The following is a 144,179-nucleotide window of genomic DNA, read 5'->3' on the forward strand; positions in this document are numbered from 1 at the left end:
ATTGACAAAATTGACAAAATTGACAAAATTGACAAAATTGACAAAATTGACAAAATTGACAAAATTGACAAAATTGACAAAATTGACAAAATTGACAAAATTGACAAAATTGACAAAATTGACAAAATTGACAAAATTGACAAAATTGACAAAATTGACAAAATTGACAAAATTGACAAAATTGACAAAATTGACAGAATTGACAAAATTGACAAAATTGACAAAATTGGGAAAATCGACAAAATTGACAAAATTGACAAAATTGACAAAATTGACAAAATTGACAAAATTGACAAAATTGACAAAATTGACAAAATTGACAAAATTGACAAAATTGACAAAATTGACAAAATTGACAAAATTGACAAAATTGACAAAATTGACAAAATTGACAAAATTGACAAAATTGACAAAATTGACAAAATTGACAAAATTGACAAAATTGACAAAATTGACAAAATTGACAAAATTGACAAAATTGACAAAATTGACAAAATTGACAAAATTGACAAAATTGACAAAATTGACAAAATTGACAAAATTGACAAAATTGACAAAATTGACAAAATTGACAAAATTGACAAAATTGACAAAATTGACAAAATTGACAAAATTGACAAAATTGACAAAATTGACAAAATTGACAAAATTGACAAAATTGACAAAATTGACAAAATTGACAAAATTGACAAAATTGGAAAAATTGACAAAATTGACAAAATTAACAAAATTGACAAAATTAACAAAATTAACAAAATTAACAAAATTAACAAAATTGACAAAATTGACAAAATTGACAAAATTGACAAAATTGACAAAATTGACAAAATTGACAAAATTGACAAAATTGACAAAATTGACAAAATTGACAAAATTTACAAAATTGACAAAATTGACAAAATTGACAAAATTGACAAAATTGACAAAATTGACAAAATTGACAAAATTTACAAAATTGACAAAATTGACAAAATTGACAAAATTGACAAAATTGACAAAATTGACAAAATTGACAAAATTGACAAAATTAACAAAATTGACAAAATTGACAAAATTGACAAAATTGACAAAATTGACAAAATTGACAAAATTGACAAAATTGACAAAATTGACAAAATTGACAAAATTGACAAAATTGACAAAATTGACAAAATTGACAAAATTGACAAAATTGACAAAATTGACAAAATTTACAAAATTGACAAAATTGACAAAATTGACAAAATTGACAAAATTGACAAAATTGACAAAATTGACAAAATTGACAAAATTGACAAAATTGACAAAATTGACAAAATTGACAAAATTGACAAAATTGACAAAATTGACAAAATTGACAAAATTGACAAAATTGACAAAATTGACAAAATTGACAAAATTGACAAAATTGACAAAATTGAGAAAACTGACAAAATTGACAAAATTGACAAAATTGACAAAATTGACAAAATTGACAAAATTGACAAAATTGACAAAATTGACAAAATTGACAAAATTGACAAAATTGAAAAAAATGACAAAAATATCAAAATTAACAAAATTGACAAAATTGACAAAATTGACAAAATTGACAAAATTGACAAAAATGATAAAATTGACAAAATTGACAAAATTGACAAAATTGACAAAATTGACAAAATTGACAAAATTGACAAAATTGACAAAATTGACAAAATTGACAAAATTGACAAAATTTACAAAATTGACAAAATTGACAAAATTGACAAAATTGACAAAATTGACAAAATTGACAAAATTGACAAAATTTACAAAATTGACAAAATTGACAAAATTGACAAAATTGACAAAATTGACAAAATTGACAAAATTGACAAAATTGACAAAATTAACAAAATTGACAAAATTGACAAAATTGACAAAATTGACAAAATTGACAAAATTGACAAAATTGACAAAATTGACAAAATTGACAAAATTGACAAAATTGACAAAATTGACAAAATTGACAAAATTGACAAAATTGACAAAATTGACAAAATTGACAAAATTGACAAAATTGACAAAATTGACAAAATTGACAAAATTGACAAAATTGAGAAAATTGACAAAATTGACAAAATTGACAAAATTGACAAAATTGACAAAATTGACAAAATTTACAAAATTATCAAAATTGACATTTCAAAGTTTCCAATATTTTTAGTAGCTCTAGTTCCTTTGAGTGATTATTTGACCTCACGTTGCCGCATCGTGTTTTACTCCAACAGTTGTAATTTACCCAATTATTTTTTCAATATATTCGTTTCCTTCATTTGAGTGGTTGAATTATTCGAAACACATGGTGAGGCTTTATTTTTAAAATTGTATTCTAAATTTTTTGACTTCTTCCACATTCTCTAAAGTAAAAAAAATCCAACGATCACTTTTTCGAAAGTATATAATGCTCATTTTCATTACAGTTGTATATAAAATAGTCAAAAAACATTATATTTTTTGTGAATCATTTTTTTAAGATATTTCTAAAAGAATGACTCCAAAGGCTATTTAACTTTTGGATACCTTACTCATTTTTCATCAATAAAAAAATAAGTTTGAATACAATAAAATTTAAGAAGCTCGACGTATGAGTGATTTTATTTGACACAAATGAATTTAAATCGTCTGCCATAGAAAAGTGTTATTTGAAAGTGTGATGCTACAAAGTTTCTACAAACTGTAAAATTCAGGATTTCTTATGAGATTTCATGCTCCTTTTGGCCTCTCTACTGCCGGAAAGCCCAACGTCAATAATCTAATGTAAACTGAGAAAAGAAGTTCGACTATTATGTTATAAGCAAAAGTTATAAGACAAAAATAAACAGTTGTTTGAAATTCGGGTGTTTAAACATTTTATTGGCATTCATGTCTGAATGTTTGCACACGGTATTATATTGGAACTTTTTAAGATTACGATAACAATGAAAATTGTCCCTAAAACTATTGCTTTGATAAAATCATAAAAACCAATGTTTTCAAGTTAACTTTTTTATCCCAAGGACTTCTGAAGGAAATTGTTTAACATCCAGGAAATTATTATTTTTCTCGTACATAAGAAATGTTTCCCTCAAAGCAATTGTTCAATTTCAACTTTTTCCTTAAATGTCCGCCTCTTGAAAAACTTTCCGAAGTTACAATTGACAATAAAATCTGGATAGCGAAAAAACCAATCGTTATCATTCGCTTTTCCCTCCAGAAGACCCTGACCTACATACATACACTCGGACCACCGGGGCAGCTTTTTTTCAAGAGACATAGAAAACTTACTGACTGACTTCAACTTTTATTTTTACTGCCCTGGCCCAACCATTGATGGCCGCCCATTTGTCTTAGCAGCTGGCAAACTTTTTATTGCTAATTTATTACTTCAAACTTACGGCTCGACCTGCTTGTCTTCATACATCTTTCACACCCATCCAGGGGGACCTGGTTTTCTTTTTTCCATCCCTTTTTCTTTCGAGATGGCCTGGAAATTGGCGTCGAGGAAAGTAGAACAAAGTAAGAAAATCTGCAACTTTAAACGGAAAGCCGCTAGCAAATCGGGGTTTAGAATCAGGGTTAGCAACTAGTTGCATTCGAATTTTGCATAAATGTTAACAAAAAGGTTGCAAATTTCTTGCAAAGTGTTCTTCACAGTCCCTCAGCACGAAAGATTCTGACTTAAGACGGCAGGAAAAACACAAGAATCATCCCACGGAACGAAGCTCTAATCTATCTTCTCAAATCAGCGATAGTGACGGAATTCCCACAGTCCATGACAAAAAAAAAAGAAGTTCCCATCTTTAAGTGGTTTTAGACCCGGTGGCAACTTTAGTAGTCAGGCGCCAGCGTTTTGGTACCGTGACATGAACACAATTTGAAGAATTTACAACTACTGACCTGATGCCTGATTTAATTGAAGTTTTCGGTTGCACCTCTTCTGCTTCAATCTAAAGAAAAACCTCTGCCGCGCTTCTGTTTAAATATTAATGCGGCACAAATTATCGGGTGATGAATCTTCGCCGCGGCAAATTTGGGTCGCACCGCCTCTGTCTCTGGGCAGGTGATGGGTGTGAAAAGTCGTGCTGGTCCAAGTTAAAATAAAACTGACTGCCGGCGGCGATAAGTAGAAACAGTAGATTGTACTTACGTTGATGTTCATCCCATTTAATCAAATGAGTCGATGGAAATGAGCGTTTCTAGTTTTGGGTTGAATCAGAACTCACCATTATCTGAAAAGAAAGGAATAAAGCGATTTGATTAGATAACCTGTGGATGACATAAACGAAAAACCTGAATCTTTTTTTTAAAGGAAAAGTAGTTGCTTAGTAATTTTTTTAAAAAAGTAAGTGTGAACTCTTGAAATTTTGAAGCTATTAATAAATTTGGAGGTCTAATGTTTCAAACAGCATGGCGACCGTCAAAAATTTATAAAGCAGGCTGCAGCGTGATGAAACATTAGAATTTGATTAAAAATTTGTCTACAGATGGTGATTTCTTCAAACAGTTATCTGAAACCTTTATTAAAATCAGAAGTTTTATCACCGCAAAAAATTTTGGAAAAAGTAGTTTCAATAAGATTTACTTAAAAGCTCAATTTAGATCAGAAGCATCTTTTATCTTGCAATTAAAATGTTTAAAAATACCTATCTCATTATATACTCTTACATTGACGCTGAAGCCACTGACACACTTTTTCTTCATACTTTTCTCCACCTTTGGAAGCCTTAATGTGCCAAATTAGTTTATTCTTAAAAGAATGAATTCTTATCTTATGTCGAATTATGTCTTTCATCTTTAAGTAGTTCTGGAGGAAGAGCGTTTTAATTTTTTGAATTCATCAGTGTTGAATGAAATCAGGATTCTAAAGTAACAAAAGTCTATAAATGATTCAAATGTCAAGCACAAGTCGCAATCCACTAGCATAAGGTTGCTACTTATGAGGGCCGGGCAAATCCTGGAATTTTTATTATAAAAACTTGTCTAAATCCGAAAAAAATCATCTCAAAATTTCTAAACAAAAATCCGATCAAATTTGGTCAAAACTCAGGAATTGTTCAAAAAATTCATCTTAACACATGAAGGACCGGTGGGAAAACACCAAAACTCGGCAATCTATTCCTCAAAAACTACTCAGCAAAATTCTATACACTTTATACCTTTGAGCTACCTAACATTTTGTTTTTAATTCAATAGAATAAAGATTTTTAAATCAATCTATAGCTTTTGAATTTTGCTTCTCAATGAAGCACACTCGCGGCGAGCAAAAAAACAAGATATCTCGTATTTGGTCCACAATGTCCGCAAACTATTGAAACATTATTTTTTTTATCAAAAAAGAAGAAAGAATTTGATCGAAAAATGTTGCTATAAGGCGAAAGTTATATATTCCAAAATTTTCAAAACTGTCAAAAATTCAAAAAAAAAAAATTCAAAACGTCAAAAATTTCAAAAATTTCAAAAATAAATTCAAAACATCAAAAACTACAAAAATTTTAAAAAATATCAATAGTAACCAAAAATTCAACAGTTTTAAAAATTTAAAAAAATTCAAAAATTTTTAAAATTTAAAAATTTTACTTATTTCAAAAATTTCAAAAATTTAAAAAAAAATTTAAAAATTTAAAATATTTAAAATCTTCAAAAATGTCAAAAATGTCAAAAATGTCAAAAATGTCAAAAATGTCAAAAATGTCAAAAATGTCAAAAATGTCAAAAATGTCAAAAATGTCAAAAATGTCAAAAATGTCAAAAATGTCAAAAATGTCAAAAATGTCAAAAATGTCAAAAATGTCAAAAATGTCAAAAATGTCAAAAATGTCAAAAATGTCAAAAATGTCAAAAATGTCAAAAATGTCAAAAATGTCAAAAATGTCAAAAATGTCAAAAATGTCAAAAATGTCAAAAATGTCAAAAATGTCAAAAATGTCAAAAGTGTCAAAAATGTCAAAAATGTCAAATTGTCAAAATTGTCAAAACTGTCAAAAATGTCAAAAATGTCAAAAATGTCAAAAATGCGAAAAATGTCAAAAATGTCAAAAATGTCAAAAATGTCAAAAATGTCAAAACTGTCAAAAATGTCAAAAATGTCAAAAATGCCAAAAATGTAAAAAATGTCAAAAATGTCAAAAATGTCAAAGATGTCAAAAATGCTAAATTGTCAAAATTGTTAAAAATATCAAAAATGTCAAAAATGTCAATAATGTCTTAAATGCCAGTAAAGTCGAAAATGTCAAAAATGTCAAAAATGTCAAAAATGTCAAAAATGTCAAAAATGTCAAAAATGTCAAAAATGTCCAAAATGTCAAAAAGTCAAAAATGCCAAAAATGTCAAAAATGTCAAAAATGTCAAAAATGTCAAAAATGTCAAAAATGTCAAAAATGTCAAAAATGTCCAAAATGACTAAAATGTCAAAAATGTCTAAAATTTCAACAATTTCAAAAATTTCCAAAATGTCAAAAATGTTAAAAATGTCAAAGTTGTCAAAATTGTCGAAAATGTCAAATATGTCAAAAATGTCGAAAATGTCAAAAATGTCAAAGTTGTCAAAATTGTCGAAAATGTCAAAAATGTCAACAATGTCAAAAATGTCAAAAATGTCAAAAATGTCAAAAATGTCAAAAATGTCAAAAATGTCAAAAATGTCAACAATGTCAAAAATGTCAAAAATGTCAAAAATGTCAAAAATGTCAAAAATGTCAAAAATGTCAAAAATGTCAAAAATGTTGAAAATGTCAAAAATTTCAAAAATGTCAAAAGTGTCAAATTGTCAAAAATGTCTAAAATGTAAAAAAATGTAAGGAATGTAAAAAATGTCAAAAATGTCAAAAATGTCAAAAATGTCAAAAATGTCAAAAATGTCAAAAATGTCAAAAATGTCAAAAATGTCAAAAATGTCAAAAATGTCAAAAATGTCAAAAATGTCAAAAATGTCAAAAATGTCAAAAATGTCAAAAATGTCAAAAATGTCAAAAATGTCAAAAATGTCAAAAATGTCAAAAATGTCAAAAATGTCAAAAATGTCAAAAATGTCAAGAATGTTAAAAATGTCAAAAATGTCAAAAATGTCAAAAATGTCAAAAATGTCAAAAATGTCAAAAATGTCAAAAATGTCAAAAATGTCTAAAATGTAAAAAAAATGTCAAAAATGTAAGAAATGTAAAAAATGTCAAAAATGTCAAAAATGTCAAAAATGTCAAAAATGTCAAAAATGTCAAAAATGTCAAAAATGTCAAAAATGTCAAAAATGTCAAAAATGTCAAAAATGTCAAAAATATCAAAAATGTCAAAAATGTCAAAAATGTCAAAAATGTCAAAAATGTCAAAAATGTCAAAAATGTCAAAATTGTCAAAAATGTCTAAAATGTAAAAAAAATGTCAAAAATGTAAGAAATGTAAAAATGTCAAAAATGTCAAAAATGTCAAAAATGTCAAAAATGTCAAAAATGTCAAAAATGTCAAAAATGTCAAAAATGTCAAAAATGTCAAAAATGTCAAAAATGTCAAAAATGTCAAAAATGTCAAAAATATCAAAAATGTCAAAAATGTCAAAAATGTCAAAAATGTCAAAAATGTCAAAAATGTCAAAACTGTCAAAAATGTCAAAAATGTCAAAAATGTCAAAAATGTCAAAAATGTCAAAAATGTCAAAAATGTCAAAAATGTCAAAAATGTCAAAAATGTCAAAAATGTCAAAAATGTCAAAAATGTCAAAAATGTCAAAAATGTCAAAAATGTCAAAAATGTCAAAAATGTTGAAAATGTCAAAAATGTCAAAAATGTCAAAAATGTCAAAAATGTCAAAAATGTCAAAAATGTAAAAAATGTCAAAAATGTCAAAAATGTCAAAAATATTAAAAATGTCAAAAATGTCGAAAATGTCAAAAATGTCAAAAATGTCAAAAATGTCAGAAATGTCAAAAATGTCATAAATGTCATAAATTTCAAAAATGTCAAAAATGTCAAAAATGTCAAAAATGTCAAAAATGTCAAAAATGTCAAAAATGTCAAAAATGTCAAAAATGTCAAAAATGTCAAAAATGTCAAAAATGTCAAAAATGTCAAAAATGTCAAAAATGTCAAAAATGTCAAAAATGTCAAAAATGTCAAAAATGTCAAAACATGTCAAAAATGTCAAAAATGTCAAAAATGTCAAAAATGTCAAAAATGACAAAAATGTCAAAAATGTAAAAAATGTCAAAAATGTCAAAATAGTAGAGACTCTTTTTCAGGCAATATGGAATGGAATTTTAAAATCTCGTTTTCTGTTGAAAATAAACTGAATTTTAAAGTTTTTGAATTTTATCTATATTTAATTTAAATGCATTTTCCATTCTACTGTTTAATTGTTCAAATCAATTATTGTTGCCTTGGCCAAACAATCAAAATATTGTACGGTTATTGTATTTAATTTCCAAAAGCCACTTGAAATAATAAAGCCTCGTTTCTGTCAGTAAACCATCTATTAGCTCTGATCAAAAGCGCACATATTTGGTATCCAAATCGGGGGAAAAGCCTCATCGAAAATAACCAAACAATCAATATTTTGATCTAAATCGGTCTCGGTCACGCGTGTATGTGTTGTTCGTAATTGAACGACATGACCCAGACCTCTCCATTCCATCACCATCGGTCCCGGACCAACTCGGAAAACCATGAGAGCCAAGCCCATAAAATAAACCTCCCGGTAAAACCATGCTGCTGAAACCCATACGGAACATGCTTCGCCAATTACGGCGTCACGCGAAACTTATGCGCCCCCTTTTAGTGAAGAATCGATGCTGACCCCTTGAATGTGTTTTTTTTCTTTCTCCACATCTATCAAGATAGGTCAGTTGGTCATCTTTCGAGCGGAATGTTTGAGCGAAGTCAAGTCAGTTCGAATTTGATATTTGCTTTGCTCGCTTCCAAAAAATCAAACACCTGGAATAATAGCAAAAAAAAAACTTGAACTCACACGCAACCTCGACCGATCATTTTGAATGAAAGGGGGATCTCAAGATCGCCACAGGGGCTTCGCGGTTGAACTTTGAGAACGTGGAATCATTAATCAAACGTGCACTGCTGATGATTGTTGATCGATCATGTCATAATGAAATTCGTGTATCGGAACCATATGAAAAACTTTGATTATAGTCAAATCAACCCTGGAGATCTAATTGATTCACGAAAAAAAACATGTAGATCATATTAATCAATTTAAACATTGAACTATTTAGAGTGAAAACACGTTTGTTTTTTTTTCTTTTTTTTAAACGATTATTAATAATCATACGGAAAAATATGGAAATTTCAAATAACTTTGTATTCAAGAATGAAGATTGACGTTGGTACTTTTCCATTTAAATCACGCGTAATTTCAATTACCGCTCCAGGAGTCAATCAACCACAGTGTAAAATTAAAAACCAAAATGAAAAGTGCCACTCACTGATGGAAACCTTTTCGATTATTGGTTTCGTTATCGATCACCCATTAAACCAGACTCCATTAACCAACTGAATGAAACCAAATGCGGTGGACGTGATGGTGGTGAATTAACGATGATAAACTTCCAGTCGCTTCTGTTCATAAATTACAACACTGTTGCATCTATCCAGGATGAGAGGATAAATGTCACGACTACCGACTACCGAATGCACTAATCACGAACGAGGTGACGATTTTCATTGGTGCGGTAATTAATTTTAAGCCTTGATGCAGCCGGAGGATTTGTGTGAAATATGTTGATATAAATCCATCTCGCATTTGTTCATCAGCTTCAAATTTGGAGCTTTCATCGATATGACTGTGGATTTTACTCCCAAGAGAAAAGTTTATCACAATCACTAGAAAAAGATTCACTTGAAGCTCTCATAAATTATGTTATAAAACTCAATACTGAGCAATGCATCAATAAAGCAATATTAAAAACGTAGTGAAAATAAATGCATCAGAGGATGTAAACTTCGACTTTTCATGGCGACCGTAAAAAATTTTGTTTTGAAAATTTGAACTAATTTGCCAATATTGCAATTTTTTCATTTTAGAAATAAATTTGGACAATTTTGAAAATTTTGACAATTTTGACAATTTGGACAATTTGGACAATTTTGACAATTTTGACAATTTTGACAATTTTGACAATTTTGACAATTTTGACAATTTTGACAATTTTGACAATTTTGACAATTTTGACAATTTTGACAATTTTGACAATTTTGACAATTTTGACAATTTTGACAATTTTGACAATTTTGACAATTTTGACAATTTTGACAATTTTGACAATTTTGACAATTTTGACAATTTTGACAATTTTGACAATTTTGACAATTTTGACAATTTTGACAATGAACCTCAATAAATATTTTATTTCCACAATCCCGTTTATACACAAAAGAAAATATTCACGAAAGAGAACATTCAATCAGAGGCTATCAACCCAATCGATGTTCAACCACTGCATCATGATCCAATTATTATGATGACACATTCAGAAGCATATTTTCTTCCTCTATTATTCCTGCATTAAATGAGAATGCCAATCACATTTGAGATTTTCAGCTGAAGTGCATCTTAAAATCAAATCTTCTTTTCAATTTATGAACCTCTTGGACTTCTGGTTGAATTATATCTGCAATCTTGAATGAGAATAGTTTTGAACGGATTTCAGTTTTTAATTCTACTTTTCCATTTGATTGATTTTTAACACAAAAATGTCCTTTATAACGTGTCAGTGATTGTTGGATTTTTGTTTCAATTAATTATGTAAGCAATAAAAAAATAAATCATAAATTACTATCACCACTCCTCCTTTGTTTTTAAACGTCAATTCTATGAATAAACCAGTGAAGCTTATCCGTGTAGAAAGTCACTCTTGATAATTTGAAACTCTCCTTTTGTCTGTCGTTTCACTTATTAAGCTAAACTTCACCCAAAAAAAAAACAATAATTTAGAAAAAAACATATTTCTTTAAAAAAGAAAATCTCCTTACAAATGACATAAGAAGCTTCAGTGTTCTCTGAAGGATTTGTTCATCAACCGCTGAATTCTCTTAAAGGCTTCCATTTCCTTAATGTTTCGTTACGCTTTTCGCCGAAACAAGGATTATTCCATCAACACGCTTTTCAAAGGCTGGTTGCCACATAATATCCCTCCCTACCTTTGGTAGGTATTTTGATACAAGGAATTAGCCTTTGTGTGTAAGCTGTCGTCGGCGACGAGAGAGACCGTTGATCCTCCCTAAGTCCTCACATCATCCAGCCAGGCCGAATCAACTGGCCCTATATCAGAACCGAACTACATATTTTCATCCTTTCTATACTGGGTACAATTTGCCATGGGATGGATCCATCGAAACCCCCCAAAAAAGGGACCGGGACATCAGATGTTACCCTTTCGGTGGATTCCACGTTTGATGACCGAGGAGCCATCCGGAGTGATGGCTGCTGGCGGTTTTCAGTTGCCCTTTCGAAGGATTTCCCCCCTTCAGAAAGGTAGACGTGGACGTAGTTTAATCTGGAAATAATTTGGCGTTGCAAATGTTCGCTTTTTGACTTTCACACGATTCACATGACCCGGCTGCAGGGAAAATGCTGGAATAGGGTGAGTCCAAGGATGACGGTAAAATGAACATTTCAATTTTTGTATTGACTTTAAATGGCTTTCGATTTTTTTTTGAAATTTGAGGAATAATTTCAATTATTAGAAATAACATAAAATTGAATTTGTTTACGTTATTTGCAAAAGCAACCCAAACCACCATTCAACAGAATTCGGAAAAAGGTTCTGGAGGCATCAGGTGTGTGAATACCGAATCAACTGATTGGCTTCGCTCAAGATGGATGTATTTATCGTTCGGGAAAAACATGTTCCGAGGGGGCTTTATGCCGATGATGTCGACTATTTGAAATGAATCTACCTACACCTGATGTATCGTATTTGGATGGATGCAAGGGAATTGGCAAAACTGCTAAAAAAATGCTGCTATTCGGGGTTCAATGAGCCAAATAATTTGTATCTGGATTGTTTTCGCCAGTTAACGTGAATGCGGTAGATACAATTCACTGAGGCAATGTAGATTCGAAAATCGCCGAAATATTCAGATTTAACTGAGAATAAATGTACTAAATGAAGTGGTTTATAAGACTTAATATAGGATTTGACGAATCGAAACATTATTAATGTGTTCCCAAGACTGCCCCAAATTTGTTTGGGAAATTTCAAACTTATGCAATATAATGCGATGCAGGCTTAAATTGATCCTAACACTAGCACCAAATTTGGGCCAGATCAGGTCACGGAAAAGAGTCGCTCAACGAGCCTGAAGTTTGTATGGGATTTTGAGATATTTTTTTTTTTCGAGAGAAACATGAAACCAGTTTTTCATAAACAACTTCAGTTTCCTTCATCCGACTTCTTAAAGCCTTAATTATGACAAATCTTTCATCTGAAGACTGATTTTCGCCCGAACAAAACAATTTTAGCCTGAAGCGCATAACTTTTTCAAAAGTCGAGTCATTTGGGGCACTCTATCTTATACTTTATATCATTACCTCCATTCTGGACAAAACTATTCAAATGACGATCGATTTTTACCGGAGTCAAAACACATTTCGCTTTTTCAGTCTCTCCGTCTTATTAATCGGAGGAACAAACAATCAATAGTAGCAGTTTTTAAATCCTTCCTAAAGCCAATCCTTCTTTTTGTAGCGAAAGGCAAAATCAAAACACACAATCAGCAGCAGGAGCAGCATTGAAAATATTCGCTTCCGCTTTCTAAGCCAATCCGGAAGTCCAAATCAAAACAAATAAACAACATCAGTTTAAAAAAAATCCGCACTTCCTAAGCCAATTTGTCTTTTACCACCGGATGGCCAAATCAAAACAAACAAACAGCAGCAGCAGTCTTGAAAATCTGCACTTCCTAAGCCAATCCGTCTTTTCCATTCTTTTTAGAAATTGGGAATTTTTAATATAAAAATCGCAAAAAACTTTGTTTTAATTTCATAACACAGAAAGTCTAAAAAACAGCCCTTTTCAACCAAATGAACGTGTTTCTTTTTATCTTTTCTTAATGATAAAGGGTTTGTGGGTTTGACTTCAAGTTTTTTTTAATTGGAATATTGTAAAACATTGTACGGATAAAGGCATTCGTTTACTTAATTTTTGCAGATTAACTATTTATCTCTTAAAGTACTTCTCTCCGCAACACTCATAGAAGTAGAATCTAATAAAAGCAAAACAGTATTAAACTATGTTGAACATTCTTTAAACGATTGAGATATTTACTAAATACAGTTTTTTTTTTTGAAGATTTAGCAGTTCAGTTTATATTTAAAAAATATAAAATGTCCATTGATAAAATTGACATTAATAAGCTGGTCATTATACATAGTCTATTTGGGATCATTTTCTAATTTCTCAAATCCTGAGATACCAAAAGCTACGTTTGGCTTTTGTTTTGAATAATTTTCAAGTAATGTTTGCTAGATCAAACTTCAACTGTTATGTTTGTATGGAATATGTGTTCGTGTGTTTTTGTGTTTGTTTTTATGCCAATTTGTAAATTTTCTAAAGAAAATTTTCTGCTGAACAACTTTTTCGAAGATCTTTTTAGTATCTCATCAGTTAACCTAGTTTAACCTGTTGATAGGAATTGAAGGCAGTTCAATCAAACTCAAACAGCATGGTTGAATTTTGAACCAAAAGAAAGCATTTTGAACCATATGGTTTGAGAAATTCGAAAATGACCCAAAATCTTCTCAAATTACTTGTCATGAAACAGTTTATTTAGCCTTCGATTTAAGCAAAGAGGATACCAGTTCAAAAGAGAAGATTTGCGTTTGGCAATGTTCCTATAATAAGATTTAAACACTTTCACAACGCGACTTTGAAAAGGGAAAAAACTGGTTGAAGATTTGGCATTGAACACAAAAAAAATTGGACTGCGTAAAGTATTTGAACCAACTAATAACTCATATCTACTATAAGTAATTGATATTTTTGTATTGTTGTTAGATGTTTTAATCAACAATATTGTATTGAGCGGTGTTGTATTTGTAATGTAAGTCCAGAAAATATGATATCAACAAAAATATGAATAATTTAACGGTGTATGATTTTTGGTCTACAACTAGCGGTTAGTGATTAGGGCGTTAAGTTTAAGCGATAAATTTTTCAGCATATTAGCGGTTTTAACTAGCGATCGCTAACTATGACTGAGTTAGCAATTTAACAAGCGGAGCTAATTTTTCTGTTGGCGATGCTGAACAATGTCTTTTCACTAAGTTGAGTTGTGTCTAATTGCAACTTTTTTTCCGATTTCAAAATAACTGCTGTGTGAATACTATCTATTTTGTTAGAACTAACGTATGAATTTTAGGCAGATATTAAAAACTAGATGGAAGAAAATCGCGAAAATTCGTTAAGAAAATATCACAATTATTTCCAAATATTTACTGTTTATGCAATGCAAAACAAGATTTGATATGTAGGGAGAACATAAAATTGACATGAAAAAACTCTATCAACTGTCAGATTGCTGAAAGTCTTTAAAATAATATTCAAGAAAAAACAAAATAAAAAACTCCAGATATACATCCTGCTTCCTCACTTGCATTGCAAAATTCTGTTTAAACTCACGCGTTTATTTTGACCACTCAAAGTAATGTTTTTGAAATGACAAAACCTTATATAAGGTATACCGGGGTAAGTGTGGACGATGGCTATTGAAAAATACTGTGCATATTTTTTTTTCAAACTTTTAATACAGAATGTTCAAAACAAAAAAGTCCGAAAAAACATGCTTTGGAAAAATAAATCTGTAGATCAGCTACGCAATGGTCAAACAAATTTCACGTAGTTTCCAAGGAAGCTAAAGTTATAAGCTAAACATTGCGTACAAGAATATATTTTTTTATGTTTTTTAAGACCAAAAAATTGAAAAAAGTGGTTTAAAAACCGTACTTTTCAATAATGAACCGTCTAAATAGTTTCATTCCCCCATTTGAAAAGGGGATTGGAAAGTTGAAATTATTTGCCACATTTTGGCATCTTCAGATTCAAAAAATTTTTCCTGTATTCCAAAAATCCTGTATTTTTAAACTTTTTGAACTTTGTAATAATAATTCAAATTTGATAAATCTTCCAGCTGCATTTTTTGTAAATTGTTGTGTGACCTATTATTAATATGCCAGTTTTGCTCAAACAATATATGAATAAAATAAATCTAAAATATTATTTTTAAAAATTATTTGATTAATTTTATTTTACATAAAAAGTTTTTCGTCCCAAAATCTTTCAAATGGTGATTAGGATGTGTATAAAGAATCTTCCAGTAACAAAATAAAAAATTTACTTTCATCGATGGCTGAAATTTTTAAATTTGCATCAAATTCTTAAGATTTCCAGACGTTCTCCCGCACATATCCAGGCTATTTTATTTTTAACCAGGCAAAGTTCGGGCATTCTATTTCCAACTTTTCAAATAAAAATCCGGGCCATATCGGGAAAAACTATCCAACAAATTGAAGAAATAAAACAGTTGAATCATTAGTTTATTAATCGAAAAACATAATAAGATTTTGAATCGTATTTCAGGCTCCCATAAAATCGTTTCTGTTTATATAAATAAATCGAGTTTGAAAAGTTCAATTTTCGGGCGACAAAATTTACAATTACTATGATGCAATTTGAATTTTTCGTTTCATTTTCAAAAAAAAAAGGGAACCTGAACAAAATCAGGAGATTTTCAACAAAATTTGGGCAACCAGGCGGATCAAACCTTCCGCTATTTTTTTATTCAAAATTCGGGCAAGTCCGGGAAAAACCCGGTATTCTGGCTAGCTTCATTTCGCTCGAACTCATAATTTTTTTAAAAAATGGCTTCAATTTTGAAAAAAAAAAATTAAAATGAATTCAATTTTCAACAGTAAAAGTAAAAGATAGAAATTTTGCGATTCAAATCGGATTTGTGCAACTTTAATAATGTTGAACAATGGCCAAACGGCAAACCATATGGAATTTACCGCAATTTTTTAAGAGAAGACCCATCCCAAGTAATCCCAAGTCCCAGATTAAGCCAACTATAATAAGGAAGTTTTATTAATTATGGCATTTATTTGTGCAGCTCGTTTTATGACGGTTTAATTATGGTCATGTAAACTGCTTATATTCTTGTTTCGACCATATGTTTTCAGATAGTTTTGAAAACGCTAATAAAACTTTGAATAAACATGTTTTGAAAGAGTTACGAAATATAATAGCACTCAGTGCCTGATTATTAAACCGCCATAAAACTTAGCGACAGTTCTAGATCAAGATGTCAAAACAGGACACGCTCAGGTTAGATAGCACATATTTGCATCGGAACTCCCATTTTAACACATTTTTGATAAGTTATGTGTGTTTGTTTTGGGTTATAATAAAATAAAAGCATATGAAAATCTATGAAAACTTCAAATCCCCGCTATTGCTAAATCGTAGGAAAAAAATTGTGGCTTGACTCCATCATTAATCATGATAACGGCTTTCGCTTTTCTTTTCAACGCTATAAATAACTGAAAATTTAATGAAACATCAACAATACGGGGTATAAGTTGGTGAAAAGGGCTAAACTAGTAGAATTCGAATTCGAATTCCCTATCTGATGTTGAAATCCTTCTTCGTTCTTCAGCTGTAAATGAATGAAGTAGCATGGAACCCCAAAAATATGGGTATTGGGTGAAAACCGGTTTTCAGTGATTTAAATTATTTTCAAGCTCAGTGGTAGCTGCTATATTGGATTTCAAGATGGCGTTTGATAGCAAACTTCGACTTCTACTCGTTTGGTCTTTTCACCCAATACCTATATTGTGTGACATTCATGAGATTTTTGGTGTTCAACAGCATTTTAAAGTTCAGTGGAAGCCTCCATCTTGGATTTCAAGACGGCGTCGGAAAGAAAAAAATCGTATTCTTCTAGTTTAGCCCTTTCGCCAAATACCCATATTGTGGAGGTTTAATGCGACTTTTTGTCATTTACAGCATTTAAAGTTTAGCGGATGCAGCCATCGTGGATTTCAAGATGGCGTCTGATAGCGAAATTCGACTACTACTAGTTTAGCCCTTTTACCCAACACCAATATTGATGGGGTTTCATGCAGTTTTAAGTCATTTACAACATTTTCAAGTTCAGCGGAAGCCGCCATCAAGATGACGTCAGACAACGAAATTCAAACCGTCTTTCCTCATTTACTGTAGGTACTTATTAATGATTAACGAACCTAGAAATGAGGAACTCATCCTATTATTGTAATCGGTTGGCTTGCGAGAGAAACGTCAAGTTTAATCTTTTTTTATGGCTCTCATAAAACCATTTTAAATCTAATAAGCCATTTATCTGACCACAAAAAAGCTACTAGGCATTGAATTGACTAACGCCATGTTGGTTGCAGAATCAAAGGGTACAAAATGACGCCATGTTGATGGATTCACAATGCAAGTATTTGAAAATATTTTTTCATGCCTATTTTCCATCAATTCCATCATGATTGACCATCAGATTTGACGAGGTGGATTTATTTTAAGATACTATTTCATTCACATTTTACCTCAAATCTTGACTGGCAGGCTCATAATATGGTTAAAACATTGGTTTTTTTGGCTATTATTTTTACCAGATCATATCTCATTAATGCAGTTATCATTCATCAACCATCTGGTTGCTTGAAAAAATAAGAAAAAAAAACTCCGGGAACTCACAGGATCGAAAAAAAACAAAAATTGCTTACATGTTTAATAATAGCTTTTTAAAAGCTTTGGTGACCAACATTTTAAACCATATTGATTGGTCATGATGACGTTTCTAGGATAGGGCCAAATAGCCAGATTCTGGCTTTATTAGAGTCCAAGTGATGGTATAGAATGCGCTTCAACTTTTTATGAAGATTAATGCTATAGTCCTAACGAAATTTTGCTGACCATAATAAAGCTAAAATTGTTACTTGAGATCTTTGGTTCGAATTTTATGCAATATACAAAGTTTATAACTTTTATGTAGCCACCCTGTAAAAAACAAAAAAGCGACATCTTCCGAACGAAATTTCCTATTTTATAATCCAAAACTTCAAATTACTTACATACGTCATCTTTAACTAAGCAAGTTTCAGGTTAAAGGGACAATTAAGTTGTGCTGTCACATGTTCGTCGCAGCAGAAACTGGCCCTGTTCCGCAAAAATAAAACAACCAAAACAGACCAAACCAAACAAGACACACAAAATTCGATTTCAGATCGTAAAAATTTCTCCACTTCTCGCTAAAACACGAACGGTCCTTAGGCGGTGTCATTGCAATGGCTTGTTGGTGGCATTTGTGGAAACTTCGTAAGATACACTTTCTTTGGTTTGGATACACTTCAGAGTTTTCGTTATACGATTTTTGAATAACAGATAAAATTCTACCGAATTTAGGTAAAAGCACATGATCAGAGACACTTTATTTCGCCTAGAATCTATTAGTATCAAAAAAATTTAAGCCCAAGTTTAGCAGTGACACGCCTTAAGCAGCCTCAAGCCAGTACCCTTTTTTCTCGTACAGCTCAACCATCTAAGCTTACAACTAACTCGATGGTCTTTTGCGGGACGTGACCGGATTTTTTATCATCTTACATCTCCACGCGCGCTTTCGGTCATCTCCTATAACAATTTCGCTGCAAACTAGTGGGTATCTATCGGGTGATTACGATTACCCTAGCTAGCTCTACATAGTGATACTCTCCACAACAACCCTTGAGGCAGTCCAAGTCCCAACCCATCGCAAGGTCCAGAAGTGGACACGGGACCCAGTTTGAAACATGGGTTTTATGTTGCGCTATTTTTCCAACCAACTTTTAGAAAGAAAAAAAAAGTGGATCAAGTTCAGGCCCCATTCGCTTCCAGTTTCTTAAAAGAAATCGAGACTTGCTTGGGCAAGCATCTCCAGGACCGGTTGCTGGCTGCTGCTGGAATCGATTTCAGTGAAGTGCAATTCGAAGATTTTGCTAGCTGATTGCTGCTTTGTTTTGCTCGGAATGCTGACACGTTCTCAATTTTGTATTTTCATTTTTAGGAATAGTCTTGAATAGTTGCCTCAAATTCTTGTAGTCTTTTCGATTGGGACTTGCTTTCCACAATTAGCCTTAAAAATATTTTCAATTTTTTGTTTTTTTTTTGATAAGCTAGATAAACAAAAATACGAGAGAAGCAAACTAAATTCTAGTTTGAGATTCTTCTAAATAATAATTAAAAAAGGAACATCTTTTCGGATTTCTAAAATTGTCGCTACAACTTCTTGTTTCAAAAATAAGTGCAGTTTTCCCTAGCACTTCAGCTCATGATTTACATCGCTGATACTCCATTCCGTCACCTCAGCATCACTATCTTCATTGTATATCTTGTATTCCTGGACAACGCACCGTATGATTTATTAACTCCTTTCTTGTCAGCTGCTTTATTGGCCGCTGTCGGTTCATTACGATTTTTCAGCCGAAAAAAGAGATGGACAGCAAGTCGTGCACAACAATTAAAGACAAGACAAACCCCCTCTCGGAATAAGTTAATCCCCCAAAAAAGCATGAACCAAAAAAAAACTGCTCCAAAGATGAGTATGGAACGGAGAAAACACCTTCGAACATAAATCTTCAAAATTTATCTTCTAATTACGCATTTCGTTGTGTGATGAGTTTATTACCTGGTTGAGGTACGACGACGAAGCTCGTGAAATAACCAAAAGAAGAACAAAAACCAAACCAAGCCTAAAGATTGACGTTTGGCAAACGGGCGGACAACAAATTCAAAACAAAAAAAAAGTCGGTACCGTTTTGGGATCCGAGCGACCTCTATGCAGCTCGATTCCCAAGAAGACGATGAACGTCCACGGGTTTCATAAAAATTTACGCAACTAACTACCTACAGACATACTTGCGTGGTTCAAAAGGTCAAATTGTTGTTCTGATTTTCAAATTAATCCTCGGTCTCAAAAGTTTTTTTTTCTTATTTTATGATTCCTCGTCAGATTCGATGATAACATCACGCCAGGGATATGTGTCCCGGACACATTTGGGATGTACAGCTTTATTAAAACGTGAATAAAGAATAAAAAAATGGAACGCGTTATGCTCTTGGCTAAAAAGGTGTGCAGCAGTGCGATGTTTGTCCAGTTCTGAGTGTATGTAAGTAAGGAGATGAACATAATGTTGATCCGATAACATGAGAAAGCTTCTCAGAATGGATTAACTTTTGATATTACTCACATTTGCCTCTCAACTTCATTTTCGTACAACTTTCTTCAAACTGATCTGCCAATACTAAGGTTGCCAGAATTTTTCCAACACGTCTCCGGAACGGACAAATCCGAGCTATTTTATCTAAAAACCTGGCAAAATCCGGGCATTTGATTCCAAATTTGTCGACCAATATCCGAGGAATATCCGGGCAAATATGTTCAAGATCCAGGAATTACTAAACAAAAATCAAGGAAAAAAAACTTTAAAACAATTATTTTTATTGAAACTCATCAGCAGATTTTGAATCGTATTTTAGGCTCCAAAAAACATTCATTGTTCAAATTTTGTTGTAGTTGAATTTGACAAATAAAGTGAATAAATCCGTGCAAAATCCGAGATTTTCCAATAAAATCCGAGCAATCGCGCCGGGCCAGACATTTCCCCAAATTTTGTATCAAATGTCTGGGCAATCTGGCAACCTTATTTTAGATCTTTGATTATCATAAAAATCCCTAATTTTACATTAAATTGTTAAATCTTTTTAAAAGATTTGATGTCTTATGAACGGAACAGAGAAACAAAAAAACATTTATCCTTAGAAGTAGAGGAAAATATTACAGAATTTTCTGTTACGTCTACTATGGTTAAAGTTTAGAAAAGTATTCTTTTACACCGAATAAATTTTTATTTATATTATTAAACGAAAATAATACATAAGTTGATAGAAGGTATTCACATTCTAAATTTTTGAAACAATATCTGCAACTCGATCGATTACCAGTCCTATAGACTGGTAATTAAGCTCATTTTGCAAACAATATTATACGTTAAATAGAATGGAAAACGGATTTCCATTATCAAATTCCCGGCTTTTTCCTGGTTCTATCTATTGAAATTTTGAGCTTTTTATCGATTTCAACATTCATATACACAAAAATGTTGTTGCCACAAATGTTTTCTCTTTGATTTCATCAACTTTTTTCGGTGAGTTTTAATATAAACCCTATTTAATCCGCTCTTGAGTGTCAATATGACATTAACGGAAGTTTTAAGGCTTGTCACTTTTTTCAGGCACATCAAAACAAAATAATTTCTTCAGGGCCCCTACTGAATTCATGGAATCTTTCACTTTGCATCATTAGTTTTTTTTATGGGCGCTCCCTGGAAGCCCGGAATAAAATTCTCTAATCAGACCTTGAATGTTAATTTGACACTTCTGAATTAAAATAGTTCTAAATTCTTTCCACTGCTATCATTTTTCTTTAACAAAAAAACATCAATAGAAACATTTTAATTTCAGTAAAATATGTTCCTAACATGTTATACAGTTTTGTTTACATACTTCCTCGCAATTCAACTTCGAAAATAAAAAAATACGAAAAATCATCCCTTACTAAAACTATTGTAAGTCACATACGGGTTTCTTAAAAAAATATTGCTTTTTAATTCGTGAAAGCTGAATTTGAAAGCTATAAGATGGAACATCGGAAACAATTTTCACATTCTTATCAAATTTTTGACGAACAAACATTTTAAAAAAATAGTCTACCTACTAAACGTAGTTTTCATTTCACCTCTTGTTAAACTGTTTGAGAGCTGGAAAAATTATTTAAAAATATTCACGGCTACAAAATTAATGTTATTTCCAACATTCTGCAATCAATAGATTTAGGATACGTAGAGAAATGAATCTACTACTATTTTTCAAGATTTTTTGAAATTTAGAATGTTATTCCTTTTTTTGTTATCTTCCCTGACACATCACAGGGGAATTTTATTTATTTCACTAGCAGACCCGGTGTGCTTTGCTACACCTTTCAAAAATTTTTGAAACTTGGGGTACCTAGTTATTTAACTTTTTATTTATTTGCAAAAAAAAATCATTTTCATTTTCAAAATCATTAAAATGTTTTTTCAAAATGAATTTGCAACTTTTTTAATTTTGAAATCCTAATTATTTTTTTTATCCATGTTTTAATCCTTTTTATGACTCTGAATTTCTTTGCTTCACAAGTTTATAACTTATGCCAAAATATTTTTTATATAAATATGAAACTATCTCAAACTATCATATAAACATTTTTAGTAACAAAATAACATCATGGGACATTTATTTTACCTATTCGTTCTCGAATTATCATACAAACTACCCTCATTCCTATATCCCTAATTGCAGGAAGGTGGGTCTCATAACATCAGAAAAACACTTCTTGTATACAAATACCATCCCAGGTCATATATGGCTCCATTCTCGATAAGTTCTCGAGTTATTCCCCCCAGTGACCCTCTCCCCACTGTATATCTCCCCTCTGGCAAGAGAAGGGGTTCTCAAACCATCGAAGAAACATTGCTCGTACACAAATTTGCTCTCATGATAATTTAATTCTATTTTCTCGATAAGTTATCGAAATATTAAACCAATTGTATCAATACCCTTTTTTCCCTCTATATCGTTCCACTGATTAATGGTAGTGATGCTAAACTACCGGAAAAAACATATCTTGTGCTCGAATACCCTCTCATGCCAAATTTGGTTTCGTTTGATTTATTAGTTGTTGAGTTATGCTATAAAATTTGTATCGGAGCCGCTCTTCCTACTTATCCCCTACCAGGAAGACGGGGATCAAGATTGAACATTCCGTGTATTCAAATACACTCCTATGCCAAATTCTTCCCCAGTTGCTAAATTGAATGATTGTTCCCATGTCATACTTGGTTCCATTTGTTAGATAAGTTTTTGGTTTATGCAAAATAATCATACATATATGAGCTTCCGTCTTCCCTAACTGTATTCTCAATTGAAGGAGAAAGAAGTCTCATATAAGCTGATAACCATTTTACGTATCCAAATGCTTTCCCATTGCCAAACTTGTTTCCATTTGCTGGATTAGTTCTTGAGTAATGCGAAAACTTGTAAAGGAGCCCTCCTCTATCCTTCATATCACCTCACATGCTTAGTAAGTTCCCGAGGGATTTAAAAATCATATGGGAGGACCCTCTTTCCTTAACATTTTCCGACTTGAAGGACGAAGGGTTCTCAAAATATCATAGAAACATTTATCGTAATCAAATACCTTCCCACGCCAAATTGGGTGCCATTTGCTTGATTATTTATCCAGTTATGCTGAAAATTGTAAAGGAGCACCCTCCCCACTTTCTATATCCTCACTGGAAGGAGGGAGGGGTACCAAATATTCATAGAACTATTTATCGCATCCATATACCCTTCCTAGGAAAATTTGGTTTCATTTGCTCGAATAGTTATCAAGCTACGCAATAAAAAAGTAGTTAAAGGCCCCCCCCTTCTTCCTGTGTCTCCAATAGAAGAAGGGAGGGGTTTGATATAATCATAGAACCATTTTTCGTATTCCACTACCCTCCCATGCCAAATTTTGTTCCATTAGCTTGATAAGCTCTCTAGTTATGTAAAAAATTGTAAGGTAGGCCCCCTCCCTCCTTTCTATCTCCCAACTGGAAGGAGGGAGGGGTACCAAATGTTCTTAGAAACATTCCTCGTACCCCAGTACCCACCCATGCTAAATTTGTTACCATTTGCTTGATTGGTTCTCGAGTTATGCACAAAATTGTCTTTTGTTTGGGAGGCCCCTCCCCTCCTTCACGAGAGAGGGAGGGGTCTCAAACCATAATAGGAACCTTCCCCGGCCTCCAATACCCCCACCTGCTAAGCTTCACGCAAATCGATTCAGTAGTTTCCGAGTCTATAGGGAACAGACAGACAGACAGACAGAAATTCATTTTTATATACATACTAGCTGACCCGGTGTGCTTTGCTACACCTTTCAAAATCAAATGATATTTTTAGGAATTATTTAAATTTTTATTGTTTTGTTGGGATTATTTTATCTAAATCAAATTGTAACGTAATTCATAAGCAACCGATATAAAATGTGAGCTGCAGCTGGAGTTTCGATTTGCAACACAAAGATAACTTAAACTTATATTCTGAATCTTGATCTATTAATTTGTGTTAAAGATCTGATAATTTTTATCTGTTTCTTTAAGCAGGGTCCCAAATTATCGTTCGCAAACAATCTAATTTATAAAATATGGTTGTTTTTGCTTGATATGTTCTGTATTTATGCTAAAAAACTGATAAGAGAGCCCTTTACCCCTTACTGAATGGAGATCGTGATCTTTAATAATCATACCCATTTTTTCGTTCCCAAAAATCCTCTTATATCAGATATAGTCCCATTGGTTGATAATTTTTTAATCTTTACAAAAACAATTATATGGAGTCCCTTCCTTTCTTCCCCTCTCTACACTGTAAAGCGTAAGGGTCTATAGCAATCTTAGAAACATATCTCGTAACCAAGAACCTTTCCATGCCATATTTGTTTCCATTTGTTGGCTTCGATAGCATAAATTGAGAACTTATGCTAAGAAAATTGTATTGGCCTTACCCCCCTTCTCACCTGTACCTACTCACTGAAAGGAGAATGGTGTGTCAAATAATCATAGAATCATACCCAATTGATTTTCCATGTTAAGTTTTGTCCATTTATAGGATTTTGTAAAAAAAAGTTAAATGTAAGCTTTTCTCTTCCCTTCCCATTTTCCCAATTCTATTATCCTACTGCAAGAAAGGAATTGTTTCACATAGAAAAATTTCTCGTGTTGAAATACCATCTCATGCCGAATCTCGTTTTATTTGCATAGTAAATTCTTGAGTTGTGCATAAACTTGAAAGGGAGTACCATCCCCCCTTCTGTTCTCCCCATTGAATGGAGGGGTGAGAACTTAATATTCATAAAAGTATTTTTCGTACTCAAACACATTTTGATGCCGAATTTGGTTTCATTTGCTCGATTAATTCTCGAGTTATGCGAAAAAAATTGTATGGAAGCCCCCGTTTCCCCCTTTATATCTTTCCGCTGAAAAGGTGGGGCTTCAATTTATAATAGAAACATTTCTTGTATCCAAATACCCTCACATGCCGAAGATGGTTCAATTCCGATCAGCTCTCCAGTTATACTAAAAATTGTAAGGGAGACCTCTCCTCCTTCTTTTCATCCTCCTCTTTGAAGAAGAGAGGGATACCAAATATTCATAGAAGCATTTCTCGTACCCAAATATTGTTCCGTGAAAAATTTGGTTCCATTTGCTGTTGTAGTTCTTGAGTCATACAGTAAAAACTGTATGAAACTTCCTCCCTCCTTCCTTTCTCCCCGCTAGAAGTAGGAAGGGGTCTAAAACAATCATTAGTACATGTCACGTTCCCAAACACCCGCCCATGCCAAGTTTGGTTTCATTTGCTTAATTCGATTTTGAGATATGTAAAAAACTTTTAAAGAGGCCCCCTTCCCCCCTTTATATCTCCCTACTGGAAAGAGGGAGGGGTCTCAAATGATCATAGAAATATTGTTCGTATACATATACCCTCCTATGCTAAATTTGGTTCCATTTGCTTTATTAGTTTTTGAATTATGTAAAAAAATATAAAAGGCCCCCCCCCCCCGCTTTCTACTGAAAAGTGGGAGGGGTCTCAAATAAACATTGAAATATTTTTCGTATCCAAATACCTTCCCATGCCAAATTTGGATCCAATATCTTGATTCGTTCTCGAGTTATATGAAAAATTGTAAGGTAACCCCCCTCCCCCCTTCGTATCACACCACTGAGAGGAGGAAGGGGTATCTAATATTCATAAAAATATTCTTCGTTCTCAAATACCATCCCATGCCAAATATAATACCATTTGCTTGATTGGTTCTCGAGTTATACAAAAAATTGTCTTTGGTTTGGGAGGCCCCTCCCCCCCTTTATGAGAGAGGGAGGGGTCTCAAACCACAATAGGAACCTTCCCCTGCCTCCAATACCCCCACATGCCAAGTTTCACGCAAATCGGTTCAGTAGTTTCCGAGTCTATAGGGAACAGACAGACAGACAGACAGACAGACAGACAGACAGACAGACAGAAATTCATTTTTATATATATAGATATAGACTAGCTGACCCGGTGTGCTTTGCTACACCTTTCAAAACCGAATGATATTTTCAGAATTTATTCAAATTTTTATTGTTTTTTTGGCATTATTTGAAATCAAAATATAACATAATTCATAAGCAACCGCTATAAAATGAGTTCTGCAGCTGGAGTTTCGGATTGCTAAACAAAAAATACTTAAACTAATATTCTGAATCTTGATTTGTGTTAAAGATCTGATAATTTTAATCTGTTTCTTTAAGCTTCGCCCTATAAAAGGAGGATTCCAAATAAATCGTACGCAAACAATCCAACTGATAAAATATGGTTTTTATGCTTGATATGCTAAAATTTTATGCTAAAAAATATATGCTAAAAAACTGATATAGGGGCGACCACCCTCCCCCCCCTGGCCTTCCCTTCCCGTGATCTAGATAATATTCGATCGTGATCTTTAATAATCATACCTATTTTTTTCGTTCCCAAAAATCTTCTTGTATCAAATTTTGTTCCATTGGTTGATAATTTTTCAAGCTTTACAACAAAATGTATATGGAACACCTTCCTTTCTTCTCCTCTCTACACTGTAAAGCGTAAGGGTCTCGTTACCAAGTACCTTTCTATGCCATATTTGTTTCCATTTGTTGGCTTCTTTAGCATAAATTGAGAGCTTATGCTAATAAAATTGTAATCCCTCCTCTTATGTACATACTCACTGAAAGGAGGATGGCGTGTCAGCTCTGTTTGCTTTAATATTTCTTAAGTTATGCAAAAAAATTGTATAGTAGCCAGGGGGCAACCCCTTAATAGCTTGCCACTGAAAAGAAGTGGGGCTTCAACTTATAATAGAAACATTTCTCGTATCCAAATACCCTCACATGCCAAATATGGTTCAATTTGCTCGATTAACTCTCCAGTTATACTGAAAATTATAAGGGAGACCCCTTCCCCCATTTTCATCCACCTTTTTGAAGGAGTGAGGGATACCAAATATTCATAGAAGCATTTCTTGTACCCAAATATCGTTCCATGTCGAATTCGGTTCCATTTGCTGTTGTAGTTCTTGAGTTATGCAGTAAAAATTGTATGAAACTTCTCTCCCTCTTTCCTTTCTCCCCGCTGAAAGAAGGAAAGGGTTTCAAACAATCATTAGAACATGTCACGTTCCCCAATATCCGCCCTTGCCAAATTTGGTTCCATTTGCTTGATTAGTATTTGAGTTATGTAAAAAATTAAAAAGAAGGTCCCTCTCCCCTTTATATCTCCTTACTGGAAAGAGGGGGGTTACAAATAATCATAGAAATATTTTTCGTATCCAAAAACCTTCCCATGCCAAATTTGGTTCCATTTGCATTATGAGTTTTTGAGTTATGTAAAAAAAATATGAAAAAGGCCCCTCCCCCTTTCAATGGCAAAGAGGGAGGGGTTTCAAATAATCATTGGAATATTTTTCGTATCAAAATACCTTTCCATGCCAAATTTGGTTCCAATATCTTGATTAGTTTTCGAGTTATATGAAAAATTGTAAGGTAGCCCCCCTCCCCCCTTCTTATCACCCCAATGAGAGGAGGGAGGGGTACATAATATTCATTGAAATATTCCCCGTTCCCAAATACCACCCCATGTCAAATTTGATACCATTTGCTTGATGGGTTCTCGAGTTTTGCAAAAAACTGTCCTTTGTTTTAGAGGCCCCTCTCCCCCTTCCTGTTAGGGGGAGGGGCCCCAAACCATAATAGGAACCTTCCCCGGCCTCCAATACCCCCACCTGCCAAGTTTCACGTAAATCGGTTCAGTAGTTTCTGAGTCTATAGGGAACAGACAGACAGACAGACAGACAGACAGACAGACAGACAGAAATTCATTTTTATATATATAGATTGAAAACACAAAAATTTTGGAGAGAGTTTTTGGATGCAACGCTAGGATAACAACAGAAACGTTTTATCTTAAGTAAAGTATGTTCTATATAGACCCGGAGACTGATCCGCTTTTTATAAAACTATGCAAGGTGGGGTTTTGGAGGCCAAGGAAGGTTCCGATCATGGTTTAAGAGCCGCCCCCCTCACAGGGGGGAGGGGAGCCTTCCAAACCAAATGCAAATGTTTGCATAACTCGAGAAACGATCTAGCAAATGATAACAAATTTGGCATGGGAGGGTATTCGGGTACGAGCAATGTTCCTATTACCCTAGTTTACAACATTTTTAAACTAAGTATACCGAAGATCACTTTTAATGTGTAATTGGGCGCTGAATCTGAACATGAAATTGAAAAAATCTCAGAAGAACAGTTTTTTAATTATACTCAAAATATGAAATTTTGGAAAAATATAAAAAGTATTTGTGCTTAGATTCAAATATCTTGGACTGCATAACATTAATTTGTGATCTCTATTCTGCATATTGAAGGTTAATAAATTTGCGATCAAATCAGTATCACTTTCGTCTATGATCAACAGAATTGTTGATATTAATGAATTTATAATAGAAAAAAATGATGAAAAATTCATTATTCAGAAAAAAAAATTTATCGAAAGTTTAAGACTCAAGGGTAACAAAATCAGATTTTGACCTTGAATATCCATTCAGAACAATATTTCAAGTGGTTTTCTATCAAAACCGGTGGAAAATTGAAATAGTAACGGTTACTTTACAGTTATGAATAAGTTATTGAAAAATTTTACGAATCGCAGTTTACTTATCTTAGTATAGGAAGAATTTAACATGATAAATCTCACTCGCTCAAAGCTTAAATTATTAACAAGCTTACCAGCAGGTCGAATACCAAGTTTCAGGAAGATCTGGGAAGAGGTTGCTTGAGTTTCAAGCGTGAATGAGATATTTGACTCGAGAGGAACAAAAAATACTGTTTTTTTATTAATTTAGTTTTTTATTTAATTTAGACCATAATTTCATCGGAAGACTACAACACGATTGAACTCAAAACAAATCAAAATATTTGAGGTATTCGAAAACAAGTTTAATTTATATGATTATTCGAAACCCCTTCCTTCTTTCATTGGAAAGATTCGAGTAAATGGAACCAAATATGGCTTGGAAGGGTTTTCAGAACTCAAAAGATTTCAGATGATGTTTGGTACTACTCCCTTTTCAGGTGAAGAGGTAGGAAAGAAGGGAGGGGGGGATCACTTATAATTTTTACCACAATTTATTTAAGCAAATGGAACCAAATTTGACCTGTAAGAGCATGTGGTACGAGAAATGAATCTATGATTGTTTTAGACGCCTCCCCTTTTGTAGTAGAGGAATAAGATGAGACAAGGGAGATTACCGTCCAATTTATTTTTTTGCAAATGGAGCCAAGTGTGGCATGTGGCCTATGGCGTTATGTGGATACTAACAATGCATGTTTTAATGGTAGTTCGTAAGCCTTCCCTACTTTGGAAAAGGGAGAGGGTGTAGCGTCTATACCAGTGAAATATACATTTTTGAAAAATAAAAGAACTCATGAAGCTTTACAATAGAGTAAGAATATCGGATCTTGAATATCAAATTTAGAGATCTAGTTTCAGTTAATAATAAGAAATCATCTTTGAATTGCAATTCGAAACTTCAACTGCAACCCTCATTTAAAAGTTGTTGCTTCTGAGTTATGTAGAAATTTGATTTAAATTTAGCCTAAAAAAAAATCCAAATTTGAATAATTTCAACAAATTTTGTTTTTGTTTTTTTTTTATGGTGAAGCAAATCACACCGGGTCAGCTAAAACCAGATATATACGATCAAACATCGATTATGTAACGAAAAAGAAGACATTTTAAAATTTTCAAAGTAAACATGTACGGTGACTTCAATGTACCAGTGATACAATCTTGGAATTCAAAGGGTTTGCTTGTCTTTAAAAATTACGGTGATATACTCTAATATGTGTGGTGAGCCTACTTGGTTGAATAATTCAACTGAATCAAAGCGATCGAAAGATTCCCTTCAATTTAACCACGGTATAAGAAAAGTTTAGATACCGGGATTTTGATAGCAACTTAGTATCTTCGAGTGATAGAAAATGCTCTCTGAAGAAAATAGTAAGTTGCTATCGGAATACCTGTACCTGAACTTTTCTTATACCGGGGTTGAATGAAAGTGAATCATTCGGTTCCTTTGGCTTAACGGTGATATACGTTTACAGACTTTGTTTCATCAAAATAATAAGCAAAACAACTATATTTTTTGCCATCCTCAAATACGATTTGACACTTGAGCTAGGGTGCCGAAATCACAGAAAAACTTATAATTTCCAGGAAAGCAAATCGAGACGATATTGATATTGATAACGATATTGATAACTGGTTTATCATTTGTTTAACACTTAGCGATAGATATGAGAACAAGATGACTTCTCGTTCGTTTCGAAAGACGATCAAGATAACTCGTCCGAAATTATTTTCTCTCAGTCACATCTAGTTCTGAGAATATTCTCCAACAAAACTGGAAGCGAGCAAGAGGACAAACGCACAGTGAGTGCTTTTTCCAGCTATTTGCGTCCATTCTGACTCTCCGTGCCCTTAACTTCATACAAAATAGTGAATCGGAATGCAGAGCAAAATTAAAATTGACGAGCGCTAGTATAGTGTTCTTCCTTATGAAAATCTCTCTCACGGGTCTTTTGATCGGCAAATTCCTGTGGGAGAGAAAGATTTTTGGATTCTCTGATAATTTCACGGAATTTTGAGTAAATTTTCATCTGAGAAGATTTGTTACGGAACACAGAATTTTCGAAATATTTACTAAATTCCCCGATTTTTTAAATTTTGTGAGTTTTTATTGTATCAGATTTTCAAGTTTTTGGATTTCTTATTTTTAATTGGAAAAATATGATAAGATTGGAAATGTTAATTGATTTTTTTTAAAGTAGAATGTAAAATAAAACCAATTTTAAATGACTTTTTAGTTAAATTCATGGAAATTGCATCCAAGAAAACCATCACAAAAAATTTGGGTTAAATAACAAAAAGTCAGAATATTTTTTCGAAAAAACACAGATTTTTTTTCGGCAACCTTGGAATATAGTTCAGTTGGCAAGGCAGTTGCCTCCTGAGCCGATGTCCACGAGTTCGAGCCCAAGAGTAAACATCGAACACAGTTGTACCGGAGGAGTTTTTCAATAACTTTCCACCGACTACAACGTTAATGTATGTGAATGCCATAAAGACAGGCCCCTGCAATTATAAGGATTTATCTATGTATCGTGTGACTAGCATCATTTTGCTTAGTGTTACTGAATCTCGTTTTTAAGCTTTTTTTCCTCAGTTTTAAGCTTTTTTTGGCTTGAGAGCGTTGGAGACTTTAAATCAGATTTGAGACAACGAATACTGCGTTATCACTGACTGAATTTTTTTAAATTCTTTTTTACGATTTGATAAATGACATTTTATCTAAACTAGAGATAAAAGAAAATCTAAAAACGAATTTTAATTTAGAGCTTCTTCCAAAACCAGATTAAAAAAGTGAGCTCCTAAATTGATGTTCCCGGATGTAGTTCATCGGTGAATTCGAATTTTCCTAAAAGTTTTCTTTTTACAGAAATTTCAAATACAGACTTCAATGTCGAATATGGACATTTTATTCGAGAATAATATTCACATTTGAACCCTTACCGGGTACTGGATTCAGTTTTGGATTTCTAGTTACTGATTTTCATCATTCTGAGTTCAAAAAAATAATTGTACATCCAGGATATGAGTCTGAATTTTTAAATCTTAATCAGAATTATACTTTTACAATTATCTTGTCAATTTTGAGTCCGATTTCTGAATTTGAAATCTTTATGTTCAAGTTTAACCAGATACAAAATTTTGAACCATCATTGTGAGTCCGAATAAAGAATGAATGATTGAAGTCTGAATCCGGTACTTTGATATGAACTCTGAGTAAAAGTTTTTAATCTGAATCGAAATTGTATTTAGACCTTGCATTTCAAATACCAAATATAATGGCTTTATTTTTTATTTTGAATTCTTATACTAAATCTGAACCGAGAATTTTGAATTTGAGTTTCAAATCATTAATATGATTTAAGATTTTTTTTTCTATTTTAAAAACCGAAAAAGGTCATTGTGTGCATAGCATTGCATTTTCAAACTTCCGGTTACTACCCGGATTTTTGGTGTTATTTTAAATTCCCTGTTTTCCTTGTTATCTTATTTAAGCTTTGCAAATAAAAATAAAAATGCACGAAAATATTAAACAGCTTTAATGCTAAGAAATAAATGAGATCGAATTTTAACTAGACTAGAGGCTGTTTAAATAATATGGTTTGAATTTTAAGGATTCATTCAGGTGGACTGTGAGAATAGAAAAATCAAATGTTAATTTTGTCGTTATTTATGAAAACATTATAGAATACATTCCTCGTAGATCCCAGGTCATTTTGACGTTGTTTCTTTTATGAAAATTTTGTCGAAAAAAATCCAAGGTTATCCACACATTTACCTCGATAAACTAGTTAAAATAAGAATTCAGGGTATAAAATTCTCAATGCCCAAACAGGAATTCAAAAGTATTTATTCAGGTCAGATATGGTTTCACGGTAGAGAAATAATTATCAAATTGAAAATAAGTTAAGCATCATCAATGAGTAAACAAGATATGAAGATAAAAAAAAAAACAAATACAATGAAAAGTTTTGTAAAAAAAAAGCATTAAATTTTAATTCCAATAAGAGCTCTCGAAAAATTCCACAGCTGTTGCATGAACCGAAAAACTCCCTCGACGCATCCGTCGATAGGTTGGGTGAACAACCTTGGCTAACAGTGCGAAGGAAATTATGTGAAAACAGTCGGAAAAATGATTTCCGCTGGAATCCAGTTTTGATTCATGGAAGAACTCAAACAGCACAAAACCAAAAGAAGCATGAATGATTGGTTCGGTATAATGGTTTTTTAACAGCACAGAGCGGCAGGCAGGCAGGAATCCATAGCTCCATCGCTCGAACGGTTGCAAACAATTTAATTTTCTCTGGATTCCTAAATTGAATCACTTTTGATTCGGTGGGGGCTGTTGATGTTTATTTTAGCTAGTGTTTTTAGAGTGTTTGTGCTTTTCCCGGTTTTATGGGATGATTTTTGCTGTTAAATTCGATCGTTCTTGTTACACGAGAAGAGCTTTCCAGGAACGATCAAATCGATTCTATAAATAAATCATCCGTGAGGAAGTTTTTAAAATGAAAGAATGCTATCAAAAAGGGTTATAAGCAACTCCCGTAAAAAGTTACCATATTTTCAGGATCACGTCAAAAACATTTTAATACATCACCGATTTTTGTTTCACAATTTGCATAGCATGTGCTTCAAAATGATAAAATCTTGAAGAACTTTTGAATAAACGAGCGTTTCCAACATTTATGAACTTGAAAATTTGAATACATATTTAATGCAGTTTGAAAATAAAAAAAAAAAAAAACTCCATCAAATACTGGCCCGCCTATAAAAAAACACGTGCTTTACCAAAAAACTTTATTTATTCAAAAACAGCTTCCAGGTACGGGCAGATAAAAAAACAACAAGAAAAACCATTAAAGCATCCAAGTAAACCTCCGATTTTCCGGCGCCCATTCGGTCGACACGTTTGCCCATTAAAATAACGTTCCCCAGGAGCCAAATTCGGAGATTGGCCAGTGTTATTCAACAAATTCCTCATTTTTTTCCTTTTTTTCCGGTATTTGCCAATCAAAATGAAACGAAGCCGCAACACAACATTTATGCTAATGTACAAAGGGGACAGCAACGACGACACGGTGGCACATCAAAATAATCGCCCTCATCATGACCGGTGGGAGTCAGTCGGCGGGACCCACACGTTAGTCATCAGCTGAATTGTTAAGTCAATTTGGGGAGACCCTCGGAACTTGTCAGCTGAGATTTTCGGTGGTAATCTGATTAATTAGTGTTTAACTGAACGTTCAATCCTGTCTATAAGCTTAGTTCTTTCAAAAAAAAACTTAGGACGGACTCATGTTTCAAGTATCATATCTCATGTCTCATGTCTCATGTCTCATGTCTCATGTCTCATGTCTCATGTCTCATGCCTCATGTCTCATGTCTCATGTCTCATGTCTCATGTCTCATGTCTCATGCCTCATGTCTCATGTCTCATGTCTCATGTTTCATGTCTCATGTCTCATGTCTCATGTCTCATGTCTCATGTCTCATGTCTCATGTCTCATGTCTCATGTCTCATGTCTCATGTCTCATGTCTCATGTCTCATGTCTCATGTCTCATGTCTCATGTCTCATGTCTCATGTCTCATGTCTCATGTCTCATGTCTCATGTCTCATGTCTCATGTCTCATGTCTCATGTCTCATGTCTCATGTCTCATGTCTCATGTCTCATGTCTCATGTCTCATGTCTCATGTCTCATGTCTCATGTCTCATGTCTCATGTCTCATGTCTCATGTCTCATGTCTCATGTCTCATGTCTCATGTCTCATGTCTCATGTCTCATGTCTCATGTCTCATGTCTCATGTCTCATGTCTCATGTCTCATGTCTCATGTCTCATGTCTCATGTCTCATGTCTCATGTCTCATGTCTCATGTCTCATGTCTCATGTCTCATGTCTCATGTCTCATGTCTCATGTCTCATGTCTCATGTCTCATGTCTCATGTCTCATGTCTCATGTCTCATGTCTCATGTCTCATGTCTCATGTCTCATGTCTCATGTCTCATGTCTCATGTCTCATGTCTCATGTCTCATGTCTCATGTCTCATGTCTCATGTCTCATGTCTCATGTCTCATGTCTCATGTCTCATGTCTCATGTCTCATGTCTCATGTCTCATGTCTCATGTCTCATGTCTCATGTCTCATGTCTCATGTCTCATGTCTCATGTCTCATGTCTCATGTCTCATGTCTCATGTCTCATGTCTCATGTCTCATGTCTCATGTCTCATGTCTCATGTCTCATGTCTCATGTCTCATGTCTCATGTCTCATGTCTCATGTCTCATGTCTCATGTCTCATGTCTCATATCTCATGTCCCATGTCTCATGTCTCATGTCTCATGACTCTTATCTCGTGGAAGCGGAGCAGAAAACATCGAAGAATAAACAAAAACGAAAGATTGTTCATATTAAGAAAAATTAGCATCCGAGCCCAATTTTGAAGTGGCCATTTTCCACGTGCTTCTAAACGTTTACATTATTTTTACTTTCCGAATTCGAAATCAATTTTGCGTCCGGCTTTGAGTGAATTTGGAACCCATTAATGCTTGGAACAAAATGATTTTTAATGTAGTTTTTTGGTTTTCGTTTTGTCGATTTTGCTGATACCAGAAGGAGCAGCACCTGTCTTCAAAACTGCGCGCTATCAGCTCACACGCAGCGTTAGCGGCGGCCCATTACGAAATACAAACCGGAGCGAAGACGGGGGCTCTTGTAGCTGTTGTAGATATTATTTGCCCGTAACGTGTAGAGGAACCAGTTCCTACGGTTGCACGATATGCAACTACATATCGGTTCGGTTTTTGAACAGTAGGGTGAGGCGCATCGGAGAGCTTTGTCAAAATTGTTAGTCTCCTTCTAAGGTTCAACCATATTAAATTCAGTCAATACTTGATCTTGCTCTCCAAAAATAGTTCTTGTGGAAAAAATGGAAGAAAGTGGTGTGCCATTAAATCCACAACAAAACTAAGTTTTGTTAAAAAAATGCTGACTCACCCTAATCGAGCCGACGAAACATTTTCTAACAGCAACTATTATTGCACTGATTTTTGGAGGCTTTCTATGGCGGTCTCAAGAAAGAAAAAGTTGCCTGAGCCTTACGCAGTATCATAACAAGTGATAGCGGCTTGCCGATTGTGTAATATGAACTCAGTCGGTTGAACAAGGTGCTGATCGAGTCAGAAAAGAAGGAGCTACTGATATTATCAGGTTTAATTACCAAAAAAAAAAACCAATTATCAGCATTTAATTACCAAAAAAAAAACCCACATCAGCTTTCAGGGCTAAATAACATTTTTTGAGCAGGTCGAAACAGGAACATTTGAAGTAGACAAAGCCATTCGTGAGATTTCTTGAGGAAACTTTGGAGAGAACCATACGGAATCCTGGAAAATTCCTGAAGAGATTCTAAAGATTTTCTGCGGGATCTCTGGAGTGTTTCTGGAGAGACTCTGGAAACTTGTTATTGGGTCTCAAAAAAAATTAATCAGGAAGTTCTTGATATTACCCTGGAGATCTTCCGAAAGGTCTTCAAACAGTTTCTGAAGAGACACTGAAGAGTTCTTGCTAAGAATTCTTGAGCAGTGATCTTGAAAAGACATTCAAAGTTTCAAAAGAGACATCCCGGTGTTCATGAAAAAACTCTGCAACAAAAGACGATGGTATCTAAGGCAACTCTGAAAAGTTCTCGAGATTTCCATAGAAAGCTTGTGAGAGAACTCTGGAAAGTATCTATCGTGAATCTAAAGAGTTTCTCAGGAGCCTTGGAGAGTTCCTGAGGACTCCGGAGAGTTTCGGACGGAACCTGAGGAGGGATCTTCAAAAGACACAAAATGTTTCGAAAGAGACTTCGGAATTCTTGAAAAAACTCTGAAACGAAAGACGATAGTTCCTAAAGAAACTCTAAAAAGTTCTAGAGAGTTCCATGGAAAGCTCGTGAGAGAACTCTGAAAAGTATCTATCGTGAGGAATTTGGAGAGTTTCAGGTGGGACACAGAGGAGAGATCTTGAAAAGACATTAAAAGTTTCTAAAGAGACTTCGGAGTTAATGAAAAACTCTGAAACGATAGCCGGTAGTTCCTAAAGGAACTTCAAAAAGTTCTCGAAAGCTCAATGGAAAGCCCTCGAGAGGACTCTGGAAAGTATCTGTCGTGACCCTGAAGAGATTCTTAGGAGCCTTGAAGGTTTCCTGAGGACTCTGTAAAATTTCGGATCGGGCACTGGGGTGTTCCTAAGGGAACTTTGTAGAGTTTCTCAGGAGACTCCAGAAAGTTCCTCAGAAAAGTTCCTTGAAAAACTCTGAAAAATTCCTGAGTGGACTCTGAAGAGTTTCTAAGGAGACTCTGGAGAGTTCCTGAGTAATTTTTGATGTTTTCTGTGGGGTCTTTTGAATGCAGCTTAAGTAGCTTTTGAGAGCTCTTGAAAAGACTTTATAGGGTATCTACGAAGAAGAATTGGAAGTGTACCTTAGGGGGACCTTAAGAGTTGTTGAGGGGACTCTTAAATAATTATAACGGAATCCTGGATTGCTCCTGAGTAGACTCAAAAGAGTTTCTGAAAAGACACTCAAGGGTTCTGTTTTGCTTCTTAAGAACTCAAGGAAGTTTTTGACGAGACTGCGTAAAGTTTTGAGAGCAAAAGTTTTTGAAGAGACTCTAGAGATTTCCTAAGATGACTATAAAGAGCTCTACAGATTCCCAAAGGGGAAGGCGTAGAGGATAGCCTTCAATCTTTAAAGCCAACGGTCATGAGACCGAATTTCGGTCATGGCATACATAGTACACATTCTGTGGGTTGGTGGTTTCAACATTTGTATGCTCTGGAGAGTTCTTGAAAAGACTTTCTACGATTTCTAAGAAATGGAATTTAAAGAGTACCTTAGGGAGCTCTCAAAAGTTGTTGAGAGGATTCTTGGGTAATTCTAAGGAATTCTGGATTGCTCCTGAGTGCACTCGTAAGAGTTCCTGAAATGATATTCAAGGGTTTTGGATTGCTTCTTAAGAAATCTAGGAAATTCTTGAGGTCAATCTTTTTGAAGGGGGTTTTAGAGAGTTTCTAAAAGGGCTATGAAGAGCTCTACAGAGTTCCAAAAGGGACTCTGAAGAGTTTCTTTGGATTTCTCTAGAGAGGACTCTAGAAGAATCCTGAGAGGACTCTAAACAGTTCCTGAGGGGACTCTGGTGAGTTTCTGAGTTAACTCTGGAGACGTATTGAGGAAACCTTGAGGAGATTTTCTGATACTCTGGAAAATTTCTCAGGAATCTTTGGAGAGCTCGAGAACACTTTGGAGAGTTTCTGAAGGAGCTTTATGGAGTTGTAAAGGTGCTCTAAGGAGTTCCTGGGGGAACTCCAAGGAGTTCTTGATGAGACTTCGGGGAGTTTCTTAGGCAACTATTGAGTGCTACCGATGGGTTACCTTACAGTTTCATCGGAGACCTTAGAAAGAAATTTCAAGAGTACCCTGGCTTAGAGTGCTCTTGAGAGTTTCTGAGAGGATTTTAAAGAGTTCCTGATGAGACTCTTGATAGCTCCTGAAGGAACTCAAAAGAGTACAGTTTTTAAGAGAAATTTTAGGAGTACCTTTTGAGGGAACTCTAGATTTATGCATAGAGGAAAATTCCTGAGGGTACTCTTCAGAGTTTCGGAGAAGACTCTGAAGAGTTTCGTAGGAGAGACTAATATGTTCATGAGGAAACTCTGAAAAATTCCATATTGAGTTCCTGATGGAAATCTGGAGATATTCTGAGGAGACTCTGGAAAGTTCTTGAGTAAATTTTGAAGTTTTCCTTAGGCGACTTAGGAAAGTAGCTTAAGTATTCTTTAGAGTTCTCGAAAAGATTTCACAGGGTTTCTGCGAAGAGGAATTTGAAAAGAGGCTTAGGTGGCTCTGTAGAGTTGATGAGAGGATTCTTGGGTAATTCTTAAGGGATTCTGGATTGCTCATGAGTGGACTCGTAAAAGTTCCTGAAAATATACTCAAGAATTCTGGATTGCTTCTTAAGTGACATCTAAAAAGGAGATGAGACTCTGGAGAGTTTCGGAGATAGCTCTGGAGAAGCGTTAAGGAAACCTTGAGGAGATTCACTGATAAGACTCTGAAAAACTTCTGAGGAATCTCTGGAGAGCTCGAGAGAACTTTGGAGAGTTTCTGAAGGAACTCTATGGAGTATTTGAAGGTGCTCTAAGGAGTTTCTGGGGGAACTATAAGGAGTTCTTGATATGTTCCTGAGTGAACTCTGAGAAATTCCATATGATACTTTGTTGCGTTCCTGATAGAAATCTGGAGAATTTCTGAGGAGACTGTGGAGAGTTCCTGAGTAAATATTTTAATTTGCTTAGGAGACTTTGGAAAGCAGCTTCAGTTACTCTTTAGAGTTTTTGAAAAGATTTAATAAGGATTCTGCGGAGATGAATTTGAAAAGTGTTTTAGAGGGCTCTTTAGAGTTGATGAGAGGACTCTTGGAAAATTCTATAGGGATTCTGGATTGCTCCTGAGTGGACTCATAAGAGTTCCTGAAAAGACATTCAAGGGTTCTGGATTGCTTCTTAAAAACTCTAGAAAATTTTTGACGGGATCCTATAAAGTTCTTGAGGTCAATCTAGAGAGTTTATTAAAGGACTCTAGAGAGTTCCCAAAAGGGCAATGAAGAGTTCTACAGAGTTCCAAAAGGGACTCTGAAGAGTTTCTGAGAGGATTTTGGATTTCTCTAGAGAAGACTGAGAGGACTCTTAACAGTTCCTGAAGAGACTTTGGAGAGTTTCGGAAATCACTCTGGAGAAGTATTGAGGAAACCTGGAGACTCCAGAGTCTTAACAGAAGATTTCGTGATCAGACTCTGGAAAATTTCTTAGGAATCACTGGATAGCTCGAGAGAACTTTGGAGAATTTCTGAAAGAACTCTATGGAGTTTTTGAAGGTGCTCTAAAGAGTTCCTGGGGGAACTCTAAGGAGATCTTGAGGTGACTTTGGAGAGTTTCTTAGGCAACTATAGAGAGTTCATCATGAGTTTCCTTACAGTTTCATCGGAGACCCTGGAAATGAGTTTTAAGAGTACCCTTGCTTAGAGGGCTTTATTGAATCCTGAGAAGGCTCTACACAGCTTCTGAGGGGACTCTGGAGAGTTTTGGAGGATACTTTGAGGAAGTATTGAGCAAACCTTGAGAAGATTTCCTGATAAGACTCTGGAAAATTTCAGAGAAACCTCTGGAGAGTTCGTGAGAGATCTTTGGAGAGTTTCTGAAGGAACTCTTTAGAGTTTTTAAGGTGCTCTAAGAATTTCCTGGGGGAACTCTAAGAAGTTCTTGAGGGGACTTTGGGGAGTTTCTTAGGCAGCTATTGAGAGTTCTTGATGAGTTTCGTTAAAGTTTCTAAGGAGAACCTGGGAATAAGTTTAAAGAGTACCTTAGCTTAGAGGGCTCTTGAGGGTTTCTGAGGGGACTCTTGACAGCTCCTGAGAGAACTTAAAAGACTACAGTTTTTAAGAGTAATATATAGAACACCGTTTGAAGGAACTCAACAGTTTCTGAGGGGACACTGGAGTTCCCCAGAGAGGGTAGTTCCTGAGGGTACTCTGGAGAGTTTCGGAAAAAACTTTTAAGTGTTTCTTAGGAGAAACTGAAATGTTCCTGAGGAAACTCGGAAAAATTCCTTGGGATACTCTGTTGAGTTCCTGATAGAAATCTGGAGAATTTCTGAGGAGAATTTCTTAGGAGAATTTCTGAGGAGAATCTGGATATTTCATGAGAAAACGTTGGAAAGTTCCTGAGAAAACTCTAAGGAGTTCTTTAGGCTGTTCTAAGGAATTTCTACGGATGCTGTTGGAAGTTCTTCAGATGATTCTTGGGGGCTCCTGAAGAGATTTTTGAGAATTTTAGAGGTTACTCTGGAGTATACCTAAAAGGACCTCGGCGAGTTCATGAAGGGACTCTGTAGTCTAAACTCTGTAGAGTTTATATGGGGCCCTTGTGAGTTGATGAGCAATCTTTGGAGAGTTTCATGAGGAGTAACCACCAATTAGGATTTGAAACTATGATTAATATTTTTATTAAATAAACAATAACGGAAAAACTACATTAGCTACAAAATTATCCTTTAGATTTCGAGCTTCATTTGGTTTTTGCTCTTCATTAGATAGTGAAATTTTATTTATTTTTTTTTTTCATTCGAAGGTCACTTCAAACCGAGTGAAGTGTAAACTTTCACGTAGACCAACACCATCTCTTTCAATATTTTCAGTTAGGTGTTACCAAAAAGTCTCCAAGGATTTAAACGGACGCTGGTAGACCGACCTAGATATTTTGCGGAGGAACTTTTTGTTTTGGAAACATTTTATTATTTCATCGGCCCCCTGCCGTTGAGCTTGGATCCTGACAACAGAGAGCTTCCTACGTGATGGAAGCCAGTAGTGGTGGCGGATGTTCCTCGCCATTTCACGGTGACAGGCCAACCCACGACGTGTCGGTGTCGGTGTTGAGACAAAAAAGGTGTTTCAGAAATTCTTTCCTCCTGTCTCGGTGTGAAAATAGAGAGGAGGTGTGCGCGAAAAAGGGTTTTATGGGACGGTAAAAGTTTTCGGTACCTTGTTTATACTGTTGCGCTGCTGTTGGTGTTTTTATTATTTCATTTCATTCTGTTCTTCTCTGGGATCAAGTACAGAAAATGGTATAATTTGGAAAGTTGTTGTGTTTTGCTTTTCCTTGGCAATGGTTAAGAATGAAGGTGTAAAAGATGATGAAGTTTTCTGGGGCGAAGGCGTTGGTGTTTACGATTTGGCATGAAAATTGTTAACATTTTAACAACAAACGTAAAAATATTTTATGACACTTCAGTGACCAATAAAAAATTGCAAAACTTGTTGAGTTAGTAATTAAGTAGAAAAAAAAATACAAACAAAAAAGATAAACAAGAGAAGTAAAGCGTAAGGGGAGGTTTTTCACCGAAACAGAAGTTTGATCTTTCGTTAATTAACAGTTCGAAAACAGGATATACAAACAAAAACAATCTAAACCGTTAACCTTCCGCGGGAAGAAAAAAGCACAAGCTGAAGTTCAGCATTTTCCCATCATAAACTTTCTCAAACCAGAATGGGTGGCTAAAAACACAGGCAGGTAAACAATTCAATGTCTATCAAACTTCCAAACCAAGAACTTTTCCAACCCAAAGTTCAGCAGTAAACATGATTGGGCGGAAGATACCGGTAAATACCGTTCATCAGTTCGGAAGCCATCCTCTCATTTAACCGCTCGAGTAAGTAAACAGAAAAAAGTGCGAACGTTGTGAGCGGTTATTTTCGATCATTCGTTTTTTCACACGGTCGCCATCGTCGTCGTGTGCCAATCGCCATCATTAAGGTTTGACCTCGCACTCGCTCGCTTAACCACACAAATTAAACGCTCTATCACCGAAGTTGTTTGTTTTATCTTTGAATCGTCCATAATACCTGCCTGAGTCTCGGTCACTTGGGTCCATCCGATGGCTGTTGGAAAAAAGAGAGGTTATGCAAGACTCGGGTCACCCTGGTCGGTCGGTCAGTCCGTCACTCGGCTTTTTCCCTCAATTACACTCTCCTTGTTTATAAACTAGGTACTCCTTTATATTGAGCATAGTGGTATCTTTGTGGATAGGACTTTTATTTGCTATCTCTCTATTACTGTATCTTGACATCTAGCACCTGGCCGTAATTGTTGAGAGACTCCCAAATCTAGCCGAAGTGAAGAGATTGTTGGCATGGATTTTTTAACATTACAAAGGTAGAAGCTTATTAAAACGATCAAATAAAACCACATGTCACTGCACTGAACTTCAATATCGACGGCATTGTTTTAACACACCTTCTTAGGCTTCACGACACCCCAGCCCGGAACGCAGGACCACTACATTCAAGAGAAACAAGAAAAACATTTTATGGGATTTCCATCCCATTCGATAATTCATCCGAAAAAAAAAAGTGAGAATCGAACTCACGCAACATCTCATCTCGGCTTGCCAGTCCGATATTCTATCCAGTGCACCGTCTGAGTCGGTTAGCAAACGAAGGTTTATGGTCGTGGTCTTTCTGTCACTGCCAATTACCAAAAAACGCACTGCATTGGCTTTGTCTTTCATAAGAAACTGATGAGAATGGGATGGGCGAACTGCCTTTTTCCCGGTAGGGGGGATGAGGGCATAACGAGCACCCAGGGCATAATGAGCACTCCTTTTTTCTACATAAGTACGTATTTTCTTAAACAAATTTTCATAAGGACTTGTTTCGTACTACCATTGTATTAATTTTTCACCAAAAAAGAAATATCCTTTTCATCTTTACAGAAATATTACATAACATTACATAACATTACATTACAGCTAGGTTGTCAAGTGACGAAAATATTATAATTTTTGATCACCACCAAATATTTTTTTATGACCTTTAAATCATTTTTATCTGAAATGTACGCACTGCAACATAATCTACACATTGTTTCTCAATTTTCAACATCATTAAATTTTTGATTTTTCACTTTAATCAATTTTAAAACGCTTTTTTACCTTAATTTGTTCACTAGAGGCGAAGCACTATAAATGAAGGCATAATGAGCATTTTCTGCCGGGAAATCTAGCAGCAAATTCAACTCGATGAAGTCAACTGAATAATAGAGCTACAGCTTGGCTTGTTTCGTCTGTCGATTTGGCCTATTGGTAAGGTGTCGGAGAGGTAATCAGTAGACTCGAGCTCGATTCCTGTTCGAGGGGATTTTTTTTGCACATACCATTCATGATTGATTTTTTTATTGTTACATTATACGGCTAATAGCATCAAAGCATCATCCGTCAAACAAAACACCAGAAACATAATGTGTGAGCATGTGTTAATTCTTTGAATTCTACAGACAGACCTAGATTATTTTGTTATTGCTTCGTTTTATGAATCTTCTACGCCTCACCGTTTAGTGCAAACATGATCATAAATGATAAAGGAAAAAAAATCACCTCGGCCAGTAATCGAACTCATGCCTACTGATTACCTCTCCGACACCTTACCAATAGGCCAAACCGTCAGACGATACAAGTCAAGCTGTAACTCTATTACTCAGTTGACTTCATCGAGTCGAATTTGCTGCTAGAACCCCCGGCAGAAAACGCTCATTATGCCTTCATTAATGGTGCTCATACTGCCTCGGGGGGTTTCTCATTATGCCTCTACATTGACTGGTTTTCAGCTTTCGGCAAAAATTTTTTAAATGCATTTTTAAACGTTTTTATTTACTTTTTCAAGTTTTATCCAATTAGGCAATAGACTATTTGAGTGTCTGAACACGAAACAATGATGTAATTCACATATTACAGCTGTTCTATATGGTTAAGTAAGCGCTTTCCTTAAGGTGGCCATTATGCCCCCATCTCCCCTACAGGTGATGGAGGAAAAGTAATTAATTCAATTGGGTATCGTTTAAAATGGAATAACCCACAAAAAAGTCATCACTCTACATTTGTACTACGGATAATGAGTTAAAATTTGGATTCTTTTAGTCTGGAAGAAGCACCTTTCATGAACATAAATATGACGGAATATTAGACAAATAAGTACTAAAAAAACTATTTTAAGGAAGTCTACGTTATTCAAGAACCACTTCTTATTTATATTACCTACATGAGACAATGTCAGCTAGCACATGGGAATGGCAGTGAGTGTTGATCCAATTAAATAACAAGAAACTAGAAACATAAATAAAATTGATGGCCATCAGTAGAACTCATGTCATGCAGAATAAAAACAGTGTCTGATTTCAACTGGTGGAAAAAGAAAGCCGTTTGAAGTGATATTTGAGTGCTACATACGAGACAAAGTCGATCATGCGCAGTTGCAAACAAAATATTGTTGTTCCTACTAGCTTGGAATGTGTCATACTTATTGACTGGAGCAAGAGGTGTCAGTTTTCTTAATTGAAGAGCCCTATTGCAGTAGGGCGAATTCTTTCGAAGCACTCATCCGAAAGAAATGGGATCGATCGATATCTACATACTAAGAAAGACTAAAAACAGTCTCAAATTTGTACCTACTTTATTATCAGGAATTTACATTACAAATGTGAATAGAATTTGTGTCATAAAAATAATTTTTTCCTAATAAATTGGTAACATCTTAAATTTGAAACTTCAAATTTGAATCGCTTTATGTAGCACATATTAAAATTAAAAAAAATGCGAAAAAAGCTGAAACCTTAGATTATGAAAACCATTAAAAATCAACAGTGTTTCCAAGAATATTCAAGTGACCCTTACTCACACACATTTTTTCACTAAATACTTGAGAAAAAAAGGCAGTTAGCCTTACTAGAAAAACAAACACTTATTTTAGTAAAGTTGTTTACAGCTGTGTTAAGGACAATTTTATTCTGTCATTCAATGTTATTCCAGATTTGAAGCCCGCCAAACTGAAAAAAAAAATCGGACCTAACCTACCTACCTAAGGGTCCAGCGCCGATTGACCAACGCATAGGGCTGAGATAAAAGATTTCCACTGCAGCGTCTTCACTTGCTGCCAGCCAAGGTTCTCGTCAACTGTGTGGATTTCAGCGGCTAGACTTCGCCATCAGAAGCTTTTGGGCCTGCCTCTTCTTCGATGCCCGTCTGGATTCCAGTCAAGCGCCTCTCTTCAAATCTCGTTTTCAACTCTTCGCAGCGTGTGCCCAATCCATCTCCACTTACGTTCCCGAATCTCGATTTCTAGCGCCTTTTGATGACACCGGCGATGAAGTTCAACGTTTGAGATCCAGTTGCCAGGCCACCAAGCGCGGATGATGTTCCGCAGGCAGCGATTCACAAAAACTTGCAGTTTTCGCGTCGTCACCGCATATGTGCACCAAGTTTCACACCCGTACAACAATATGGATTTGACGTTTGAGTTGAAGATTCGGATCTTAGTTCGTAGAGAGATCTAACGTGAGCGCCAGATGTTTCAGAGACTCGCAAACGCAAATCGGGCTTTTCTGATCCGGGTTTCGATGTCTTTCCTGGTACCATCATCAGGCGTTATCTGGCTACCAAGATACTGGAAGCACTCCAATGACTCAACCTGTTGTCCAGCTACCACGAAATTGGAACGATTTTCTGTATTGATTTCCATCGACTTGGTCTTTCAGACATTGATTTTGAGACCTGCTGCCTTGGAGCTTTCGGTGAGGTCGTCGAGTTTGCTCTGCATGTCTTGTTGTGTTTGTGCGAGCAAACCAATATCGTCTGCCAGGTCAAGGTCGTTCAGTTGCTCAATTGCTGAAGGATTCCACGGCAATCCTCGGTTTGGTCTACAGTCAATCGATACAGTCAAGATCTCATCCATTACGATGAGAAAAAGCAGCGGTGACAAAATACATCCTTGTCTCACTCCAGCAGTTACCGGGATAGGTTCGGACAAGACACCGTCGTGCAAGACCTTGCACGAAAATGCCTCGTACTGTGCTTCGATGAGATGGACTAGTTTCTCTGAGACCCCTCGTCGACTTAGAGCAGCCCAGATGTTTTCGTGGTTCAGTCGGTCAAATGCTTTTTCGAAATCAACGAACACCAGCAGAAGAGAGTCCTGGAATTCGTTGATTTGTTCCAGTATTATTCGTAGCGTTGTGATGTGGTCCACACATGATCGTTCGGATCGGAATCCAGCTTGTTGCCGTCGGAGTGTAGCGTCGATTTTCTCCTGGATCCTGTTCAAGATCACTTTGCAGAGTACTTTGAGGGTTGTACAGATCAACGTTATGCCTCGCCAGTTACCGCACTCTGTCAGGTCTCCTTTCTTCGGGACCTTTACAAGGATACCCTGCATCCAGTCGGCCGGGAATGTTGCAGTATCCCAGATGTCAGCGAAAAGACGGTGCAACATTTGTGCTGACAGAGCAGGGTCGGCTTTCAGCATTTCAGCAGGAATGCAATCGATTCCAGGCGCTTTGTTGGATTTCATGTTCTTGATTGCCGCTTCTATTTCAGCCAGCGAGGGCGCTTCCGAGTTGACGCCATTAATACGACTTACTGTGGGCGCCTCGAGCTGCGGGTTCTGTTGGCCATCGCTATTTGTAACTCGGAAAAGTTGTTCAAAATGCTCAGTCCAACGCTTGACCTAATCTGTTCGATCTGTCAGCAGCTGACCTGCTCGGTCTTTCAGCGGCATTCTTGCATTAGTCCTTGCACCACTAAGGCGGCGAGAAATATCATATAATGATCGGATATCTCCAAAGACGGCGGCTCTTTCTCCCTTTTCGGCTAAGGAGCTTGTCCAGGCTCTCTTGTCTCATCTACAAGCCCGTTTAACTGCCTGACCCGGTCCATGCCTGCTCAATTCCGACTTTCGCCTTTCTCCGATCATCCTGCAGGTTTCATCCGGAGGAATGTTGGAGCGCTTCTTGAAATCAGCTTTATTTCACCTTAAATAATGTGTATAGAGTTTTATTTAAGGTTTAAGGTATAGATTTTTAACGGGATGAATTAGTCTTCGCGTTTAAAAATCTTAGAAAAGATTTTTTTTAGAGGTTGATTTTCTCAAATTGCTAAAGAGTAGCCGATATAACTTGATTTGTAATTGTATAGATGAGACGAAGAATATGCATAAAATAAATAATATTTTATAAAAAAAAAATAAAAGTTGTTTTCGACAACCCTGAGAATTATTAAAACTATATTAATTTCTTTGGCAACGTTTGTTATTTGGCACCACTGAACAAACAAACAATACGAAGTCATTGAGAATTGAGATTCGAAGATATCGTAAAATCAGTATGTCATGGATGGTAGAATAAGCGCGGAGAGCGCAGATTTTTAAGGCTGCGGGTTCAAAAAAAAAAAAAATCTTGTTCGGTCGCCGGTAGAAAGACGGATTGACACAGGGAGCTAAACTTTTAAGTCTACTGCTACGAAAATAATTGTTTCTGATTCGGCCCTCGGCTAAGAAAACAGAAAAGCTCGGAAAGCGCAGGTTTTAAGGCTGCTGCTATGATTGTTTGTTTTTGATTAGGCCTCCGATGGAAAGACGGATTGGCACAAGAAGCGCGGTGGGCTTGTGATATAGCTCAGTTGGCAAGTCTGCTGCCTCCTGAGCCGATGTCCGCGAGTTCAAGCCCAAGAGTAAACATCGAACGCAGTTGTACCGGATAGTTTTTCAATAACGATCCGCCAACTGCAACGTTGATAAAGTCGCGAATGCCATAATGATGGTAAAACGACTATAATCGAAACAAAAAAAAAAAAACAAGAAGCGCGGATATTTAAGCCTACTTATCTGAAATAGCCAATGGAGCTAATGATTCATGAAAATATATAAAACTGTGAAAGAAACAGGGCTGAATTTTCACCGTTTAAATGAAATGAATGAAAAAAAAATTATTAAGTAATGAAGGTAGAGAAAAAAGATATTCGTTTTGTAAAATCGATCTAATAAAATCTTCCACTTATTCTGCCGAATAAGAAGTACATTTTGCTGGAGAAGTAGAAAATGTGATTTACTGAAGCGAATTCAATTTAGTAAATATCACGAATTATGTTTGGTTTTCATCAAAAATACTTACTTTTTGCATAAATAAATAAAATGAAACAACGAAAATTGAAACCTTTGACTTAAAAAATACAACTTATTTGGTTATTAAAACAAGATTAAAGGGAAGTTTTTTTTTTTTTAAAAAAAAAGGTGTTAAAAGTTCCGTTGTTGATCAATTAACAAAAAAGAATTGAAAATGAAGTAAATTAACCTTGAATATTGAATAAAAAAAAAGGTGTATAAGATAAAACTAAACTTATTGAGACTGTCGAAAATTTTTCTTAAATTAAAAAATACATTTGGAACTATTCTTGAAATTCTGTATAAAATGATAAAACAGAACAATTTTCCCGTTTATATACTGAAATTCCTGGTTTTTTATCCGGGTTTTCCGACGGTTAAATTGCAAAGCTTTTATCGGTGTTCCCGATTTTCCCGGTTTGGTAGCGATCCTGTTTATTTAATTCATGTATATATCTTGGTGAGTCATTTTTGAGTTTTAATTCAAATAAGGAAACTTCAAGAAGCACTGCAGTTTTCAATATTTAAATGATCACCTTTTTTAAAAAACAATTATTTCGTATGACAGAATATGAAAAAGAAAATTTAGTAAACTAAAATTTAACTAGTAAGAACAAATCTCAGCAGTTTTTTTTTCTTGCCTGTTTCTAGACGCTTTAAAATGTCTATCAAAATTATTATTCAACGACACAATAGTTTGTTAAGTTTTACAGTGCTGCCAAAAATGAATAAATGATTTTTTTTTATTTGTATGTCCTTGAGGGTCGTGTTGGAATGCTTCGAAATATTTAATGTATGCAAGATAAACATGCATAAAATAAAATCTTGTTATGGAGCCAACTATGAAACAATACACATGAAGACCAAATCTTGCGCTGAATTCACTTCACTTCAACATTTTGATCCCTGATGAAGGTGTTATACGACCAAACATACTACATATTTGTCAATTTATATTTTATATCTTCTTCCTAACAAAGGATTCAGTCTGATTGTAAAGTAACTCTTAGACCAAACAGCAAAAAAATTTTTTTCTAAGACCGAAAAACAAACAGTTGAATAATGAATACCATAATCCGTGGTAAGATTGATCACTTTTTTTCAATATTTTCGATTTCTTTTCTGTTTAGCGGAATGCGGCATGTTTCATATTTTCAAAACCAGTACTGGACTCCTATGAACGTTAAACATGGTTGCAGAAATTTACTTTAAATTTGAATTCGCAGTGCTGTCAATTGAATTTATTGTTTATGAATGCGAAAAGACATACCTTTGTTAAATGTAACGTTAAAATTACGTTCTTCAACAGAGTTGTTAGGCGGAAAATTTCCTTTTGGAAATTTATTAATTGGCACAAAACTATCAGCTGCCTCGATTCCACAGAAGAAACAAAAATGATGTTGATTTTTCAGTACAAAAGATTCAATTTTCCCATACAAACCTGAAAGTTCAAATTTACTCATGAAAACGTTACTAAAAAAAACTCTGCAAAAAATCATGGATGAGTTTTGGACCAAGACGAAGCTTTTTAGACCCCAGGGTTTGAGCAATTAAAAAATGATCGCAAATCGACTCAGTCTATTGATTAGTCTCCATTTTGACGGTTCTAACGAGTTTTCTTGATCATAAAGGATACAAAACATCTTAAAAACATTATCAATTGCTAAGACAGTTCGCTACAAACTCAAATGAAAAAAATAAATAAATCATAAATGTCTACAAAATTGAGCACAATACTTTCGGTGGATAAAAGATATTAAATTTGTAACATTCGGTCCATTGAATTCTGAGATATACAATGCTGAATTTCGGTGTATCTTGGTTAATATTTTTTCACGGTAAACAAAAACAATATCGCGGTCCTTAATGTGTTAAGATCGAATAACAATTAAAATCGAAAGATGGACAATGATGCTGCATAAATTAAGGGGCTAATTTTTTAACATTACTTTTAAAGTTTTACCTACAAAACACAAATGAAATTTTGCCTTCATTCAATTCCCTAGGCCCTCCCACTATTTTCCTTTAGTTTTTTCTTTCGGATTTTACCATTTGATAGGGTTTCTAGTCTTTTGTCCTAGACTGGCTTACTATTGAAAAATGTCCCTATTTTTAAAAAATCCAAAATTTACCTTAAAATACAACAAAAACTATACATTTACAAAACAAAAAGTTGAACTCTCACATAAATCAATCTGCTGCTTCTAAAAGCTTTGATTTCGTCAGGAAGAGTGTTTGTTTGCGAGCCTTCAAAAAAATATATATTTAATGATTTTGAAATTACAGATTTTCTAACTTTTGAAATTTTCAGAAACAAACCAAGTGTTTTTTTTTATAATTTGAAACTCAACTTATAGGTTTTTAAAAGTAGAAAAAAATTTTGAGATATTTTTACTGTTTACTTAGTTATTGCTGATTATGTGGAAAAATTTCATGTTGATCAAAGTGGCTCCGGTGATCAATGTTACCCCGTTTTAAGGTACTCAAATAAGCTAAGCTAAGCTTATCGTAAATAAATTATTTTTTCAATTCAAAATATCTCGTTCACTTAATTACATTTGTAAAGATCAATTCAAAGACTTGTTAATTTTGAACTGGCCATAAGGAAGAAGATGGAGACTCGAAATGTGGCAAAGAATCCCTGACGACAACAATGGCTGTTTCAATTCATTCGTACGCATGAGTGAATGGTCCAAACTTTACCCATTTTTCCAACTTTAACAAAAACTAGACTATACGTCTAGTGATAGAAACATTCCCCAAACCTCAATCATCGACTTCAGCAAACCAAAATTCAAACATAAAAGCTCCTGCTGCCCTAAGATTAATGGTTTCAATCAAAACCCTAAACAAGAACGCTTACGTTCAATCAAAACAAGTTCAATTTTCGGTAATTTATACTTACAGTTAGATGGGGTACTGAGCTGCCTCACTCCAATTCCCACATCCGATCGTGTTTTTTTGGCGCTCTGCGCCTCACTACATGACTATATCCACCTCGACGATACTGAAAAAACGAGATTACCGTTGGAAGTTTCGTTTTTTTTTCCTTTTTTTTATGCACACTAGTCGTTATTTCAGGTGACGACTCGCTCTCCCCGCGCCGGGACAACTTTTAAAGACGATTCCTCACACAACTGTAATCGACGACGTTTGGTGGTACAATCGCACGGTTGAAAGCAGCAGTTGGTACACCTTAATCCCAGATCCAGACTGATCCGATCGCCTCGGCTTCTGTTTTGCTTTCTGCCACTTAAGCCTCAATTACCGTGTTTATACTGGAACTTGGTTTATCTTTTCCGCTGCTTGACTTCGAAATGTTGCTCCGTCGTCGTGTTACGGTTTTCATCAACTACACTTCTTCATAAACTCCTGCTCTACACTACATACATATTAGGAGGACTGAGCATTTGCTATTATTTTTGCCCAATTTACTCTTCAAGCACCTTCTTTTCGGTTATTACAATTTTTGTTGCTCCTTTTGATTATCGCTGTTTTTGGGATCTTCCACACGCACCATAATCACCGCAGAAGAATGAAAATAAATAAATCACCCTCTTGAGCCCCCAAAACAGCAAGCAGCACTGGCACAAAACTTTTTCACTGTTATTACCGATTCTGTTAGATATTTGATGATGACGGTTAGGAATTCCTCTTCCGTGAAACCTGTAAAATAAACGAAAATAAAAACATCGGTTTAGCATCGGAAAGCTTTTTATTGCGCTCTTCTGGGCTGAGGCTCGCCCCAATTAGATCAGTAGTGCCAAAGAGTCCGGGTTCAAGTCCGCCCATAAATTTATTATTCGGCCAGGACCGTGGCCACCTCAACATCCTAAAAAGTGGGTTAAAGTGTACTTTTACTCTCTTCACCGGGAGGCTAAATGGCAGCGCGGTCATGATCACAATCCCCGATTTATTTTTTGGTGTGTTATTTTCTTCGATCAGTCAGTAGTCGCCCTCATCAAGGTCCCCCTAAACCAGTAAGCTCATTTGTTGATGGTCACTTCTTGTGAGCTTGGCTCAAGAGAAAAGAGAATGGTGAAATGTTTTTATTACTTGATTTGTGCCGGCAAGTTGCGATGGAGGCCCATGCAGAATCAATCCCAAAACACAATACGAAAAAAAATCAGTAACGACGAAGCTTAGCGAAGAATAAGTAACAACGAGACGATCGCTACTAAATACTGAACTGAGGAGGGCAGATCAATAGCGTGGGAACATGCGTCTGCTGGGAGCTGTTTTCGCGCGGTATGTGAACGATCTTTGAACATGATCATGAATGTTCAAGGATTTTCGCATGATTTTTCTTTCGATACAACATCCATCAAAAATCTACGACGAAGAGTTTCCACCATTTTGGTTTCAAGATGGGAAGCTGCATTTGCGTTCATCTGATTCAGCTATGACTATGTATTACAACAAATTTAAATGCGAAGCATCAAGGTCAAAACTGTCAGCATCTTAAAAACATTTTCGAAACAATTAAAACTTATATTTTTCAAGGAGACGGTGAGCGCTGTTTAACAGCTCTAATCCGCTCTTGAGCGTCAATATGACACTTTTGGAAGTTTTACAGCCTGTAACTTTATTCGGGTGCATTCAAATATTACAATTCCTTTGGGGACCCTCAACGAATTATTGAAATCATCAATTTTGCATCTTACTTTTTTCATGAACGCCCAGGAAAAATCTCCCTAGTCAGAACTCGAGTGTCAATTTGACAATCCTCGCTTAACCCTCATCCGCATTAGGGTGTCATTTTGACACCATTGCAAGTTTGAAGGCTTGTAACTTTTTTCAGAAGCTTCAAAATACAAAAATTTCTTCGGGGACCCTAAATGAATTCAAAAGTTCTTCAATATTGCATCATTACTTTTTTTATGGACGAACCCTGGAAGCCTGGACAAAAAAACTCCCTTTTCCGACTTTTGGTGTCATTTTGACACCACAAAAGTAAAATCTTTTTAAGTCGTTTGAATTATTATGAACTTCAAATAAAACTTATATTAATAGAAACCTTGTGATGTCAGTAAAATATGTTTAGAACATTATATACAGCTAAAGTTACAATTTTTCTCGTTATTCAGCATGAAAGAAAAAAATCCGAAAAAACATGCCTCACGAAAACTGCTATGGTTCATATATTACAGGTCCAAAAAATATTTGCCTTACGCATATGAAAGCTGAAGTTAATGCCTACATCATGAAGATAAGAAATATTTTTTTAAATTTTTTTTAATGAAATGGTCACAAAAAGTTCAAAAAAGTGGTCTAAAAAACCTACTTTTCATTCGATTGCTAGTAAATACTGTTTGAGCGATGGTAGAGTTTTGAAAAAAATATGACAACAAGCTTTATTAAAATTCTAACATTTTGCTGTCTTTAGATTTTTTATGCAACAAAAATTGAATTTACTGGAATTTTTCAAAGTTCACTACTTTGCGCAATTTTTTTACAAATTGAAATTTCATCTGTTTTTGTGGTCCACCGTCAGGTTGTACCCGGATTTTCAGTGCTTTTACTTTGTTTGGACCAATCAAAAGTATATTTATTGGAAAGCTAATTTAATCTAAATTCTAGTGAGGTGCAACAAATCACGCTGTGAGATTTCACAAAAATATGAAAATTATAAACGTAAAATCATTCCTGAATTTCTAGAACTACAAGCAGCAGTCCAGCGAAACGTGTTTGTTTGCTCTCCGAGTAGGTACGGTGGGTGGTGATTTGGGCGGAGAGCGAAGCCGACAGACGAAATAACGATGCGTGTCGTGCATTTCTTGGTCTGTCGGCTTCGCTCTCTAAGTTATTTTATGATAAAATAAATCCAATTTTTTACCAAAGATAAAGTACATGCTTATCAATCGTTTGCAGCATATAACTCAGTTTTGATTATATTGGTTCATACGACCTAATCAAAACAAACTCTAGAATTAGTAAATATTTCAAATTAAAAAAAAAATCCGGCTATAGTGGAAGAAGTCCCAATTGGCTCAAAGTAAGAAATAAATTGTAATAATTTAAAACATTATACAGATCTCTCATTTTTATATAATTTTTTATAATCCTAAGGTTTAAAAAAAAAATCTAAATTAAAATGCGCGCCTATTGCTTATTTTTTTATACATCGGATTATCCCGATCCGAAGACATGTGGGAGAGCTTATGATAAATATTAAAGTTAGGCCATTTTCTGTTTGACAATATTCGAATATGTACTCATTTTTCTTTAAACATCAACATACGAGCACGCATTAACAAAAAAATTCCGGTCGTTCTTACACCCACGACCCGCTTCGTCGACTTCAAGGCTACTTTAGCCGTACTTTTCAATTTTCTGATCGTCTTCTATCATTTTACTTTAGAAAACTTGAGATTCTGCTGGTTGGATAGCTCTATTTTTCGAAGCAAAAGCTATGTTCTAAGACTTTAGTACACACCCGCTAAGCAAATGTTTATTCATACCAAACTAAGCAAATGCTTTTGACTTTTGCTTTGATTGATTTCGAGCTAAGTAAAAGCTACCGAAGCAATTGCTAAACCTTATTCATACCACTAATTAATCCAAGCAATTAAAATTGGTGAACACTCACCCAAAAAAAAGTAAATATTTTTGCATCATGTAAACAACTTAATAAACCAAAACTGAAGATTTTAATTATGTACTTATGTCAACTTTCTCGAAGAAACCGCTTAATTTAGAGTTTCTACGTAAAAACTAACAGAAGGGTTTTTGGTTACTTTTGTTTACTTCAGGAAAATAATAAAGATTTGATGTCAAAAATGAAAATAATTTTTTTTTTCTTGAGACATTGCGAACCAATCTTGTATTTGTATCTCGTTTTTTCGCTTGTCGCATGTGCGCTTCACTGAGAAGCATAACTCAAATGTGAAACATTTTATATTGAAACTTTATTCGACATAATTGTGTACAACGCATTCGATAACTGAAAGCTATTTAAATACAGTGAATCCCCGATTTTGTCACGCACCGATTATGTCTGCCCCCAATTTTGTCTACCCCCGATTTTGTCACATTTTTTTACCCGATTTTGTCACTATTTTTTATTTAACGTAAGAATAGTCAGATTCAATCCTTCTCCTTTTGGGATGATGATTAATTGATATCGCATAAATTAAAAACATTGTTATACAACATGGATAACATCGATAGCGACTTATTAATGACACAAAGACAAGATGTCAGATTTTATACAGGTGTTTTTATTCACATGATTACTATAATAAAGTTGGTGAGTTCAATCAGAATAATGAATATAACGACACAACAAATCATCGATTAGATCAACAAGCTTGTTTTGGGACTCTCGGAGTCAAAGAGTTACAATTGCGTAATAGCTTATTTAGAGAAAACACACTTTCAAGTGTTTATGTTATTCCAATTACCATATATTTTTCGCAAATTTGTATTTTTATTTCGAATGCAAAAGTAGGTATGTAAATCTTATTCCAGCAGGTGGAGGTCGGATGAAGAAATATGGTTTTAATAAAAGATCGAGTATAAATACGATTCCACATTCAAGATACTAATGAACGAGAATTTATTTCCTTATTTGAAATACGATATTCATGTTCCCTTTTTCCGTTCGCTCTAACTCTCTCAATCGATGCGAGGTAAGTTCATGTTACTCATTTTTAGGTCAAATACAACAGTGAATAAAACTCTTAAAAATCTGAAAAAATCATCAAAGTTTGAAAAATGAAGTATCGGTTGGCATTATAAACTGTAAATCGTCCATTTTTTCTATACCCCTTTGGCTTTGGCTAACACCCTACACTGTTTTCAATGACGCGGTAATGATGTTTTCTGAATAATTCGAACAGAATTATTAAAAACTAGCTGACCCGGTAAACTTCGTTTTACCTTCTTACGTATAAATCGTAATAAATGTTTAATTTCATCTACACGTCCTTAACTGCACAGTGCTCGCGAATAGATTCTCATGGAAATCGTAACAAATAAAGTTGAATTTGTATTGGGACCACCATCCATAAAAAGTGAGATTCTTGAAACTATTATACAAACCATCTCTGACCCAAAAAACCCTCGGATACCAAATTTCACTTCATTCCGACCGACCATTCATACGTGATGTTGTTACAAATAAAATGCCTCAATTTTTATATATAAGATTGAAGAAGAGATAATTTTGTATGGGGACCCCCCTTTCATCAAAAGTGAGATTCTTGAAACTATTATACAAACCATCTCTGACCCAAAAAACCCTCGGATACCAAATTTCACTTCATTCCGACCGACCATTCATACGTGATGTTGTTACAAAGAAAATGCCTCCATTTTTATATATAAGAAGAGTGCCTTTAAAAATTACACGATTTTGTCACAGTCCCCGATTTGTCACCCTAAAATGCATCATGGGGGTGACAAAATCGGGGATTCACTGTAGTAGAATTCGGTCCAGTTGTTTCTGAAATAGAAGATGCTGAATTTAGCTGCTTTCGGACTTAGGAATCTTTGCGGTCCTTAATGTGTTATTGAATTCAATGAGGTGTCAGGTGTCTGAAAAAAGAACATCAATTTTCAACCAGTATTGGCTTTAAATTATTTGTTTATTTATTTTTATTTTTTTCATTCATCATTTATTTTATTTTCGTAGTATTCCGTCTCACGACATAACTTAACGAACATAATTCCTAAAATTCAGTCGGTTCTTGGCATCCGTTCTCCAATTTCTCGGACATTCCACATTCGCCAGATCACGCACCACTTAGCCTAACCACTTCACTCACTGCGCCTCTGCTCGTCTCGTTCCTACCGGATTCGTAGCGAACACCTGTTTAGCAGGACAGTCGTCCGGCATTCTCGCATCATGGCCTGCCCAGCATATCCGGCCAGCCTTCACCACTTTCTGAATACTAGGTTCGCTGTAGAGTCGCTCGACCTCGTGGTTCATCCTTCGCCTCCACACTCCGTTCTCCTGCACGCCACCAAAAATGGGTATTAGCACTTGTCGCTCGAATACTCCGAGTGTACGCAGGTCCTCTTCAAGCAATATCCATGTCTTGCGCCTATAGAGAACAACCAGTACACTTCGTGCGAGGCCTTCTCGACCACAGTTGCTTGTAGAGTCGATATAATCAAAGTCTCCGACTATCTTCAGCTCATCGTCGTCGATCGTGACCTTGTTATTACTGGACAAGCGGGTTCGGTCGGACTCGGATCCGCACTACTATACTTCGTTTTGAACGTATTTATCATCAATTCAACCCTTCCTGCTTCGCGTTTAAGTTTGCGCTAGATTTCCTCCACCGCCGCAGATTATCTGCCGACTATATCAATGTCGTCGGCAAAACAGATAAGTTGACGGCATCTGTTGAAAATCGTGCCCCGCATTTCCCCCACCGCTTGTCAAATATCATTTGCTAGCGCCACGTTGAACACCATGCAGGATAGACCATCACCTTGTCGAAGCCCCCTGCGTGATCCGAATGAACTCGGAAATTCACTCGAAATCCGCACACAGCACTGCGTTCCATTCATTGTCGGCTTTATCAGTCTGGTAAGCTTCCCGGAAAGCCATTCTCGTCCATGATTCTTTATAGCTCTTCGCGGTCTATCGTGTCGTATACGACTTTGAAGTCGATGAATATTTAGATGGTGGTTAGGGCATTGGTGTTCACGGCATTTTTGGAGGATTAGTTGTAATGTGAAAACATGGTCTGTCGTAGACCGTCCCTCCATGAAGCCGGCTTGATGGCTTACCATAATCCTGTGTTAGGCGGCGGAGTAGGATTCGGGACAACACTTTGTAGGCGACATTTAGGACAGTAATCCCTCGGTAGTTCTTACTGTCTAATTTTTTGTCCTTCTGGTAGATCGGGCATATTACCCCTTCCTTCCACTTCTCCGGTAGCTGTTCTGTGTCCCAAATCCGGACATCAACCGGTGTAAGCAATAAGCCAACTTGTCCGGGTGAGGAGTTCGGCTGCGATGCCATCCTTCCCAGTCGACTTATTGCTAGTCAGCTAGTAATTGGCTTTCTTAACTTCACTCATCATTGGGAGTGGCTCCACCTCATCGTTGGCTACGCCGGTGATGTATCTTCCCCCACCGTCTTGGCCTCCTGCATGTGCGCCGTTCAGGTGTTCATCGAAGTGCTGCTTTCACCTTTCGATAACCTCAGGATTGTCCGTCAGGATGGCTCCGTCCTTATCCCGGCACATTTCGGCTTGCGACATGAAGCCTATGTGGGATTCGTTGAGTTTCTGATAGATCCTTCGTGTTTTTTTGGGATCGATGCAGATGCTCTAGCTGCTTGAGCTCCTCCTTCTCCAGGCGGCGTTTTCTCCTGCAATTTTCGTTCCGTCGAGATCGTTCCACATACCCGATGACGTTCTCCGCAACGCTGTTGATGGCTGTCTTGGAGGTATCCCAACAGTCCTCGAGAGGGGCCCCATGATAATCCAAATCGACTATTAAGACATTTTCAATAACCATCGTAAACACGTTGGTATTGAGTAATTCTCTATCATTAATTAACGACAAGCTTTGCCCAAAAAATGTTTAATCGGATAGCAGCTTAGTCACTCGTAAATATGTCTCCAAAAAGTTGAGAATATGGTATTTCGACATTTACAATTTGGGCTATTTGAAAGTGAACTGATTAACGATAAACGGGCGGTCCTTCAATTGACACTCTATCCTGCCTCTCCCTTTCTTTTTTGACCGTTTCGTAAAAAGAAAATTTCACCTTTAAAGCTATAGCGTGATTGATATCAACAGATGATTTGCCATCGTGGTAAGATATCGGACAGCGAAATCGGAGAACTAGAGTTCAAATCTCGGTCGAAGAATTTTTTTTTCGTTTTACTCAAATAACATAAAATCGTTTATTTTGCTTTTTGTAGGGAGATCGAATCGTTCTTGAGCAGGCTTTGATGCCCAAAACGCTAGCAAACTTAGACCAAAATGAGCTGTCAACAGCAAAATGAGAGCAACATTTGCTGTTGACTTTTGTGTGAAAGCAAAATTAGGTATCATTTAGGCGTCAAAAAATATCGTTCAATAGCATGCTGAGACCAGAATGAGCTGTCAACAGCAAAATGAGAGCAACATTTGCTGTTGACTTTATTATGATAGCAAAATTGGGCATAAATAAGGCGTCAACATTTTTTTTTTAGACAATCGCATGCTGAAGCTACACAACAGCAAGCCGTTAGCATTATCTTATGGAGATTTTTTAAAGTCAAAACTAGATGTGAATTAGCCTTCAGTTTTTTTAAGTACAAATCTGAGACCTAAGTGGTGCATCCTTTCATGTAAAATTTTCTGAATTGCAAAATTTGATTTCTTTTTTTTTTGTTTTAATCAAAACCAAGATTTCTTTGAAACCAATAATAAAAATCTGAGTTGCATTTAAGAATTTACTTTAGTTTTTAACAGTAGCATGGACTCGAACCTCGGTCGGAATTTGCTCAAATCCAGCAGTGTTAGCACCAGGGCGTGTACAGCTTCGGGTGTGTTCTTATACCTATACACGGAATCGTCCATCTTGTGACAGGCAATCGTAATCGTAGGCATAGTAGGCGAACAATTCGCTGTCAAAAAGCGCTTCGTCTCCACCCTCCACCAATGACAAACTTTTGGTATCCCTTGCCTACTTTTCCTCAATATGCAACCACCCGTAGCTGTAGGCACACTGGTTAGCACCTGAAGGTGTCAGATCAGTTTGTCGAGGCGTGTTTATGTTTTGCATCGGGAATTTGGTGATGTCGTTTTTAAGTTTTTCAGGCGACATTGGAAACAATTGTACTTCCAAGGTAAGTGAATTCTTTATTAGTAGGGTAAAATACCTAGATTTCGACAGTTTTTGCTTGATTTGTCAAAAAAACCATGTAAATAAACTATTTGACTAAAGTTTTTCATTTCAAATATGATTGGTTATATGCATCAGACTTTTTACTTCATTCTCTATATTTTTTAATGATCAAAAGTTTCAAAAGAACGTTTTTATTAGCCTTTTACTAAAACCTCTCGATGATCTAGTTTTCGACATTCAATTTTAGTTTTTGACACAAAAAGTTTTAGTTTTCGACAAGCATATTTCCACCTCCTTTGTTAGCTCAACAAAATGAATATTTGCGTATTGGAATTGCTTGTCTACTTCACGGCGTTTTTTACACCATGGAAACAGTATCAACATACCGAACAAGATGGGTGTCGAAAAATAGATTATTGGGTGAATTTTCAGCGCTAAACTGTTCGCAGTGCTTCGTTCGCGCTCGGAAAACCAAATTTTAATCGGCTGCTTCCGGAACAGCTGATCCGGAAAAACAAAAAACTGTTTAGCTCTCCTTATATGTTCGGGACTCAGATTTTCATTCTACCTCTAGAATCATAAAAAGTTACCGTTCGTAAAGTGTGTGGCCAGCTGATTCAAAATGCAGTCAATTTAAAATTTCAGTTTCTAATTCGAACTGCGAACCGTTTTCTCGCTGTTCCAGTTCCAAGTTATTTAAGAAGGAACAGATACAATTAAAACATATCCATAAAAGTTTTTCTGTTTGTTTTCTTTTTCAGGACTTAGCTGCGAATTTGTCTGGCAACGAACTATGGCCGTAAGAACGTTGGAAAAGGCGGTGCGGGATAGTAGGGGCCTGGCATTTTATTTCGCCTCCTTGAATGATCGCTCAGAAACGTCAATTATCCCTTTGGTAACCTTGATGACGGTTGCTGCAAACCTCCGGTGAACGAGAATGGACATTAGGACATGTTGTATAATGAGCGCTAGTGAAACTATGTAAGTTTAATAACTTATGCTCACTTTTTCCCCCGATCTAATATTAAAGAATAATTATATTCTAATGAAACTATTTATTTTTTTAAACTTTTAGTGCTCCAATAAACGCTCAGGGATCCACACTATCTGAGCATTGTGGTGACGATTAGAAGGAAGATTTCGGGAGAAATTCCTGATAATTTCCGGGTTTTATTCGGTGATGATTCCGGCCAAGGAGTTTGTAATCACGAGACAATGGTAAGTTATAAATAAGGATTGCTTCATTAGTGTTAAAAGACAATATAAGATTGTCTAACTTTGACAATAAGTGCAATATTTATCATGTTTGAATCAGATGTTCGTTTAAGGCAAATTTGATTGTCAAGTTCCCGGTCAAATACTGCGTATTTTGCACTAAAGGTCGAATGATTAGAATATATTTCCTGGTCGAATTCAACAACAGTTTTTGAACTGTTATTCATTACAATGAAGGAAAATTTTCTAAAATAAAATATATTTAAATGAGCTGATTGATATGAACGCTGCTTTAACTTTTTTTTATTTTAAACTTATTTGGAATACCAAAATATAACGTTAGAATGTTTCAACAAACATTAACACATTTGATGAATCTAGAAAGTTAAATCGGATACCCATACCTATTTGGGATCCTAAATCTGACTTCTCGGTACCAGAAACACATTGATTTTTGACTTGCGTAAACGAAAATTAAAAGCACAACATCTAATTTGAATTTTTAGTTTAGGCCTCAATTAAAATATTGATTCGGAAACATATGTGATTTTTATCATGACTAAGATTATTAGAATTAATTATTTTTTAATTTGTTTTTCAATTCACAGGTACGCTACAACGACGCCGTTTCAGGAAGCATCATCATCCAGGAGATGTAGAATGGTGTTTATTTCCGATTAGTACAATTAAGCCCAATTACTTTATTCACTATACAGTGTTTAGAAAATAAATAAAACGAATCCGAGTGAGATGCAATATTTATTTGTATGTAAATAGATAATCACATCAATTTCCATTCGTTATTGGTAGGGCACCGGATTATTTAAAAAATCTACTTTACTAAAATTTTAGTAATTTTTGGGAATAAAATTTTTTGCTTGTTTTCAGGTGGTACAAAGCAGAGCTTGTATACTTTACTGGCAAATTGACAAATTTTGCTTGTTTTAAGGCCAAATCGATTCCTCACATTTCTCATGTTTTGAGAGCATATTAGTGCCAAATTTTGCTGTCAAAAAAAATTCTATTGATGCCTTGAATAAGCATTATTTTGCTCTCCGAGCTCTCGGAAAATGAGGTGTAGTTAGGGTCTCAGTTTGAGCAAAATTTGGTATCACTTTGCTAACCAAGTATGAAAATTTGTGCTCTCATTTTTGCTGTGTACCACCTTATGTCAAGCAAAATGAGAGCAAACTTGGCTTACAGGGCGTGATAGCAAAATTTGCTATAATTTTGCCATAAAAGTCTGCTCGGGTTGGAATCTTTTCATTGTAGATATATCGCTTCCACTTTTGTAGCTTTATGCTATTTTGGAGAATTTCATACAATCATTTCATCTGGTTTATTTGATTGAATTTCCTGGGGCTTCGTCTACCTCGCCCTCTGCTGGTAGCGCTGCTTTTAACGATTGCGTGTAGTCTGCCGCGGCCTCAGGATGCTTCAGTCGTGCGATATTCAGCCGAACTGACATTCGTTATGTATGTTGTTCACTACGGACAGTTTTGGGCGCATCTTCACCATGACTCGATGTTGGCGCTTCGAAAGGATCTGACCTCGATGCTGGCTGTATATCAAAACGTAGTCGATCTGTTATTGCGTTTGATACGGTGATCTCCAGGTGTATTTGTGTGAAAGGCGGTGCTGCAAAAAGGTTCTACGTTCGACCATTCGTTTGAAGCAAAATCTATACATCTGAGGTCGTTATTGTTGATCAGCTGGTACGCAGTGCACTTTTCAATTGTCGGTTTGAATTCCTTCTCCTGGCCGACTTGAGCGTTCAAATCCCCTATGACGAACTTGATATCATGTTTTTGGCAGCGATACTTCCGAGGTGAAGGATGTGCACATTTATGATGCTGATGTTGAAGAAGCTGTAAAGTAATGTACAAAATTTGGAGAAAATCTGTTAAGTGGTTTTTAAGATAGCGTCAAGTACAGAAGCTCATTGACCCAAACTTTTGGGTAGGTACGAAAAATCTAGGAAAATCCCTATGGGAGACACAATGCCACCGGAAAATGTATTGTGCCACTAATGTTCATAGGAGTCGTTTCAAGGAGTCCTATCATTGGGCAAAAAATAAAAATGAAGATGAATGATTCGATGGAGGGGAGAAAATAAAGAGGTTTTATCAAGCGCAATCCAAAAATTGCAATTGAGGAAGTGATAAAAAAAATTCAAACTGGTTCGTCTAACTGACTAATAAACAGGCCTGACAACAAGGTAAAAAAGTTTCCCACCGGTAAAATAAACAAAATACGGTGATGTTTTGGACCGCTAGCGGTGCGGTACATTTTTTGAAGAATTTGGTAATGAACAGCAAAACGAACTCTTTAGCCAACACGTGGCATGTTTCCAGCCAGAATTTTTTCGTTGACAAATCTCGCCTAGATGTTCCGGAGATACACAAGGAGAAAAAAAAAATAGAAAAATTTGAAGTCTAGTACTTGCGGTGGTTTACGCTACAAATCAGTGAGTGTTATATAACGATTTACACAATGAATGGCTAAATATACAAAGAAAACCGTTTTCCCTGTAAAGTAATTTCATAGGTCTCACAAAGTTGTACTCTGCATACGTTAAACTTGAAATCATTCCATTACGCGAAAACATTGATGGAGTGATAAAAACTTAAGTTAAGGTTGCCAGAATTTTTTCAGTACGTATCCATCCAGGCTGGAAAAACCGGGCAATTTTTTATAAAAACCTGGAAAAATCTGGGCATTTGATTTCAAAAGTGACGACCATAAATCCGAGCTATATCCGGTCATATTCTCTCAAAAATCATAAATTACTCAAAAAAAATCAAGAACAAAAGTAGAAAAAAACCTTGGTTTAATCAAATCTCATCGACAGATATTGAATTGTATTTAAGGCATCCAAAAAAATTTCATAGTTATTTATTTTTATAAAACTGGCTCCAATTTTTTTTGGAGGCGTTTGTTGTTTATTTTGTTTGATTTATCAAATAAAGTGAATAAATCTGGGCAAAATCTGGACATTTTTCAAGAAAATCCATGCATCCGGGCCGAGCTGGACTGTTCCCAAATTTTGTATTGAATATCCCAGATAAAACCGGGCAATCTGGCAACCTTAACTTAAATATTTTATTTTTGTGCTGAAGAAGGAAAATTGGCTAAATTTGTCGGAACTTCAATAAAATTAATTTTTTTTAGTAATTTTGAATGTCAAGCTTTAGGAACAGAAATCTTATTCTAAAAGCTTTGATTGAGGAAAAGGTTGGTTTATAGAATACATAATAGATGGCCCAAAAATAAAAGTCAAAAATGTTTCATTAGACGCTATCTCAAAAATCAATTACTTAACTCCTCACTTAAATTAAAAAATAAAGGATTCAATGTCTACCAATTCGAAACAATCGTTGATTTCAGCACAAATCAAGATGTTGACGATGATCAGCGATTTTGATTTTTACTTCTCTAATTTCACTACCAAGCTTGAAATGGAAGCAGCATGTAATAACAATGATTACTATCATATGATGTTTTGTAATACGTTTCAGTAAAATTTTCCCTCGATGTCACTCCACTTTCCATTGATTGAAAAACTATACTCCACAGGTGATTTCACAGTGCAGTTGTAAAAAAACCAAATCTACAGAAACATGTCTTTAAAATAGTTATATTCCAATGCAACAATAACACATTGTAAGGTGACACTGCTTGATGTAATTGCCGAAGTAAAATAACCGACCTTGCTTGCTACCTACTCGTTATCATTTCGAAAAGCTCCCGCCATCCATTGGAGTCGTTGCTGGCAATTTTTAAAGCCTGTCCGCTGTACCAAACTTACAAACAGATTAGATTTCATATGCCATCGAAATCACTCTCGCTCTTTCGCCCACACAATAGAATGTCATGCAATTTGTAACGAGTTTTTCACCTGCAATTGACTATCACAAACTTCATTCTTGGTGCTGCACAATTTTCCCTGTTTCGACGCTATTTTGCTGTTAAATTAAGCTCCAAAGCGTTAACCAATTCACGTGTATTACATAGTCTAATGAGCACATGGCACCAACGAGAAAAAAGCACGCAAACAGGCCCCACCTTATAAAAAAGATAGGTTGAAAAAAACTAAATAAAAAGGGGCAGTTTTGATTGTGTATAGTCGAGTGAGGTGCCGATTCGAATGTTTGGAGAAAAAGTTGCAACTTTGGGCTAGCGGTAAATTATTTGAACAAAATGTTTTGCACTGCATACACTTGAACTCTCCCGTCTTGTGTCTTGGCTTGGCATGGACACCAGAAAAAAAAAAACGCTTCAACATAACAAGTCAAACCCGTCCGATAGTCGTCAGGCGTAGTTTCGATTTTCTTTCACCAAAAACCGGGCCGAAATTGCTGATTTGACCGGGTACCGGGTTTGCTACAGACCCCAGATACCCAACCCCTAAAAAAAAAAAAAGAAAAACCGCAATCCCCAATCGGTTGCCAGCCGAATGAATGGTTTGAACATGATCGGAGAAATATCACCGTTTATTTGGATATGTATAACACGATAACGTAACCGATTTATGAGCATTTCGATCGAATCGAGGCACACGACGAACGTACGGGCGCTATACATATTGCAATGATTGAGCATTTATTGGTTTTGCAGTAATCATAAATATCAAAACCCGAAAACACTTGTTGCCACAGACAGAGAGAGGTTGAAAAGATTTGTTTCGGTACCAACTGCTGATTGGCATTCCACATGCAGAGAGGGGTTCATTCCTTGCGTTGCAAAAGGTTTCAATGCTGATTTTTGAGATGCTTCAAGCATCGAATAAATATAGAAATATCAATAGCACATGGAAATTTACATTCCTAAAGCTTAGTTCTTTTAGAAATCGGAACTTTCTTTTGCTGATAACTCATTTACGGGTAATTGTACATTCAAAATTTTGACAGCATTTTGTTTTTCCTGTAAAAAATACTAAATAACCGATTTTTTTCAAAATTTTAAATAAACGTGTTTTTGAGATATTCACGATGCAAGAGAAAAAGAAAAAAATGGTTTTGCACAGTTTCCTTAAAAAAAACCATCATTTTCAAATTCATAGCTGACAAAACCGTTGATTATTCAAAGAATTACCGTGTGTAAGTGGTGGAAAAGTATTCAAACACTGTATAAAATGTCAACAAAGTTCAAATCAAGCATTTAAGTGAAGTACATGATCGACAACTACGGTTAAGGGTCATTAGGGAAGTCAAGTCTCCTACCGAAGTTTTTAATTTTGAATAAGCAAAAAACTAAGTGTAGATCGCTGAAATGTCCAGCAATTTTTTTCTCCAATAAGCTGAAAGTGTTGCCTCCTTATAGAGTCATGCTAACCTAACCTCAAACAACAAATTTTTGCTAGTTTCAGAGCTCGTAAGCTGTATAGCGTTATGACACAGATGATTTCTGATGGACAACAAAACTTATGAAAAACTCTATATCAAACAAACTCTAGTGTTTGAATCCCATAACATGTTTGCTTGTGGTATGGTCCCTAGCTTATTAAAGTATGTAATTGCTGGTTGTTTTGTAGAAAATATAAAGGTTGGCCAAAACTCTGCTCCTGTGGAAAAAACAACTATTTTCAAAACGAATTCTTTGTTTTTTTTGCTGTTTTTTAAAAGCCCAAAAATAGTAATCTTGGGACAACAGCAACCTACGATCTATACTAATCAATAATGCTTTAATATTAATCTCATGATGGTTTAACTTTGTTTTTTTTTCTGGTTTTACCAGCAGAAAATCCTTTAAAAACGCTTTCTAGTGGCTCGAAAATAATCAAGTTTTGTTAATTTCGAAACAGCTGTATCCTTCGAATTGCCCTCAGCTTCTTTTAAAAGAGAAGTATTGAACCGAAAAGTAGCAGAAATTGAAGGAGAAGGATGCAGTCACCTAGAATACCGATTAGACGAAATAAAAGTTAGAAAAACTTATCAATATCATGACTGAAAAAAGTGTGCGCCGGTCGATGGGAGATACCAAGAAAAAAGTAGAGAATTTTCTAACAAAAAACGAAAAATATTTTTTTTAAATTTTTCATGAATTATCATAAGATTACCTTCATGTCCTTCATAGAAAGTATTTCGATTTTCGAACAAACGAATGGTTTTTGAGATACACACATTCGTAACTGTCCCATTTCTAAAAGAACGAAGCTTTATGATCCATACTTATGATTGGTTTATCATGCAATATGTAAAATAGAACTCAATGGCACTGTAATGACATCAGCAATTCCAAGAGTTTTAAACCCATGAGCTCATCTGATAACTGAGCTACATTTAATATTAAGAGTCAAAGTTCATGCTTTCCAATAAAGATCTTATGGTCTAAATTTGTGAACGTTCATACGATCAATGTCATGCAGCAAAGTGAAGCACTGTTTGCCGACAGTTAACGAATTTAAAATATCTTATCTCAGACCATGCGCGGTCCTAGAGCAAACCCTATGAGTGGAGGGGGGGGGGGGGGGTTGTTGGATTTGGGGATTTTTTTTTTACAAATTATCAAAATTCTACCAATCATAAAAGTTTTCATATTACTTCAAAAAATGTTCATTTCGAAAAGGGGAAGGGGCTGCTAACTGTCTCTTCTCCACTAACTCATTGAACTTAATCAAAATTGGAGAAGAAATTAAAACCTTTTTCATCAAATTTTTTGTACAAATTTATTTCGATATCCTTTTATACAAATTTGACCTACGAATATATAATTTTCCATGCGAAAAATGTTGGTAAAACGATGATTTTCGTATTTTTTATACCATGGAGTAAAAAAAATCTCGTTAAAAATGTCATTTCAATCATGAAAATAATACACTTGTTGTTGAATTTCAGAAAAATTAAAGAAATGTTTCAATTATATATTTTTCAGATAAACTTTCTATCCGTGCTTGGCTTCCACAAGGGTTCTGTTTTATTTTTCTGAATAGTTATTCAAGAATATCGTTTTGTTTTTATCACTTCTGCCATCCATTTGTCATTGTAAATTGTGATCAATAATTTTTACTTCTAAATCGAAATTTAATTCGGTAATGTTGAATACCTAGTTTTCGACAAATTTAGTCTAAGTTCCAATAATAATAATGTTTAATTATTTTAAGAATATAATTTAAAAAAAAAACGCAATAGAGTTTTCATAATGAAATGTACATTTTTCTACATTTTTAGCAATTTTGGTTGACCAAAAGTGTGCAAACTCAGTTTTTTATGCTATTTTCTTAACCATTGCAAAGATCTAGTTTTTGACAGCCAGTTTTAGTTTTCGACAAAAAAGGTTTAGTTCTCGACAGACATGCACAAATTCAAAGATCTAATGATCTACAATGAATGAATCGCTTTAAGCTTTTTTCTAATGCTTTAGTTTATTCAGAGCATAATTGCTTCAACTCAAAGAAACGTAAAAAACATCATGATTAGGAGAGTAATTAAACAACATTTTCACTGAACGACTTCATTCAATTTATATTTAAAATTATTCTATTTATTAAAATGGCATTTTTTCGAGTTTAGACGAACGAATATCAGATTTCGATATCAACCCAGCACAATTATCTTGGAAGAAGCTTGATCTAGATGACACAACCAGGAAACTTATCTTGTAATGAAATTTATTGATGGGAAACCGATCAGATTTTGAATATCCATCTATGTTTCATAGTTACATATTTACTAAATAATGACTCACAGCACCAGGATATGTCCATCATGGCGCTAGAACAGTGATTTTCCAGTTTTAAAATCTAGATTAGATAAACTAGCTTACAATTACGGTTTTTTTGGAAATTTCATCCTGTGATGTGAAGTCGCAAGTTGTTTGTTTACCTCTCTGAAAGTCATTAAACCAGGGATGATAACTGTCCGAATGTCATTTGACATTTTTCTGAAGCCTAGAGCGACATTCATCAGTACGGAAACGATTGTCGCAGTCATCTTTTTGAATTTTGTGAATGTCATCGCTAAGAGAAAATGTCAAATAACATTCGGGATGAATGTCACAACTTGCATCGAGATTGTGATAGTCGTGGAAAAAAAATGTTACGATAAACTGATGAAAGTCGGTCGTTGCTTCGATGACATTCATATTGGCAAATGTTATGGCGACATTTAACATTTTGAAAGTCACAGAACATAATCGTAACATTCATAAAAATCTCAATGAAATGTTATTAAAATGATTGCCGCGAAAGTCAGACGGTTCCTTGCTGACTTTGCAATGTTGGCTGGCCAGTCTGGCCGGTTCTGGAATCCGAAAAATCACGGCCAATTCTACAGGATCCGAATGGCCCCGAACCACTTTGCCTTTCAATTCCCCATCATGTACAGGTCAAGAGCTTTCAATTCATGTGTCGCAAGTTAAAATCTGATCATTTTGATTTTTCGGACTCCGGAACCGGCCAGATTGGCCGTGGCCAATGAACTTCGTGACTGTCATAATCATGACATTTTTTAATTTTTCCCATGACAGTCACGGAATCGAAATTTCAAAAATGTCATTCCGCTAGTCAGAGGACCAACAGAATCTTCGACTGTCACAAGTCAAAAATGTTATCGAGATGAATTTTTCTGAGCGACTGTCATTGCAAAACTGAATAACATTTTCTCTAGTCATTTAACATTTTTTTGGATGACCGTCAATGTCATTGATACATTTTCGAATGTCATTGGAAAATGTTATGCGACTGTCGCGATCCCGACCGTCTTTTGGATGACATTCGCATCACTGCACAATATTATGGAAACCATGGCAATATAAACTACAACACTGATGTAAGAAAATAGATTTCGTATGAATTTCCTGCGCTTATTTTTGAAAGCTGAATGAAATTCAGGTTGAAATTCCATTTATTTTGAAAAATTTTGAGCTAATTTTGAGTTTCATCTTCACATTGAATTAAATGAATTCATATTGCTATGATTGATGAAAAAGTAAACTTTTTTCATGTTACAAAACATTCCCTATTTAGACTATACCGTCGAGTTTTAGAAGCAGAATTCACAATTACTTTCGACTTAAAGATAAGGAGATAAGACAAGCAAAATTAGGAAAATATGAACGTGTAGGTTTAAAACAATTAAATATTAAAATATGCATATTTTCAATAATTTCTCGAAAACTATCTCCCGTCGAAATCTATAGTACAGACCCCGTTCGATTTTGGCAACATGCCCGTACATTTGTGTTGCCAAAATCAAATGTTGCCAAAATCGAACGGTTTTTTTTCTCATCTTGTTTTTTAGTTATTTTTATAAAATAACTATGATTATTATCAAAAACGTTGTTTTCAGTAAATTTTCGACCATTTGTAGTAATTTTTCATTTTTTCATCATGTTTTTGACGCTTTTTGCACTTTTCTTGTTTTGTTTATAATTTTTGTTTTCTTCTGTCATATTTACTATTTTTGTTATTCTTCATCATTTTTTAGTTGTTTTTGTCATATTCAGTCTTTTATTTGAATTTGTTTTTAAACTTTTTGAATTTTTCATCTTTTTGTAATTTTTTAGTACTCTATGAAATTTTTAAAAATATTTGGTTTTTATTGTTGCATTTTATTACCATTTCGGAGCAGAAAACCGTATTTATGATGTTTGTCTGAATTAAATTGGTCCTATATAATAACGAAAACTAAAAGGTAATGTTGTTTCTAAAAACCGTTCGATTTTAGCACATGTGCCAAAATCGGATGTTGCCAAAATCGAATGTTGCCAAAATCGAATGTTGCCAAAAACGAACGGGGTCTGTATCTACCCTAATGAAATATGATCCTGAACTTTTTGATTTTTAGATATAACACAGAGGAACGTATAGTTAAAGCCTTAGCTCTAAAAATAGTCTTTGGAGATAATATGGTTTTGGTGATATAACGTGAGAATTTTTTTCAATTGGTCAGTTTTGGGTAAAATCGAACTTTGATAATTGATAAACATAGAAACGTACCGTAATCCGGGGTAATATTGATCATTTTTTTTAAATATTTTTCGATTATTTTCTCTGTTTAAGGGAATGTGGCATGTTTCATATTTTTTAAATCTGTACTGGACTCCAATGAACGTAAAACATGGTTGCAGAAATTTATTAGACCACTTTAAATTTGATAAAAAAAATTGATTTCGTCTCTGTTTTGAACTTGATGCTTTGGGTTTACATTTATCTGTCTCTATTTTGACGGTTTTAACGAGTTTTCTCGATCATAAAGGATACAAAACACCTTTATAATATTTACAAATGCTGGTTAATCAAATTTCACTTGCTTCTTAACATGTTCTTTTGAAAACATTTATAATCGAAAAAATAACTTATTTGGTGCATACATGTTGGGGCAAAAATCAAAACAATTGCTAAATAGTTTGAGCTGCAAAATACAAATAAAATTTTACCTTCACACCTGTAGGCCCTCCCACTTTTTCCGTTTTAATGTTTTCTTCACAGTTAATCATTTGATAGGTTTCCTATCCATTTGTCCAATGCGGGCTTACTCTTAGAAAATGTCCTTTTTTTATACATAGAGAATTTATCACTAAATGACTATAAAAATAGCACTATAAATATACATACACAAAGAAAAAAAGTTGTTCTTCCACATTCAACAACTCGTTTGCTTCTAAATGCTTTTTGGTGTCATCAGGAGAGCTGTTTATTTGCGAGTCTTAGAAAGCATAAACATTTTAGGATTTTGAAATTAAATTTTTACGCACAGAAAAAAAAACTTCAAATATAAACCAAATTTTGGTTATTTGTAACTTTAATATTCAAATGGTAAATATTTTTTGGTACACCAAATATGGAATTTATCGGGACATGTTACATAACAGTGTCTAGGATCCCCTCTGAACGAAGAAAGTGATGCCAAGCAGATAAAAAATACTTTTAATCAAGTTGTTCTCAGAAGCCGATGGTTTTCTTCAACTTAGGCTTGGAATCAGGAAATTATCCAATACAAAAATTTCTATGAATATTTTTGCTCTTGGAGTTAGGCATCATGCAAATAAAATAATTGATGAATTTTCAGAACGAAATTAAATTGTTTTAATATAGGCATGGGAAAACTGAATATTTTATTTTAAGAAATCCATTTCATTTTTATCAGGTTCAAGTAGATACGGATTTTCATCTTTTTCTATGGCAACCGTCAAAAATTGGTTTAACACTTGTGTTTTAAAATTCACTTGATTGTTCAGTTTAGTTTCCCTTGTTTCAACATGGAGTTTCTCTTCTCAACGATGTTCCAAATGGATTTATCCATACATTCTTAGTCGTTTTTAAGACTATCTATTTTTTACGTTTTTTGAGGGAAAATTTCGGTTGTTACTATCTACAGTACGCCTCGAGATCGTCAAACAAACTGAAAATTACAACGATGCCACTTTATGCTCTTTCGCATGACAAAAACAGCAAAAACAACGACGACAACAACAACATTAAACAAATATCTCATTCATCGACATGGAGATGAAGAAAACACCTCTGCCTGGCCTGGAGTCTGTCAAGTGGCCAGTGTGAATTTCGACTGAACAATAACGTTGGTAATTGAAGGGGGTACCCTTGAAGGTGATGATGATGATGATGATGATATGCGAAAAGGTGTTACTGCTTTAGGTTTTGCAGTCTCTGGTTGGCTTGTTCATTCATGAAGAGTAGAAGGTAGTTCGAGACGACACACCAAGCTGAAAGGTGTCTGTGATGATGATGCTGCTGCCGTTCATAAATGGATAATTGAAGCTGTTTTGGGGGCAGGTGTGAATGATGTGTGTGCCTGTGAAACACTTTCTAATCGATTTGCAATTGATCATGCAGTTTAGTTGCTCAGTAACGGGTAATTTCGAGATAATCATGGCCTGGATATCAAACTTTAGGATCAAGGTCTTAGACGAAAATTAAGCCATTCGGTTTTGAAATACCCGGCTTTTGTTTGCAGTAACTGATGACTGCGTTGATTGATCTCTAGATTCAAGCAAATAAATAGTTGAAAACTTCACAGATATCATGTTTTTCATCGAATTTTCGATCTGAAAGCGATACCAGTTGTACGAAACACACAAATAACAATTCTGTTACTGGAGGAAATCGATCAGTTACATTTTCTTACAAATTTTCCGAAAACCGAGCACAACCACAAGTTTGATTATCCAGAGTTTCAGCTGACAATGAACAGTGTCGTCGTCGAATAATCGTTGATTGTTTTCACCCTTCGATGAACTGAACTTACAGTTCACGTTTTTTTTCCGAAACCGCAATACAACACTTTATTGTTACCTGGCAGTTACTGTTCAGGTGAATGAAGAAGAAAAAAGCGGAAAACCCGTGGCTTCACTCTGATAACCTAGGCAACACCCCAACTAAATAATCGCGAATAATGTTGTAGGTACCTATACATTTTAAATGCTAGGGCACCGCTTTTCGTCACCATTCGCTAGGTGGGTGGATAAAAAAAAACCAAGTTCGACTACCCCTCGACATTTGAGGGGTTTTAGTCGTTTTAGATTTGATGTAGTAAGTGTAGTGTGCCAAAACAAATAGACTGGTGTTCGTTAGCTCTCAACGTTGTCGCCCCCAACAAAGTTGCAAAGTTTGAACTGAAGCTCTAGGCTCTCTAGAAGAAAATCGTATCTTGAATCACTTCAGTTTTCGAACGTCAGCCCGTTTTTCGATGTTGTTCCAACCCATTGCTGCCTTTTGCAAACTCTTTGAGAGGTGCCAATTAAGGAGAGCCCCGTTTTTAATCCCTCATGAATGGAACGATACTCGCTGACTGGCTGGCTGGCTGGCTTGCTAGCTAGCTGAATGGAGGAACGTGTCCGATTACCGTTGGTTCGATATAAGAAGAATAAGAATGGAAAAAAAAACAGCAAGAAAAAAAATAGCTATCAAAAGGGCAATTGAGGGGATTCAGGTTAGGGTAGTTGAGTTTGAGGTATAGAAAATCAATACACCAACAACAATGAAGAGTTGCAAAGTTCGAATGAAGACCTTTGGCGTTTGAAAGTTGATAAAGCTTTCGTTGGCGCTGCTTAAATTAGATGAACAATAACAAGCTCCTAATTATCTATATTTATATTCCAAATAAAGCATAAATTATGGGTGTCAGGCACATGTTTCTCTCATTATTTTTCTTACAGCATTACATTGAATAAGTTTTTATTTTTACAGTTATACTTCATAAAACTGGTAAAATTTCTCGATTTAGTTTTTCGATCTTGACGGTTGAGTTCAAAAATTATCTTAAAAAATATCTCAAGCAAATTAAAAAAATATATTTTCAAAGAGGTAGAAACTAATTCTGATTCTGAAGTAATTCAACTATTGACCATTCAATACCTAATCCCCAATAAATTTTTTGCCTAATTAGATACAAAGTTATGGTCTTCGACAAAGTTGTTCAGCGGAAAATTTACTTTTAAGAATTCAAAAATTGGCACAAAATCCATAACCAGGCTCGGTTCCACAGAAGAAACAAACATGATGTTGATTTTTCAGTACAAAATATTCAATTTCGACGTACAAACCTAAAAGTTCAAATTTACTCATGTAAACGCTACTTGAAAATTCTGCAAAAAATCATGCATGAGTTTTGAAACAAAACGAAGCTTCTAAACCCCAGGATATGAGAAATTCAAAAATGACATTAAATCGACTCAGTCTACTATAACATACAGAAAAAGTAATTATTTTAAGCCATAAATAAACCCATAAAAAACAAAACTGCATCACAAATCAAATATGTAATTAAAATCAAATGAAATTGATCCGTTCAAAAGAACAATGAAGAACATTACAACAACATCGTCACACGTACCGAAGCGATTCAGAACATAAATTCCCACGATAAAGTGTCATTCGGTGCATACAACCTTTCCAAATTAACAAACACCAGGACTATTAAATCAATTTTGTTTTCGAATGCCACTTACTAAAAACCTCAACCTGAAGCGTTAGCTATTAAAAATATGACGTTCATAATAGTTTCCTAAGTAATAAATAAAAAACGGGAGTTATCCTCTTAAAAGCAATTTCAAAATCGAACGCAATTCATCCATTGAAGAAACAATTAAAAAAAACATTACTACATCACCTTACTTCACACGTATGTGGGTAAATCGATTCAGAACGTGAATTCCCACGATAAAATGTCATTCGCGCGGTGCATACAACGTTTTCGATTTATGAGTACAACAATACCGGAGGGATACATTGTTGATTGCTGTCAAACTATTAAATCAAGTTTTGTTTTCAACCAGACTGCCATGTGTACTAATAACCGAAACATGGGCAAGATCAACCATTACAAATATGACGCTCATAATGACTCCCTCGCCATTAGTGTCAACCGTTAATTATTCAGAGATTAAAACAGCTGGTTATGTCAAACAAAACTTTGATTGGTTGTTATTCAAAGCACCATTTTTTTCTAGGGAGGTTAAATATTCACTCAACTATTGTATTTATTTTTGCCAAGGTGTAAAGTAGAGCTTTTACCAGGTCATCTACATCAAAAATTATAATATTTTATTGGTGACCCCCATACATGTACATTAGACTGAGTCGATTTGGGGTCATTTTGGAATTTCTCAAACCCTGGAGTCTAAAAACCTTCGTCTTGGTCTAAAATTCATCCATGATTTTTTGCAAAATTTTTAAGTAACGTTTACATGAGTAAATTAAAACTTTTAGGTTTGTATGGGAAAATTGAATATTTTGTACTGAAAAATCAACATCATTTTTGTTTCGTCTGTGGAACCGAGCCAGCTGATGGTTTTTGAGCCAATTTATAAAAATCTTAATGGAAATTTTCTGCTGAACAACTTTGCCGAAGACTCTAACTTCGTATCTTGTCAGGCAAAAAAGTTATTAGCTGTTTAACAGGGGTATGTCTTTTCGCATTGATTAACAATAAATTCAACTGACATCACTACTTGAGCCTCGCGAAGTGTTGCTGGAAAGTAGTCACGCAATCCGCGATGCCAGGTAAATGTTTGACGTTTTGTAGTTAGGAAAAAAGGTAAACTCATTTTACTACGGCTTTTTACTTCAGAGATCTCTTACTTTACTTTTTAGTAGAATCAACTTTTAGGCCTTCTTCTAGTGTTTTAAATATTTTTTGAAAAAATATTGATAGCTACTAAACGATAAATTGAGTTTCAAAAACTGGTGTTTTTCTTGCGATTGAAAACACACCTAAGTATTTTAAAAATTTTTGAATGAAAGAGTGATATTTTCACAAAAACAATCATTCAAAAAAAATGTTGGAGATATTTATAAGCTAAATATACGAAAGTTCTGTTTTGCAAAGCATTCTAACAAGCAAAAAATCGGGTTGAAAAAACTGGAATTTTATTCCGTTTTCTGTTAACCAAAGAAACAAATTCAAATTTTTTATGAATTTATTTAAGAGTGTTTTTTTATTTATGAAAAATGCACTTCTGGAATGTCTGCTCTTATGTGAGAGCTGTTTGCACATTTTTCGAAAAAATTTGTAAAAAAATCGAATGTATTTCTATAAAGACACGCCTTGCAAATACCTTTTCATGACAAAATTATGCACAATTATTATTAAAAAAATATCATTAGGAGCTAATTTCTTTAAAATTATATGCCTGTTCCTAAAGGTTTCCCAAATTCTCTAAGCTCCTGTATGGAGCACTTTGTAGCGCTACTGTTTGGTTAATATCTCGGATACCTCGCTAGGCACTCTGCAGGGATGTCAATTGAATTTATTGTTTATCAGTGCGAAAAGACATACCCCTGTTAAACAGCTAATAACTTTTTTGTCTAATTAGATACGAAGTTACGGTCTTCGACAAAGTTGTTTAGCGAAAAATTTCCATTAGGAATTTTATAAATTGGCACAAAAACCATCCGCTGGCCCAGTTCCACAGACGAAACAAAACTGATGTTGATTTTTCAGTACAAAATATTCAATTTTTCCATACAAACCTAAAATTTCTAATTTATTCATGTAAACCTTACTTAAAAATTTTGCTAAATATCATAGATGAGTTTTAGACCAAGACCAAGGTTTTTAGACCCCAGGGTTTGAGAAATTCCAAAATGACCCCAAATCGACTCAGAAATTTTCAAAAAAATCATTATTAAATCTGGCACCACTGTAGAACATCACAAACTTTGTGAAGTAAAGATTTTAACATAAGGAACAACTTCGTAGAAAATTTCAAGTATTTTGTCTCACGTTAATGTTACTGTTACTCTTATGTATTTTAAATAAGCTTTTACTTTTTCATATATTTTTTCATATAAATTCAATGGGATGCTAAAAGCAAAATCATAATGCCAGGAACTGTTTCACCACTTTTCTCAATTGTTTGGTTTCTACGATATTTTTTTTCTTTTATGATGTTCGTCAACCTTTTAAAATTAAAAACAACAGTTCTACACTATTGCTCCACTATTGCGGTTGATTTTCATATTAAAAGTGAAGATTTACAGTTTACTAATCACAAAAATTTTAACAATATTTCAGTGTTGGTCATAACTTTCTACCCACAATACGTGGCAGCTCAGACCACTATAAATAAATGGAAAAATAGCGAACTTGACAAAACGACTTCTGAAATCAGAAACTCATTAGGCTTCACCCAAAAAACAATAAAACTGCTTTTGGAGCAACTTTAACACTACAACGGATATTTGGCTCCTGACTATCTTGAAACTGTTTTTAGATAATAATGTTCTAACAATAAACAAAGTTGGAATAAAAAGTCAAGTTATGATTAGAAAGCTACAAATAAGTACATAATGATGAACAGAATATCAATAAAAGAAGAAATACCAACAGGGTTTTTTATTCTAACAAGCAACGATTTTTCTCAATTTGTAACGTCACAAAACATCTATTTATGTATTGCTTTTTGGATCTGATTCCAATAAAACGCATAATTTTGTAAAAACAGCAACGGATACATAAACGACTTAATCTTATTTTAAAAGATTGTTGTAAACGACATAACAAAAAAAGGTTTTAATTCATTCAGTAAAAAATAAACATAATAATGACAATAACAAAAAAAAAACAGAAAAAACTGTGCGCAGATCTATTAAACAATTAAAGTATTAATCGTTTAACAATTTAGCATTTGAAAGAGCTTCCTTAATTCTGATGACTACCCGATCAGGAGAGCATATCAAAATATTTACTCAAATCTATCTCACCAAGATATTTACATCTGATACAGTTATAATTAAGAACTCAAAATTTTCGGTTTCAAGTATCTCCAATCTGAATTATATCTTATTCTGATTGACAGACTTGAATAGGATTGAGCTCATTTTCAATGATGAAGATTTTTTTTCGAATTGTCTTAAAATTAAATGATCATATCTTATTTTGATATATTTACGTACAACTTTTTATGAAACAAGGACATCGAAATCAACGGCCCAAACCGTACTTTAATGAGTTTCGCTCAACAGATTCATAAACATGAATCGAATTTTTGGGAACCCAATAATGAAGCATGGTTTAGGCTAATAGTGTGGGTTACTGACATTCCACTAGAAAATTTTCTCGAAGCATTCATATCTTGATAAGTTATAATTTTGATAGGATTTGTTCTGCCCAATATCAAACTATGCTATCTGAACGAGATATAATCTTGATAGGAGCATATCAAAAACTGATATAGTTTAGCTATGATCGTATAGATTTTTTGATATAATTTGAGATATTTTAACATCCTACGAGTACTAAATTATAACTCATTCAGATAAAATAAAATCAGTATCAAAATATCTCATTTTGATATAATTTTGTTTTCCCCTTCTGATCGGGTATGGCTCCATCTTGTGTAAATAATTGAAATGTAGCAGTAAGCCTTTACTAGGCATTAGCCAATTCATTGACTGGATAAGTTTTTTTGTTTGAGATTTTCAAGAACTTAATTAGAATTCTCACTAACTTTACTTTGATATTTTAATGCACTTCAAACATTCCGGAAAATTTCATTTTCATGATTCTAAGTTCAGGAGAAAGTTGTTCGAAGTTAAATAAAATTATAACTTAGAAAATAAACTTTTTGTTTGATTTTTAATTTCTCATATATTCCTAGTACACCGCTGCAAAAAATGATTTTTATCGATACCTTTTGGGTCACCAAGCATCAGTGTAAAATTTGAGATGATTTGGTTAATTCCTGAGCTAGCACAACGCGTTTCAATTTTGTATGGAAATTGGTATGAAAGTAAAAATTTTTGCACATTGAATCATCCAGAAAATTCAAATGAGCTTGAAATGAAGTTGGTCTTTGATTTATGGTCTTGACTATTTTTAAGTTCATGTTTTGCTAAGAATTACATGAAAAAAAGTTATAATCATTTAAAAATAAACAATCTGAATCCATTGAATAGTATTTAAAAATGGTTATATAAGGCTATATAAATCAAGCTATGCAAAGCAGTTTTTTGAGTTTTTTATTCTCATCCTATGGTTAAACAGCTTTCGAACAAACTGTCAAAAACGCTAAAATTAAAAAAAAAATATTTGAAAGAAAAATTCCTATAGTATTGAATATATTTTCTGAGGTATAAGCTAGGTTTGTGCTTTGTTCATATGAATTGTACTGCAAGAATCAAGGAATATTTTTCAAACAAAGTTATATTTTCTGAATCTTTCTGTACATCTATGGCGATTTTTGAATGAAAATTTTTGGTTTTCCATATAAATTTCCATAAAAAATTTAAACTCGTTACGCTTATTCAGGACTAGACGGTTCGCTTTCAAAGTTTTTGATGCTATTTCTGGCAGCAAAAACAACTAAAAAACATTTATGGGAGGTGTAAAAATTTAAGAATTTGAAATTTCCATACAAAGCTTCAAAGATTTAATCCTCACAGAAAACGTTCTGAAAAATATGAACAAACCGGTCTGAAACTTTTTTCGCTAAGTCCAAAACTACTTGTTTTCTTCTAACAAGTTATTCTTTAGCATAAAATCTACACTCAGATTATATTTTAAGACTTTACTGTGTTGCCAGATTTAATTTTAAGACTTTACAGTGTTGCCAGAATGAATTGTAATTTTTTTAAATGGAAATTTTCACCTTTTATCAAAAAATATTTCCACTTCAAGTCGTTTGAGGATCGCCTTAGAGTGGTCCAATTAAAATGAAATTTTTCACAGATTGTTACCTTGATAAAGAGATCAATATAAAGGGGAGAGAGCAGTGAAATTTTTGATACGTTCATATAACTAAGAGCCACATTAATGTAAACTTTAAGTACTCAAAAATGACAAATTTATGAAAATTTAATACAATCAAAAAACGAATAGGTACAAACAAAACATTAAAAGTTACAAAAAATAACTTTAGAAATGATGAAAAATGATCAAAACAGCAATTAAATATTTAAAAAAATTGTAAACAAAACAAGAAAAGTGCTAAATGTATCAGAAACATGATATAAAAAATACAAAATGACTTAATGTTGTCAAAAATGTTATTGATGATAATAACAGTACCGGGCCTGTACGATTTTGGTAACACGCTCGTACATTTTGTGTTGCCAAAATCGAATGTTGCCAAAATTGAACGTTTTTTTTTTCTCAACTTTTTTCAGTTATTTTTACAAAACAACTATTATTATTATTAAACACGTTATTTTTTAATAATTTTCGACCACTTGTGATCATTTTTTTATTTTTTTCATCATGTTTTTGAAGCATTTTCTACATTTCTTGTTTTGTTTAAAATGTTTGTTTTCATTTGTCATATTTGCTGTTATTGTCGTTCTTCATCATTTTTTGGTTGTTTTTTATCATTTTCAGTCTTAAGTTAGAATTTGTGTTTTAACTTTTAGAATTTTTCATCTTTTTGTCATTTTTGAGTTCTTTATAATTTTTTTAAAAAACTTTTGTTTTTATTGTTGCATTTTATCACCATTTCAGAACATAAAAACATATTTATTGTGCTTGTCTAAATTAAATTAGCCCTATTAAAACGAAAACTAAAAAGTAATGTTGGTTCTAAAAACCGTTCGATTTTGGCACATGTGCTAAGATCGGATGTTGCCAAAATCGAGTGTTGCCAAAATCGAATGTAGCCAAAAACGAACGGGGTCTGTATTTTTAAAATAATTAGTAGAAAAATTGTTGAGAAAAAAAAACCGCTCGATTGTGACAACATTCGGTTTTGGCAACACAAAATGATTAGGCGTGTTGCCAAAATCGAACGGATTCTGTATTTACCTATCAAACATGAAATCGTATAAGAAATGATAACTTAAGTCGTTTACAGTGGTGTTGCGAATCGCAATTCTAACTGCATAGAGAAAAGATCGTATAAACTGTCGTCTGAAGTCAGTTTGAATCGGATAAGATAGAAAGTCTGCCATGTTTGTAAATTTTGATTCGGCCGGACAAATCCAGGATCTAGGAAATCCAGGAAATCCAAGAAATCCAAATTATCTAAAACGCTGTCAGAATCCGGGCATTTGATTTCAAAACTGTCGATAAAAAATGCGGGCAATATCTGGGCAATATCCGGGCAAACTTTGTCAAAACCGAGGAATTACTCAACAAAATTTAAGAGAAAGATTTGAAATAAGAATTTTTCATCAAAATTCATCAAAAGTTTTCAAATCTTATTTTAGGCTTCCAGAAAACTATTCATGATTATTTTTACAAAATTTACTCACAAAATTTCGTTTTAGACGCATTATTAAAAATTATATGTAACGCAATTTTTTTTTTAGTTTGATTTAATGATGACAATAAACCCTGGAAAAATCCGGGCTTTTCCATTGAAATATGGGCAGCCGCGCCGAACCGGACTTTTAAAAACAAATTATTTTAAATATCCAGGTAAACCCGGATAAAACCAGGCAATCTTTGCCAAACACAATTATTGCACTAAAAAGAAGAATACTTCCTATCATATTTATTGAAGAAAAAAAATAAACACAAACAGAAGCAAAAGTATTTCTTTTGCATTTAGAATGGTGTAACGAATAACACAATTTCCTCGAAAATAAATTCGCAACATTGGATAAGCTAATAATCAGATCAGCGAATTGAAACTTTCATAAAGATAAACATTCGGTTTCCAACTTGATGGAAACGCGATTGCAACGCTCAGCTAAGACAAAAACTGAAAATTTTTGCACGAGATTAAATAGGGAAATAAATAAATTTGGAAGACAACTATAGAAAGTAAATAAGAACGACTTTTTAGGCAGAAAATCTAGAAAGTACAAAAATACTTAAATGTAAAGTTGCCTCAATTAGTAGGTCCCACTGAACTCCTTGGAAGTGGTTTGTTCACGAACTATACCAGTTTATTTTTTTAGGTTTTTGTCAACTGTTGTGATCGGTCACCATATACGTTTTTTCACAAATTTATCTTAATGCTTCACCCGTGAATCCAATGTCACCCAGATTTGAACACAACTCGATCCACCAGTTTAAAGGTCGTTCTAAAAAACGTGCCAAGCTCAGTTAGTACACTTCAGTAGCAGCAGTCCCAGCATCTTTCCTGCTTGCTCTCTGTTGTGGTGCAGTTTAAATTGACCAAAAACCGATACCAATTCCAATTCCCCCGTCTGTGTCCATCGCAAAGAGGTAGGTCGGTTCGGCCGAACTCCCCCCAAAAAAGGTAACATTTAACCGCAAACCAGTTGAGGTTGTTTGCTTGCTTGCTTGCTTACTTGCTCGTTTTTGCTTCTTCTAGTTAGGTAGGTTGGTGTTCCAATCCAATTCTATAGATCACTACTTAGTGTATTGGAGAGCTCATGCATGTGCCCGTTTCCCCCCCGGCAGCCTCTCTTTATTCGAATGTGTGTTGCTGTTGACTGTTGACGTTTATTTTTATTTATTTTCAAGTTTCACTTAACATCTGCACTATTCCCCAGACAAATCAAGCTGCTGCTGCCATCATCCGAAAAATTGAAAAGTGCACCACTAGAAGCTAATCCAGAGCACCAGTTGCAGGCTAGCTAGCTGACACAGACACCTTCACGGTTTCATCTCTCTCTATCTGCACAACAATGGGGATTGATCATGACGACGAGGTCATTCGCTGCCATTAGCCATTAGCCCAGGGTTAGTAGAAGACACAAATAATCCACATATGAACACGTACTTGTTGAACTACAAAAACACACACACAGACTGCCAATTTGGCGACAGAATATTAGGGAGGTATTGACCATCACAAACCTCTTTTGTTGCAGTGACGATTGTTAGGCCGCCCGTAGACACTTCACCGATATTGGAGTATAATCAATACACTTCAACGAGGCTCGATCACCCAGAGATCTCGTGCAGCACCCACTAAGTACACTTTTTCAGCCACGCTGTTTAAGCTCCAGAAAATCTTGACATGCACCCACAGTGCTTTTTTGCATCACTTGGAGGCGAATGAAAAAAAAAAAAACAACAGATACACACTGGGGGAGTTCTAACTCCGTAGCCCACACAAAACAACTAGGTAGTCACTAGCTAGACACACGGTTGAATTTGAATCGAAAAATTATCCACACTCCAGGCAATATAATGTGGTTCGGGTACAATTACTGCGGCGCTACCAGCAAACAACACAGCGACGACTGCGCGACGTTCTCTCCTCAACAACGCACGCCGAAACGCGGAATCTCACTCGTCAGCGAACTGCCCGGTAGAACGTTCCAATACGAACTGAACAACGGCGTAGAGCCCTCTTCGGTGCAGCGGTATAAACCTGGCCTGGCCGCAGAAGAGCATATGGACACGAGACGATGGCTTCTCACCACACCACCAAGGTGGAAAACCAACGAACAGAGCGAGCGCAACAAGAAATGTGCAACAATCAGGCACTCACGGGCCCGGCTAACCCAGCCATCAGCAGGAGAAACCACTCAACGGAAACCAGCTGTTTTTTGCACTCAGGTACGCACCACGCGACGACCGACCCCGTTTTCGTATCCCACATTTCCCGTCTGCCCGGCCGTTCTTGTGAAGTCCTCCCCAAAAGTTTTCGCAATCGTACGGGCAACTCAAAAGCTCAACCAACCGGAGACTCTCCCAACATAGGAAAACTCACCCGGAACTCTTTATAGCATACCACCCCCTGCCTCGGTCGGTGGCACCATAATTTTACAATCTCTCTCATCGGAGCTCGCTCTCATAAACTGAAACATTATAGCACAACCAACTGCCTTATGATTCGGGTCGGCCTATGCTGAACCTTCTATGAGAGTTGAGCAAAGTTTTATTATTTTTATGTTTTTCCATCGCATAGAACTTCTGAGCCACCCAAAACCCAACAACAAAACTCTCAAGAGGTGCAAAAAAGAGTGGTTACTTTCATTTCATCATCTTATTTATTTTCCTAGCTTTATTTTGGTTTGAATTTACCATGCATGCATTCGATGTTCTTTTTTTGAAGCGCCACTCGAGCTATACTCGTAGGAGTAAGGTTAAAGTGAGGTTTGCCAATACCTACCTAATTGGGTGGGGAACTTGCTTGTTGCACATGATGATGATGATCAACATCACCAACAACAAGTAGAGGTAACCAACTAGCTTCAAGATTTTGTGGCCGTTCGGATTTGTGCTTGCTTTTGCAGTGGTCCAACTGGAGATTTTCCCAAAAGCCACATGGGTTGGTATTTAGGTGTTGGTGCATCCTTGTGCTCATCTTTGAAGTCTTTTGGTCAAGAAGCAATTATTTTCCTTTGAAGACTTGTGATGAGAATCAAGACACGAAAGAGACACCTTAATTAACCCTCATCCGCATTAGGGTGTCATTTTGACACCATTGCAAGTTTGAAGGCTTGTAACTTTTTTCAGAAGCTTCAAAATACAAAAATTTCTTCGGGGACCCTAAATGAATTCAAAAGTTCTTCAATATTGCATCTTTACTTTTTTTATGGACGAACCCTGGAAGCCTGGACAAAAAAACTCCCTTTTCCGACTTTTGGTGTCATTTTGACACCACAAAAGTAAAATCTATTTAAGTCGTTTGAATTATTATGAACTTCATATAAAACTTATATCAAAAGAAACCTTGTAATGTCAGTGAAATATGTTTAGAACATTATATACAACTAAAGTTACAAGTTTTCTCGTTATTCAGCATGAAAGAAAAAAAAATCTGAAAAAACATGCCTCACGAAAACTGCTGTAGTTCATATGTTACACGTCCAAAAAAATATTTGCCTTATGCATATGAAAGCTGAAGTTAATGCCTACATCATGAACACAAGAAATATTTTTTTTAAATTTTTTTTAATGAAATGGTCACAAAAAGTTCAAAAAAGTGGTCTAAAAAACCGACTTTTCATTCGATTGCTAGTAAATACTGTTTGAGCGATGGTAGAGTTTTGAAAAAAATATGACTACAAAATGTATTAAAATTCCAACATTTTGCTGTCTTTAGATTTTTGATGCAACAAAAATTGAATTTACTGGAATTTTTCAAAGTTCACTACTTTGCGCGATTTTTTTACAAATTGAAATTTCATCTGTTTTTGTGGTCCACCGTCAGGTTGTACCCGGATTATCAGTGCTTTTACTTTGTTTGGACCAACCAAGAGTATATTCATTGGAAAGCACATTTAATCTTCATTCTAGTGAGGTGCTGCAATTCACGCTGTGAGATTTCACAAAAATATGAAAATTATAAACGTAAAATCATCCTGAATTTCTAGAACTACAAGCACCTCGCCCAGCAAAACGTGTTTGTTTGCTCTCCGAGTAGGTACGGTGGGTGGTGATTCGGGCAGAGAGCGAAGCCGACAAATGAAATAATGATGCGTGTCGTACATTTCTTGGTTGAAAATATTCTATTGAGAGTAGTTTGCATTTGCTAGTCACGACACGCATCATTATTTCGTCTGTCGGCTTCGCTCTCTGCCCGAATCACCACCCACCGTACCTACTCGGAGAGCAAACAAACACGTTTTGCTGGTCGCGGTGCTTGTAGTTCTAGAAATTCAGGAATGATTTTACGTTTATAATTTTCATATTTTTGTGAAATCTCACTGCGTGATTTGTTGCACCTCACTAGAATGAAGATTAAATGTGCTTTCCAATGAATATACTCTTGGTTGGTCCAAACAAAGTAAAAACACTGATAATCCGGGTACAACCTGACGGTGGACCACAAAAACAGATGAAATTTCAATTTGTAAAAAAATCGCGCAAAGTAGTGAACTTTGAAAAATTCCAGTAAATTCAATTTTTGTTGCATCAAAAACCTAAAGACAGCAAAATGTTGGAATTTTAATACATTTCGTAGTCATATTTTTTTCAAAACTCTACCATCGCTCAAACAGTATTTACTAGCAATCGAATGAAAAGTAGGTTTTTAGACCACTTTTTTGAACTTTTTGTGACCATTTCATTAATAAAAATTTAAAAAAATATTTCTTGTGTTCATGATGTAGGCATTAACTTCAGCTTTCATATGCATAAGGCAAATATTTTTTTGGACGTGTAACATATGAACTACAGCAGTTTTCGTGAGGCATGTTTTTTCAGATTTTTTTTCTTTCATGCTGAATAACGAGAAAACTAGTAACTTTAGCCATATATAATGTTCTAAACATATTTCACTGACATTACAAGGTTTCTTTTGATGTAAGTTTTGTTTAAATCGGTTTAACACGCCAAAAGTTATAACGATTTGAGCTTGTGGTGTCAAATTGACACCACAAGTGCTGATTAGGGTAATGAAATCTAATGCGGATGAGGGTTAAAAGATCACGCATGTGTTGATTACTTTTAATATGGACTAGTTTAGCTACATCCACAATGATAAATCAGAACTTCATTTTTTGTTTGTTCACATCAGTTGTGATTTTAAGAAAAATAAATCCTTAAGCTAATGTTTTGTTGTAGTATGGAGTTGTTGTAAGTTTGTTCAGTGTTACGTCTATAACTTCACCTTGTGCATTGTACAGGGTCCGGCAATTGAACTGCTACATTACTTCAACAGTAATTATTTCGTAGCACACGAAACAGTATTGAACGACCCCTCGTCCCTTTGTTTACATTAAGTCTTAGCTATCATAAGATGTCAGTGTTACTTACGTAGCGCTGTGGTTGCCTTGTTCCTAGCTGGCAAATGGCAGAAGGACATAGTTCGTGAGCTGTCCGATATAAGTGTGCGCAGAAGTTTTGTATACCGTACAGTTAAAAAATATCTGGAGACCGGAAGTGCCAAAAAAACGGTATGGTGGGGGACGTCGACCTACTGTGGTGACACCTTCCATGGCGAAGATCGTCAGGAAGCGCCTTAAGAGAAATCCTCGTCGTAGTGCCACTAAATTGGCAGAGGATCTTAACATATCGGATCGAAGTCTCTGTCGGATCCTGAAAGATAAACTTCAGACCTAGCCCTACAAGATCCAAAAGGTTCAAGACCTTACAGTGACGCAGAAACAAGAACGGGTTAAAAAAAACGAAGGCGCTGCTGAAGAGGGCCGCGGAAGGAAGGTTGAAGAATATCGTGTTTACCGACGAGAAACTCTTCACCGTACAGCACTTCGTGAACAAGCAGAACGACAGAGTTTGGTTGCCAGACAGATCACAAAGCCATGCCGACTTGCTGACGGCCACCCGGCGACAGAAACCAGCATCGGTGATGGTCGGGAACTTATTCTACAGAATGTCGTTGAACCGTGGGCACGTCGACATTTTGGTTCCAGGGATTGGGGTTTCCAACAAGACTCGGCGCCGGCTCACAAAGCGAAGAATACCCAACTTTGGATTGCGCAACATTTTCCAGGGTTCATTTCGAGCTCCGAGTGGCCGGCGAGTTCGCCAGACCTGAACCCTATGGACTTCGCTGTTTGAAGTATGTTGGAGGCCGAAGTCTGCTCTAAGAAACATGAAGGTGTGGAGGTCCTGAAGCGACATCTCATGGCAGCCTGATATAGAATACCACAAGAACTCTGTTGTGTTGTGAGCCTACTTGGTTGAATGATTCAACTGAATCAAAGCAATCGAAAGATTCCTTTTAATTCAACCACAGTTAATGAAAAGTTCAGTGTTCGGCACAAAAACGCTAATCCGCTAATCGCTAGTTAGTCCGATAACTTTTTGTTAGCGGTTTAATTTTGCCGCTAAATTTTGATTGCTGTTTTAAGGTTCCGCTAAATGAAGAACGCTAACTTCCATTTACTTGTTTCAAATTCACAAATTATTACTTTGACAAGTAAAGGAGACATCGGACATCATTCTTACACCAATATGCGCTCCAAGTGAAAATGGTCACTTCGAATGGTCTCAGGGCAGAAGTGTCTCATACAGGTTAACTTTTTTTTTCTCTCTTTATGTACTTCTTTTCTCAACATTATCAGACAAACAATTCAATAAATATGGTAAAACAGTATTAAACTATTTTAAACATCATTTATATAATTCAATGCTAGAAGGTCAATTTTTAGATACAGTTTTTTGCTTGCAAAAGTACAGTAAACGGTCTACTTGATCATAATTTTACATGACTTTAGCATGGTCGTCCACATGCGGTGATTTGTTGGAATGTGCTTTTTAGGTTAATCGATGGATTTTCAAAAGCTTTTCAAATTTCTATGTTTTTTTAGATCTCACATTACTATCTCACACGGCAAGTCTCGAATAATAAATGCTGGAAAAATCCGCTTTTTACAACTTGTTTTAAGTGGATGAGATATTTACTATTTACTTTTCACAAAGCAGTTTTTACAAATATTTCAAATCAGGTAAAATAAAAATAAGATGGTATCTCCATAGAATGAATTTGCATATTTATTTCATTTAGTTTTTTAGATAAAAGTTTTACAATGCTCCTATCATGAGAATTTTGCATTACTTTTTTGAAAGTTTGAAAAAAAGTGAAACCTGGTTAAAGATTTTTCAACAGACAATCTGCACTATGTTTGTAAAGTATTTGAGCAAACGAATTGAGACGCAACCATAATCCATACTGTTGCCATCCTGTTTACGTTATCGTTTATCAACAGTAAGCGATTGGCGATTGGCGCTTTAAGCTTGAAGCGATAACTTTTCCGCTCATTTAGCGGTTTTAATTAGCGATCGCTAAATTTGAATGAGTTAGCGATTTAATTATAGCCGCTAATTTTTAAATTAGCGATACCGAACAGTGGAAAAGTTCATATATCGGTATTTCGATAGCAACTTACTACCTTCTTCAGTGAGCGTTTCCTCAATTCCGCCCTATCGAAAAATTTTGGGCAATTGTCAAGCAGAAGATGAAGAAGAATGGTAGGACGACTCGGGAACCAAAGAGATGAAGAGATTGTGGAACAAAATGGCCGCTGAGGTCAGTGAATAGGGTGTCCAAACTATGATGAGTGGTTCTATACGAAAAGTTCAAAATTTTATCAAAAAAACATCGAAATATTTTTTTTCTTATTTTTCCTTTGAAGTGCAATAAAAACCCTACATTTTGATTACAAAACTTTTTTTTTCGTTTACATAGCTCCGAGATAGACCCGTTTGACGCGTCCAGATTTGTAGTGATCCATGCTTAAAATTAACAATTAAAAACATAAAAAACTTTTTAATTCGTAGAATGTCGAAAAAATTACTGACTGCACTGTACAGGATTTTAACCCGCAAATTTCGGTTTTCTAGTCCAACGCATTACCAATTATGCTTCGGACTCTTGTAGCATATTCGATAAAGCGTTGGCCTGGAAAGCCGAAGATTGCGAGTTCAAATCCTGTACAGTGCAGTCAGTAATTTATTCGACATTCTCCGAATAAAAAGTTTTTTTTTATTTTCTTTAAGTTCTCTGCCAATCTTACCTCTCCGGATGACCTCATTTCCTCATTTTCTCATAATAAAAAATAATATTTAATCATAAAACAAACTTGCAAACAAAATGTAATTCTACCGTAAATCTTTGATTATTAGCTGAAATTTTGAAATGGCGTTGACAATCGAAAATGAAAGTTTGCGATCTTTTTTTTTTGTAATGGTCCCTTAGGCCCATTTGGGTCGTTCCTCCACCCCATACGCTTCTTTAGAAGTGGGAGGGACATATTATCCTAAGGATAGTTTTATTTTACTTTAAGTTTTCTTTTTCTGTACGACTTATTTAGTCTTACTCCTGCGTATGTCCATCACCGTACAATTTAACATCTGATTCTTCGTCAGATTCCATCACTTTCATCTTTTGATCCTTGTCAGGATTGGTCATATTTTCAAACAGTCCGTTTGATGTATTGTATTGCCATTTTCTTGAAAGTGTTTATGTTCACAATATCTTTGATGCTCGGCGGTAGGTTGTTGAACATTTTCAATCCATTGTAGAAAAGAGAGCGTTTGCTCATCTCTTTTCTAATACTTGGCAGTCTGAAGTCTTGTGCTCTTCTAAGTTTTTTTTTGCAATTTGAATTACTCAACGAAACAGTCATTTTGATATTTTTATGATGATTGTAAAACTCATTTCCAATCTGAATCTCAAAATTAATTCTGAATCTGACTTCTGATCCTGCATTCATAATTTGAACTTTGAATAATGTTATTTTTAAAATGCGTTTTCCAAGATTTTTGAGAAAAGTTAAGATTCGTGAATTTTTTGTTCCGACATTCCAGCGGTGAAAGCCTATTCGTGAAAGAAGAATATTAGAATTGTAAACTAGGAAAAATGGATAGAATGCGTTTTATTAATCTAAATTCCAAGTAAGAATTTTAATAACGAACCAAGATGTAAATTCTATTTAGCTTCTAAAGTTTCAATATAAAGTTTTGGGATTCATTCTGAATTCATTATTTAAATATTTTTAATCCGATGAATCTGAACCTGAATTTTGAATATCAATACAGAATCTGAATAACGAGCCTGCATTCAAAGTTTAAATTTTTGAATCTGTTTCACATTTTCAATACGATTTCTGAATCTTGATTCGTTTTTGAAGATAAATTTATCGCTTATCGATCTACTCAAATTGCAAAGACGACTATTCATTCAAGATCCTACGTTTCGATCCTTATAGAATCATCATCAGGAACTGTTATTTTATTATATGTTAACTCAGTTTTATAAATCAGTTCACTTGCAAAGATTTGCGGCTGAAAAACCGTTTTGTCCTACAATTTTTTGATTTATATTCACCAGCATCTAAAAGTTGTCACTAGTTTTACACTATCACTTTCCAACTGACTTTTTTATCTGATCATGACGAGTGTGCATTAGGTAGCGTCTATCACGTGTTGTTGGGTTTGTGTTCCAGTTCCAGTATTCGTGATTTTAAGTTGTGATTAAATTTTAATTATGTTGCAGAGTGTTCTAAAAATATTTCCGTAAGTAGGACACGGTGTATTTCGTAGAAGGACTTAAAGAAAAAAAATACAGTAACGCTAATTTTTGCATGGGCTGAAAGTAGAGCTTTTTCCGGTTCATTTTCACCAAAAATTAAAATATTCTGTCGGTGACCCCCCATACAAATTTTTTTTTTGAAAATTTTCTATTTTAATTCTAAAAAAAGTAAATATATTTTTAGTGTTATAGAATTTTCAGAGATGCTAATTATCTTAATTTTGACTTTCACTTCTTTTAAATTAAACTGATAACTCAACAATCACATCAAAAACTTTGAGAAATTTTCAATTTTTTTTAAACTAGTAACAGTGCTGTTTAAACGTAAAAAAATGCGTAGAAAGTGTCTTCTTATCCTAAAATTTAAATTTTGGCTGGCAAATCCTGTAAGCAGTCTGAGACGGTCGAATTAACTGGAATTATTAGAATGGTCTAGAATAATATGAATCCATATATGAATCCATTTTTATTCATTGTCTTAAGATTTTCTGATTGTGGCAACACTGAGGGGAACTTTATTTAAAAAAAGCCCAATGATTAAGAAAATCAGTTAACACTAGGAAGCGCTTTATTTTTTTTTTGTGATAACGCTTATCGTGATGCGATCTGGAGTAGAAACGTTTGTCTTAATTTCAGCTTTTAAAAAATTAAGAAAATCAATATTCAAAAGTAAACGATCCGTTAAAGACAATTTTTGATGAGAAATAAGTTTTTATATTTCTCCTGATTTAAATGTCTGAAAATTCTATTTGCACTTCAGACTCATTGCAAATGGCTACAGCAGTTCAATCTTGCTTAAATTTTGCATGATACTGTCTTTTGATACAATCATAATTATAAGTTTGAAATTTTCTTAAACCTTTGGTTTTTATCGATTTTTAGTCCAATTTTTATAACCCTGCTGTACTCTGTGATGCTTCCATTTTTTTCAAAAAGCATAACTGTTAAGGTTAAGCAATTCTAGCTTCAACGGTTTCCAACCCACTATATTATTTAAACAATCTCTTGAATTCTTTGTTTAAATTAAATTTGAATTTTGTAGTTTTTTTTTAAATAATGTTATCTCATGGGAGAATCTAGTTTAAAACTCTGATAAATTTTATTTTTTTCCCAAAAAAATGCTTTTTAATCTTTTTGTCGATCTTGTATTTACAAAAATCAATAATATTGTTGGCAAAAGTGAATTGCAAATGATCGATAGCAAGCTAGACTGCAGCACGTAACATTCATCATATTTTGTTCATCCCTTACTTATTTTAGTTATTCTACTGTACGCTGATGTTCTTCTTTATTATTAAAAAGATTCTTAATGAAGCATTAATATTACAGTAAAACAATCATAACTTCTACAATTTTATACGAATAATGTCAAAAACTATAATAATCATTGGTTTGGACAAATCATAAAAATCCACTTAAAAAAAAAAAGGCATAAATCTAGTCTAAAACCTTCGATAATATTGAAATTTCTCTTGAAAAAAATTTTTTTTCATCGTTTTGTTGATAATGAATTCCAAAATATCACCAGTACTTCAATTCTTAAGCAAAAATTATGTACAAATGATTAATAGAAAATTTATTCACCTTCAATATAAGAAAAAAAGATTTAAAATATATGTTATGTAGCGGAAGATAAACGGATTTCAGTGCAAGTACTTGAGCATTTAACTAAATTTTATATTTTAAATTTTATTTAAAACTGGTCTGCTTGGATATGTTTCATTTTGATGTGAGGTAAACAAAACTCAAAATGTCATAAACTATCATCAAAATTTGTATATTTGTTCTCTAAAGTGCATATCCATATGCATCAGAGCCTACAAATAATGTGGGAATATTTCAAAGAACAATTTTGAAATAAAGAAAAGATTTTTAATACTTTGTTGAAAACCAATCAAATGATGTTGGACTGTTTTTATTCATGTGTCATAATTTTTTTTAAACCAGAATTGGTTCTCCAAGATATACACAAATGAATATAAATTCATGTGACATTTGTATAACACCAATTATAACAAGGATATTTCAAATAATAACATTTTGAATAAAATGCTCATATAAAAATCAGTTTTCCAGAAAATCCAAATGATTTAGCTCTCCAGGCGTTGACATTTTATATTGTTTCAAAATGACAAAAACTTGAATAAAAAAAAAAAAAAATTTTAATGAAAAAAGTTACTATTCCATTGCATTTGAATAATTTTACAGATAAAAATTTATAAATATGGACAAAAAAATTTCAAAAAAATAAAACGTATGGGGACTCACCGACCAAATATTTTAATTTTGCCTGAAAATGATTCAGAAAAGGCTACATTTTCCATTTCTGAAAAAATTAGAGTTACTGTATTTTTTATTTTAAACTTCTTCTATAAACACACCGTGAGGATGTAGGTTTAAGGTGTCTTTTTTTTAATTGATCGCGTTTTTTTTGTAGTTTTTATGTGGCAACTTTCTAGGATCAGCTATTTGCTCTCGTTGTCAAATTTGTCGATGATTTCTGCTTTGTCGATATCGAACCTATGATCCATGACTGTTTCATGCTCTAAAAGTGCTGTTTGTTGGTGAAATTGCTGAATGGCGTAATCCTGTTTCGCCAGGCGTCACGCCATTCTGGAACTTTTTTTTTTTCTAATTTTCCTTTTTTTCATATTCGAAAAATTGTCATTTAAGTTTTGAAAATGCATACGAATTTGGAAATTCATGGATTCAATTTTGTATGAAATACTAAACTTATTTCGAACTAGGATTTTAAAACAGTTTCTCATTTTTAATTACTATAAAATTATGATTCAATTAAAAAATCACAAATCCTTTAAAAGATACAGAATCCGAAATATTAAAAAAAAATATTATTTCGATTTTGATTATTTGGAACATAAATTTTCGAAAAATATTTAATCTCTTTGAAAATTTAATATTAAGAACTGAATTTCAATCAACAGGTGTGAAAATTTTACAGAATTGTAGCAAAAGCTTTCAAAAATGTTCCCGGATATTTAGTAAAGAAAATGATATTAAGCCTGCCCGGCTCACATGCTCGATTTTTGTGGAAAACTGCCGAATATAGCAGAGATTTATTCACATTACTTGCTAAATGAAGCAAGAAATTCAAATTGAAATTCAAAATAACATTCAAAAGCATTAGTAATTTTAGATTATTAGTCCAAAAGCGATTTTCAGAGTTATTATTTATTTAGAGTTAAATTTATCAAAATAAACATGAAGCAAATTTAAGCTTCAAAGAGATTTGAACGCTGTTGATGTGCTTCACTGAAAAACTGAAATATGAAATGATTTTTCTTTATCTTTATATATTTTTTTTTTTTTTTTCAAATAACTTCAGACTCGTTGAGCGACACCTTCTCGTAATCCGAATTGGCCCAAATTTGGCATGAGATCTTGTAATAGGCCTAGGATCAATTTTAACCTGCAGCGCATAACTTTTTCAAAAGTCGGGTCATTTGGGGCACTCTAATACACACATACCTTCTGTTTTCCTTAAGAATATTAGATATTTTGGAAAATTAAAGAATAACGAATGCTTTTGAACACAAAACAATTTTTCCTTCTCTTTATTGCAAATTCGGTTTATATCACCGAGTTTTTATCTTTTTTTTTCAAATCTTACTTTAGCCACGCTTAATTTCTTTCTCACGTTCAGAACTCGGGTATATTTTTGATGTTTGTCTTCAATAGGATAAGCCGTCTTGACTCCTAGAGAGCTGAAATTAAGTATAGGCGCTCATTAGTACCAGATGACAAATATTTTTAGATTTTCGGATGACCTCTTTTGAAGGGTCGTCCACACAGTATGGTTTTAGCGGTATTGACGTTGTTATATATTGGATTGAGATGAAAATTTGAACATAAGTGTTTTGAAAGACGGACAATGAATTGTAAGAATTAGCTTTGAACCGAGACGAAAATTTATAGACGGTAGCTTTTGGAACGAGGACTTGATCCCTGATTTCAAATTTCAGGTAAACTACCAATGTTGAAAAAATTTAAACAGTATTGTTCTAAAAGGGAATCAACATTTTACAAGTAATTCTTTCTAAACTTTGAGACAAACTTAACTCTTATATCTGCCCAACGGATTTCTTTTGTTTGAGCTCTTCTCCACTTTTACACTCAGAGGAAATCTTATTATAAATTTCATAAGATACATCTTATGAACCGCTTTTTTGTGTCCAAACTAATATTTCATAAGAGTCTTATGAAATTCTTTCAATATTCATACGAATTTCTTATGAAAAATAGAAGCAGCAGCATTGTGAAAAATAATGAACACATTCATTCCATCAGCCTCGTCGTCGTACCAAGCACTAACCAGTTGTGGAGCCATTAGTTTTTCACAAAGTTGAAAGTGATTTTGTTATTCTAAATGGTAAGTTTATTTTTTGTGAACGTTCCAATTATTTGTTAACGTAAACCCATATTTGTATGTTTACTTTTCAGCATGTTGACCGGCGAAAAGGATAAGTTCAATGGACCGGGTGCGGCAGAATGACTGTTGGAACCGTGCCGTGATGTGCTGCTTATGGTGATCATGATGTAATTGTAAACAAATAACAAATAACACAGAAAATAAACTGAACGTTTTCAACATCAATTATTTTAATATTTGCTCATCAAACTTAAAATTTTCTGTTTCCATAAGACCTTCTTATGAAAAGCAACAACCTCTCATTGAAGCAGGTGTTCACCTGAAGAATTCATTCGCTTCATAAGACAATCTTATGAATTTCATAGATTTTTCTTATGGCGCCACTTCATAAGAGAATCTTATGGTATATATAATAGTATTTTTCTGAGTGTAGGACTATGTTGAATTTTGGATTTATCACCGCGATTATTTGTGCTTCGATATAATCGTCGTTTTTCAGTAAGTTTTAATAATAATAAAACAGATTTACCAGTTTTACATACGTTTTGAGCTATTCTGAAATTCGCTTCTCAAAAATAAATTATATTTTATACGATTTGGGACGATCATTCATTCGTCATTTCATAATTATGTAAATTTACAAAAAAAAATCTCATTAACTTGTCACTTATCAGGCTTCCAGTAAATCTTCATCAAGTGGCATTTTTCTGCATGAAATCGCCGGAAACTCTGTGGTTGTAATTAAATTCTCTTTCCCTTTCACATTATTTCACTCGATTATCATTTGCCGTTCTGCTTCTATTCAGCCAGCGATGAGTCGTTTGTTCAATTTCACACAAAAGCTGGAGCAGCAACAAGTACCTACTTCTTCGGCAATTCCCGGAGGCAGCCGCTTTGGGAGGTCAACGAAGAGGCGCGGCTGTCGTTCCGAAAAGATGACATCCCGCGCACTTCAAAAAATTTGATTTCCCATTTCGGCAGGGAAACGAACCATGTGCTTGGCCATTTTCCGGGGATTCGAGAGCTCTCGGTCGGTGTAATTATCGGCAGCGAACTTTGGCGCGCGAACTCCAACCGAATCGTGAGTGAGTACGGATTCGGGCCCCAATGAGCTCCCCTCAAGGCTGCTGCTCCACATTGTTGTGAGTGGCACTGACTCTCGAGAGTGCGCGCGCATGGCTGCGGCTCCCTGTTGCTCCGACTGAAGTGTTTTTTGGCTAGCAACCTCGTGTGTGCATATCTACTGTACGATAGGCCTACAATGCGGCATGGCATACACACGCTGCTTCCCGATAACTGCCCTCCGCACAAAACCCATCTGATTTCGAAGAAGGCGCGCGAAGAGGTTCCGCAAATCGTGTTCCATGAAAGCAAACTCCAGCTAGCACACCTGTTCACCGCATTTGGAAATTCTCTCGGCTCTCGGTTTCAGAAATTATCGTGAATACAGTATCTCCATCCCGCATTGTAGGACTTATGCTCCTGAGCTTCGTGGAGCTTCTCCATGGCCCAGACCTTGGCTTGGATCTACTACTACGTATGTTTTCATTTCTTGCTCCACAACACGGCTCGGTCGGAGGCCGGGAGACCAATTTCGTTGATGCGGGAAGTCGTCCTGCCTGTGTGTATATTCTTTTTTCATACCTCCGTATCTTTCGGAGGCTCTGGTCCGATTTTTTTTTGCTCGCTAGGCTCCTGGCTGCACACCGAAAGATGATGATGGCCATGGCCGCCAAAGTGTGGAGAGCGGAAATGAGCCATCGTGCAATGGGGCCACCACGAGGAGAAAAAAATAAAAATAAACGGAACGGGTTTCTGGATGCGGAACGACGACTGCGGTTGATGCTGCTGTTGGCGTATTATGGTCGGAACGTTTTTATGCTAGATATGTATGTAAGTCTGTACGTATGCTTTCGAGGCGGTCGGAAGTCGAAAGCATAAAAAGGCGATGCGGCGCGGAGTCGTCGTTCGGTGGGAGAATTTAAAAATTACACAATAATTTACCAAAGTTAACCTTCACCCTCGAAGTAATGAGGCATCGCGATTTGATGCTTTTCCGTTTTGGAGTTTTTTTTCTTAACTGCTTAACGAAGCTCGTAAAGTTAAATTTGAACTGGTTAGTTACAGCTTTGAAGGAGATTACGGGTAGGTGTATTATCATGAGGAAAACTATTAACTTTTATGTTAACAACGACAGTTAAAAGTTAATTTAATGAGTATTTGAACTACGATTTTAATTTTCTTTAATATTAATTATCTTGAAATCAGCAGGTTATTTAAAAAATGGACTTTTATCCCCAAAGGTTTTTGTTTCATTTAGTAAGAGCAAATTCACTGGTGTTGGAAAAAATTGGTAGAAATTTTGACACTTTCAGCGTATTTTAAAATTTTACCTTACAAAAACATTTTCAAGATCGGTGGCCTTCAAGTTTTTTTACAACACATGTTATGTTTTCGCATGCTGTGATGCAAAAATATCGATATTTCTATTTATCACATACGGCTGGAATAGAAATAGTGCTGTAAAAAAATACAACGCCCAAAAATCTGGAAAACATTTTTGCATGGTGAAATTTTCAAGATGAACTTGCTCTAACAAAACCAAAAAAAATATTTAGATCACCTTCCTGTACAAGCATACAATTCATCTAAGCACCAACAGTTACTAACTAGAATCGAGAAATAAAACTAGCAGCCATTCCATTGGTAGGCATATTATAGTCTTAAAATTTTTGTCAAACAACTATTTGACTACAAGTTCACTGTGATTGATGAAAACAATACTGAGCCTGTCAATCGTACAATGCTTATTTCGAAATTTTCAAAACAAATCCTAATGAAAGTTACGAATCAATGCTTTTTCCTGTAAGTTATTCAAAAAAATTTTCAAAACTTTTATTCTTATTCTGAAATAAAAATTGGCTTCAAGATAAATTCATCTACTTCACCTTAATTAACATTTCTTTAATTAATTTTTTATTGGAGAGTTGATTGCAAAATTTCACTGTAGCATAGTCTATTACAGAAATTATAAGCACATCCACGGTGTATTTGAGATTTTTTTTTTAATTTTTGCACCATTCGGAAGCTGGGACTTTCCCTTTTCATTTCAGACCAAATTTGAAATCATCCATCGGGCGATCTAGAACGTTTTTTTTTTTTTTTAAGATTTTTTAACCTTTTCAATGGTTAAATGGTTTACTCAAAGGTAGAATCATACTAATCACTGTTAAACACTTGTTTTACCTTAAGCGTTATCCTAACTCTTTATGTCAATAACATGAGCTTATATGAAAATTCCTTAGCTGTAACTTTGTAGAAGATATTAAAGCGATACAAACTGAGAGAAAAGACTTGTAATGTAGCAAATAGAGTGACTATTTTTTCATTTGAAAAATCTAATAAATCTTCTCATCGCTTATTGCACCATGTTCTGAAATAGTTTCCTGACGACTTAGTTACTGATTGTAGAGTATTAAAATAAAAATTTACTCAGGATAATCTGAAGTAAACAGAATTAAAGGCATTTTAAGTATGAGGACTAAATAAGTGTGAGAACTTTCGTCAACAAATGTTTGGGACTAGAAAACAAATTGGATTTTCTTCTTACGTTTAAGCTCAAATTTCAAATAATCCATACCGCTCAAAACAAATTATTTCTTGAAAATCTTCTATCCTTTCACTGATGTTTTTTGAAGGTTTTCATACATTTCACTGTTTATCGATTGTTCAATCTTAGACACGAGTACCACAGGGATAGTAAAGTGTCAAATATAAAACCTTAAAAAAATTAACCTTTTGTTCATGTTTGATCGGATAAATTAGCATTTTAGAGGCATTCTTGTATGTAAAAATCTGGACAAATCTGAATTTACACAAATTTTTTTTAACGAAAATTGAAAATTGAACATTTTTGTACAGTTCACGAACTGAATCTAACGTTTCCATTGATATTTCTTCGATCAAAAGGAAGAAGTTGATTTTAATTTTCAAAAACAGCAGGAGACATTTTTTATCATTAAATATCCATCCCAGAAATGTAGCAGACATTTGTTATCATAAAAATCCCAAAAATGCTCTTTACTTCAGATTATCCTGATTAAATTTATGAAAAAGATTGAACTTATATGAAAATAAACCATCCTGAACATTTTAACACTCATGAAAGGTTTAACCCCCATTTCTTGTCATTTTTGTCATTTTTTTTCATTTTCATTTTTGTAATTATTGTAATTATTGTCATTTTTGTCATTTTTGTCATATTTGTCATTTTTGTCATTTTTGTCATTTTTGTCATTTTTGTCATTTTTGTCATTTTTGTCATTTTTGTCATTTTTGTCATTTTTGTCATTTTTGTCATTTTTGTCATTTTTGTCATTTTTGTCATTTTTGTCATTTTTGTCATTTTTGTCATTTTTGTCATTTTTGTCATTTTTGTCATTTTTGTCATTTTTGTCATTTTTGTCATTTTTGTCATTTTTGTCATTTTTGTCATTTTTGTCATTTTTGTCATTTTTGTCATTTTTGTCATTTTTGTCATTTTTGTCATTTTTGTCATTTTTGTCATTTTTGTCATTTTTGTCATTTTTGTCATTTTTGTCATTTTTGTCATTTTTGTCATTTTTGTCATTTTTGTCATTTTTGTCATTTTTGTCATTTTTGTCATTTTTGTCATTTTTGTCATTTTTGTCATTTTTGTCATTTTTGTCATTTTTGTCATTTTTGTCATTTTTGTCATTTTTGTCATTTTTGTCATTTTTGTCATTTTTGTCATTTTTGTCATTTTTGTCATTTTTGTCATTTTTGTCATTTTTGTCATTTTTGTCATTTTTGTCATTTTTGTCATTTTTGTCATTTTTGTCATTTTTGTCATTTTTGTCATTTTTGTCATTTTTGTCATTTTTGTCATTTTTGTCGTTCTTGTCGTTTTTATCATTTTTGTCATTTTTGTCATTTTTGTCATTTTTGTCATTTTTGTCATTTTTGTCATTTTTGTCATTTTTGTCATTTTTGTCATTTTTGTCTTTTTTGTCATTTTTGTCATTTTTGTCATTTTTGTCATTTTTGTCATTTTTGTCATTTTTGTCATTTTTGTCATTTTTGTCATTTTTGTCATTTTTGTCATTTTTGTCATTTTTGTCATTTTTGTCATTTTTGTCATTTTTGTCATTTTTGTCATTTTTGTCATTTTTGTCATTTTTGTCATTTTTGTCATTTTTGTCATTTTTGTCATTTTTGTCATTTTTGTCATTTTTGTCATTTTTGTCATTTTTGTCATTTTTGTCATTTTTGTCATTTTTGTCATTTTTGTCATTTTTGTCATTTTTGTCATTTTTGTCATTTTTGTCATTTTTGTCATTTTTGTCATTTTTGTCATTTTTGTCATTTTTGTCATTTTTGTCATTTTTGTCATTTTTGTCATTTTTGTCATTTTTGTCATTTTTGTCATTTTTGTCATTTTTGTCATTTTTGTCATTTTTGTCATTTTTGTCATTTTTGTCATTTTTGTCATTTTTGTCATTTTTGTTAGTTTTTCATGCAGTTTTAAACTTTGCCATTAAAATCTTTTATTATTTTAAAAGTTTACATTGGATTTCATGAGTTCTGACCAGCAAATAGACTCTATGATTTGGTGGTCAATCAAAAGAATACAGTAAGGTTTTTTTTTACACTGATATACGTACCGCGTAAAAAAAAACCGTGTAAAAAAAAACCGTGCTAATTCCCGAAAACCGTGTAAAAAAAAACCGTGTTAATTCCCGAAAACCGTGTAAAAAAAGACCATTCGAATTCTGCAGCTTTGAAGTTTTGACACTTAAGACCTGAGACCTGAGACTTGAGACATAAGACCTGGACTTGAAAATGTAGACTAGAGACATGAGACCTGAGACTTTAGACATGACACCTGAGACCTAAGTCCAGGGACCTGAGATCTGAGACATGAAACCTGAGACTTGAAGAATGAGACCAAAGACATGGGACATTAGACCTGAGACCTGAGACTAGAAACCTAAGACATAAAACACGAGACCTGAGACCTGAGACATGGGACATGAGACCTGAGACATGAGACTTGAGACCTGAGACATGAGACATGAGACAAGAGGCATGAGACATGAAATATGAGACCTGAGACCTGAGACATGAGACATAAGACATGAGACCTGAGGTATGAGACAAGAGCCATGAAAGATTAGACCTGAGACATGAGACTTTAGACCTGAGACATGAGACTTTAGACCTGAGACAAGCTACTAGTGTTATTACCGCGAAAAATTATATAAGCTTCGATTACAACTTGCGACCCCTCTAGTAAAAGGGTTTGACTTGCAGGTGACGAAAAACAGTGTCGCGAAATCGCTAGTCTAAGCTACTAGTGATAGTACCGCGAAAAATTAGTTTAGCTCCAATTTCAACTTTCGACCAGTCAAGTGAAAGGGTTTGACTTGTAGTTGACGAAAAATAGTGACGTGACTTCGCTAGTACAAGCTACTAGTGTTAGTACCGCGAGAAATTAGTTAATCTCCGATTTAGACTTGCGACCCCTCTAGTGAAAGGCTTTGACTTGTAGGTGGCGAAAAACAATGTCGCGAAATCGCTAGTCCAAACTACTAGTGTAAGTACCGCGAAAAATTAGTTTAGCTCCGATTTCAACTTTCGACCGGTCAAGTGAAAGGGTTTGACTTGTAGGTAACGAAAAATAGTGTCGCGAGTTCGCTAGTACAAGCTACTAGGATTAGTACCGCGAGAAATTAGTTAAGCTCCGATTCAGACTTGCGACCCCTCTAGTGAAAGGGTTTGACTTGTAGATGATGAAAAATAGAGCTGCGATTTCGCTAGTACAAGCTACTAGTGTTAGTACCGCGAGAAATTAGTTAAGCTCCGATTTCAACTTTCGACCCGTCAAGTGAGAGGGATTGACTTCTTGGTGATATTGGTTACAGGGGGTAATCTTGAGAATCCGGGGAATTGAATAGTATTTAAAGTGTATTTTTTATATTTTGTATCACGTTTTGTTTTAATAACTGGCAAAATAAATCAAAACGCTCAAGCAGAAGCTGCAGCACCCAGCTGAAAATTGAATAAAATCATCATTCTAGAGAGCTCTGAGAGCTGTGAGTCCGTGCGTTTTTTGATTGTTTGAAAACTTGAACAAGATGCTACAAATTTTCGAAAATTTTTATCAAACATCGCATTCTTTGAAAAATTTGCAGTTAATGAAAATATAACTTCAAAGTTTTTATCCATCCAATCATGAATTTTTATGATTTCAGCTAATAGAATTTGTTACAGTGTTTTTCACCCCTAAATGTTTGTTGAACCCTCATACTTTTTCTATAAAAACATTTATGGTTCAAAAAATATAAAATTTAATTCGAACAAAGCCAAAAACTACTGCAATTGGTGCTTCATGCATTACGACATTACAAATACATCACAACTGGTGGAACCAATAATTTTTCTGACTACCTCAATTTTATGTGCAATTAACTTTAAAACTTTTTTGTACAAACGGTTTGATTATCTGCGGAAATAATGTTTTTAATGGCCATTGAAGTTGGAAACTGTTGCATTATGCACCAGACGGTATCTTTGTTTAAAAGACATACGTTGTCTATGCCGATTCAGGCTTTGTAGACTGAATTAATTACGTTGAAAATTTAAGATTAACATTTACCTCCAATACCGAGATGGGAATCGAACCCATGCCATCAGTGGACCAGCGATTAACGTCTTACCACGCTTACCACTCGACCAGCGAGACGTATCTCACAACTAACCTTGAGTTCTGTTTGCTTCAAAAACTTTAACTTGATTGGTCGCAGATTGAAATCGGAAATGAAACTTCTTTCTACCGGTAATAACACTAGTAGCTTGTACTAGCGAACTCGCGACACTATTTTTCATCACCTAAAAGTCAAACCCTTTCATTTGACTGGTCGAAAGTTGAAATCGGAGCTGAACTAATTTCTCGTGGTACTAACACTAGTAGCTTGTACTAGCGAAGTCGCGACACTATTTTTCGTCATCTACAAGTCAAACCCTTTTACTAGAGAGGTCGCAAGTTGAAATCGGAGCTTAACTAATTTCTCGCGGTACTGATCCTAGTAGCTTGTACTAGGGGCTGTTCACTTATTACGTAAGCACATAGGGGGGGAGGGGGTGTTTCACATTTGCTTATGATCTCTTACTAGGGGGGAAGAGGGGGTTTCCAAAAATCTTACGTAAGAAATGTTACATTAAAAATTAATCACAGCAACAGCCATACGAAACCATATTACTCAGGTTTTTTTTACTCCTTACCTATTTGTTGGTTAATTTTGATGTTATGCGTTTTATCTTTTATTGTATTTGAATTAATAAAAAAATTGTAAGTTCTATAAAATTTATAGAGAATCAATTCAAACCAACATGCCATCAAAAACACTAAATCACATTATTTAAAAAAAAGATCATCGCTTTTCGCTTTCCATCATAACAATCTTTTAAATTGAGAAATTTATAGAAACAAAAAAGAAAATGGCGCGTTGTGCCGATTTGAATCCATCATATTTCGAAAATGATTTCATCCAGAAAAAAATCGTTAAAAATACATAAGGCGCTTTAAATAATGAATTTCTAGACAGTTTTTCCAAACTTTAAATTTTACAAAAGATTTACCAAAAAATCCTATAACTATATCGCTAACCGCTGAATAAGTCAGAGCTAGGTTAGGTAAGTTGACAACGTGATTGTCGTTATACATTTTTGCCCAATCTTTAGTAGCACAGAATGATATTTTTTTAAAGATTTTTATGATTTTCAGGTAAAAAAACACCTTGTGCTAACCTGGTACCTTGTCGGAATTCAGATTTTATATTGTTTATTCGATTGTGGAAATTTATTGCAAATTATTGTTACCCCAAACATACTACGTCTTGAATAATGTTTTCTTTAATCGTTTATGACATTTAATCTGTTGTTTTGTATAGATTGTGCTTTTCAAATTCAGTTTTTTTGAATTTTACTTAAAAAGTGCTTTGGTATGAAGCATGTATGTAACATTTTGAATGTTTTGAAGCTATTTTTGAAAAAAAGGTATAAATTTCTCAAAGAATAAAAAACGTAAGATCTTACCAGGGGGGGAGGGGGGGTTTTGAAAAATCTTACTTTGTCTTACCAGGGGGGGAGGGAGGGTTGAAAATTTCCAAAACCGTGCTTACGTAATTAGTGAACGGCCCCCTAGCGAAGTCGTGACATTGTTTTTCGTCATCTACAAGTCAAACCCTTTCATCGCAAGTATAAATCAGAGTTTAAATTGTTTCTCGCGGTACTAACACTAGTAGCTTGTACTAGCGAAGTCGCGACACTATTTTTCGTCATCTTCAAGTCAAAACCTTTCATTAGAGGGGTCGCATGTAGAAATCGGAGCTAAACTTGTTTCTCGCGGTACAAATTCTAGTAGCTTGTCTCCGGTCTCAGGTCCAAAGTCTCATGTCTCAGGTCCCAGGTCTCATATTTCATGGCTCTTGTCTCTTGCCTCAGGTCTCATGTCTTATGTCTCATGCCTCATGTCTCATGTCCCATGTCTCAGGTCTAAAGTCTCATGTTTCATGGCTCTTGTCTCATGCCTCAGGTCTCAGGTCTCAGGTCTCATGGGTCATGCTGAGGTCTCAAGTCTAATATCCCTTGTCTCAGCTTCCAGGTCTCAGGTCTCATGTCTTATTTCTAATGTTCCATGTCTCAGGTCTCATGTCTCATGTCTCAGGTCTCGAGTCTCAGGTCTCAGGTCTCAGGTCTCAGGTCTCAAGTCTCAGGTCTCAAGTCTCAGGTCCCAGGTCTTAGGTCTCATGTATCATGTTCTTAGTCTAAGAGATAAGATTTTCCCAACTTCAAAAAGATTCTAAGTGTTTTCCTTTAAAAGGACTTAGAATATTTTCTCTCAAAAACCGTGTTAATTCGCGAAAACCGTGTAAAAAAACCGTGTTAATTCCCGAAAACCGTGTAAAAAAAGCCGTGTATAAAAAACCGCGTAAAAAAAAACCGTGTAAAAAAAACCTAGGTGTATTTGAAAAACTTAGATTAAACCATCTTTTGGGAGTTATTTCTGGTTAAAGAAAAAGACCAACCAAAAATTTATATTTAGGTATATTGATTTGGTTAATATTGGTTTAACTGAATGAAACTCCCAAAATTTAAGTCACATTTATTTTGAACCTTCAGTAAAACAGAAAATAATTTCAAATCATTTCCAACCAAGATCCTACAGTTTTCTTGCCAGGTTAGGGTTTCGATCCACGTTTCCGATCGACGACGACGACGACGGTTATGACGAAATATTAAAAGAAAAAAAAAACCGCTAAACTGTGCTGTCGTAATAGTCTCAATTTTCAATTTCAATTCGAATGGATGCAGTTTTATTTAAAATCTATAATGGTCTAGCCGTCATATAGACATAGCTCGATCAGCCAGAGTCAGTGCTTTTCGATGAATGCGCGATGATGAAATCAATCTTCTTCTTTTTCGATTCGGAAAATATTGGAAATAGATTACCGGCCAAATGCGGCCGGTGCGGCTTCGCAGACATAATAACACCCTCGGAAAGCATCCATTAAGGTGAATGATCCCATCATAGCGATGTGAATTCCAGTGAATTTTCCTCTTTTTTTCCTCCTGTAACGCGTTCTTTGCTGCTGCTGATGCTGCTGTTTTTGTGTTGAGGTTGTTGTTTTAGAAGAGGTGTTTACCGGTGGTGATCTCTCAAGTCGGTGTGGTGGGATAATCGCCTCTAAGATCATCTTTATATCTCATGGACCGGCTCCTCTTGGAGATCGTTGCCCGGGTGTGGGTTCAGGTCAGGTTCTCAGTCAATGCACTAGCTATTCAGCCTAGGATTCTACTCGATCCAAGAATTTCCGCACGTCTGCCGCCGGTAATGAATTGTTCGCCTTTAATTGGTTACACACCATTATAACTTCATTTTCCCATAAAGTTGTAATTTCGTTTCACACAAGAAGCTTCCAATTCATTCCTCTGGTTTCATGTACCACTGTTCAGTATCTCTTTTCTCTGGAATTTAATTGGAAACAAATGGAGCCTTAAAAAATCGTGTCTTTTCAGTCCAGCTCTTTGTTTCACTGGAATTATCCTTGGACACAAGAACAAAAATCCCGCACAATGTTCAACTTTTGTCTGCCATTTCCAGTTAATGGGCCATACGAAATTTAATCGCCATTCGCTGTATGCCCCGGGGACATTATCCTTGCCCATGAAATGACGGTGGTTGTTGGATTCACGGCAGCGCGTGAAAACTCTGAATCATAAATTCACTTATCGCAAGTTATTCGTTTTCTCTGGATCATTGGCAAACAGCACACATACGGTATGGGCACCATATTTTGTGATTTGGCCAACTGGATAAACCTTTAATTACTGGACCATTCATGTGTCACCCTTTAATATTTTTTCACATCATTTCCTAATGAAGAATCACGTCGTTTGCTTGACTTTGGTCAATAGAGCTTGTCACACACAATATTTTTTTTTATGATTTTATTATTACCTATCTCTTTCATTGAAAATTGGATTTCCTGCAATGTTTTGCAGTCGCAGTTATCCGTACAAAGGTTGACTGAAAAGCGCTTAGCGTGTAGAATTCTGACCGATTTTACCGATTTTACACTGATTTGACAGGTCGCAAAAATGCAGGTACGAGTTAGCACAAATTTCGCAGTCATGTGTCCAGTGCGCAGTCCAATCTAGTGCGCTGCGGCTAATACAAGAATGGTTGGATAAAAGCTGAATATTTTTTTTTAAACATTCATGAAGTACCGTAAAACGGGGTAGCTTTGACCAACAAAAAATTTTTGCACATCAATAACTCTGTCTATAGCAAGGTTTTTTGATACACTAGGTTCTCCGACTTTACAGTAATAGTTGCATAGCCTACATAGCCGAAATGGCTGAATTGGGAATTCGATATTCGGTAACACTTCTTGAATATATACACACCTTGGTCTATAGTTTGAATTTTTGAAAACTGTTTTCTACATTCGAAGGCCTATTTATTGAGTATGAAAAAGGCAAAATTTGGTTGGTATTTGAATTTTTTTCTATTAGTAAAAATGTTATTTCAAAATCCTAAAATATCTTTTCTAAGGCTCGCAAATAAACAGCTCTCCTGATGACATCAAAAAGCATTTAGAAGCAAACGAGTTGTTAAAAGTTAAAGAACTACTTTTTTCCTTTGTATTTGTATTTGTATTTTCCAAGAGTAAGCCCGTATTGGACAAATGGATGGGAACCCTATCAAATGGTTAACTTTGAAGAAAAAATGAAAATGGAAATAGTGGAAGGGCCTACAGGAATGTGTGAAGGTAAAATTTCATTTGTATTTTGGAGATCAAACTATTTAACAATAAATTTAATTTCTGCCCCTAAATGTATGCACCATAATAGTTTTTTTTCGGTTATAAATGTTTTTAAAAGAAAACGTTACAAAGCAAGGTAAAATTTAAAAACTAGCATTTCTAAATATTATGAAGGTGTCTTGTATGCTTTATGATCAAGAAAACTCGTAAAAACCGCAGAAAATACCATAGATACTGGCCAATGTTACCCCAAAGCATCAAATTCAAAACAGAGACGAAATCGATTTTTAAATCAAATTCAAAGTAGTCTAATAAATTTTTGAATCCATGTTTTACGTTCATAGGAATCCAACACTGGTTTTAAAAATATGAAACATGTCACATTCTCCTTAACAGAAAAAATAATCGAAAAATATTGAAAAAAGTGATCAATATTGCCCCAGATTACGGTACTAAAAGCTTTCCAGCTTAGCTGTATTAGAAAGACTGTTTTATAAATTGTATTCCAAAAAACATAAGTTTATTTAAAAATTCCTACGCCGTTTGGCATAAAGTCATTTGTAATATTTCCGTTTTCCATTACGCCGTTTGGCATAAAATCAGTTGGCATAATGTCCGTTTGTCATAATGGTCATTTGACATAATGGTTGTTTGGAATTATAATCGTTTGGCATTAAAAATACAAGAGTGCACAAAAAACACAAAATATTGTGTGTATTTGTCCACTGTACCATAATCCTTGAAAGAGGTAACTAAACGAGGGTGTTGGCATATTTTAATCCGAAAATTTGGCTAACATTTTCCAACCTCGTTCGGTTTCGATTTATTTGCCTTTTATTTGGCCAACATTACATACTTTTTTCCAGAATCACATGCATGGCATTCTTCCCTACACACAACGAAAAAAATCTGTGAAATCACAGCACATGTGATGTAAATAAAAAGAAGCATCATATATGCCGGAGTTTTCAGTGCAAGTTGGAAATTACACGCCAGTGAAATGTTGCAACGTGTAAAATAAAAAATGATGTAAAATATGGCAACATGTAAAATAAAAATGATGTAAATTATAAAACCACTGAATATTGGAAGAAAAACTTTCCAATTGGAATCTGTTTTGTTTTATTTATTGGTATTTATGATTCAATAATGGAATTATCTCATGTCATAATAAAAATAAAACCTTTTTGTAATTAATTTAATTTATTTCATTTGGTGACAATTATTTTTTTAATCTCACAATTTTTTATATTAGGAATCACATTTACACTTTTATTTTTTCTCGAAGACCGGATCCAAAGTTGAATAACTTCTGCTTCCAGAACCGCTTCCTGCTTCACGAAGATCTCTGGGAACTTTAATCGCTGGAAAACTGCTTAAAAAATACTTTTTGTTGCACGACTTTGACTTGACGCTTTGTTTAATTTTGTCTGATCCTATTAAATTGAAATTCAATGTCCTCATCACATTCCATGTCGTGTAATTTTAAGAAATTTCTATTTCCATTACATCACATATGATGTAACAAAAACGAAGCATCACATATGATGGGATTTTCAGTGCGAGTTGGATATTCCACGTCTGTAAGCTTCAAAAGACGTGTAAAATTTAAAGACATGTAAAATATTAATGACGTGTAATATTTAAATCGCACTGAAAATTCCGTCGTATGTGATGCTTCTTTTTATTTACATCATATGTGATGTAAATTTACATCAAATAATCACGTTCCGTGTTAAGTAATATTTGTGTCATACGAATTCAGTGCTGTTAAGGATTCAACTTTTTTAAATCTGTAAATTTACATCAATGAATCGCGTTGCACGTCATATAATGATACAGGTTTTCAATTTCAGTGTTGTTAAGGATTCAGATTTTTTTTCTGTGTAGATAAGTTTTAGAACCTTCTTTCAATCAACCCAGAATAAAATCCAATGGATCAAAGTAAGCCTTTGTGCACCGATACTCCGCACACATGCACTATGGGGTTTGTGGCGGCAAAAAGTCAAAAATTTACTTCATCGTAATGATATTTATCATATACCGATTTGTAGCTTTATATTTAACTAAGTTATTCTATTTTTTTTTTCAGATCATTATCATAAGCACTTATCGTTTCACAGACATCAGACTTAGCAAATTATGAAAAATATACTTCAAATCCAATAATATTCAAATCATCTATTTTCCATTAAAAGAAATGCTACATCCATTTCCAATACACCGTTACAAAGCCTATCTCCTAAGTTTTTTTCGAAATATTTTTCATTTTTACACGGTTAACAAAAAAAATGTAAAAAATGAATAATTTTATGATTTACTACAAGGGTTTAAAATTTTCGGTCTCTAAGAAAATAGCCCAGGGTTGCCCGAAACATTTTTTCGTCTTTCAAACATAGCTAAGGATCTAATAATTCGAATGCAAGAAAAAATAGCTGCATATATTTGCATCCTTCAAAGTTATAATAAAAACCAAAAAAATAGGTAATTTTTAATCGTTTTAGAGAAAACTGTATGTTTTATGTAAAACATCATCAAGCAAACATTGTTCATAGCGTGCAGAAAGATGATTGTAATTGATTGTGACCAAAAGCTACGATAGAATTGCGAAGTCTGTAGAAATAATTGAGTTTTTTTTTTAATTCTTTTTTTCCCAAGAAATATAGAATTTAAATGTTGATTTTTTTTGCATATACTCTCTTTTTCTTCATACAAAACTGAATAACCATGAACAAAAATAAGTCGGTTTATTTCAACCTCTCAAATATTTTTCGTGAATACAGAACTCAAAATTATTCACGCGATTCCGATATAATTTTATTTAAACAAGTGTTTTTTTTTTTTTTTAAATATAGTTTATTTTTCATTCGAAGGTTTTAAACAAGTGTTGTTTCAGATCTGCACAATGCATTTTTACGAGTTAATTTTCCAATTTTATTGTCCTTCCTAAACACACATGCAAACCAAAAGCTGAAAATAGTTTATATTGGTTGTTGAAGGTATACCATTCATTTCATCTTCAATAAAGTTCATAAAAGCAAAAATATACTTTTGCCGCCTCATTGTACGGGGCTGTCCCATAGTGATCCCTTCTTTCGTTATCACACTTTGCGCTATACCTTCGTTTTGCATTTGCGATGATATTTTCGACATATAAATTTGGAGCAAATACAATTAGTTGCCCAGCAACTGTGACGCAAAAATAGCAATATTTCTATCACATACGGCTGAAATAGAAACAGTGCTGTAAAAAAAAAAAAAAAAAACTAACAAAACACCCAAAGATCTTGAAAACATTTTTGCATTTTCAAAATGTGCTACAAGTGTCAAAATTTCTACCACTTTTTCTTAACACCAGTGAACTTGCTTTTAGAAGGTATGCGATGCCGCTTATTTGGTTTGCATGTCGAAGTGTTGAGGGTGACTTGAAACGCCTTTTTTGATAACAAGATAAAAATCGAGACACTACAATTAGAATAACTAACGATTTACTGTAGAATCTTCGAGTTCTCATTAATACAAATTTTAAAAAAAAGTGTTCATGAACGAACTTGTAGTAAAACATTTCGTGAAATGAAATGGAAATGAGAAAAACAAAGATGTCGTAATTCTACGAAAACCTTGTGGTTGTGTCTTATGTACAACCTCTTCAACATTTTTTAATTTAACAAATTTCAGTGTTTCCAGGTTTACCCAAAGCTAGGAACAATCCGCTAGCCCCGAGCGCAATGCCAAGCTTAGGAACCATAATCATTTTAGTTACAAAAGGCAGCGTGAGGAGGCTTACTCGTACTTTTGATCCATAATTTGAGGGATGCTCCGTCTTTTTAGGTCTCTTTGAAGCCCTCGGAGAGCCCTGTTTTTCCCCAGCCCGGTCTGCGACGCGAAGTGTAAGGATCATTCATAAGGTTGCCAGAATTTTTTCCACTCCCATCCGGGCCTAGCAATTCCGGGCATTTTTTCAAAAAAACCTGGCAAAATCCGGGCATCGATTTCCATTTTTCAAATCCAAAAACCGGGCAAAAACCGGGCAAAATTTAAGTGTTATCTATATATATAAAAAGCAATTATCTGTATGTTTGTTTGTTTGTTTGTTTGTTTGTTTGTTTGTCCTCTATAGACTCAGCCGTCTTAAGAGCTAGAGATCTGAAATTTGGCATGGATGCTCATTAGGACCAGGAATGATGAAAAATGTTATAGATTTTTGGATGACCCCTTCCGAAGGGGGTCGTCCATAGAAGACAAATATTGTTTTCGCGTTATTGACGTTATTTTCCGTCGGATTGTGATGAAAATTTGCACTTGAGTGTTTTAAGAGACGAACAATCGATTACAGTTATCAAATTTAGGGTCAGGGGTCGGCCAAAGCGGTCGTCCATAACCACTGATTAATGTTTTTGCGATATTGGCTTTATTTTACATCGGATTGTGATGAAAATTTGCACATGAGTGTTTTGAGAGACGAGCAGTCGATTAAAGTTATCAAATTCAGGATCAGGGATCGGCCAAAGGGGTCGTCCATATCCACTGGTAAATGTTTTTGGAATATAGGATTTATTTTACATCGGATTGTTATGAAATTTTGCACATGAGTGTTTTGAGAAACGGGCAATCGATTACAGTTATCAAATTTAGGGTGAGGGGTCGGCAAAAGGGGTCGTCCATATCCACTGATTAATGTTTTGCGATATTGGCTTTATCCTACATTGGATTGTGTTGAAAATTTGCACATGAGTGTTTTAAGAGACGAACAATCGATTACAGTTATCAAATTTAGGGTCAGGGGTCGGCAAAAGGGGTCGTCCATATCAACTGATTAATGTTTTTGCGATATTGGCTTTATTTTACATTGGATTGTGATGAAAATTTGCACATGAGTTTTTTGAGAGACGGGCAATCGATTATAGTTATCAAATTTAGGGTCAGGGGTCGTCCATATCCACTGATTAGTGTTTTTGCGATATTGGCGTTATTATACACCGGATTGTAATGAAAATTTGCACATGAGTGTTTTGAGAGACGGGCAATCGATTATAGTTATCAAATTTAGGGTCAGGGGTCGGCCAAAGGGGTCGTCCATATCCACTTATTAATGTTTTTGCGATATTGGAGTTATTATTGTGATGAAAATTAGCACATGAGTGTTTTGAGGGACGAGCAATCGATTTCAAGTTTCGAATTGCGGATCAGAAGTCGGCTGAAGGAGTCGTCCATACTCAACTTTAAAGTTTTTGCGATTTTGACGTTATTCTACATTGGATTGAGATGAAAATTTCCGCATAGGAGTTTTGAGGGACGCTTTTTTGCTTTCAGGTTTCAAATCTTGACTCAGGGGTCGGCAAAAGGGGTTATTATCTGTTCACTGTTTTTACGATATTCTCTTGACTGAGCATAGAATTGAAATGAAAATGGTAGTTTAACAGAAAAGATAATTGATTTCAGGTGTCAAGTTTTGAATCGTGGAAAAAAGGCCGCCCATATTAGTTGCTCACTGTTTTCGCGATTGAGATGAAAATGTTCAGAGGAGGGCTATAAACTATGAGCAATTGACTCCAGGTAGCATGTTCCGTGTCAAGGGTCGGCGAAAGGGACGTCTATATTCACTGTTCACTGTTTTCAAGTTCCTGACGTTATTTTACATATAATTTGGAAAGAAAAAATGGCACAAGGGAGTTTTGAGGAACGTAAAATTGGTTTCAATTATCGCATTTCGGGCCAAGGGACAGAAAAAGAGGGTTTCATTGAAAGTTCAGTGTTTTGTGCAATAATTTTGTTGGAGGCAGTTAATTGATACCAATTTATGTGTGAAGGTCAAGCAAAAGAGTCGTGCACATAAACAAATAGTACATGTTTCTGCCATAATGTCTAGATTTTGCAATCGATCGAGAAGAAAACACTCTCACATAAATTTTAATAAAAAGCCAATCAACCGTTTAATTTGAATTTCAAGTAATAGTAATAGAAATAGTAGCGACTTTAAACACTGTTGAATTTTTTCCCCAAAATTGTCGAAAGAATGTTTCGAATTCATTTTCTAAACTCATTTTGACGTACCAATGATTTAAAGCGAAACGAAGTTCGTACGGGATCAGCTAGTTATATATAAAAGCAAAGAAAAAATGCAAAAAAAAGAAATTAATATTTCATTAATGTAATTGCAGACTTCCAAAAACTTTTTGGAACACTTAAATATTAAAAGGTTTATAAAAGTAAATCAGCGAAATTATTTGGAACAACCGTTGAAAATTTCCATACCGTTGATCGATTTTGCTGAACTTACTCAAAAACTTTGATATTTTTTTGGTTTCTTTGTGAAAATTGTGAAAAAAATCCGGGCAATATCCGGATTTTTTTCACGATATCCGAGCAACCGGGCCGGACCGGACTTTCTCGAAATCTTGCATCAAATATCCGGGCAAACCCGAATAAAACCGGGCAATCTGGCAAGCTTAATCATTCATCATTTAAGTTAGAACACACAGCGTGGCTTCCTCGTAATTTTTTAAAGCCCCGTTTTACTAGGTTTATTGAAAGCTCTAAAAAACCCAGTATTTTCAGATTTGTTCAAAGTTCATTATAAGTCAATTGCATGTCGTCTTCTTTATTTGAAACGGCTCATACGACTCTTAGGAGCGAATCTGTTTTTTTAATAAGGGGAAAAAGAAAGATAGAAAAGGAAATCTGAAAATAAAAAAAAATATAGCCAGCACATCCCTCACAGGAACGGGTGGTGTTTTACCTCGGGCCCAATGGGAGTCTATTAAATTCGTTCTGGCTTGATTTATTAAGTGAACTTTTTTCATACTTTAAAAATATGCCAAAAATAAATGAATTACCTCTTATTTTGTGCCAAACGTCTATTATGCCAAACCTCAATTATGCTAAACGACTTTTATGCCAAACAGTATCATACGAAACGTCTAAATGCCAAACGCTAATCAATCCACATAAACTGGTGTCAAACCATTTGACATTCGAAAATCTTAAGCGCTTCTAGTTGAAATTGATCCTTGGCCTACCAGAAAATCACATACAGAATTTGAGCTCGTTAGAACAACAGGACCGAGTTACGCAACAAGTCTTTAGCTGTATGCATTTTTGGGATGAGTATCAAAAACTAGGCTCATAATCAGAAGTAAAGCATGCGAAGACTAAACACATCTTGCATAAGGTTAAATATGAGATACAACAACTAATAATTAAAAACTAATACGTGAAGCCCAAATGAGGACCTGTATTTAATACCCGTTCCCAGTGTCTGGCATCGCTAACTTAAAACTACACAGCAAAAATTATTTTCTGTAAAATTACAGCAAATGTCCTGTAACAAAAAGGAGCAGGACATTTACCGTGATTTCACAGGTCGAGGACATGGCAATTCACAGGATAGTTTAAAATTACAGGCCTGTAATATCAAGCCACCTGTAATTGCAAGCGATCTGTAATTGCAAGCGACCTGTAACTTTAAGCGACCAGTTATGAAATCTGCACGTAATTTAATTATTTTGATTTATTATAATAGAATTAAATTTCATTAATGAACAAACCAAATTGTATTCGCACACTATTTATTTATTACAATAACCTCAATACATCAATGAACAATTTTCGATTTAATGGCTTTTTTTACTTTACCAATAAAGGGCGCCGACGCAGGTGGTTCGGTGCGTTTTCTGCGACCCAAAATTGGCTGCTATGGTGTTGGTTCTCACTCGGGCCTCCGGAATGTTGTGACTGGTGGTGTGGTCGCAATCGTGATTGAGGATCTGGACGGGTGATGATGTTGTTTTTTCGCCAAAGTAAAATCTTGTACCGCTGCTGTTGATGATGCATGGTCGTTTCTGTCCAGTTTTCACCTCGTTTGGCGCTGGAACTGTTCCGGTGTTTGTCCGGCCGGATGGTGAAGTTCGTTTTTCGCATCTACTGCGAGCTGTACGGGGGGTAGAAAATATTAAAATTATCGCAAAACAAAACCATTTTAAAACTTACTTTCATCGTTAGCGATGTTTTCGGCCTTGGTGCGCTACGTTTTCAGTACTTTTATTGTCTTTTAACGGTTTTTTTCTGGCCAAATTTAAGGATTTCTCCGAAATTTTAACGGCCTGCGGTGTTTTTTTTTCTTGACGTGACTGGCAGCAACAGCGAAGACACACTACATTCATATGCACGAAACCAGCATGTAAATAATGCTCTCACTTAAAAATAATGCTTCGACCTGTAAAACTACAGTACATGTCCTGCTCCTTTTTGTTACAGGACATTTGCTGTAATATCCAATGATTTAACATTTACTTTTCAACCAATCAATTGATAATTATGTGATTTCTGAATTACAGGTTGAATTATTTTAAAGGTAACCATTTTCAATGACACGTAATAGTCCAAATTTTTTTCTGTGTAAGCACCACTAATAAGATCGCTTACTGTATCAATGTTAGCGATAGCTTATTCGAACCGCTGAATGTGCTAAAAAAATGAGCGCTCCCAGAAAAAAAACCTGTGGTCGGGGTGATTCCGTCCTGTATATTCAACAGCTTAAATTACAGGACGATTTCAGGACAGAAAACAGGTCAAAAAAACGACTGTCAAAATCACCTGTTGGCTCGCCACGACTTTCTCTTGTGATTTGCTGGAAGTTTTGGGACTATCTAGTAGGCTCAGGACTGTTTTCTTTTAAATTTTATTGTTTACATTGAAATTCTAATTAATTATGCAGAAAACTACAATTACCAAAAATCCCTAATGACAGGTCATCATCAGTCCTTTTTCCTGAGCACTCGAAATAAAATCTCTTCGCATTTCAGTAGGTACTAAGAAATTATTACAAGATTCGTATGAATATTTCTTCGTGCCACCGATAACCTCATGGTTTGTTAAACAATTGAACAATTGAGCAACTATTTTCCAAAATTAGGTTTAGATCATACGAAAAGTATAAACGAGTTGATTTTGAATATATAATACTAGCTGACCCGGTGTGCTTTGCTACACCTTCTAAAATAAAAAATATTGAAAACTATATGAGTTTCTATTTTATTGAAGGCATGATTTAAAATCAATTTCAACAAAAATCAGAAGCAACCACTTTATAATGAGAACTGTAGCTGAAATTTCTCATTGCAATAAAATGATGATTTCATCTTATTTATAAAAATTTGATCTGTAAATTTGTTTTTCAAAATCTCAAAAGTTTTACTGTGTTTTTAAGTTTTTTGAGTAGTTCAATTATACCAAAAATAGTGGTATGGGGATTCTCCACCCTCTGCCTCTTACAAAGTGGGGAAGACTCTCGAACTACCATGAAAACATTATATGTGTGTATCTAAGTATTGTCACATGCCACATTTGGCGCCATTTGTTTGAAAAGATTTCGAGTTTTGCAAAATAAAACATGAAAAACTGCACCACCTTTCCGACTTCGCTGTGAAAAAATGAGAATTTTAAATTATTCGTACGCAAAAAAACCTCTTTTATAACCTTTTGTATGATTGCTTTATTTTCAGTGCTGGATTTATGCTAAAAAAAAAGGGAAGGAAGCCTCCCCCCTTCCTCCGCTTTCCCTTTTACAAACCCCCGCAATTTGAAGGAGGAAGGCATTTCTAATTATGATACCCATTTTTTTGTACCCTAAAAACCTCTCATATCAAATTTGGTTTCGTTTGTATAGGTGAATAAAAGCAATTTACAGTTTGTAGGAAATAACATTAAGTCTTACTAAGTAATTTTTTTTACGGCATCGAATAATGTAAAAAAATGTTCATCTATTGCTCAATTATTTTAAATTCTGTTTGTTGACAGGCATTAAATTTACAATTCATTAGCCTCTTCATTTTGTTTAAAATTTTCTATAAGAATTAAAGCTTCGAAAAATTATCTTGCGATGTGAGACTCTTCAACAAAATTATTAGCAACCGTGTCCTCCCCACCCCTTTCTTCCATGCAATGTGGAAGCGTTAATAAAAATCTTAGAAACATATGCCCCAATACTTTGCTATGTCAAATTTGATTCGCTTGATCAGTTCTCAAGTTATGCCAAAAATTTTGTTAAGGAACCCCATCCCTTTTCCAATCTCCCCAACGGAAGGAGGGTTTGTTACAAAATATCATTCGAAACCTTTTTTTGTTCAAAATATCCTTCCGCGCCAAATTTGGTTTCATTTGCTCGATTTGTAATCGAGATATGCAATTAAAATTGTATGCTATCCTCACTTCTCCCGTCCTATCTTCACAATGGAAGAAAGGAGGGGTCTCAAATATCCATAGAAACCATTCTCGTATTCCATTTGCTCAAATAGTTTTCGAGTTATGTCAAAAACTTTACAGGAGCCCCCTCCCCCCCCCCCCTCTCTCTCTCTATCTTCCCACTGAAAAAGTAGAGGGATACCAAAGACCCAGGGAACATTTATCGTACCCTAATACCATTGCATGCCAAATTTGGTTGAATTTGTTCGATGTATCCTTCAGTTATACAAAAAGTTCTATGGAATCTCTCTCCTCTTCATCTATTCCCTCATTGAAAAGAGGGAGGGGTCTCTAGTAATCATAAAAACATTTCTCTTACCCAAATACCCTCCCAGGTCAAATTTGGTTCCATTAGCTCGATAAGTTCTCCAGTAATGCAAAAATTCTTAAGGTAACACCCCTCTCATCTTCCTATCACCCCACTGGAAGGAGGGAGGAGTACCAAATACCATCCCATTTCAAATTTGATTCCATTAGCATGATAAGTTTTTTAGTTATGTAGATAAATATAAAAGAGGCCAAATTTGGTTCCATTTGCTGTTGTAGTTCTCGAATCATGCAGTAAAAACTGTATGAAACTCCCCTCCATATTTCCTTTCTCCCCGCTGGAAGAAGGAAGCGGTCTCAAGCAATCATTAGAACATGTCACATTCTCTAATACCCACCCATGCCAAATTTGGTTCCATTTGCTCAATTAGTTTTTGAGTTATGTAAAAAAATATAAAAAAAACTATTCCCCCCTTTGGATCTCCCTACTGGAAAGAGGGAGGGATCTCAAATAATCAAACACAATATTTTTCGTATCCAAATACCCTCCCATGCCAAATAGATTCTTATACCTTGATTAGTTTTCGAGTTATATGAAAAATTGTAAGGTAGCCCCCCCCCCCTTTCCTATCACCCCACTGAGAGGAGGGAGGGATACCTCCTTTATTTTATCATAAATTATCATAAAAATATTCCCCGTTTCCAAATAACACCCTATGCCAAATTTGATACCATTTGCTTGATTGGTTCTCGAGTTATGCAAAAAATTGTCTTTTGTTTGGGAGGCCCCTCCACCCCTTCATGAGAAAGGGGAGGGTTTAAACCATAATAGGAACCTTCCCCTGCCTCCAATACCTCCACCTGCCAAGTTTCACGCAAATCGGTTCAGTAGTTTCTTAGTCTATAGGGAATAGACAGACAGACAGACAGACAGACAGACAGACAGACAGACAGACAGACAGACAGACAGACAGACAGACAGACAGACAGACAGACAGACAGACAGACAGACAGACAGACAGACAGACAGACAGACAGACAGACAGACAGACAGACAGACAGACAGACAGACAGACAGACAGACAGACAGACAGACAGACAGACAGACAGACAGACAGACAGACAGACAGACAGACAGACAGACAGACAGACAGACAGACAGACAGACAGACAGACAGACAGACAGACAGACAGACAGACAGACAGACAGACAGACAGACAGACAGACAGACAGACAGACAGACAGACAGACAGACAGACAGACAGACAGACAGACAGACAGACAGACAGACAGACAGACAGACAGACAGACAGACAGACAGACAGACAGACAGACAGACAGACAGACAGACAGACAGACAGACAGACAGACAGACAGACAGACAGACAGACAGACAGACAGACAGACAGACAGACAGACAGACAGACAGACAGACAGACAGACAGACAGACAGACAGACAGACAGACAGACAGACAGACAGACAGACAGACAGACAGACAGACAGACAGACAGACAGACAGACAGACAGACAGACAGACAGACAGACAGACAGACAGACAGACAGACAGACAGACAGACAGACAGACAGACAGACAGACAGACAGACAGACAGACAGACAGACAGACAGACAGACAGACAGACAGACAGACAGACAGACAGACAGACAGACAGACAGACAGACAGACAGACAGACAGACAGACAGACAGACAGACAGACAGACAGACAGACAGACAGACAGACAGACAGACAGACAGACAGACAGACAGACAGACAGACAGACAGACAGACAGACAGACAGACAGACAGACAGACAGACAGACAGACAGACAGACAGACAGACAGACAGACAGACAGACAGACAGACAGACAGACAGACAGACAGACAGACAGACAGACAGACAGACAGACAGACAGACAGACAGACAGACAGACAGACAGACAGACAGACAGACAGACAGACAGACAGACAGACAGACAGACAGACAGACAGACAGACAGACAGACAGACAGACAGACAGACAGACAGACAGACAGACAGACAGACAGACAGACAGACAGACAGACAGACAGACAGACAGACAGACAGACAGACAGACAGACAGACAGACAGACAGACAGACAGACAGACAGACAGACAGACAGACAGACAGACAGACAGACAGACAGACAGACAGACAGACAGACAGAAATCCATTTTAATGTATATAGATAGGTATATATACATAGTACGATGTTCAATTGAGAACGTTGTAAAGTTTTTACGTATGTTTACCATGAATGATAAACTAAGACCGATATATAACTGATTTTGCTATGTTATATGCTTCCTAAAATCGACACGTCCGGACAGAGCAGTTGATTTCAATTAGTGAACATGAGGTGGAATGAGCTATACCTCAACACATCACACCCTGACCATCAGCCCCTGGTGATAAACCACAGAATAAATTCAAAAAGCATACAACGACTGCAAAGGCGTAGGTTTTTTAATGCCTCAAAAAACCTGGGTGAGAAAGGATTCGCTTTTGTGTGGCGCTTTGCAACAGATACCAGGAACATACCCATAAACAAAACGAGAAGGAAGGACACAAACCACAACAGCCATCCAGCCAGCCGTCAACATTTGCATGTAGGTTTATCTTTGATTAAAACGTCCTTCAAGAGCTTATCGGTCTTGGTGCATTCCAGTGATGTCGGTCGATTTGCTCGTTTCGTTTCTACTCTGGCTGGATGCGTGGGTGATATGTGGTCCAGTCGAGGAGTAGTACAGTGGTGTTATAGAGTAGCATTCTCTGGCCATAACATTAAAACGAAGAAGAAGAAGAAGAGGAGTAGGTATTAGGATTGGAATTGGATGTAGTTTGTCACCCACCCTCTTGATTGGTGTCGCACCAGTGGACAATTCAATGCAATTTCTAGTTAGCTTTGAATGCTACGAAAATGCCGCCAGGGATTCATGATTTAATTATAAAATGATAATGCTAATTGAACGATAAAATCAATTTTAATTGAGTGTTGCAAAATAGGACACCTACTGATGACAGCACTTTGGATTTAACAGCGTATCTAATGATTATAGGCTTATTATCAAACAAACCTTCTAGCCTATGTAATTACCGAACTAAAGCAAACTTTTTTAAGAAAATTTGACAGACAGACACATTAAAAATTGTTTGATTCTGTTGGAAAAAGAACTTCATAGGTCTGTTCAAATTCGAAACCGATGCAGAATAATCCGCGGATTCATTACCTTATGGCCTCGTAGGAGCGTGACTTCTTGCGCAATAGGTATCAGGTAGAGACTACCGATTTCATCGAGCTACAAATGGCAATCGAATTTATACATAAAACAGCAGCAGCAACATTGATGAAGATGCCGTCGAAGGTGGATCCAATTTACACCGGTCGACACGGTTCAGCCCTCTCACTCGCTAAGTAAGCTCCCCCTCGAACCCATCTAGATACTTATGTTCGCCTCTAATGTACCTGTTATGCAGGAATACCACCGCACGGCAGTGATGGATCGAGTCTCGAGAAATTGTCGACATCACGACCAGAAGGACTGGTGCTTGGATGGAAATCAATCGCGGCCACCAAATGCCCTGAAATGTATGTAAACTAATGCAGTGCAAACAGCACCCACCCCGGGAAGGGTGTAATCCAATAAATGTGCAAGCTGAAAATGTGCACTCTCTGTCTAGCTCACGTTTTATAATCCATCCGTGGAGTTTTCGGATCATCGTAGCTGCAACAGGTGGAGCTGATGCATGCCGCTAGTTTTCAGGAATGTAGAGCGGATATCATGTTCGACCGACTTTTTACCTAGCTGTTTCTTAAGTGCTGGATGAAAATAATACCTATTTGAAACTGTTATGAGATTCGATGAGGGGTGAAAGGGTGTTATATTTGGTTTTCAATCGATTCAAATTCTCCTTTCTCAATTTCAAAAATGAGACCGCAAAAAAGATTCTTTTCAAAAAGATTTGAACAAACTTTCTATGTCTGTTGTAGGACATCTATGAACCGCCAAAACTTATTTGTATTAAGTTCAATCGAGTTGCAGTCCTCAGGTGAAATGTTAGTCTTAGTTGAAATTTTAATAAAATCAACATGATCAAGAAATCGATTCATAAAGAAAAAATCTTTGATGAAAAACCAGTATTTAATGCTCCTTCAGAACACAATGTCTCAGAATCCCTTTCACACTTGAGATTCAGTACAACCCCTTCCCGTTGTCAAATTCAGCTCAAATTTGGCATATGGCCTTCTGATGATTTCCTTAAACCATCCAAGCTTTGTTTTGCAAGTACTTTGATTCTCAAGTAGGTATTTTTTAAGACAAATTTGATAAATTAAAAAAAAAATATCCTTAATTGTGATTTTTATCAAGGACAAGCTGACCCGGTGTGCATTGCTACACCTTGCAAAAATAAATGTAATTTGTAATTATTTATCCAAGTTTAGATTTTTTTAAGCATTTTTTTAAATCAAACCTCATCATGGTTTAGAACCAACAACTTTGAAATGAGAGCTGCAGCTGGAGTTCCGAATTGCAATTCAAAGATGGTATATATTATTTACTGAAGCTTGATCTCTAAACTTGTTTTTCATGATCTCAAATTTGCACTCTGATTTTAAAGCTTCATAATGACTCAAATTATGTCAATGTTTATGGATTTTCCACCGTTTTTCCCAAAGTGGGAAGTTACGAACTTCCATAAAAACATTTTTCACATCTATTTTTGAGTTATGCAAAATATCCGTACACAAAAAACCCTCTGATAAATTTTGTCGAAAACTGCTCGAAGAAGGTAGGCTGATTAACCTGGATCGAGTTTACATAAATTTCTGATTGAAAGAAAAAGATTCGCATATTGAAATTTATTGCACATTGTACTTTATGGAAATAGAATTTTGAAAACCGATCAATAGCGTGAATCGGGACAGTTTTTGAGTATATTCCTAAAATTCTGTATAATGAGCACTTCCAAAAAAGGTTTCGCCATATGCCAAACTCGTGGACATGAGTCATTATAGCTTGAAGTTTTCCCAAACAACACTTATCATGGTATGAAAATTATCGATTTTATACAGTGCAAATTAATTTGTTTTTAAAATTTATTAAAGCAAAAAATATCAGCTGCATCACTTAACAATTTCTCCACGTTTTTTATTTTCTCTTTGAAAGTCAAATATTCAAAAATGTTGGCAAAAACAAATTTCGAAGTTAACATTTGTCCCGTATATTGGGGCAAGTTTAAATGCAAAGCTTATTTTCAGATGCGTCAGAGTAATGGCTTCAGAATGGATTTAATACGTATGTATATTTGTTTGTTTGTTTGTTTAATCAAGTTTCATTGATATATCTGCAGTATTCCAGCAGTATAAATTTACGTTTGATATTCCACTTTTAATGAATGCTGTTCAAAGCAAAAGATCTTCATTTACAAAGACATTTGAGAATTTAAAATATCCGCATCAGTTTCAACATTCGGAATACCCCTTCTGGTCTTTCCAATATATTGAATCATTTTGAAGTTGAATTTCATGAAATTTCGACGTTTGCCCTGCAAAAAGTAAGATGTTTTTTCAGAATTGTTTAAAATAAAAAGCTCCCATTTTCATTTCTAAACTCGTTTCAGTTGTGTATTTAGGCTGAAGTAACAATTTTTAGAAGAAAACATAATTTGAAAGTTGAACGTTTGAACATGCTCTAGTGTTCCTTGAATGAAAATTCTTTCGGAAAATTAATTCCCTCACTTCACTGATACCTTTCACTTATGAACACGTCAGTCCTATCTTACCTAATTTGAAGAAAAGGCTCTTGATCAGTTCATGTGTTGGATCGGATTTTTTTTATCTTTTTTTTTCAATTACGTACATTTTACATGTTCAACAAATTGTTTCCGATCTTCCTCTGTAGAAAATATCTTATTCATATTTCTGTTATCAAAAATAACTTTGTAGGCAAAATGGGTTAAAACATTGTATGTAAATTCTTTACTTTCAGTTTTTTTTTCAATTGTCGGCGAAGTGTCATATCATTATTTCATTAGCATCAGAACTAAATTTATAATTTTTAAACAACAAATGCTATATGGACAACAAATATGGAAGTATTTTTGCAAATCTTTCAATTGCTTTTGATTTGATTGATAAAATACATACCAATCCGTGTCACATCTAGGCGTCATTTATTTCCACGTGCTGTGTTCAAATAAGCAAGAAAAAACACATCTAGGTTGCATATCGCCCTCACGTGCATAAGGAATATAGAAACTTGGTTGAGAAACAGGCGCCTAATTGTTGAATTTTTTCAGCGATCAATGAACAGTATGTTTTGGTTACTATCCACTTGCGACGTCGTTTGCTTGACCATAGAGACCAAAAATAAACCCCTCAAAGAAAAGAAAATCTCTAAAAATGGATGCCATGACATTCACCATGTGCTGTACAAATGAGCTAGGAATCAAGTAGAATTTTTTTTTTTCAGAGATTTTCATCCAGTTGGATGATTCATCCCATCGGTTGAATCAAGTAGAAAAAAAAATCACATCAAGGCTTCATATCGCCACCCGTTGCATTGAAAATATCCTTAGTTGAGAAATACGCGCCAAAATATTCCCACTGATCAGTATGCTATGCCTGGGTTACTATCCTTCTACGACGTTGGATCGCGACGCCTCGACCATAGAGACGAAAAACAAACCGCCCAAAGGGTGAAAAAATCTCGGAAAATGGATGTCATGACTTTTATTTGTTTCGAAAAACTACAAATTTTGTATGGTAGCTCTCCCTCCCTTAAGTCGGATGGAGTTTTGACTATTACAGAAACCATCCCCGGCCTCAAAAACCCTTAAATGCCAATTTTGACGATGATCGGTTCAGTAGTTTCCGAGTCTATAGGGAACAGACAGACAGACAAACATTCATTTTTATATATATAGATAGATTAAACCTTTAATAGCTCTTCACACAATGGTACAAACAACATGCTTTGTTCAGCAAAGTTTAAGTGCATAAAATTTCGTATCTTTTGATGGTATTGGTATCAAAAACATTTTACACATTTTGATCAGTTGAATACAAAATTTTTGGACCAATTTTTTTGTTTTCTTGAAAATCGCTAGCTAATTTTAAATTTTGACACAAATTTTGTTCATTTTTCATTTTTGACGTGTAGAATTTAATAATAAAAAAAAAGTTTTGTAAAGATTTTCAGACCCAGAATTTATTTAAATAATTTTTAAAGCGGACTTTTTTCAAACATTGAACATTGAACATTTTTTGAAAATGATGATTCAAACATGATTTTTTTTATCGACCCCATAGAAAAGTTTGTTCTCCACATCCTTATCTACCATTTGGAGAGTCAGGCCCCAGATTCCCAGACATTATACAATTTTGGGACACCCTAATGTACAAGCTCTGCTTGAAAAGATGTCGTTAAAAACTGAAAATTTAGAAAAAAAAAAGTTTTGTTTTTTACTCTTGTTACATTCTATGGATAGCCTCAACGATGTTGACGTCTTGAACAAAGTTACTACACGTGTTACGATCTAAAAGCTAGCTGAAAACATGATAGCTCTTAAATGAAAACTACAAAAAAATAATTCTAGGGTTAGTTTTGATAAGGTCGAATGAACCAATATAAACCAAATCGAACTTTTTACCACAAACGATAGCTAAACATGAATTCTATGTTAGGTAAAAACTTGGTTTCACTTAAATCATCAAAAAAACTTCTTCAAAAAGATTTGATGGGCCTATAATGATTTTCTCTTATTCTACGACGTTTGCGCAGCGCTGGATTGCCGTGATGCAAAAGGACGCATAACAACATTTCGTCATGTTGGGTTTATCGACCATTATGCATTTTCGAAAAAATTGCGTTGCTGAGTGTGAAAAGATAGTATAAAGGGCGAACACGAAATAATAGCGACACCGAAAATATCATGCCAATTTTCTTATAATGTTTAAAATCAAACCAAAATTTCAGGGTTGTTTATACATACATTTACTTCAAAAATCAAAAAAAAAATTAGTCGATGGAGCCTTGAGTTCAAAACTGAACGCATTTTCGCTCGATGTCCTCCATCAAAGTCTTCACAGTGTCATCCGGTATCAGTTTTCAGTTTTTTTTCCATTTTCTTAACATATTCTTCTCGTCTTTGAATGTCTTCTTGCTCTTCCGAAGTTCCCGCTATATTATTGCCCAGTACTGCTCCTCCGGGCACAGTTCCGGACGGTTTGACAGGTTCATGTCCTTTGAAACAAAATGGACAGAATTGGCCTCATACCGCTCCAGGACAATTTTAGTATAGTGGCATGATGCCAAATCTGGCCAAAATAGCAGAGCTTCGTCGTGCTGCTGCAAGAACGGAAAAAGGCGCTTCTCGAGGCACTCAGATTTGTAGATCTCGCCATTTACTGTGCCCTTTGTCACGAAAGGCTCACTCCTTGGTCCGCAAGACAAATGGCCTGCCCAACGAGATATTTGAGGCGTACTTCGCTTTGCTTGCCTTTTATATAAATTTGGTCGTCCATCACACAACAGCCATATTTTGTCAGCATCTTCTCGTAGAGCTTCCGTGCCCGAGTTTTGGCCGTCGATTGTTGCCACTCAACGCGATTCGGGAAGTTCTCTACCTTGTATGTATGTAGTCCAGCTCTTTTCTTTGCATGCTGGACGTAGTTCTGCGACATGCCGATCTTTTTAGTCAAATCACGGATTGAGACGTTGGGATTTGCTTTAATCATCCGCTTCACCTTTCCCTCCGTCTTATTGTTCTCCGGTCCCGGTTTTCTTCCAGCTCCTTTGCCGTGGTTCAACGTCAACTGCTCCTGGAACGGCTTCAACACTCTGGAGACGGTTGAATGGTGAATGTTCAATATTTTTCCCAACTGCCAGTGCGACAGGTCAGAAAATTCCAGGTGTTAGGAAAGAATTTGTTTTCTCGACTTGCGTTGGTTCACCTCCATTTTCTTTGAATCGAAAAACAAGACTTCGAGTTTGACAGCATGTAAACAATACACATCAATGAGAAAGTGTGCAAAATTTGATTGATGTTTACCCAATAATAAAAAAGCTATGTTCTGTTGAATGTGTCGCAATAATTTCGTGTTCGCCTTTTGTTTAAGGCAGAAATTGTTTGTGGGATTTTCATTATTAAACATCAAATTGAGGCTCTAGTTATCAACTTCAGAGAGAATTGAAGATGTCAAAACAGATTTGATATAGTTATTTCTATGGTTGAACTGCCTCAATAATATGGCAATCATAGCTTTTGTTTTATTCTATAAAATCATAAAAGAACTTCAGCTTTGTCACATGAAAGTTATCAGTTTCTAGCATTTCCAATGAAATAATACGAAAATATTGCCAAAAAACAGAAATTTAGCCTAAAACACAAATAGGCGCATTTAGCTCGCCCGGTTTGAATCAGTATTAACTCAGAATTCTGCTTAATAGGCGCTTATATCCCGCTTCTCCCCTAGACTTGGAAAAGATCCGCTCCACAATAGCTTAGCTTAGCTTAGCTTAGCTTGATTGACTACTCACATCCACCTTAAAACATTGAACTTGAAATGCAACATGAAAAATATTCTAAATCAAAAGTTCCTTATAAGCTTCGTCAACTTCGTCAAAGTACATTTAAAGGTATTTTTTATCGGTATTAAAACAAATGCATTTCAAATTCCATGATCGCTGGCGTGGTTCAGTAGAACGGATTCCACATCACCAATGGTTGCTACTCCGTGATTGACCGAGGCCATCAATTTTGTCCAGTGGCCAAATGAATGGTATCTGGGATTGACAGCACATTCACAATGAACAAAACTGATGCTCTCTCTTTACACATCAATAACGGCGCCGGCCACGTCCTAGTAGTCAATGGATAGAAGGAAAATAGAGAATAGGGATTGAAAGAATAATAATTCATGCTTTAGGACCGAGGTCACCTCTGCATCCTAGCAAAACAATTGTTTGTGTGGATTGGGTAAAAAGGATATTATCAGGAAACACTTTTGACTAGTGTTATGAAATCTGGGTTAAAATCATATTCTACTAAGCTCCTGTGATTCCGAAATCAACCAGATCACCTATTCTAGCAACAAACTCGTTTGAATTTTGAAAATTCGTATTAAAATTGAAAATATTTATTTCCTACCAAGAAATGAGAGAATGAATCGTTTGAATAAGTAAAATGATATATAAAACTGTATTCAATTAAATAGTGTTATAATCCTTTCAATAATGCGTTGCAAAAATCTATTAAAAACCTAACGAAATTTCAGGAGATAGTTCTGATAACTGCATAACTTTTCTTATTGCAAAATTTTGTTTATTAAGACATCGTTAAGCATGCACTAAAACATCTTCATGAAGGAAAACTGATCGAAAAATATTTTCTTTTTGCAAAAATATTTGATGGAAATTCTATATCTAACACAATCGAAAAACAAAAGCATACACTCACATTTACAAAAGTAAATTTCTAGCACGGGTCGGTTTTAAAGTTTTCATTTTAAAATACTTTCATTTCTGAATGATAGATTTTAATTTAATAACATTGGTTCTCCAAATAAAAAAGTTCCTACCAGCAAACCGATTTTAGCACATCTTTAAGAATCCTGAGCTTAAAAATTTACACTTTCCACTTTCCGTACGAAACAGTATTTCAAGATACTTTTAATATCAAAAACAAATACTTTTTATACATCAATTAATCACCAATTTTAGTGTTCATTAAGATTTTTCGTTGATTTTCCGTTTTCAGATATATTGTAACTCGCGAGCAGCTACACTCAGTGGGTGGGAACATGGGAGGAGAGATTATGGTTGGACTCAGGGTCGTTGCTAGAAAGTTCACCACGAAACACTGTCCTCTGGAGGTAACTCACGCAGGTAATTCCAATTCCGGCCAACATGTACTTTCAAGGGTGTCGAAATGGGTGGGTACCTCTCATGCTATCAACCAGAGCTGAATTAGTTAAACAAGAAAAGGAAATCTAGCCTGAACTTCTTAAGATGACCACCCCAGGGCGAGGTTTGAAAATGGAGTTCGAACACGAAACAAATTCCGGAAGTGTAAAGTGGTTACCGGTTTCTACATTTACAGTTTGGTAATTTTATGTGCGAAAACAATTACATATTTTATTCTAAGGATGGGCCCTAACGTGACGTCACATAATGTTTATACTTGCGATACAGCTTATGTTTATGTTGTCGGATCGCAGCATCGCTACGAAGTTACTTTCGGCATGCAATTTACCGCCACAGCCAGTTACGAAGCCAGACGGTTGAGAACGGCAGATCTGTAGAACCATGCACACCTAATGGCGGTTTTGGCACCGCTGGGAACGGCTCAACCCGAAGCGTGTCGACTCGATGTTGGCAACTTGGTTTCCGAGGTGGCATTCTGCTGGTTTCAGTCGGAAGGTGTGGTTTTTGGACTTCTGCACACGCTTCGTTCCGAGGCTAGGTTATGTCACACTCGAGGTCAAATTTTGGGTCTAGTTCGATCTTGTGTGTGCTTTTCTGTCCGGAGTTGTCGGTAACCTGGGGACGAAGAACCAGTCGAAACCAAAAGAAAAAGGCCCTCTTGGACCTATCCAAGGGCGTTAAGATATTGTTGACGTCTATCTTATGTAAATACCAGCACGTGGTTTTGTTTTGATTTTTACAACTATAACATTTTAGACATTATTTTACCTTTTCCTGTTGTTTTACAATGTGCTTCGTCTCTTTGTTGTTTACTTCGATTTCGATTGCTTTTAACACGTTACATGTACTATAAATGTTTTAATTTTTGTTATTTTAAAAACGCATGTTCTTTTTGTTGTCTAGAACTACTAACCGTACTAATTTAGCTTATAGGATACAATTTTGCTTCACTTTTAACGTGTTGTTTTAGTCGCACTGTTTGTTTGTTCCCTGTAAAGTAGATTTTTAGTAACGTTTTTACACTTTAGTTATATTACAATTTTACTTCGAGTTTAAAGAACACGGCGCGCACTACTGCTCCCTCAGGCGGTCACGGACAGAAAGAACAGGAAGCGGATTGCCGCTGCAGGATAAAGCGAAGTATTCTTTCCAGCCAACACACACATTTACGTTGTAAAACAAATTCTAGTGTGTTGTTTTCTGGGTGACCACACTTCCCCACTTAGATCCTGAAAATACACGACGCCTATGGAATTCTCCTGAGAGAACCGTGTGTCAATGGTGAGATCTTGGGAAGGGATGGCAGTAATTCAATGTTTGGATCTGTTTGTATAACTGTTGTAGGGTTCACTTAATGGAACAGGGATTAATCAATTTTGTGACAGAGTCACATTTACAAAAGTAACGAACGGTTACAATATAACCATAGCAGGGCCGTAGGAAGAACCGACTCATGGGGGGGGTTTTAGTGACTGACTTTTACCTATAATTTTTTTCCCACAATAAACGAATACAAACAAAAATTCAAAGAAATTATGTTTGTATCTATATGATTATTTAATTTTAAGTACTCGTTAATAGTTTTCGTATCAAATTTAAAAAAGTGGTCCTTAGCCTAAAAGGTGAGCTAAATTTTTATAATAAGACTCTTAGAAACAAAATATGGAATTGCTTTCAACGATGGGTAAAATGTTTGAATTTGTTCAAGGGTCTGGTAGATCAAAGTTATTTGATTTAAGCATAAAATAAGCTCTTTTTTAAGAAGCTTGCCATTAAAAAAAAAAATATGATCAACTCAAACAAGCCCAATCTTCCAAACTCTTTTGCAAGTTCCAAGTTTCTAACTTTTGATGAAATAAATCAAATTTTCCCAACAGACAGTAAGAGATAAAAAAAATCGGATCAAATTTGCTTGGTGTAAACTTTAACTTAAATTATGTTTTAATTTTGAAACTTGGCTTTTAAAAACTACAATATTGATAATGTTAAAAAAATACACCGTGAAAATATTAAAATACACCGGGAAAATATAAAATTTTGTGCAAATATTTTACGTGAAGATCAGGTACACATTTCTTTAACAGCAAATATTTTTCATAAAGAATCAATTCCATTATGAAAATCGTGTGGATGGTTTTTTTTAAATATTATTTGGGATATATTGCATAAAACAAAACTTAGAAAATTAACTCAATTTCTACCTTAAATTTACGATTTTTTTATTGATGTTTCTCGGTGATCATTACTAAAAAAAGAAAAGGAAGCAAAAGGATCATTAGGAAGTGCGGTGATCAAAACAAAAAAATAAACATTATAATTGTGATTTTTAGATGATTGAAAAACTCATTCACAAGCTAAATCTTTTTCTAAATTTTGAACCTGAATTCTGAACCTGATTTCAAAAATTGAACTTTGAATCTCTTTCCGAATTTCTATACGATTTCTGAAATGTACAAAACATACGTTTTACGAATCTTAATTACAGATCAGAATTTTGTAAGCCGTTTTAAGAGCACTCATTCGTGAATCTTTTATTTAAATTCTGTTGAGTTGATTTAATCTTCATTCATTATTTCAATTATTTGTTTTTAATCTGTTTTGTGAATTTGAATTAGAAGGTGAATTTCAAATGATGAATCTAAATCTAAGTTTTCAATTTCGGATCTCCACTTAAGAGCTTTAAAAACTTCAAATTTGAATGTAAAACAATTTTTTTTCATATTCGGAAATCTTTTATCTAAACATAGAAAATGCATAAGATTTTCGAAAACATGATTCAAATTTGATATGAAATGCAAAACCAAATTTGACCAGGATTTAAAAACAGCTTTTCATTCCCAATTTCTTGTGATTATTCGAACTGAAAATCAAGAATCCTAAAATTGATACAGAATCCAAAAAACGAAAATATGTAGAAATACAATTTTGGCTGTGGGGATATGAAACCAGAACCTCAAAAAATGGAAATGGGTTTAATTTTGAATTTAGTATTCAGACCTGAATTCCAAGATAAGGTTTCCAGATTGGCCGATTTTAATCGGGTTGGCCTGGATGATTAATATAAAATTAGGGAAAAGTCCGGTTCGACCCGGTTGCCCGGATTTCATTAGAAAAGTCCGGATTTTGCCCGGCTTAAATCTCATTCTCAAATCAAATAAAAAAAAAAAACAAATTGTGTTTGAATTTTTTCCATTTATGCGTCCAAATTTTTGGTTTCTTCATCTTTTTTTTTCTTGATTTTTGATAAGTAATTCCTGGGTTTTGTCCAAAATTACCCGGATATTGCTCGGATTTTGGTCGACAATTTTTTCAATCAATTACCCGGATTTAGCAAGGTTTTTATATAAATTAGCCCGGATTTATCTGGCCCTAATACGTGATGAAAAAATTCTGGCAACCTTTGAACAAGTGAGAAAGTTTTGAGTAACTGTAGCTGAATTTTGAACTTGGGATGGGTTTTTGAGGTTTTGGCTTTAGGTTTTAGTCTAGATTGTTACTCTTGAAAAACTTCTCGCTATTATTATAATTTGATTATGATTTCAAAATTTTGAGTGTAGAGTATAATACCTCACTTGCTTTTTTGGACCCTCATGGGGGGGTTTAACCCCCAAAACCCCCCCCGTTCCTACGGCCATGAACCATAGTTATCACTTCAGGAAATAGCTTTCAACTGCTATTCAAAATATTTTCTGGCTTCCCTGAAGGACGTTTCTTAACTATCGATCTTAACGATTTATTAACCAACTTTTTTGAAAACCGTTTTGGCTCTAAAAATAATGGTAAGACTTTTATTTGCTTTAAAAATCCCCGAGATTCAGTAAGATAATGGTTCATCAGCTTCTGGGTTTTGGCAATGCATAGGTATCACAAGATTCATGGACAAATTTTGGTAGATTGCAAAAGTTTTCTATAGTATCATCCTTTGACTCCTGTGTTCTTAATAATATAAATTAATAAAAAAAACTAAATACTTTTTTATTACTTTTTGATTGATAAATGTTGAAAATATCCATAGGGTCCTTTTTTTAATAATTTGCATCTAAGCAATCATTGAAAATAATGACAATCTTGAAATATACATTTACATCATACATAACGTGTACATACGAAATTTAACAAATTTTCAATCGGATTTCACTAATTGATAAGCTTTTCAATACGATCAACACACAAATTCCTTCGGTCCTCATTAAATATTTACAACAACTGTATGAACTGTTGAGAAAAGCCAATAATTACTACAACATGAAATTTTCATCTCAGACACCCGCTGAATCTCCAAAAATTAAAACTATAATCAAAGGCTCGTCTTCCAAAACTTTAGAACATCAAAACTTGTCCAGTTTTGTGATATTGTAGAGATCAAAAACAACGATGATTAAGGAAAAAAAAAATTGGAACGCGCTCACCCAGTTGATTGTTGGTAACAAGAACATTTTTCATCCAGAGGTGTCCGTAAACCATTCCAAGCTAGAGACACTTTTCCACAAAATCTTTCAACGCCAAATCACAAATCTTCACTAAATCACTATACTGCCAACATTTAACTGAATTACTTAAGTTTCACTATGGTCAAACTCTTTAAAAACTATTATTTTATTAAAATTTTCGCGGACGAAGAAAAAACGCGTGCGGTTCGCGAAAGTCATGGACTACTCCTCTCTGGAAAAGATCCGCTCCACAATAATCCAAAAAATCTGTAGAGCGCATATCACCAGCGGGGATCCAGACAACGCACCAGGAATTGAATCGTAAGTCCTCTTTCTTTGATGCTCTTTTTTTAAATGATTGGAAAACTGCCAAAAAAAGAAACCTCCAAAGCACATCTCAATGGACATGTGGACCCCCTCCCCCCCCTTTAACCCGGATTTGCACTTTATGTAGAAGATCGCAAGCGCTCATTTTCTCGAACAACTGAGTTGATACCTACATCGAACACAAAAACACATTTCTAATCTATTTTAGGCATCGCATACACAATTTTTAAACAGTTATGAGCTAAAGTTTAAATACTAGAATTGAAAATAAGATATAAAACTTCAATAGTGATTTTCTCGAAAGAAGTCGGAGGCTTAAAAGACCCTATCAAAACAAACTCTAGAATTTTTCTATCTAACTAATAGGTGATTTTATCACTTTTATCAAATGCTCATTTCAAAGTCCTTGTAATGTGATAAAATGTCTCAAAGACATTTTATTTAAGTTTAAAACGCTTTATTTTACTGAATTTTTCGATAAAAAATTACTTAATTTATTGGTTTCATGCAATGATTTAGTGTGCAATTTTGTTGCATACAAGCTTTCGTGTAGTTTATTCCAATTTATAAGTTTTTTTTAATTTTTTTATTATCCCTCGCGATCTTCCAACTCCGAGTGACAAAAAATGGATTTGAAATTTGTTCCGGCATAATGTGTTAACTTTACAAGACTATTTTTAATTTAAATCTCTGGACATATTCAGTTTGATTAAATCAGCATGGGCGTTGTAAAGCGCCATAATTTTATAGATTGGTTCATTACGAGCATAGTTCTGTATTCGATTTGGTAGATGAAACGGTCTCAAGCTGCACAAACTGCCACGTCCTTCGTTTGGAGAAATTTGTGATTCTAAATACGGTAAAAAGTACTTTCCAGTTTTTATGAACGTTATAATACGGCTGCCACACTATAAAGGGTGATTCGGTCAAAATTTGGTCATTATCAACTTGACGTATTTCTTTCAATTTTGCATTTAAAAAACCTGGGTGTTCAGGTTTCCAGGCTCCCATTTTGAAGGTGTGTGTGTGTAGAATGTTGCTCCTATTTTGATTTTGGAATTCACTCTTCAGTTGTCAAAATGCCGTCCATGGAAGAAGAGCAGCGTATTAAAATTTTGCTCGCGCATTGCGAAAATCCGAGCTACTAGCACGCAAAGCTGACAAAATCGCTAAAAGTTGCCAAATCAACCGTTGCAAATGTAATTAAAGTGTTTGGGGCACGTTTGTCGACAGCCAGGAAGTCTGGATCGGGGGCAAATCGAAAACCGGAAGCCGCTGAGTCGACAAAGAGAGTTGCCGGTAGTTTCAAGCGAAACCCTAACCGCTCTCTCCGAGATGCCGCAAATAAGCTGGGTGTATCGTCTACAACCGTGCATCGAGCCAAAAAACGAGCCGGACTATCGACTTACAAGAAGGTAGTGACTCCAAATCGCGAGGATAAACAAAATACGACGGCCAAAGCGCGATCCCGGAGGCTGTACACGACGATGCTGACGAAGTTTGACTGTGTGGTAATGGACGACGAAACCTACGTCAAAGCCGACTACAAGCAGCTTCCGGGACAGGAGTTATATACGGCAAAAGGAAGGGGAAAGGTAGCAGATATTTTCAAGCACATGAAACTGTCAAAGTTCGCGAAGAAATATCTGGTTTGGAAAGCCATCTGTACCTGTGGCTTGAAAAGCAGCATTTTAATAGCTTCCGGGACTGTCAACCAAGAAATTCACGTGAAAGAGTGTTTGAATAAACGTCTGCTGCCTTTCCTGAAGAAACACGGTTGTTCCGTACTGTTTTGGCCGGATTTTGCCTCTTGCCATTACGGTTAAAAGGCCATGGAGTGGTACGCCGCCAACAACGTGCAGGTGGTTCCCGAGGACAAGAACCCTTCCCAACACGCTAGAGCTCCGCCCAATTGAGAAACACTGGGCTATTGTCAAGCGGAACCTAAAGAAGAAAATGCTAAGGACGAGCAAGGCAAACTGGCTTTCTGCGGCGAAGAAGGTGAACAAAGTGGCTGTAGGTTAAGCGTAAGGCCTGGCAATTCGGATTTGGAAAAGCGGAAGCCTAACTGAATATTTTTCCTGAATTTAAAACTAATTAAACTTGAAAAAGAAAATTAGTTTGATTTTTTAAATAAACGATTTCACCGATTTACACGCGTTTTCCCTTGACCAAATTTTGACCGTATCACCCTTTACTGGCGTTTTCAATAGTGATTCGGATAAGCCCAACATGAATAGAGCCAATAGTGTAAAGATTGTGTGGCTCGTTTCAGATCTTGCTTACCATACCGTACATAGAATTCGCTTTGGTGATGGGTGAACGTATCGAATTCAACATTTTTCGAAAAACTGAGTTCTTCATCTAACTCGACTCCCAAATCCTTTGTGATGGATTTCCTAGCTATGGTAGAGCTATTTTATTTACAATCCCTTTATTTGAAACGGCTTAAGCCATTTAATTTTATGGTACAGCTTTTCTCGACACAATACTCGTCCACAATATTACTCACTTTCTCGGAAAAGGTAGTCACATTGCATTTTGAGGCATTGATTTTCAATCCAGAACTGCTGCAACACTCTGAAAATCTTTAAAGCGCCTTTTGTAGGGTCAAAGAATCCTCTGGGTGCCCCACAGAAAGGAAGAAATCATCTGCTTATATCAACACAAACACATCACGCAGCACTCCAGGAAACTGATAATAGTGACGAAAAGAAGAGGTGCCAAGTGACTCCCTTGTGGTTCACCGCTGTTGATCGAGAATACTTTGAATATTGCATTCCCTATCTTAACAAAGTGGACTCTCTCTTTCAGGTACGACGAACGAATCCACTTTAAAAAAAAATCCGGTGATCTGACAAGAAAGCATTTATGTTAATCACGTCAAAAGGCTTATTGAGATGTTGGTATCGCCTTGTAATCCCTGCATCATCCATTGTCCAATTTCAGGGTTGAAAGACTTTCCATTGGATTCATTGTTCGGTGATTCCAGATGGATTTCCGGCTCGACGACTTCTCAGTATGTCCTAGACAAGAAGACTTCTTGATACATCCCTGAGTCGAGCATCTTCAAATATGTAAATGAATTTTCAACGACGACCTTTAAATGGGTTCCTGACTCGAAAAATCCAAAATAGATTCTCGGTTTGTAGTATTTCATAGAAACCGAGATCTGTCTCCGAGATCAAAATGAGGGGTGAGGATAATAACACGCATTAGGATTCGGGATCAGGGTCCTGGATAATTGAAATAAGAAACTGGTATTAGAATTCTCGATCAGAATTAATATCACGATTAAAGATACAAATCAGGATCCAGAATCCATGATAAGAGTCTACAAGGTGTTCAATAAGATTTAATATAAATAAAATTCTAGTTAGAAATGAATCAACTGTTAAGAAATACTAAATTTTATTGGAATTTTAAGGCGTTTTTAAAATGATCAACCTCAAAAAAAAGTTGTGGAAAAAATACAATTTTCAATCATTATAACAAGCTTCAGACCTTTTACATCCATTGTTTGCGGCACGCTGCTCCTCTGTTGAGGACTACTTCTATGGACATATCGTACCAAATACGTACGTACGTACGAAGAAATAAGGTTTTTTTTATTAGGTAAATTTACGTTTTCTGTACTCGTTGATTCTCATCAACATCAATGTCCAAAGAAATAAATCCAAAGAAGTCATATTCGATGAATTCGTATTAGAACACTGATTAAATAGATTCAGGATACATGATCGGAATCAGGTTAAGAATGCAGAGAAAAAATGCAAAATCTGGGATTAGATACAGAAAGCAGATGGTAGGTATCAATATTGGACATCTAAGAATAGGATGACTTAAAAGGATCAAGGATCCAGCATTGGGAATCGGGACAAGAATTCGCATTAGGATTCGGGATCAGGGATCATATTTAGGATCCATCATGAAAATTTAACCCTGAAATAAAATCCAGAATCTAAATCCAGGATAAGCATGAGAATATGGGATCATGGATCAGACGATTATTGAGATTGGCAATCAGGGCCCAGGATAAAAGTCTAGGATCAAAACAGAGATAAGAATATTGAATACCGGAATAAAATCAGGTTTCGGGTTAAGGATCTTAAATTCAGGATTTCAGTTCAAAATTAAAATCCAGGCACAGGAGGAGTTATGGTTTGTTGTTGCCCGTTTGAAGTTGATAGGATCTTGAATTGGTAATGATTAGAGGCTATTCAAAATGAACTATTTTATGATATTTGCTGTGAATAAAGGGTGATACGGTCAAAATTCGGTCAAGGTAAAACGCGTGTAAATCGGTGAAATCGTTTATTTAAAAGATGAAACTAAATTTCTTTTTCTAGTTTAATTAGTATAAAATTCAGGAAAATATTCAGTTAGGCTTCTGCTTTTCCAAATCCGAATTGCCGGGCCTTACGCTTAACCCCTGCCATCAGATTTTGTACAGCCACCTTGTCCACCTTCTTCGCCGCAGAAAGCCAGTTTGCCTTGAACTGCTGCTCGTCCTAAGCAGTTTTTTGGTCTTCTTTTGGTTCCGCTTGACAATAGCCCAGTATTTCTCATTTGGGCGGAGCTCTGGCGTGTTGGGAGGGTTCTTGTCCTTGGGAACCACCTTCACGTTGTTGGCGGCGTACCACTCCATGGCCTTTTTACCGTAATGGCAAGATGCCAAATCCGGCCAAAACAGTACGGAACAACCGTGTTTCTTCAGGAAAGGCGGCAGACGTTTATTCAAACACTCTTTCACGTAAATTTCTTGGTTGACAGTCCCGGAAGCTATGAAAATGCTGCTTATCAAGCCACAGGTACAGATGGCTTGCCAAACCAGATATTTCTTCGCGAACTTTGTCAGTTTCATGTGCTTGAAAATATCTGCTACCTTTCCCCTTCCTTTTGCCGTATAAAACTCCTGTCCCGGAAGCTGCTTGTAGTCGGCTTTGACGTAGGTTTCGTCGTCCATTACCACGCAGTCAAACTTCGTCAGCATCGTCGTGTACAGCCTCCGGGATCGCGCTTTGGCCGCCGTATTTTGTTTATCATCGCGATTTGGAGTCACTACCTTCTTGGAAGTCGATAGTCCGGCTCGTTTTTTGGATCGATGCACGGTTGTAGACGACACACCCAGCTTATTTGCGGCATCTCGGAAAGAGAGGTTAGGGTTTCGCTTGAAACTACCGACAACTCTCTTTGTCGTCTCAGCGGCTTCCGATTTTCGATTTCCCCCCGATCCAGACTTCCTGGCTGTCGACAACGTCCCCAAACACTTTAATTACAATTGTAACGGTTGATTTGGCAACTTTTAGCGTTTTTGCCAGCTTTGCGTGCGAGTAGCTCGGATTTTCGCCAAGCGAGCAAAATTTTGATAGGCTGCTCTTCTTCCTTGGACGGCATTTTGACAACTGATGAGAGAATTCCAACATCAAAATAGGGGCAACATTCTACACACACACCTTCAAAATGAGAGGTGTTTAGGTTTTTTAAATGCAAAATTGAAAGAAATACGTCAAGTTGATATTGACCAAATTTTGACCGAATCACCCTTCAATCTTAAAAGATATATAGAGCTCTTGATTTTCTTTACTAAATAATGAAAACCAATTACAAGAAATGATCGTCAACTGAAATCAGAGCATTTTTCAAGAATAAAGATGTTCTTATGGATGTAACGTCGTTTAAAAAAAATTGGATGGCTTTAAAAATAATATGTGTCTAATACAGCGTATCTCCTTACTTTGTTGAAGCAAGATATGCATACCCGAATCTGATTTTCACTGGATTTAAAAAAGAGATTTATTTAATACCCCAAGGCCGCTAGTTAAGAGAAGAATCTTGCACTTATGAGATCATTTTTTTCAACGGATTAGTATTTAAACGTTTGTTGGCCTAGGTCTTTTAATTATTCAACATTTTCATCACGTCTAAGACATTTCAAGTACAAACCTTACTCCACCAATAGATTAACCATTTAGTAAAACAATGGTCCCTTCAAAAATGGCAATCCCAATAACAGTCCAGAGAGGATGATTGCTCAAATTACGAATGCGAAAGCGCCGATCCTTGAACTACCGTAAACACAGACCGGTCAACCACAATGGTGACAGCTCGGTGTCACTGAACTAATTTACAACACCTGAAGTCGCGATTCACTTTCGTCATCTATAACGAACAGCAACAATTGCGCTATGATAATCGAAAGTGTGCTGGAACATCGGAACATCTAGCGTTCAATCGTGTGCTGTTATTCTGGTTTGTTTTTTTGTGTTGCTTGCCTCTTATTTTCCCATTATCCATTCATATCCTAGACGTGTCGGATTTCATTGACTCAGAACAACGGCGAATTTGCGCGGCTGTCATTCATGTCACGTTTATCGACAACGACGACGAAGGCGCGATTGTTTGTATTGCCGGCTTCCTCGCGGATTCCCCAGAAATGTATGGATTCGTGCAAAATTCAAGCACCGGAATGTAAATGAATTAAATGGCTCGGAAGAGGTGGGATGTTTCTTGTGCCCGGTGACCCGATTTCGGTTCTCTGATCTGAATGAGATTGCCGGTGTGATCAGAATGTGAAATGTCTCTATTTGTAATGCGAAAGAAAATTTGGGGAAAAAATAAGAGTCTTAAGTAGAAACTTTCCTTATTATTCCTCAGAACTGCAGACGCAACACGCACTAAAATCTAAGAAAAAGTGCAGTTTCTTTGAATTTGCGGTTGTAAAGTACTCATTTTTCAAAAGTTATGAATTATTGTTGCCTGTCTGAAGTTGAGATAGGTTTTCTTCCTTTTTCCTTCGTCGGTCGATACAATATCCGTTATTCAAATGTACCTAACGGAAATCGTGAAACTGAACACCCTTACGCAACACTGGCTTTCTGCAGAAACCGAACAAAAAAAAATCCATATTCAACCAGAGGAGTCTCCAGTCAGTCCATTGAGCCAGCTGCAAATAATGATCTTAGGACTTGTGTGCATCAAGGGAATATATCTTTATTCACGACTTCATAGCGAGTGATGAATCATAATGCCTTTATTTGGATGACTGTTACGATCCCTTTTCAGCAAAACCAGGCTAAACTTTGAAAAGCTTCCTGCATGCCGCTGGCGGCGTCAGCTCAACCATCAGAAACTTTGCCAGAACAAACGGGGTCGTCCATCCACAGTTTGAATGAGCCCCTTCTTGTACCAACTGAATCCAAATTCATGGGTCGTCAGCAGCCGTGGGCAAAAGCCATCGAGTGTTACATCTTCTCGACACCCACAATTTGCTCCGGTAGTGAATTTATGCTGTGCCAGCTAGCTGTACTATTTACCACAAGGTGTTATAAAGAGGAACTTCGACCTGCAAGTCAAAACCTCTTTTTTCCAAGGTACTCGGGGCTACAGTATGGCAAAGTAATGTAACTCACCCATGACTCATCACCATCACCAACCCTTCTTTCGATCCCACTTCTTGAATTCTTCCAATGCAACTCTTGTATCTACCTACTTGGAACTCGAGAAAGACCAAATGCGCTTCTTCAGCAGTGTGCGCCACATTTCATCCGGTTAGGATTGCACAATTCTGGAATCGAATGAAACCATCTGTACGGGTTGTGGTTTATGGTTACATCCATCGAAAGCATCTTCGGGATCAGGAGCGTCACGTTGATTTCTAGAGTTTTCCATGTAAAAATTTTAAAGTTAAATTGAATTTCTCGAGAAACTCTAATACTTACGCCAATATAAACCCGTAATGTGGAATGTACTCTACTGGAAGAAAGCCATCAAAGATTTTGAAAAGGTTATTTCTGAGCGGACTTTGATGCCATAAACGATAGCAAACAGCAATCAAAATGAGTTTTCAATACCAAAGTGATAGCATTTTTTGCTGTAGAATTTGGGCTGAACCGCTCAACTAAGCATCATTGAGACATTGATAGTTTTTCGGAGATATCAAAGTCAAGCTTAATTAAGGTATCGACAGAAAAATGATAGCATTAAATGGTGGATAACTTTCGCCAATAGCAAAACAGGGCATCATTTAGGCCTCTTTGATTTTATAAATAGATTTATAAAATCAAAGAGGCCTAAATGATGCCCTGAGCGCATGAGCGCATATTTAAGTGTACGACTAACAATAAGGCAAAAATAGTTATCATTTGTTACTTCAATTTTCATTAAATAGCACAGTGACACCAGTACAATTCTGGTATACGTAAACATTATTTTTCAAAACCACATGTATAATTTGATTTTTTTTAAAGAAAACGACGACGACACTCCTCCACTCCCAAAAAATCATCAGAGTCCCTTGGTAAAGGACACTTCAGTTCTCAACATGTTTGGCAGCAAAATTCAAGTAAAAAAAAATCACCGTGATAATGGCGAAACCGTGAATATTTGGCGAAACTTAAAATCAAAGTGGAAAAATGTATTTTTTCGTCTTAAATGATTTATTATAATGTCTTTAGAAGTGAATACGTTTTTTATCCATCAATTTTTTATCATTGGATGTATTTATCAAAGTTTACTAAACACAAAGGATCAATTTCAGATCGAATTATTCTTCTCTATAGCAATTTCATGAAGAAAAAGCATGTAAAATATCAATTTTAAAGTTTTCAACCAATTAAAGTGAATTATTTAGTTTTTATAGTTATTTAACAGTCGTTATCTTTTATAATGATTTGAAAAAAGGTTTCATTTATCTTTTTAAAAACTAATTTGAAATTTGCTCAACTGAGACTTTTAAAAATTGTTTCCCGAATTTTACTTCATGATCAGATTATTCTTTCTCTTTAACATTTTGCGGAAAAAAAATCTGAGTCCCTTCCACATATTCCTAGGCAAAGCTAGAAGAATTTCGTTTTCATAATAAAAAAAAATCTGGTCAGGTAACTAAAGGCTGTCCAATCGGGATTGCTTTCTCAAATGAACGAAATATAAAAAAAAATCAAGTAACACTAATCTAAATTAACAATATACAAAGACGTTCTACGCTTTTGAATGAATATTAAGTCCTGCAAATCATTTCTAAATGATTTCTAAAAAACGTGATAAAATCGAGCGTGAATTTGTCAGGTATTGAAAAAATCAAAATCGAAAACTACTGTATTAAGATTAAAGTATTATTCTAAAGAAGGGATCTCAGTGGAATAAAAGTTTCTTTTTAAGAGATTCTTCTTGCTTGGTCAATTAAAAAATCAAATTTGAAAAATACATATTGAAGAACACTACACTATTGCTTAGTAATTAATGTTCAAATAATGATATTTTTGTTTCAAATATGTATTTGTCTTTTTTGGCTCATTTTTGTGTAATTTGTGTACCTTTTTTGTGGCAGTTTTTATCTTGCTATGTCATTTGAGTGTCATTTTTGTGTCATTTTAATGTCATTTTTGTGTCAGTTTTGTGTCATTTATGTGCTATAGTTGTGTCATTTTTGCGTGATTTTTGTGTCATTTTTGTGTGATTTTTGTGCCATTTTTGTCATTTTTGTGTTATTTTGTGTCATTCTTGTGTCATTTTTGTGTCAATTTTATTTTACTTTTGTGTCATTTTTGTGTCACTTTTGTGTCATTTCTGTGTCATTTTTGTGCCATTTTCGTATCATTTTTG

General features: G+C 35.1%; 2 long non-coding RNA genes across 2 annotated transcripts; both read right to left on the minus strand.

Annotated features, from left to right (window-relative positions):
• Nucleotides 1-4,187: 4,187 nt before the first annotated feature.
• LOC129746257 (uncharacterized) lies at nucleotides 4,188-84,059 on the minus strand. Its single transcript, XR_008737277.1, has 3 exons — nucleotides 83,524-84,059; nucleotides 51,254-52,014; nucleotides 4,188-4,208 (listed from the first exon to the last, which is right to left on the minus strand). It is a non-coding gene; the product is annotated as an uncharacterized LOC129746257 (long non-coding RNA).
• A 45,822-nt stretch (nucleotides 84,060-129,881) lies between these two features.
• On the minus strand, nucleotides 129,882-131,174 carry LOC129749491 (uncharacterized). Its single transcript, XR_008738063.1, has 4 exons — nucleotides 130,865-131,174; nucleotides 130,733-130,809; nucleotides 130,588-130,666; nucleotides 129,882-130,483 (listed from the first exon to the last, which is right to left on the minus strand). It is a non-coding gene; the product is annotated as an uncharacterized LOC129749491 (long non-coding RNA).
• Nucleotides 131,175-144,179: the final 13,005 nt, after the last annotated feature.

Source organism: Uranotaenia lowii, chromosome 2 (assembly GCF_029784155.1).
Source record: "Uranotaenia lowii strain MFRU-FL chromosome 2, ASM2978415v1, whole genome shotgun sequence".
In the NCBI taxonomy this organism is placed as follows: domain Eukaryota; kingdom Metazoa; phylum Arthropoda; class Insecta; order Diptera; family Culicidae; genus Uranotaenia; species Uranotaenia lowii.